General features: G+C 42.3%; 2 protein-coding genes across 4 annotated transcripts; both read left to right on the plus strand.

The window, feature by feature from the left end:
• The first annotated feature begins 34,860 nt into the window (after nucleotides 1-34,860).
• Nucleotides 34,861-94,853, plus strand: FAM20C (FAM20C golgi associated secretory pathway kinase). 2 transcript variants are annotated; one of them, XM_065684408.1, is made up of 11 exons: nucleotides 34,861-35,496; nucleotides 35,850-36,560; nucleotides 38,406-38,578; nucleotides 47,493-47,571; nucleotides 80,455-80,547; nucleotides 82,286-82,401; nucleotides 90,168-90,348; nucleotides 90,957-91,066; nucleotides 92,642-92,723; nucleotides 92,817-92,876; nucleotides 93,681-94,853. In XM_065684408.1, the coding sequence occupies exons 2-11, from the start codon at nucleotides 36,046-36,048 to the stop codon at nucleotides 93,931-93,933; spliced, it is 1,662 nt and encodes a 553-aa protein (XP_065540480.1). In that variant the 5' UTR covers nucleotides 34,861-35,496; nucleotides 35,850-36,045; the 3' UTR covers nucleotides 93,934-94,853. The 2 variants fall into 2 exon arrangements, with proteins under 2 accessions (XP_065540480.1, XP_065540479.1); XM_065684407.1 differs by having other exon boundaries at nucleotides 34,861-36,560.
• A 28,477-nt stretch (nucleotides 94,854-123,330) lies between these two features.
• Nucleotides 123,331-126,895, plus strand: FOXL3 (forkhead box L3). Of its 2 annotated transcripts, none has more exons than XM_065686504.1 (3): nucleotides 123,331-123,501; nucleotides 124,255-124,423; nucleotides 124,770-126,895. In XM_065686504.1, the coding sequence occupies exons 1-3, from the start codon at nucleotides 123,395-123,397 to the stop codon at nucleotides 125,250-125,252; spliced, it is 759 nt and encodes a 252-aa protein (XP_065542576.1). In that variant the 5' UTR covers nucleotides 123,331-123,394; the 3' UTR covers nucleotides 125,253-126,895. The 2 variants fall into 2 exon arrangements, with proteins under 2 accessions (XP_065542576.1, XP_065542577.1); XM_065686505.1 differs by having other exon boundaries at nucleotides 124,357-124,423.
• The last annotated feature ends 17,284 nt before the right edge of the window (nucleotides 126,896-144,179 follow it).

Genomic DNA, 144,179 nt, shown 5'->3' on the forward strand with positions numbered 1-144,179 from the left:
ATGATTTTACAAATTTGATTCTTGTGGAATTCAGTCCTCGACAGAAGGATACTCAATGAATATCCCTGCAAACAGTTCTGTCTTGTTGTCAGGGGTGTGATCAACTGAATGTCTGTAGCTGAACAAGCAGATTTTGCTCTTCTTTGTTTGCAGATGTGCATGTACTGCCCAAGCACGGGGTTGCTGTAGTACCACTGCCTCTGCCCTGCTTTATTTTCCTTCTTCCTTTCCTTTCTCAACACAGGTTTTCTGCAACAGACTGGGGTGTAGGGCTTGAGATGGTCAAGCTGTAGTTCACAGCAGGATCCTAGAAGTGCTAGGGTTCTCATTGTGAACACGGATACCAAGAAGTATTTGCTGTAACATGAAGCAGATAGCTTATATTGACTTTTGGGGATGACCAGGAATCTCAGATGCTCTTTAGGAAGAAGGGCCCATCTACAATTGTTATATCAGTTCTGCAGTGGGGTTTCACAGTACTCCTGAACTACCTTGGGTGTTTGGGTCAATATTTTTTACTGTGCCTCAAGTATGCACTGCTGTCCATGTGGGATTTTGCTGTAGGCTGCCACATATTTTGCTATTGTCTTTTCCTTCCCCCAAAGCCATTGAAAATTCCTCGGGCTTATGTTTTATGAAAAAGTTTTTGTGGGATTGTGTTTTATCAGTGTGGCTGGGTGGGGAAGCTCAGTTTTATGGATTTTTTGCAGAAAATTGAAGAATAGCTTCTCTCAATCTCAGTCATGGTCTGCAATTTGTCAGGGAGAAGGCTGCTCTGTATAAGCCAGAATATACATTTCTCTAGTTTGGGTCCTGAACTGAAATAAGGTTTCCTCTGAGCAGGCTGCAGTACCAAGTGCTCAAGTCTGAACACTAGACCAAAACGAAACCAATGTTGAAGTTCTGGTCACACAATAATCTGTGGCTGACAGCTTGTTTTCACTGTACTCACTGGATCAGGATAAAAATCCTCCCATGTTACTCAGGAGTCAAAGATGGAAAGCAGATTTCTGCCTTCAGAGTATCAGGATTCAAGGAAAAAGCAAATGGAAAAAGACAACACGTAAGTAAAAAAACCTGTACATAAAGAGCTTAGAAAAAAAGTTTGTGTGCAGCACTGTTTCCTTCTTCTTGGGTAAAGATCATACAATTATTCTTTCCTTTGCTGTCCAATCTATCTAGCAGAGCCTATGGCTCCACCTCAGCATGTGGTACATCAGGCAGCAGGTTGTACCAATCCATCTGAGTGATTCTTCCGGGAACAGTCCTCTCCAGCCAACACACAGCAAAAAAAAACAGCTGTTTGACCCCTTGGGAACTGGGAAAAAACAGGACTGAGGACCAGAAGTATTTGTCTCTTGGACAAGAGGAAGAGATCTGCATGAAATGTTCTCACTCTAGACGAGAAGCCACCCATATTTTTTCAGCTGCATTCAGTGCAATTTTATATTTGCATTTAAATCAGTACCCTTGGAACAGGGTGGAGTCCAGGTTTGAAAGCCAAGAGTCATTTGAAAACATCTTTCTGACTGAGCCACTTTTCTTATTCGATATGGCCAGAAAGATGGGGAAATGCTTTAATGGGACCTTGGAGAGATGCTCGCTGTGAGGTATCCTTTGAGCCTCCATCCACACAATAGCTACACATAGCTCACAACACCCATTGCCTGGTATGGGTACCCTTAAACTAGCAGAAGAATGTCTGTCCCAGAGTTTCTCATTCCTCCCAGCCTAGGACTGGCTTGCATTAGGAAGGATATGCTGGTACAACTAGACCCCACACACCCCTAAGGGAAATACAGCTCACACCCATAAAAATTCATTTGTCAGGATAGCTTCAGCTAGTACTCTGAGCAACCAAGCTATTACAGCAAAAGGAGGTTGTTGCTGTGTAAGTCCATCTCCATTAAGACTTTTCTCAAGCTATGAACAAAACACATGTAGAAACATCATACTTCTGTGAAGCATTAAAGTGAGAATCAGCATTTGAGAAAAGATTAATTTTTTTAGAAGGAAATACTTATAATCCTGATCATTTTCCACTTCACTGAAAGAAATAATGGGTAGATACTGTTATGAAACAGTTTTGAAGGGAATTTACAAAGTGGTGGTGGAAATCGGCTATTTAGAATTAGAGAGAAAAGCTCCTGTTTAAGTACAGTACAATTTTACTCAAGCAACTGAGATGGGTGATAAATAACTCATCATACTGTTATTGTATTATTTATAGTGCTTACTACAAACACAGGACAGATTTGAAATAGGAAGTCAAGCCAGGTTTTTAATTGCTAATGATAAAATGCTTTAAACTCTGCATTAGCTGCAACCAGTGCAGTGCCTTTGACTCCTTTAATCGACCTTAATTGATTAAATGAATGCACTTCATCTTTGGATTTTACTGCCAGCATATTCTGACACTTTCTATTACAATCTGTTTTGGAAGATACCTGATGACCATACCTGAATACCCTTCTATTTCCTTCTCACTTTCATCCTCTGATTAATTACCTGGTATCAGCAGACACAGAGCATGTGTGTCCCATTTCTCACGAAGAGATGGCCCCATTGGCTGCCAGCCAGCTGCTGACAACCCAGCTTTCTTACAGCAAGAGATTCCAGCAGGCACATCTAAATCATGGCACATCCAACCTGACTAAGAGCGAAACCCTATTCTGCTCAAGCCCCCTCCTCAGTCAAATGTTGCACTGCATAAAAGACCCTTTTGGTTCCTTTCCATTAAAGGATCTTTGGGCATTTTTTAATGACGTCTCAATATCTGTTTCGATATTCAGCTCAAACCTAGTTAACATTAAGATTTGACATTTACTCTGGGTTTCAGGGTGCAATTCTTGTTCACCAGAGAACCTGCAGAGTGCCTATACGAAGGGGAGGGTAGTGGAGAAAACACCAAGTTTGGATAATGTAAAAACTGCAACTGCATTATTCAAGATAGAGACAAAAGAATTTATTCACCTAGAAAGGAAATATTCCCTGAGACAGCAGCCAGTAGAACATCTTAATTATACTTTGCATAATATTTAACATGAAAGTGTAAGTCCTCAAGTACTCACATAATGAGCAGTGTATTACAGAGTTACTAGAGGAATACAGGCCTGTATTGGGGTTATTTGTCCCTAGGGACTTCAGTCAGAGCTCATCATGCAAACTCAGAATACAGTCTGATCCATATATGCTATTAGAGAATTGCATAGAACACTGACTCCAAGGAGAAAAAAAAAAATGTGTTAGCACAATTCCTATAATCTATATTCATGAGAGCAAGTTATAGCTAGTGGGAAAGACAAACACCATCATTCCAAACATCCCCTTCTTCCTTCTTTCTCCAGCTTTATATGCTGAGCATGACATCATAGGGTAAGGAATATCCCCTAGGATCAGTTGAGATCAGCTGTCCTGGCTGTTTTCCCTCCCAGCTTCTTGCACACCCCCAGCATCCTAGCTGGTGAGATGAGCCGAAAAGGCCTTGACTCTGTGTAAACACTGCTCTAGAATGACAAAAACATCTGTGTTATCAACAGTGTTTCAGCACAAATCCAAAATGTAGCCCCATACCAGCTACTGTGAAGAAAATTAACTATCCCAGCCAAACCCAGCACATACAAAGATAAGAGGAAACAGAAAATAAGTTCTGCAAGAGAGAAAAATGGACAATTTCTCTTGCTCTGTCACTGTTTTGAAGAGGTAGTGTTCCAAGGAAAGAGAACCCTCCTGCTTGGTTTTGAGATATCCTAATGACTGGGATGCTGTCATTACAGTGATTAGGTAAGGCTGATGAATTACAAATTTGCAAAAGGTCTTTGTCTTCACTACAAAAAAAGAAATTCAAGAAATACTCATCCACATAAGCCTTGCAGCCTGCTAAGGTCAGCAATTTCTGCAAATGATTGCCATGCACGTTAACATGTCATGAAGGATATCTCAGAGCAAACAACTGAACTTCCCTAGCCTCCAAAAGCTCCAGAGGGGAGTATTACAACCTGCAGATGATGCCTTTGTCACAATCTAGTCCCCAACAGGAAGTACATCTGGAGCCAAAAACTGGGATTTGCTTTTACTACCAGAACTGTAATTCCCCTATAACACGGTATAAATCAACGTCTATTTTCTTTTACAAACTGACGCCTGCTAAGTTTTGTCTCCTAGAAGATTCCTCTTCCAAGTTCCTGCTGCACTTAAAATTTATCTTATGCACAGATCTCTATCTTGTCTACTGTATGAGTCAAGTAGGGGAAGAGGTTTTATCTTTCTTAGCCATCAGGGAAGAGCTTAATGAAAAAAATCCTATTGTTCTTCTGTAACAACTGCTTGCAGCTCCCAGTGAGGCTCCAATATCCGATGGAGATACACTGATACCCATCACACCACTACAAACATTTCTGTAGATCCAAATCACACATGGGAGTTATTCCACAAGAGCCCAGGCAGCACTTTATTTTTTAACGCCATGTTCTGGCCTTTTGAGCACGCAGGTATTGCTATATTGTAATCCCTACTACTAATGAAGAAACTTCCTAGCTAAAGATCATTAAGTGTGATAAAGTTAATTATGTTTACACACAAAAGGTGTTTCAGAGTAAGACAGCAGACTTTATCCTGTCATGGCCGTTTCTCAGTAACTCCTTGTGCAGACAGCTGTAATACCGTAACATCCTCTCCAGAGCAGACCTTTATTCAGGGCACTCATTGAATTCAGAAGTTAATACCTTTGCTGCCACAGTTTCAGGAAAGCTGGAAGACAATTTAATCTTTCTAAAGAAATGCATTAACAAGTTTAACACCTAAAGGAGAGGCACCAAAAGACTATTCCTGCTGAAGTGATAGGAAGTATTTTGACTTTGCTAATTTATTCCTGCAAGGAAAGGCAAATAAGCTACCCCAGCATATGTTAGCTTTTATGTTTCTAAAAGTTTCACATAAGAATTCATGCAGAGGTAGTTTTTTCTTAGTCTTTCTGAATCAGGGACACTAGAGACTCAATTCATCAGGTGTACCAAGGGCCACAGCCCTGACTGACTTTGTTTTCCTTTATCAAAATGCAATTAAAATAAAAATTCCATCTTCCCCTTGCATTAAATTTGTGAAGAGGAGCCATTTTCTTGCAATAAATTCATAAAGATTTCATGACATGAGCAGCAGAGCATAGAAGTGCATAATAAACCAGTCCAAATTCTAGCTGTGTCTAAAGGGTTTATGGAAAGCTCTCTATCCATTTTTTCACACTCCAAAATCTGAATTATAATTAATTTCAGGAATCAGCCAACCTACCCTTACTTTAAAAATGTCAAGCTGAGGAGTGCATTATGTGAGATTACAATTAATCAGAAGTGCAGGCGCACACACACACATCTTCCCACTTAAATTCTTCGGCCCCAAAAAATATTACAGCAGCCTTGACAGGTACTAAATGATCTTTTCAAATAATACTCACTGGTAATAGATGTTGCAGTTCTGCAGCCTCGTGCTAATACAGAGCTTTTCGGCAGCAAACAGGAAACATTTGACAACTCCTGTATTAGCTCTAATGACATGCTGATGGCCATGACAGCTTTCTTTCTCCCTCTCCCATCTGGAAAGAGCTCCAAGGATGGAAGAACCCAGCATGGTAAATTATATAGAAAGAATTATCAACGTTCACAAAGCAGTAATGAAACAGTAAAGATAACTGTTTCTTAGGACAATGTTGTTGCTTACTCATTTTCTTGCAGATTATAAATTGCCATATTCGGCCCCAGTGATGCTTTCTAGTCTTATATTGCTCTGATGAAAGGCAATGGGGCTTTCTCTGCCTCTTAACTTATATGACTGCAACCCAGGCTACCCAAATATCCTCACAAAAACCAGTTTCATATTTAGAGAAGAGCATGATATGAGTTTACTTGTGTGGCAGGAGTGAACATAAGGGTCAGGTCTCTGTGGGCACCCAGCAGGCACTGTCTTCTCTGCACAGTGTCTTTTCCATGCTCTGTCTGCTCTGCATCTCTGCCTGCTCTTCAGTGGCCCACCAGCCCTACATATATGGAAGGAGGGAGATACAGACCACAGACACCTCCCATGGTTTAAGCAAACCAAAATATGAGTGATGAGCTTTCCCTCCCCTCCTCTGCAGCAACAGCAGACCTTCCCTCTCCTCCCACCCAGGCACTTTTCCCAGATCTTCCTGCCTGGTAATCACGCCAAGGACAGGATTTTACCCAGCCTCAGTTCCTGAGGTGATAATGGAAAAATCGGACAGTCTGTACAAAACAATAGTCCTAGAAATATGATTTTGCTTCACTGTCAGCTGCAAGGAGTGAGCAACAAAAATAACTGCTCCCTAATTTAATACGGACTTCAAACACAAGCACTTCCTCTCCCATTTATCTACCCGTGGAGCTATTTTTGTCCAGTTCACTGGGAGAATTGTTACATTCCCTTGCGCCTAAAATATTCTGCTTCTTTAATCACTGCACAGGGCTCCTACCTGGAGTAAATGAACTGAGCTGACAAGAGAAATTTATTACAGCCACCAGCCAGAGATCAAATTCTTCTCCCATCAATTATTTGGGCCACTATTGTTTCTAGCAGCTTCTTCTTTTAATAAAACCGATCACAGCTGGGTGTTTGGCTGCTTCTGTAGGAAGTGCCAAGACTTGTTATTTCATTATACATGTGTTATCCTTCCTTGCATATTCTCTGGAAGGGCTTTACATATAAGTGATGAGCATTGTCTGGTTGACTAAAGTACAAGTCAAAGAGCTGGAAGATAAATTAATCCTCTCTGCTGCCACTGACTTTCTATGCAACAGCTAATAAAAAGCACTTCCCTTTTACCCCTCTATCAGAGGCAGAGCTGGAAGTTTCCTTTTTAGGGGAGAGGAAAAAGAATAAAGGAGGAAGTCTGGGAAAAGTCCATCCATCTAGTCCAGCATTGAAAAGAGGACACAACTTCTGTACAACTGTCCATGGAAGGTTTAATAGCGCACAGGATGGTCTTTTCCATAACAAAGCTCTTCCATACACTGAGAAACAAACGCAGTGACCAAGGGATATGGACCTAGAACACACATCACTTTTCTTGTAAGGCAAAGTCAGGATGCCCTCTTCCAAAAAATAAAATGCCTTTGCAATTCCCTCTCACCTCTAGAGCAGCTCCAAAGGCCTGTGGATGGGAAAGCAACCAGTCATAGCAGGGGCTAGGAGCAAAACAGAAAGAGAACTGGAGGCGATACTCATTGGACAGGGAAAAATGGAACAGCACTGATCTGGGAACGACTGAAGAGGAAATACGAAGCTCCCCTCGTAACTCAGAAGGAGCAGAAAACCACATCAGGAGTCGCAGCTCTGCAATGACATGACCCCTGTGAGATGGGGATCAGGAAGCTGGAAACAAATGCATCCCAGGCGCCTGCATAGGGGGCTCTGGCACAGGACATGATGCAGAGAGGGACTTTGTCATCTCAGGAACTAGCCAGCTTACTTCCAAGACCTGCCAGTTGCTGGAAGGTGAAGCTGAATCACAGGATTTATCACTGGAAGCACAGATGATTTACTGGAGGAGCCATCCTGACAGCTTCACAGAAACAAGTGATCACAGTGGCATGCAGGGAGACAAGCAAGGTTTGCTTGCCACTGTGAGCTTGGCATTGGTGGAAAGGCAGCAGTGAGGAAGCTGCTAGGATCAGGCCTATTTCCATATGCTTGTTTTTGAGCATGGCATGGCCTCAGGAGGGATTAATGTGATCAGGGCTCTTCCAAAGGCTAACAGGAACTCAGCATTCCAGAAAAGATAAACTGGCAGCTTTGGGGACCCTATGCACACAGGTCTGAAGCAACATGCTACAGGAAAAGCACTTCCTTACTCTTGAATGAAGGGCTTTAGCATATTGCTGTGCACACACGCAGGGCACTCCTGTTGGAGGACTAAGAACCATGCTCTCGCCTCCACAGAATGAAAAGAGAAACCAAAGAGAAGGAACTAAGAGCCCATAAAAGCACTGAAATACAGAGCATGTTCCTAAGGGTTATAAGCCTTCACTTTGGCAGAGGTGCCATGAGTAATTCTTGCCAGGGATGGGCACAAAGCAGGCTAAAGCACCACAGACATAGAGAGGCCTGATTGTATCTTAAGGACTTTCCTCATTCGTCCTAAAAGCAGCTATTACAGCAGCTTTCCTCATGGCATTAAGGCAAACATCTTACAGCTACTCTAGTTCAAACTTGCTCCATGTATTTTCCCTGAACTCTAGTTCTACAGCCTTAACCAAAGATCACTTTAAAAGTCTTTAAAAGAACACATTTCCAGAATTCATATTTTTTCAGCTCTTTCTACTGTCTCTACAACATTGAATCAAAGGCAATTGAGAAATAACAGCAAAAAAAAAAAAAAAAAAGCAGGTGCTATTAAACTCTTTACCCTGTGCTTGCAAGCCTCATCACCCAAGCAGCCAGGAGTAAAGACTTCTGCTGTGAGAGACAAAGCAGACAAGGTGCTGAAGGCAATTATTCCAGCACCAGCAGGAAGATCCAGGGCTAACCCATTAGGGCACCTCTGCGCTACATTGCTCTGTCAGGGCATGTAAGCTCTCAGAAACACAGGATTCAAAAGCTGGGAGGTTTAACATCTCTCCCACTTAATGAACTGAAATTTTATTCCCATAAGATGACTTCTGAGTCCCATTCATGTTTCTGAAGATATTTCCTGGGTGGAAGTGAAGCTCCCTTAACAGCTTAGATGCAGCTGTGATAGTAAATGCCATTGACTTTATCTGCCAGCAAATTCATCCATTACCTAGTGATATAGCACAAAATATTCTTAATTTTTGTTTCACTGATTGTAGGGCTTTACACAATGGAGAAAATATCTTGTTTTAGGCTCTTTGTAGAACTGGGTTGCACATTTTCCTTGTGACATGAAGTGGAAAGACAAATTAGTCAGTGCATGTCTTATTCCTGACCAGCCATTTTTATATGTTTTTTTGAAAATACATCATTCTGCAGCCCCAATGTGGGATTTCACTGAAGTCAGTGAAGAGTCTGCTTTGAAGACTTTTGAATCACTTGATCACTTGAATTTTCCTCCTATGTTTCTCAAAACTTACTCTCTTATTTTCAGCTATGGTTCATTGAATGAGTTGTTTCAGAGGTCAAAACCCAAAACACCTCAAAGCTCCAGGTATATTTTCATTCTTCTAGTTCTAACCAACCAGAAAAGTAAGAAAGTAAAGGTAAGACTCAGACCTCATTCACCCAGACCATAGAAGTTGGGTCACCCCTTTAAGAAAGCTCACCTAGCCTGGCTGAGCACCTACATGCACGTAAGCAGTGTGAAGAGCAAATTAAGCTAGAGAGAAAGGTTTGTATGCATCCTCCACTGGCTCTGAAGATATTTGCACTGAGTCTCATTTACCCCAATTTAGAAGACTAGTACCAAAACCACTGCAATGAATGGGGTCTTGCCATTCATGATGATGACTTCCAGATTACCTCTTTGATCATGCACAAGTTATTTCACCTCTCTTTTGTAAGCTTTATCACTTTGGAAATTGAGAATAAAAGTATACTTTTATTTGACTGAATTACCTTTGAAATCTCCCAGTTTACCTTTGAGGTCTCCCAGTGGAAATTGCCAGTCTGTATTATTACAGTTAGATCAGTTTAAGACCAGCACTGGCAAAGCACATCAGGAGACCTCAACCTTGGAGGTCTAATCAGAGCCCCAGGTTCTAGTGGGAACACAGTGCTTAATCTAGAATATGAAGAAATTGTCTTGAATCTACTCTATAAATTGATTTAAGAGATAGATGAAAAATTAAATGGTATAATTACAAAGGTTAACAAACTCAAGGGAGTCATTAGACAAACTGTGAAAAGATCATAATTTTTTTAAAAAGAGCAGAACTAAAGATAATGGAATTCAACCATTTAAACACAGCCTTCCTCATTTTCCTCAGCTGAGAAAACATTGTAAGCCCATGTCAAACAAAAGTGTTAAATGGTAATTTCTACAACATTTATCTTTGACTATTAGGTTTAAAAGAGGCTTTATATGATAAATGCTGGTGACTATTTAACCTGCATCAGTGGAAAAGTATTTAAGATATTTAACATGACCTAAAATTCTTGCTCTAGCCCATCATTTCCTAATCCCTTAAATCTTAGGGAGGATTTAAATTATATAAATGTTAGTAAACAAATAAATATACCATATAGGAAACTAAAACTAAAACAGACTACCTGAGAAGGAAGCATATTTCAAGTAAGGTTTAAGGGAGAATTTTATGAAGTATCTCGAAGAATGAAGAACCTAATTCTCATTTACAGGAACACTTAAGAGCTATGATAAGGAAAGATTTTCTCTAGGAAAGTTTTTAACTAGAATTATGCGACAGAAGTACTTATTTTATGATTTTTATGACAACAAAAATACACAGTGCAAAAAGGCTCCTGATCACTTTCATTTCATTTCTCACCACAAAATTGAAACATGAGAATGAAGGGAAGATTATATTGCCAGGTTTCTCATTATTAATGGTGAAGGAAATAGCTGCCTTAATGCATTTGATTATATCTTAATAATCACAGCCACTCAGTTCCTTTTTAAACATGCCAAATTCTGTAACAGAAAAATATCTTTACACTGACCACAAACGTTTTAGTCCTGACCACTGACAAGTTGTGACAACTGCACCAAGCCTTCTGGGAGAGTGTAAATATAACTGCCTTTGCACCCGTGTGAGTATCGTCTGTCAAGACGAGAGCATTATCAAAGCTGCAAGACAGGCTTGTGCATTGCAGAAGTTTCCTGAGGTGCTTCAGGAATAATAAAGAGAGCAGTGCACGTGTATATATAGGAAAAGGTTGCTCAGTAAAAGTGTGCAATGTAAAAGCTGCTCTCTGAATTCCTGATGTTCCTAGGCTTTCCTCAGGGTATTCCTGGGAAAAAAATACGGGGGTTTTATACTGTAGAGCCGGTTGAGGATAATTCTGCATCTAAAGTACACCCAAATGCTCAGATAGGACTATCAAGTGTGCCAAGCCGTCAAAAAACTCCTGATCTTTAATAGAAAGGTAAATCACTGGAACGTAACTGAAACATCACAACCTAGAAATGGCCTTTCTTGGATATGAGCTAAAGCGGTGCAGAGGACTTTTAGGAGCTGCTTCCCTTCTCTTTTTTGGTTTTATATCTGTCTCAAGCTTTTAGCTATCTCCTGAAGGGCTGACCAGCCAAGGCTTTTAGAAACTGCAGCGTGGCTTGTAAACTGCACCAGACTCAGCCTTTTGTTTGCTGCCCAACAGAACCAAAATTCAACATCAGAACTGAGACTCCTTTGTGAGGAGCGAGTCAGCAGTCACACGGAAAGAACAAGAATGCCAGTCTACCACCCAGCTTCCTGGGGAAACAGAGACCTTTCAGCAGCAGCTGTGTTTGACCACTGCTTTGCCTTCTTTCTCACTGTTAAGTAAAATAAATTAGAAGCTTGAGAATTAAATGTTAAAAAGCAGTACTATCTCAAAAGCAGAGGCTTGCATACTGGCATTTGGCATTCTGACACTCTCTTATGAGATAAAGCAAGGCAGAGATGAAGACTTTCTTCTACATACTAGATTATCTAAGACCTAGGAACATAGTCTCAGCTCCCTTTTTAGTCCTTTACAGGTGGGGAACATGCCTAAAACCCTAGGAACATAGTCTCAGCTCCCTTTTTAGTCCCTTACAGGTGGTTGTCCTGAGCAAGATCCTAGAGAGATAGAAATGAGAGAAGTGTGAAAATTTGCAGTAAGGGACACACACACACACGGAGTAACAGTAGCTCAGCACTGCCCTGAGACTGCTGTAAAAGGATGCTGCAGATGGGAAGGGAATAATCTATTCTTCATGTGCGTGGTAGGTTAGATGAGAAACAGAGAGATAAAATTACAGCTAGGGAAATTCAATTCAGACATCAGGAAATACTTTCTAATAGTAAAGACTGTTATGCCCTGGAACAGATAGCTTGGGGAGCCTGCAGAATACATGGTGCTGGTGGTTTAAAGAGACAGATGAACTAAATGATCTCCTGAGGCCCCTTCTAAGACCACTTTCTTTAATTTAGGGTAAATAATGTCAAATTTCTCCATAGACCCTTGCACCTGAATGACCTCTAACTTTCCAGACTTGGTGGATGCGCTTACTTCTGAATTAAGAGTGCCTTAGGGTTACCTAAGAACAGTATATAAAACAAGTAATAATTACAGTATTTTATGATAGTTTTACCACAATTATACACAGGCTGTAGCTCCACTTAATCCACTTCAGCCTTCAAGAACACCAACCATTTCAGATCATATTCTTCAGCTGCTCCCAAAAAACATTCACAGGTTACAAGGCATCAGACTCTGTATTTAACTGCCTCAGACACTTCAGTGTTGTTAACCAGCATGGCTCAGTTTGTCATTACTGAACAGTTTGATATTATGCATTGTAAAAGCCCTGTGAGAGAAGCACTTTTGGGGGGTGATTTATTTAGCGTAGCCACTTAATTTTATCAAAAATCACAACTTGAAGAGCAGACCGTAAGAGTCAATAAATGAATCCATACAGATCTCCTGCATGCAAAAACCAAAGCAAGACTCTGGTGATCACTACAAATCCAATCTTGCCACCATTGCACACACTGGCATCAACCCAGCAAAGCACTTCAGTGCATGCTTCGTTTTAACCATACAGGTAGTGCCATTTAAGCTAATGGAATCACATAAGTGCTTTGTTGGATGAGGGCCAGTCTCCTCAGCATCTTGCAGTGTCAAGTACATGAAGCAAGGGCTTCATTTAAGTGCATCAGACTTTAATTGACAAAAATGAAAGTAATGCAGCATTCAGACTGAGCCAATCTCTCTAAGGCAGCTATTATAATCACAGCAAGTAGGACATGGTTTGCTTGTGCTGTCCCAGTGCCTGAAGTGTCCTGCTGGATTTGATCCACCATGCCTCATCTCTGATATAAGTCCTTTCTCAGCAAGTCTTGTCTAAGTCTTCCATCCAGTACGCTTTCATCAAAACAATTGACTTGTTCACCCACCTGAGATGATTACACTAACTTCTCATATAACATCTTTCATACCAAGTATGTTCTACCATTTGCTGTTATCTGCTCTTGATGTATGCTCAATGCTTAGGCTGTGGACTCTTTTCCAAAAGAGTTTTCACTTGTGCTTTGAAACTTTTCATGCATCAGGAGAAATGCTATTGATGCTGCAGCAACTGAAGACAGCAGACCACATAGTGGACTAACATCTAGTTATGGAGATGTTGGGCACATAGGCCTAGTATCTCCATACCCTGAAGAACAAAACTCTCTAGATATCTTATTATTCAACTTCCAAGCAAAGGAATAGTGTGCATGTGACCCATTAGCTTAGATCGGTTCACCTCTATATAAGCTCCTACAACAGCAACATGGCAGTTCTGAAACAGTCCATTTCAGTAAAAAAAAAATCCAAACCTAAGGCAACTAATAGAGCACAGATGTAGAATTAACTTCTCACCACAGTGTATTCTTGTGAAGAATTATGAAAAAGGAATAACATGTTTGGGAATTTGTCAGGCTATTAAATTTAGTTAATGCAATTACTGAAAAAGGAGGGTTGAGAGCTTTGTTAGTAGTGTGGCCAGAGCACAGCGACAGCAAAGTGCAAGTGTTCCTGCATCTGCACAACCCTACTCACATAAGCAAGCCCCGTGCTTTAACTGCTTTTACCCAAGCACACATGAAGCAAGCGTAAGGTTAAGCCACAAGAAACATTCAAGATATAGCAACCGAAAGAGTAACTAGGAATGGAGGGTTTCCAGAAACACAATGGATATTTGTAGCATCTTTTGTCACTGCATTTTTCAATGCTCATAGTTAGAAAATACTCATCTTTCATCTACAGCTGCTGAATTAAAGGCACATTTCCCTATCAAGTAGGGAAATACCAAGAAGGAGATGGGGAGGGTCATGTAGCTGGATCTTGCAATAGCAGTATTTCTGTAGTAGCTCTCTGAAATGTAACTATGCCTTCAGAAACACAACCACATTTGCCTGTGCCTTCTGCAGGAAGTGGATTTATGCAGTTACGAGCTTAGGAAGCGGTTTTTCACAACACCTTGAAACAACATGCCACTGCACATTGACCATCCTTGCATCAGCTGAAGGAAGTGAAGTCCCTTAGATCTGCAGCATCTCTACTCTGTGCTCTGGTAGAATCTGTGGTGCAAACATCTCATGACACAGGGACAGAGGCAGGAATAATTCAAATATAGATGCAACATTTAACATAAACACATTTAAGTCTGCATGTGTGCAAACAGTATTTACCTTTCTGCACAGTGTGAAGAAACTGAAGTCCTCTGTATTGAAGAAGTTGTGTGGAATTTTAAAGTTCTTTGCTACTCCAGACTCCTGTTGAAAGTAAGGCATGTGCAGCAACTTGGAATACATGAAATTTCAAAGGCAACTTTAAACAGTTGTTTTTCTATGAAAAGAGACCTCGCTTGTTAGCAACCTCATAAAGAATGTCTTTTGTAATAACCTTTTAGAGTTTCAGCCCTTGTATGCGCTCATAAACCAGGTAAAAATTAGTGATCCTCAATGAGCACAGTTAAATGCATGCGAATTTGGATACAGTGGTAATTTTGAAACTCTTAAGTGTACCTTCACATTTCACTGATAAGACAGTGAGTCATTGGGACCCTTCTCAGATTGCATTATTCATGGGGCCAGACCCTGGACAAATGCATGAACTCTCCAATTGACCTTTGCAACTACCTCATGTGCAAGAATAACTTTCTAAAACACACGTGCAAGACAAACGTACAGTACAAAAATCAATTCAAGGAAAAACTATTTTTAAAATGTCAACAAGGCTCTCTCAGCATTTACTCAGATCTCATATCAAGTCTTACAACTCTAAAGTGGCTGCTTCTACCAGAGCTTTTTCTCCTAAAAACCACATGCTAGCTGCAAAAATAATCTGAACATATTTTTCTCTTTTGTGCCTGTCCCCCAGAAAATGACTTTCAGTTATTAACTGAAAATTTAGCTTTTAATCATATCTGCTCAGAACAGAGTTGAAGCTGTGATGCAATTGCACAGCCTTCCTGCAAAGCATATGGTACTTGAAAAGCAAGTAGAAGGGAAAAACAGCAGACAGGAAAAGGTTCAGACTCCTATAGCCTGGGTTTTGCACTGCGGGGTAATTACACTGAAGAATTCATGACTCACTTTGGTGCACTACTGTGCACTGCTAAATTAGAAGTCTGGCAAGGACACCAGACAAATGATGAAATACATAATATTGGTTTCCCCAGCATAGCTCATCACTATAGTCTCATGGCGTTTCAAAGGTCTTTTTTTAGTGCTCTAAGAAAACAAGCTCTTTTTTAAATGAGAGCAACATATTGAATCAAAAATGTACTGTACAAAATTTGACAGAAATAGGTAAAAATCCTCTTAAAAATCAGCCTCGCAGGTAGTTTGGTTAACTGTTCCCTAAAGTCTTCTGAGTCTACACGGAGTATCTTGCATAGAGGCTGTTTAACACTGTTGTGTATTAAAGCATAAATGTGATGTGGAGATGAAGCTCTCCCACTATATAACATTCATAAAGGAAGAAAACATTTTCTTTACAGCAGCTTACAAATGTGTATAGGCAAAATGATTTACATAAAAGCTCCCTAGTCATTTGACAGCTGCAATGAGGCCAAGCACACTGAAAGACATACATATTGGGATAGCACTTTAACTCTTAAAGACAAATCCTTTTTCTCACAAGGATTGCAGTAAGTCTGGAGTTACGCAGCACATTGAATTAATACAGTTTTTCCAGATGCAACCAATCTTTTATGTAATGCTGAACTAGTTATTCTGATTTGTGATGAGAAAGAATTGATACCAGTCATAAGAGGCACCAGTGTTAAAAGCTTGCTGTGCGCGCCAGAATTAACTTCTCAATTTACCCGGATAAAAACCAAAACAGAACACCCAGCTCTCCAGTAGGCTGGGGATGAGAACTTCTATTAAGCATTTGCACATCTTTTCACAAAAGTTACTGTAACATGCAAGTGGTCATAAAGATTTTCACAGCTCATAGCAGTCAGAGGGCTTGAACATGGAGAGAGTGCTTAAAATGTTAGCAGAAACCCTGTCTATGAAATTTGTCATTAACATCAAGGCCCCCCTGCATAAGCCTGGCAAACTTTCAGAAATAGTGGAGGCAATTAATGTTAAAGGCTCCATATGCTAAACAACCACTGCTCTGCATATTACGTATTTTGTTTAAAGCACAGAGATTGCAAACAGTTATTTTTAACTCTTTTCAGTATACAGTACATCTGTTGTGGTTTTGATTTCCATTAAAAATCAGAGTCATTTACTGATCTGGCTGTCATCCAGATTTCTACACAAAACACATGAACTAAGCCCCAAATAATGTTGTTTTATGTGCATGAGTGCATGTATTGTATTTATTATCTGCTTCAATAATTAGAAACACAGTTAAAAATGATGGGGGGCTTTGAAGGAACAGACTATCGCACTTAAATTCTCATTTCCTCAAAGTCCCTGGGCTTAAAAACATTAAGAACAAGACCATGAAACCTTTCCTTATGCTTACATGCTGCTGCTGCGACATACAATCCCATTGACTCTGCTTACTTGAGAAGGGGATCCTGAGGCTGGCTCTAAAAGGGACACAGATCAGGGTGTACCCAGATACCTTGAACATAGCTTTAAAGAACACACATCAAGAAAAGTCTTCTATAGTAATGAGCTACCAAAATATCTGCCAACATGGACCTCAGCCAGTAAGTCAAGCAAATTAAAAGCTGCAATCACTTCTCTGACAATTCTCCAGCAAAACTTGTCCTGAGTTTTTCTTCCCCAGGTGAAAACCAGAAGATAATCAGCATGCAGCAGAGGTCAGTAGATTCAGACTATCAAAGACCAGCAAAAGGAGGTTCTGCAAGAGCACTGCAGAGCGCCTTGCCAGCAGCCTTTTACAAGCTTGCTCCAAAACCTGTTGAAGTCAGCTTGACTGTTTCTATAGATGCCACCAGCTTCAGGTCACATCCTAGCTTGTTGCAGGGCTCCAGCACCATCCTCTCTGCTGATTATAGAGGTGGCAATGCAGCATTAGAGTAAAGGACTCTTTCAAATAAGAGCTGAATTAGGGCTAGAGAGGTCAACACACCACAACACTGCTCTTACAGCAACTCTGAGCTCAGTAGAGAAAATATAAAGATACTTCAATTTGAAAATTAATTCCAAGGTCATTGCCTTAGCAACCTTTCAGCATTTGCTTCCTATGCCTGCATGCACAGAGACCAATTTCTAAACACAACCCTTATGAAATCAGCAGGCCTAAAACATGAACAGACAGATGTCCAGAAAAAAGGTGAAATCCAAATTGTGTATTTGATTTCTAATGTGATTGCGTAACTGTGCTGTAGAAGATGAGCCTATACCCTGTGGCTTATGCAAGCAACCCAGATGGAGCTTTGCTCGTGAGGCAATTCCTGTTATTATTAGCAGAGGCACATCTGGCTGGCCAGGCCAATCACAGCCACATGCAGGTCCCAGCCCATTACCATTACAAGACAGTCCTCAGCAGGATGAGTTGCAAAGCTTGTCTACCTTCTATGGAAGACCACAATGCAGAGATGCTATTGGGTTCCTTCACCCCAAGCAGGACAAGCATTCACCATGTGCCCACTCATCCACTGGACAAATGAGAAAGTACAGCTGTTCCAGATGTGCAGTTTCAAATTTCCCCCCCTTTAAAGGACAATGTGATCTTCTCTCCTTATGATTTATCTCCCTGGCCTTTATAAGCCTGCTGCATATGGTACTAATTTCACACCCTTTTTCAGATGATGCAACGAAATTAAATGACACGGCCATAGTCACACAGGGATGGCAGCACTAACACCAACTCTGGGAAGAGCTCCTTGTTCTTTTGCTCTAAATATGGGTGTACCATTTCTTTCATATTGTATTACCACTCTACAGCTGTCAAGCTGACAATACCATCTTATGTTACAAAACCTGCAGTTCAATTTAACTTCCCTTCAGAAGTTAAACTTCCATGGGAAATTATTGTTGGAGAAATATGGCTTGCATATGTTTGTGCCAGAAAGCCATTTCTGCTGCTTTTCTCCACAACTGTGATTCCTGCATTTTTTTTAATCATGACTCAGAAAGACTAAATAAAAGTTCAGCTTGAGTTTCAAGAATGCAATGTGCATATTCAGCACACAGGACAAGCCTTCCCACCACTGGCATTTGCCTGCCCAATGAGAAGAGTAGCACTTCTGGAGGATAGGGCTGGCAGTGATTGGAGTCTCTGCCTGCCCTTTGGGCACTGGGGTCTGGAGAGCAAAGAGAACGAGAAAATTCTCTACAGACCTTCCGCTAAAAGGCCTCAGAAGCAATTGCCACTGCTGTCTCTCTCCTCTTTGAGCCTCAGGGCTTTTTTCCCCCCCCCTCGCACTCCTTGTATGCCTGTCTGTTTCTCAGCCCTTCTGGCTGTCAGGTACTAGTAAGCAAAGAACTAAAATACTTTAGATGGCACTTACTGTGGGGTACAAACAAGAATGCATCTGCAGCCTTTGCCCATTTCTTGCTGGCACTGCAATGGAGAAGGAGGTGAATTGCTGCACGAGAACACAGCCTCTATAAATTTAATGTCAGGAAAAGGCTACAGGGGCATACGAACTGCCAACATTTTCCTCTGGGGTAAGGCTATGTGCTGGGTTTGCAAGGCAAGGTTTTGGTAGCAGGGAGCTACAGTGGTGGCTTCTGCGAGAAGCTGCTAGAAGCTTCCCCCGTGTCCAACAAAGCCAATGCCAGCTGGCTCCAACACAGACCTACTGCTGGCCAAGGCCAGCAGCCCCTCTGGGATAATGTATTTAAGAAGTGGGGGCAGGGAACTGCAGAATCACAGTCAGAGAAAAAACTCAAAACAGGTGAGAATCTGCCCTGCATACATCAAGGAGAGTGAAGGAGGATGGAGGAGCTGCTGGAGCAGAGATGCCCCCACAGCCCGGGATGCAGACAATGGTGAGGCCGGCTGTGCCCCACAGCTGATGAAGCACCACAGTGGAGCAGATATCCATCTGCAGCCCAGGGAGGACCCTATGCCAGGCCAGGGGGATGCCCAAAGGAAGCTGTGACCCCATGGAAAGCCCATGCTGGAGCAGGCTCCTAGGAGGACCTGTGGCCCCATGGAGAGAGAAGCCCATGCTGGAGCAGGTTTGCTGCAGAACTTGAACTACAGCCCATGGGAAGGACTCACATTGGAGAAGTTCATGGAGGACTGCCTCCTGTGGGATGGACCCCATGTTAGAACTGGGAACTGTGTGAGAAGTCCTCCCACGAAGAGGAAGGAGCAGCAGAGACAACATTTGATGAACTGACTGCAAACCCCATTCGTCATCTCCCATGCCACTGGGAAGGGAGGAGGTAGAAAAAAAAAATGGGAGTGAAGTTGAGCCTGGGAGGAGGAAAGGGATGGGGGAGAGGTGTTTCTAAGATTTGGGTTTATTTCTCATTATCCTAGTCTGATTTGGCAATAAGTTAAACTAATTTCCCCAAGTCAAGTCTGTTTCGCCCATGATGGTAACTGGTGAGTCATCTCCGCATATTTACCTCAACCCATGAGCCTTTCATTCTATTTTCTCTCCCCTATCCAGCTGAGGAAAGAAGTGATAAAGCAGCTTTGGTGGGCACCCAGCATCCAGCCACAGTCAACTCATCACAGGTTATTCTTACTTCTGTGCCTTCCAGCATCCTTACCTCTCCTGACCTCTTTTACAGCAATGCCAATGTCACCCTTCCGAGAATAAACCAAAACACCAAACAAAGTATGGAGGGGGAGATTCAACTAGTTTCTATGCAGTCCTTTACAAGGAAAACAGTTTGGGTCTGGATGGAGTCATGAGATCCATTGGCCATTTCAGTCCCATTTTGCCACAGGTTTATAACACTGAAACAAGTGGAAAATACAGTGATTAAGCTCTGCGACTTTTGTGCTGCCTCTGTAACAGGTTCACCCTGGAGTGTGCTTGGGCATCTGTTACACACTGTACATCCACAGCAAGCCTTGTCCCTTATGCCAGTGCTGCTGTCACTGTGCTCTGAGCATCAGGGCAGGGGGAGCACATTTGGAGCAGCTGCACAGCAGAACCTTTTGGCCCCAATTTATATGCTGATCTCCATGAGTTTTCAAGTAACAGCTACATGGTAAGAGTCTAGGAAATAGCATCTTCCTTAGTGCATAAAGTAGCCCTATAGACTTTATTGGTCGTGGTACTTCCTATGTTCTTCTGCACCTCCCTGCATCTGGCAGATGGGACAAGTCACACATTGTCAGACCTTCATCAAAGACTCCCTAGGAAAAGCAACCTCCTTCCTATCCCCACACAACCTTCACCCTGCCATTAAGCATGCTCCTAAGTCCTCCCCAAACTTACATACTAGTCCTGTGCCCTTTGCCATCCCTAAGCTCCCTGACCACATCTGCCACTATTAGTGGTACAAAGCAAAGCACCCTAACAGCCCTTGACTACCCACAGTGCTATTTGTAACATGCAAATGTTATAAATGACCTGCTCAGGCAGGTGGCTGAACTGAGGGAGGAGGTAGAAAGGTTGAGAGCCATTAGAGAGTGTGAAAGTGAAATAGATTGGTGGAACCACACCCTAAGGCAAGGGCAGAGGGAAGTGGTTCAACAAGATATGGATCCCCTTCCCTCCTACCATCAGACAGAAGGAGAGAGCTTAATGGACAAGGATGGATGGAGGGAGGTTCCTCCTCGGAGAGGTAAGCGAAAACCCTCACAATCCCTTCCTCCCTCCCAGTTGCCCTTGAATAACAGGTACGAGGTCTTGGAAATTCAGGGCCAGGTGAATGGAGATGGTGAGGCAAATCTATCTAGTGAGTCACCCAGGGCTAGTCACTCACCCACATGCCTCAGAACTTCCCCAACCAAGAAGAAAAGAAGAGTAATTGTGGTGGGTGACTCCCTTCTGAGGGGAACAGAAGGGCCCATTTGTCGACCGGATCCACCCCACAGGGAGGTCTGCTGCCTGCCTGGGGCTCGGATTAGAGATGTTAAAAAGAAGCTCTCTGAACTGGTGCAGCCGTCTGACTACTACCCACTGCTGGTTTTTCAGGTTGGCAGTGACGAAATTATTACGAGGAACGTAAGCGCAATGAAGAGAGACTACAGGGCCCTGGGACGGCTGGTTAAAGGGTCTGGAGCGCAAGTGGTGTTTGCCTCCATACCTGTTGCAAGCGAGGGTGAAGGGATATATAAGAAGACTCTGCAGGTTAATGTATGGCTACGTGACTGGTGCCAAAGGCAGGGGTTTGGGTTTTTCAGTCACGGGCTGCTGTATGGGACACCTGGTTTGCTGGTGACAGGCGGGATACACCAGTCCCAGAGAAAAAAAAGGGTTTTGGGGCAGGAGTTAGCAGGGCTTATTGACAGGGCTTTAAACTAGTTAGGAAGGGGGGAGGGGATTTAACTGGGCCTGTTGGGGACAAGCCCAAGAGGAACATGCTAGGGATTGAAGGATGGCGGGCTAAGGAGGACTATCAATCTCTTGTTTCACTTGTGGGAAAGGATAGCTTTTTAGACCCTGTCCCGCAGGGGAAAAAGGGTACTAGGACTGGCTCCCTGAAATGCCTGTACACCAATGCACGCAGCATGGGGAATAAACAGGAGGAGTTAGAAGTCTGTGTGCGGGCTAAAGGTTATGATCTAGTGGCGATTACAGAGACATGGTGGGACAGTTCACATGACTGGAATGTGGTCATGGATGGCTATGTCCTTTTTAGGAAAGATAGGTCAGCAAAGCGAGGTGGTGGAGTTGCTCTTTACGTGAGAGAGCAACTAGAATGTATTGAGTTCTGTCCGGGGTCGGATGAGGAGCAAGTGGAATGTCTGTGGGTACGAATCAAGGGGCAGACTGGCACGGGTGATACAGTTGTGGGGGTCTATTACAGACCTCCTGATCAGCACGAAGGAGTTGATGAGGCTTTCTACAGGCAACTGGAAGTAGCCTCGCGACTACATGCCTTAGTCATCGTGGGGGACTTTAATTACCCCGATATTTGCTGGAAGACTCACACAGCCAGTCATTCACAGTCTAGGAGGTTCCTCGAGTGCATTGATGATAATTTCTTAATGCAAATGGTGGACGTACCAACTAGGGGAGCAGCGCTGCTAGATTTAGTACTCGCCAACAAGGAGGGTTTGGTCGAAGTGGTGACGGTCAATGGCAGCCTTGGCTGCAGTGACCATGAGATGGTGGAGTTTAGGATCCTGTGTGGGAGGAATAGAATACCTAGCAAAGCCACAGTTCTGGATTTCCGAAGGGCCAACTTTGGCCTCTTCAGTCAACTGCTAAGGGAAGTCTCATGGGAAAGTGTACTAGGCGGTAAAGGGGCTCAAGATAGTTGGTTAGCATTCAAGGACCGCTTCTTCCAAGCTCAGGATCGGAGCGTCCCAATAAGTAGGAAGTCAAGTAAGGGATCTAGGAGACCGGCGTGGTTAAACAAGGAGCTGCTGGGCAAACTCAAGTGGAAAAGGAGAATCTATGGATTATGGAAGGAGGGGCTGGCCGCTTGGGAGGAATATAGGACAGTTGTTAGAGGATGTAGGGAGGCAATTAGGACAGCTAAGGCCTCCTTGGAACTCAATCTTGCTAGTCGGGTTAAAGACAATAGAAAGGGCTTCTTCAAATACATAGCAAATAAAACTAACACAAGAGGCAATATAGGCCCACTGCTGAACGAAGTGGGTACCCTGGAGACAGAGGATATAAAGAAGGCAGAGGTGCTGAATGCCTTCTTTGCCTCTGTCTTTACTCCTGCAGACTCTCCCCGAGGGCCCCGGATTTCTATAGCCCCAGAAGGAGTCAGGACAAAGGAGGAGTTTGCTTTGGTAGATGAGGATTGGGTTAGGGATCAGCTATGCAATCTGGACATCTGTAAATCGATGGGTCCGGATGGAATGCACCCACGGGTGCTGAGGGAGCTGGCGGAGGTCATTGCTAGGCCACTTTCCATCATCTTTGGTAAGTCGTGGGAAACGGGCGAGGTGCCTGAGGATTGGCAGATGGCAAAGGTCACACCAATCTATAAGAAGGGCAAGAAGGAGGACCCGGGTAATTATAGACCGGTCAGCCTTACCTCCATCCCTGGAAAGGTGATGGAACAACTTATTCTTGACTCCATCACTAGGCATATCAAGGATGAGGGGGTCATTAAGAACAGCCAACATGGTTTTATGAGGGGGAAGTCATGTATGACCAACCTTATAGCCTTCTATGAGGAAGTGACTAGGTGGAGGGATGATGGTAGAGCGGTAGATGTAGTTTTTCTTGATTTCAGTAAGGCATTTGATACTGTCTCCCACAGCATCCTCATAGATAAGCTGAGGAAGTGTGGGCTTGACGATCAAGTAGTGAGGTGGCTCGAGAACTGGTTGAAAGGAAGAAGGCAGAGAGTTGTGGTCAATGGCGCAGAATCTAGCTGGAGGTCTGTGACTAGTGGAGTTCCTCAGGGGTCGGTGCTGGGACCGGTGCTGTTTAATATTTTCATCAATGACCTGGATGAGGGAACTGAGTGCACCCTCAGCAAGTTTGCTGATGACACAAAACTGGGAGGAGTGGCTGACACACCAGAGGACTGTGCTGCCATTCAGCGAGACCTGGACAGGCTGGAGAGTTGGGCGGGGAGAAACTTGATGAAATTTAACAAGGGCAAGTGTAGAGTCTTGCATCTGGGGAAGAACAACCCCATGTACCAGTACAGGTTGGGGGTTGACCTGCTGGAAAGTAGTGAAGGGGAAAGGGACCTGGGGGTCCTGGTGGATAGGAGGATGACCATGAGCCAGCAATGTGCTCTTGTGGCCAAGAAGGCAAATGGCATCTTAGGGTGCATTAGAAAGGGAGTGGTTAGTAGGTCAAGAGAGGTTCTCCTCCCCCTCTACTCAGCCTTGGTGAGGCCGCATCTGGAATATTGCGTCCAGTTCTGGGCCCCTCTGTTCAAGAAGGACAGGGAATTGCTTGAAGGAGTCCAGCGCAGAGCCACAAAGATGATTAAGGGAGTGGAACATCTCCCTTATGAGGAGAGGCTGAGGGAGCTGGGTCTCTTTAGCTTGCAAAAGAGGAGACTGAGGGGTGACCTCATTAATGTTTACAAATATGTGAAGGGTAGGTATCAGGATGATGGAGCTAGGCTTTTTTCAGTGATATCCAGTGATAGGACAAGGGGCAATGGGTGTAAACTGGAACATAGGAAGTTCCATGTTAACATCAGGAAGAACTTCTTTACTGTAAGAGTGACAGAGCACTGGAACAGGTTGCCCAGGGGGGTTGTGGAGTCTCCTACACTGGAGATATTCAAGGCCCGCCTGGACAAGTTCCTGTGTGATGTACTGTAGGTTACCCTGCTCTTGCAGGGGGGTTGGACTAGATGATCTTTTTAGGTCCCTTCCAACCCTTGGGATTCTGTGATTCTGTACTTCCTATGTTCTTCTGCACCTCCCTGCATCTGGCAGATGGGACAAGTCACACATTGTCAGACCTTCATCAAAGACTCCCTAGGAAAAGCAACCTCCTTCCTATCCCCACACAACCTTCACCCTGCCATTAAGCATGCTCCTAAGTCCTCCCCAAACTTACATACTAGTCCTGTGCCCTTTGCCATCCCTAAGCTCCCTGACCACATCTGCCACTATTAGTGGTACAAAGCAAAGCACCCTAACAGCCCTTGACTACCCACAGTGCTATTTGTATTATCCCTAGGTACTAGAAGTAGAAGTCATGACCTACCTGTAATTATTAATAGAAGGTACCTATAATTATCTTCTCTGGGTTAAGGAACGATAAGATATATGAAAGAATAGGAAAAATAAAGCACATGGGACTGCAATCACCTACAAATATAGCTCAAACCACCCTCATAACCCAAACTGCCCCCATAGCCCTTGATATTCCCTTGTTTCATTATTCCTTCATGTACTTCATTTTCAGTCCTTCTGGACAAGACATTCTGTTCTCTTACTCCCTAATTTTGTTCTTTAATTTATTTGTCCCTATTTCCTTTTGTTCTTCTTTTGATGTTTATCCTTTTAATGTTTCTTTCCAAAGGCCTTTCTTTTTTTTCCAAACCCTCCCAGTTTCAGCGTGCTGCCTTTGAAGCATTTTTTTGGATTTGCTGCTACTTTGCTCTTCATGCAATTTTTATTTTTCTTGCTGGCTTATTTGTTATCTGTGGCACAGAAGCAATCAGATACCAGGAACGTTACTGCATCACTCCACATCCTAAAGCGAAAGTTAAACTTAATATTTGCATTTAGTTGTTACTTCTCGCACTTGACTAACCTATCACATTTCCATTTGTAGACTGGAATTCCAAAGTGGACCTTATTATTAATAAGCAATAAAATCTGTGGCTTTCAATTCCATGAAGGTCTCCACTATTATGAATGTGCATCTTGCAAAACTTACTCAAGCAAAGTGTTGACCATTTGCAAGTTGACTAGGACCTCTACTCACACCGACTGTGTTATGCAACAAGGTCTCCACCATGAGCTGAGCTGGATCTCTACTCCTGGTGAGTGCATTATGTGCAAAGGCTCCAATAGCCTTTCAACTCCATCTGTTCAGTCTTCGAATATCAAACTGATGAGATGCAAGATCCATGATCAGAGCTTCTGTTGACTTCAGTGAGCAAACAAAGAGGCCAGCCAGGTTTTGCTGCCACCTCAAGCTGAGGGAAACTGACTCAACTGCAACAGCCTCTTCCCCATCACATCAAGGCAAGGAGCTATAGGGATCCATGGCACTATTCCTCTGGGGACCTCAAGCACAAGTCCTTTTTCAGAGTTTTCTGGCTACAACAGTGCTGAAAGGAGTAACACCTAAGAGGCACAGAGAAGTCCTGTTCCTGTGCACTGACTAACGTGACAGAAGGGCATGATCTATATCTGAAGATAGCCGGAGAGAAGAGAGGGAGATGTATACTTTCACGCAGCAAAACGAGAGCATAGCAGAGCTTTGCAGTCACTGTTACTACAAAACCCTTATGCTCTTGAAACTATTAGCTCCATTAGAAATAGCAGATATGCCATTTGAAGGATTCATATTTATATGCATCACCATATCAGCATTTGTATGTATGGCAGTCATGTTTAAAGGGTCCCAGCTGAGATCTGGACCACATGAGCCCTGCTCTAGCTAGTTTTGAGCCTGAAATATTTTGAGAGACAACAGCTACTATACCAGCTTGTACCTATTCTGCATGTTTTTCCATGAGAAAGGGCAGAAATCAGAGCAGACAGCCATGTACAGAATGTTAATCTAAAAGATAATAGGAAAAACCTTGCAAGGAGAGAATTCAATTCACTTTAGAACAAGAAAATGTTCATTTTCCACAGTGGCACCAAAAATGGTCAAAGCTTGGTTCCTGCAGGCACAAGTCTGTATACAAAGGTCATGATATTTTGTCAGCAAAGAAAACAAAGGTGCTGAGATGGACTAGTCAATAATTGACTAAGCCTTGTTACTCTCTGCAATCTCTATCTTGTCACCATGTTCCCATCTCAAAGTTTCAGCTACAACTAGTGAATCATTTCACTGAAAGAGACTTCTTACCTTGAAGAAAAGAAATCGCCACCATTGACAACAACAACAAAGACTTCCTATCTGGTTTTGTCAAAGGTCACTCAGCAGTTAGGTCCATTTACACTGTGACTTCTATCAGGTGTGAAGAACACAGAACAAAGCACCCACTAATATTCACTCCTTTGGCTTCAAAAATTTCCATGGAAACCTTTTTCTTTTTAAGTTACCTCAATCTTCAAAGAGCCAGAGAAGGAAAAAGGCTGCATTTGAAACCACTTTCACTTTGCATGTCTGACATTCCTGTTTGCAGCCCACCTGAGAGTTATAACCTTGACACATTTCTTGGCAAATGCCCAAAGTTTTATCTTCCAGCAGAGAAGGTAAGTGAGCAACTGCTTTCTCTACTGGATTACAGGCACTGTACATATATATTATCCCTATCCTTCTTCTAACCTGTATTCCACCTGAGGACACTGTTCTCCTCCTGTAGGCACTGTCCAAACAGGAAAAAAAGGATGGGTCCTGCCTCAAAGCATTCCAACTCTGAAGAAATACAGCAGATAAATCAAGTCTTATTACTCCAGCCTATATATGGAACACTGTTGGTGTCTCCCAACTAAATGACAACCCTAAAGGCAATTACATCTGACTTAGAACGGAGTATATAGCTATTATGCTTCTAGCTCAGGCACCTAAGCTGTCTCAAGTATTTGAACACATCCCTTGGAGAAGCCCAAGACCTGGCAGAAAGTAAGAGCCAGAAAACAAACCTGCTCCTAGCACCCTGACACATTCCCATGCTCATAGATCATCCCTCTCTCGTAACAGCACAGCTGCTTTACCATGAGGTCTACACACATCCTCCCACCTTCAACAGCAAATGCAAAATAACCATATTTCATTACTAGAGTTTACTATTGCAGCATATCAATAGGACAACCCAAGGAAGTGAGACAGCGTGAAAAAGCCCTTAGGGAAGCAGAAAACTTAGGACTAAAAAAAGTGCAAATCACTGACAACAAAATTCTTCCAGGAAACCCCATCCTGCCAATGGAAAGTGAGGGAGAGAAACACCAGAGATGCTCATCACCTCCCTTGGCAAGCCAGACTCCCCACTTCATTAAGGGAACGGAAAGCCAGCTCTGGGCCCACCTAACTCAGGCTAGAGCAGTTTAATTAACATCAAGGGTGTAGAGCAGGAATTGTCATCATTAGAGCTGCTGCCTTAGCAGGGTACCAGCAGCATCAGGATGCCCTGGCAGAATTGGAGAATTGAGCAAGGAGAAGCCTGAGCCACAGGGTAAGTGGCAATTCATTAGAAAGGAATATAGCACCTAGCTAATAAATTAAGCAAAGTTTGTTAGGGACTAGGGATATAGAAAGTACATTTTTTAATTTTAATATTTACAAAACTATGCTTTCACTACGAAACCTACTAACAATTCATAAGGTGGGAAAGAAAAAGGGCTGCTGTAAACTCAAGTACCCCTTGCAAGCACCTGCCTTTTGCATGTGTTTCTCTAAGGTTACAGTAGGTTGTGTGGCAAGGTTTGATCAGATAAATATCATCAATTGTTGGGAAAAGAGGGACCATTCCTTAATTTTTTAATTTTCACATGATAACTATTACACAGGAATATTCCATGGTCAAAGTTTTCAGGGTTTTTAATATAAAATCACCAAAAGCAGATTTGTGATTGTGTTCAAACAGTGTTTGGGGAAAAAACTGTAAAGACAGGATGCAAGCAAACCATGGGATAGCAGGAAAACAGAAGGGACTGGGGGAAAGAGGAGGTGCAAGGGGGTTCTCACAAGCCCCTGTATCACTGGAGAGACACACTGTGCTTTGCACTTCCAGTCATGTCACACTGTTCTTCCCAATACATGACTGGTTATAAACTTAGCAGTGTCCTTACATGTATAAGCGGTTTCATGACTCAAGGACTCACCAGAAGTCTCAGTGTTTCAGGCCTTCCTATATAGAATATTCTTAAGAGTTTCAGTTTCTTGTAGGGTTAAAGTCAGGAGTGTGAATTATTTTCCAAATAAATGAGACTTCAAATATCATAGTTTTCTCTCTTATAGTGGCTTTTATTAATAGATCTCAAAATGCTCCATGGTATCCTTCCTATCACATGAGGAAACAGAACTGAAGCAACTTCTCAGCATCACATATAGCCAAGGAGCATCCAAGCTGGGTAATAATCCTGATGTCTCCTGGGGGCAGAGGAACTCACAGCCTGTTAGGTTACACTGCCTAGTTGTAAGACTCTCCCATGAGGGTATTTTATTAGTATTTTAATTTCTATTTCAGGCTGTGGCATGCTTAAAATTTCTTTGTGGTTTGCTCTCTTACTTCAAGTTTTAAAGTTACCTGATTGAAAATTTAGCCAACAAAAAAGGGGGGGGGGGGGGGGGGGGGGAGAAGTCAAAACATCCATACAAGTCAAAATTAGGCAGCAACCAAAAAAAAAAAAAGAATCCCCAGAACAGCTTCCTAAATATACTATTAAAATGCTCATGTGTGCATGCATTTATATACTCACACGCACTCAGATGGGTCTGTGTGTGGCTGCACACTGCAGCATGCAGAAGCTCCCTCTGTTCATGTGTAACTACATCTTGTTTTAACATCAGGACACATTTTCACTAGGCATAAATCATGCAGCTCCATCAATTTCAATGAATTTGCAAAATAATTGTGTAATTTAGCAAGCCATGTTTTATACACTGAGAAGATTCATGCACTATTACTTGAACTCAGAAAGTCCACAAGGAATACAGTTATTTGAAAACAGTAAACAGGAAACAGTTGTTATAGGAAGATAAAGTTATGGTAACTCAAGTAGTGCATGCTCTTGTGTCATGCACATCAAGATAATTCATTTTGACTTAATTTAAATAATAATGTAGATAAGAACACAAAAGCTGATTTTTTTTACAACATCCTAACACTTCAGAATGGGATTTATCAGCTTCTCCATAATGTATCTATATGCAAGATTACTACTCCACTTAATGACTAGAGCAAATGTGATCCCTCCAAAGGCCAATCACATTGCTTTAGCAACAACAGTAACAGGTTTTGTTCTTGCATTGCCAGGCAGCTTTTTGTTCCAGCCAATGGAATAATTAAGCATTGTAGACCAGATCCTCAGCTGATATAATTAGATGGCATTTCATTGAAATCAAGGCCAGCTGACACCAGCTGAGGAGCTAACCCTTGATCTACAGCAGCAACAGCTGAGGTCTTACAAAACAGGCAGGGAAAAGCCTTCTGTTTCATTGCCTTAATATAATAATGAGTTCTCTGCTTCCAACAGATTTATCAAGCAATCAGTGGGGTTTTGAATCATTTAGAATATTGGATCCCAAATTAAAGAATTCAAAGCAAAAGGCTGAATCTGGAAGCTTTGGCTTTCTGAAATGAGTTGGGAGTGGTGATGCATTTCCAGGATGAGCTGCCCTGCTCTGATGGTCTGACAGCACCAGCCAGCTCTGCTGGTAACAGGGGAAGCCAATCACATGTCTTTCCTTTCATCACTATTTAGCTCAAGCCTGCAGCTTAATGCCCCTCCAGTCAACCTTAGCAAACCATCACAGGAAGGAATGCTGGCCATACTGCCTGGTTGATCTGGGGGAAGAGATTTGGTTAAGACTTATTAAAAAACATCATATAGCTAACAAAATCCTGGGCTGGAAGGCAACCAAGGCAACATTAGTTTGCTTTTTTTTTTTTCCCCTCCTCATAACATATTAGCACACCACTTCAAAGAGGTCTCACTGATCCTTCATGCAGCAACAAGAAGTTTACTATGAAATAATCAAGCTTATGGAATTTCCTTCTGTTCAGTACCAAGCATATTCCTTAACAATAAAGGTGATTTCACAGTGTGAGAGCTTAATATGCAGTACCCCCTAGATTACCAGTGTGATTTATGTTTACAAGGCAAAGCACCAATAAATTGGGTCAGCACAAGAATCTTCAGAGGGAGAAAAGAGAGGGAGAGCAGGAAGAGTGCCCTAGGCAACATCACCACAGGGGCCAAGCAAAGCACATGATGCCCTTGGGACTTCCAGAATTATGGATAGATGCTTTCAGAAAGGAAAATCCATTTTTCCATTAGAACTAACAATAGACATATTACCTTGATTGAAAATGTGCAATCAGGCCTGACTTACAGTTAGCCCTGCTGCATTCAGGCTTCTCATCAGAAGGCTGTAAACCGTTGTAACAGAAAATAGCTGGTATGTTTACTCACCCAAAACCATGCTTCATTTATTTACCTGTATAAATTATCACATACACTCACCATTGTTGCTGATCAGTGAGGCAAACAGACAAAAATGGGGAAAATAAACATCTACACAGATTTCATCAGCAGATAAGCTATTAATTCTTGCACAAAACCAACGAAGAAATGGCAGGATATACTACAGTAACCACTCCTGAATTCTTGATTGCATCATTAAATAAAAGCAAAGGTACAACATGCAAAAAGAAGTGCTTAGTGTTAATTTGTAATATCAAATTAAAAAGTCTGTTAGATCCAAAGCAATCTTGGCTTGTGATTGTTGCAATGCAGTGTGAAATTTCCACTAACATTCAAATACTTCCAAGAAAATAGAGGAAAGATATTTTAATTCAATGGCCAAAAAAAAGAAAATGAAGAGTTGATGTAAAGGACTTGATTTCATTGAAGTTATTGAAATGAGATGTATGTAATAACTTATTAATGTCGAAATATTCCATTAAAAGCTTATTATGTCCTTGTTTACATAATGCTAGCAATTATAGGGGTAATGCTGGTCCAACACACAGCACAGCAGAAATGAAAAGCTGTTTGCCATGTACTGGAATTCAATATGAAAGCACAGTTTAGATAAGGAGAAATATTTACATTTTTCTTACTGAGCCAAAGACCTCAGAAAGTAAAATAATAAACAACTAACATCTGAAACTACCCAAATCAGGCTTTATTACAAAGACCCCATGGCTCTACACACACAAGCTCTGTGGTTAAAAGCTTGTTTGAAGAAAAGGTTGAACAACAGTCAGCAGTTACCAAGAGTTTTTGTTTCCCCATCAACTCCAAGTCTTGAAGGCAAATGTCTGAACCAGGAGGAGGTAACTTGCCTGCAAACACTGCACTTGCACTGAAAGGGGATGGGTCAGAGCATCAAGGTACATAAGCAGTGAAGTAGAGCTGAAATTCAACCAGCTGGATACAAATCCCCATTTCTTCCCTTGCAGCAGAAAAATGGCACTATTCTTTATTAGGAGCAGTTCACACACAACCCAGATAACAGCACAAGCACAAAAGCTCTCCTACACCAAACTCACATATGCCCACAGTCAGCAACAAGGTTGTCCTGGGAAGCTTTACCAGCCTTGGTAGCCCTTGGACTTGGTCCCTGAGCCTTCCTGCCCTGCCTGTTCCTCATCTAGTACTTGCTGCCCAATTTCCAGGCTATCCTGACCTTCAACCCAGCTCCTGACTTGTCTCAGTAGCTTCCTGACCACAAGCTATCTCGGCCCTCCCAACCCAGTAGATATTCAGGTTCTCATCTCCAGCCTGACCCTAACACCAGACTCCCTGACAGCCCCACAGAGCTACCAACAGGAATGCAAACATGAGATTGTCACTTACTCTGTGTTCCCAAACAGATTATTAGAGAGGCAGGGGCATCCCCTTCACTCACACCCAAGACACATAGCTCCAAATCAAGATCAGGGTTGCATTCTTGAATTTATTAATGGGAAAGATCAATGGGAAAGTATGGAGACTAGTATCTTCCTCATGTTAAGATGTGCTAGAGATGTTTTCCCCATTCCAGTATGCACTCCTAGATGTCTCTTGGCTTCATGACCTTGCCTTACCAATCAGCAGATCTTAGAGGTACAGTGGGCTATAATACACTAGCGGTGCTGATCATTAGCAAACTGCCTCCAGAATGGAGGACAAAAAGCTTGGGAATCACATGTTGCCCCATAGTCCCAAGCAAAGCCACAAACTTGCTCTCTGATAGTGCTGGCCAACTAGCCAATATATCTTATTTAGCAGATGACCATACCAATGGGTAAAGGCATTGAGAAGCAAAGAATTGTCTGATGTTATTTTACTTTAAAGCTTGCTTTATCACACTGAATGAAGAGGAAAAAAAAAACACCTGATTAAGGTAACAGCACCTGCTAATGTCAGCTGGGAAAGACTGAAGCCTGAAAGACAGCAGGCAATTTAAGGAAAAATATGCCTGCAGACAATCAACAAGAACACAAACCTTCACACTTACAGCAGTCCCAGTTAACCAGTTTGTGAGATAATTCCCAAAAACCCTCACCCCTCCTGAAGCTCTGGCTTTAACCGCTCCCTCCATCACTCCACTCCCCAAGGCACAGACACTTGCTTCCACCTGCCTCCTTTTGTCTCCTTGGGCTTGATTGGTAATCCAGCTCAGCTGAGCTCCCTAAAAGACAGCACCAGAAGCTCAGCAGAAGATAGGCTGCAGCCACAGTCAGGCAAACAACAACAAAGAAAGGAAACAAACAACAAAACAAACCACAAAACCAGGTATTTTTCTACATGCCATTCATGCTGTACCTTCATCAGATACCATACCCCCTTCCAGCAGTGGTGGGTTCCCTAGTTGAACCAAAACTGAAAAACTCTGCCTGATGCACCTAAAATGCTAGCTTGCTAAACTAGATTAAAATAAGGTGAACTTTAGCGCACTACATAGAGAGGTAGTTGACTTATGAACAGAGCTTGATTTCCCAGGCAGAACCATACAGACTTGCTTTTGAGCAGCGGTGGGAGGCAATGACACACAAGGAACCAGTGTTATTGTCCTCATGGTCAATTGACCAGATGCCCTTTGACTGATCTTGGTGAAAAAGTGGAAAAGCTGATGAAAGATGGGAAACCTTGCCTTTGGCTTCATAGCAAAATGGTTTGCTATGATTAATATACCAGTCCTTGAAGGATCCAGAGTGAAAGAATGGCTTCTAAGAGAACCAAAGTGCTGCACCTACACGGAGCTGTACCTCTGAACCCCAGTATTACGAGGTCCCCGTAGGAGAGCAAATCTTGTTCCTCCATAAAGGTACAGAGCAGTCCATGGGATCATGGCCCTGTCAGCTCTTTTTGTTCATAAATTTTCTTTTTCTGTGGGAAAAGCGGTGACTTCCGTTGTGCAAAACATGGTGACACTGTAACAGTGCATGGATGTGCTTCAGGGGAGGGCAGAGCACAAGGCTCTACATAAGCAGCCAATGAGGGAACAGTGCTTGATGGAGTCTGGCAGTGGAGGGATACTTTTTTTGAGGAAAGAAATACTTTAATGTTGTTTAACCCAGGGTAAAATGGGCCAGCATGATCAGCGTTGAGATGACTCTGTGGATAGGTGGTGGTGGGTACACAGAAGCACTTTGCAACTCTCATTCCTACTGCAGCCATTCTGACGTCTGTTTGAGTCCTACTAAGGACCATAAAATCTGCGGGACCCCCTGCTCAAGGTCAGAATCAGCAGCACAGAGCATCCCTGCCTCATCCCCTGAAGACCAGTGGAGTGGTTTGTCCCTTCCTCTCGACTTAGACAACCACCAACAGCACCCCTTGGGCTCCAGAGGCTGCCCTGGTCCCAGGACCACCAGCTCTACTAGCCATTAGGCCACCCAGCCACGGAGCCAACTGCACGGCTAACAGCAGCGGGAAAGAGGGCAGATTACCCTGCAGCATGCCCACGGATTATGACAGCCCATAGGATCTCAGATTAAAAATAAAGGCTGCTCCTCCAGAGGAAGCAAAGCACATGGCTTTCCTTGATGACCTTGCTCCGGCGAGGGGCTGTGAGCGAGGGGGAGCTGGACAATGACAGAGCAGAATCACAGCTCCCAGCCTGGGCACAGACCACGCTGACACTTCGCAATGCCATCCGTGCAGATTCCTCTCTCCGCTACCACTTTCTTTTTTTCCTTCCTTTTTTTATTTTTTGCAAACCTTTGTGGAACAGACGCCCTCTCCTTGCCCCAGTTGGAGCTGCAGTAGATTGAAAAGGGGGGTGGGAAGGAGGGAGGGGAGAAAAAAAACGGCTTTTGGTTGAGGTTTTCCTGTTACTATCACTGTAGCGTTTATTTAGCCAATCTCCTAACTATGACGTGAGGAAGGCAGGAATCATGGCTCGCTCATAATATTTAACACACCCACTGAAAGCTGGAGCTGCAGAGCTACTAGTCCAACCAGTCTCCAGAATTCAGTGTAGCTGAAAGAGGTTTTCACTCTGCACCTGCCAAAGATCTCTCCCCCCTCTTCCCTTCTCTCCCCCCTTCTCTGTTCCTTTCTCTCTCTCTCTCTCTCTCTAAAAGGCAGATCTGTAAGACCCAGCAGAGATCAAAGACGGGACCTCTTTCCTTAAAAGAACCTCTACTGATTTATATTAGTTTCTTTCTAGACCTTCCTCTCCCCCCCCCCCCCCACCTTTTTTTTTCTGTGCCATATTTAACCTTTATGTTGCAGTTGTGCCACCAGTTTTGCGGCCAAAAAAAAACCAACCCAAGCCAAAGCAAAAGCCCAGCTTGGATACAGCAGCCACCCAGACTTGATCTCAGTTGAACATACTAATCTCTCCCAAGCACTGGACGCGATGGATGAAGAAACTGGAACCGCTCAAAGAAAATGATTTTCCAGCCAATGTTCTTAAACAATCTCAGAGAAGAGAGGGAGCGAGCGGGAGAGCGCTTCTGCTGCATCACTGGGCACATTCAAAGGAAGGGAGTCAGCGTTTCCAGCACAGCCAAATATTATGGATGATTTTTTTTCTTCTGTCGCCTTTCCGTACAGGTTTTCTTAATATTATTCTCCTCCCCTCCTCCTCCCCCCCCCCCCCCCGTCTTTTTTTTTTTTTTTCCTTATTTTTTTACATTTTATTTAATTAGAGCTAGTGTCTGATGCCGGTTTCTCTTCAAGAATCAGTTTTCCCTATTTGTTGTGATCCCTGTAATAAAAAGAGAGAGAAATCGTGAGCAGATGGCTTTATACATTGCCATGCCGCTGGCATTGTTTTCCTCTTGATTTTAAAAGCCCGGTCCGGTGCTCCTTTATTTTTTTATTTCTCCTTTTATTATTTTTTCTTTTCTTTCTTCCCCCTCCTAAGTTCTTGATGATACTGAGACATGAGGACCTATTGTTTTTAGCCTGTTTATTTCTCGGCGCCTATGGAGGTAACTTTATTGACTTGATCGCTCGCTTCCCGATCCGAAGGGAGACAGCCGAAGCCCCGGGGGGGGAGCTGGAAGACCCACGCCTGCCCGGGCTTTCTCCGCCAAAGCGCTCCCGACCGACCCCGCCGCCTCCCCTCCCTTCCCCGGTAATTTATTAGCCGCCCCGGCCATGAAAATGCTCCTGGTCCGCAAGTTCCGGGTGCTGATCCTCATGGTGTTCCTCGTCGCCTGCACCATGCACATCATGATCGACCTGCTGCCGCGGCTGGAGCGGCGGGGGACCGAGGGCCGCCCCGGCTGCTCCTGCCCGCCGCCCGCCGCCGCGCCGCCCCGCGCCGCCCCGCGCTGGCCCAGCAAGCACACGCTGCGGATCCTGCAGGACTTCAGCGCCGAGCCGGGCTCCAACCTCTCCTCGCAGTCGCGGGAAGCGGCGGAGCGGGCGGCCGGCGGCGGCGGCGGCGCGGGAGGCGGGGGGGGCACGGCGGCGGCGCGGACGCGGAGACTGATCGGCCCCGGGGCGCCGCGCCCGCCGCCCCCCGCCGCCGCCGCCGCCGCCCCGCTGGCCGCCCTCTTCCAGCACCCGCTGTACCGCGCCGCCCTGCCCCCGCTCGCCGACGGCGACCTCCTCTTCAATGTCAACAGCGACATCAGGTTCAACCCGCGGGCGGCCGAGCACGCCGAGTGGTGAGTGCGGCGGGGCACGGGGACGCGGTTTGGCTCGGATCGGGGCGGCAGGGATCGGTTTGCCGGGGTAGGGGTACCCCCGGGGTTGGCGGGGGGTGTGTGTGTGAAGAGGAAGGCAGCGGGGTGCTGGGCGGACGGTGTGGAAACGTGGCGCGGCGCTTCCCCGGGTCGCTGCCTTGCCGCTTATAACGTAGGGTTTCACCGGGCGGTCAGGAGAATGGATGTAATAGCTGGTTTGGAGTAAGCAGAGGGTTGAACTGAACGATTCGGTGTCACCGGCTAAAAAGAGAGATTGTACACGGGCGTGACCAGTTGTGCTTCTTGGAAAAAGAAATAAAACAAAGCCCAAAAGCCATGAAATACAGAATCATCACAGGAACCGGCTGGAGTGCCAAGGCCGAAGGGTCTATATGCCCCAATATCCCATCTCCAGCTGTAGCCAGAGGCAGATGTTAGTAAAAAGTAGAAAGAGTGAGCCTCCCTCTCCAGCACCTTCCTGGCCTCCCAGCAGTGGGACCAGGCAGTAACACATGAACTTCCTTCAAAATCAAGGTCTGGTATCACAAAGGCATTCATCCTGGCAGGTATATCTGCCTTCGGGGTCTGATCTGTGCTCCATTTTTCATCCTCAATTAATTCCCAGTCCTAGCACCTCTTCTGCTTTCCAGCCTTCAAAGTAGTTGGTTGCCTCTGTGAATCCTATGCCCTGTTGGCTAGTAAGAAATGCTGAGAAATTTCAATGACTGAAAAATCAAAAGGGTTGTCTAATACAACAGCACCCTCTTCCAAACACACTGACACTGTAATGTTTAAACAGCTGCATTGTACCATGCAAAAGCTCTGTCAAGCTGCAGAGCAGCCAGTGTGAGAGGAGAAGTATTTCTGATTTCTGCCCCATGAGCACGTGAATTGTCCAGGCCCCTTCCATCTAATGAAAAAAACCCTGGCTGTGAAGTGGAATAGCCTGAAAAGTTCTGGTTTGTCTGAGAGGGAAAATAAAAAGTCATAATGATATGAAGATATGGAGATGACTAAAAGCATCAAGGACTCCTGGACTGAAGATACGTGATACTTTATGCAGTAGGTAGAGAGTGAAACTATCACTGATATCCACAATGCAGCTGCCTCTTGTACATATTTTCCTTGGTGGCTGCAGCCAAAGTTCACAGAACTAACATGAAGTTTAGGAGTTAAAAGCCATTTTAAGAGTCATTTTCTGTAACAGTATCCTACTGCTAGGGAAGGGGCAAAACCATCCAGAGTTATTCTTTAGTAACCAGTTTGGAATGATCCAGTTTCTTCTCATTCTCTCTACTTAGAAAAAGAGGAGAGAGTCGGAGCATTTGGTGCAACAGCTCAGGTTACTGCTGCGCTCTCTGTTTCCAGACCCAGGTCCCTGTTAAATAAAGGCTCAGGGTGATGCTGTCCTTTGAGTCAAACTTGTAAAAGATACGTACAACGTAATAAAACCTGAAGATGATACAAAACTTGCAGCTCTGTGTTTCTGCTATATAAGGGCCTCTGCTAACGCTCAGTGATGCCACTCTGAGTTTAGCTTGTGACTTTCATGGGCTTTAAATCAAGCATGATGAGTGGAAGTGAAAACCCATCTCCCATTTAGCCCCAGGTGGGAACAGGCTCCTGGTGTGCTGCCCGCACAGGGACAACCTGGGGGCTTCTCCCCCCACTGTAGTGCTTTGCCTTTCCAGGTTGTCACATTTTGAAGCCCTGTTTCTTGATGCCTGTTACAAACTGTAACATTATTTCTTTCTCCTCATTTTGGGGTTTTTGTTGTGGTGTTCTTTATTATTATTATTTTATTATTTTATTTTTTTTTGGTGGTAGGCAAAATGAAGATAATGAAGAATTTTTGCCAACTGGAGAAACCTCCATAGACTCCTACCCAAACTGGTTAAAATTCCACATTGGCATTAATCGGTACGAGTTGTATTCCAGACATAATCCTGCAATTGAGGCTTTACTGCAAGACCTGGTCTCCCAAAAGATAACCAGTGTTGGTATGTTCATATACATATATATATATATAATTTTTTTGCCATTATTTGGTCATTGTTCAGGATCTCATTGCTGTTTGAATATTAATATTTTGCATGGCTTCTCTCCGGCGTGCCTACAACATTGCTTCCCGACTTCTGTGCTCATTTTCCCTGTTAAACATAAAGAGATATTGCCATCTCTATATTACCTGAGTAATTGCAAAGTCTGCCAGCGAGGCAAACCCCATTCATTTCGGAGATATTTTACACACAATCACGCTGAAAGTGCCCAATTTGGTTATTTAAAATAAATAGGGTTATAAAAAAAAGATGGCATAAAGCAGGTAGCATCTTGCAGGAGCTAGATTGGTATTATTAGCTGATTATTATTTAAAAGGCAGTGTCTGGCAGCACTCCTCTTCCCAAGGAAGGAGCAAGGCAGCTGACCTGCAGCCCTGCAGCGATGGCTGCAGGAGCATCTGGCACCGCGGGGCTCTGCGGCTCAGCAGAGCTGCAGCTTCCCCAGGCATCGTGCGGGGAGCTCCAGCCTCCTGCTGAGCGGAGTTCAGCTCTGTTTATTCTGCTTGTAAATCCACAACAGCGAAGTGCCCATGTCAACCTTTGGCTCTGGTTAAGCAAGGTGACACAGTTCGGGGCTTTTCTCCAGGGCTGGTTAATAATGTGTCTTTCCTTGCATTTAGCTAGTGCAGGGAAAAAATAACCTCAACCCCAAATGAAAGCTCTGGGACACTAAACAAATGCACAGCCAGTGGTTTCCAGAGGTGGAGAGCTGTAGCACATGCAGTGGTTTCCGTTGGCCATGCAGAAAATGAAGTTACTTGTGCTGACCACGAAGTCTGTTTCAGAGGGATGAAATAGCATGAGCTCTGGAAAAGTGCTGGTGGTGTGTTGGCACCACGGGATGAGGTCAGCAGGTCTTTAACCCTGCAAGGCAAAATTTCCCCTGGCTTCAGCAGGAAATGGCCTGGGCAAGAATAGCACGAGCAGCCCTAAGGTTTACATTTTCTTTTGTGTGAATCACAGCAGCTGCTGAGCAGGAATAAAGGAGATCCTGGGTCATCAAGAGTGGGCTTATTTTAGCTGATCCGGATGGAGTAGGTGTGAAACACAGGGTGCCACAGGAGAGCTTTGCCTCCACGAATTGAGCTGCCCGGTGGCTGTACTCAGCACACATCTCTGCTCTGAGCTCTGCTAGGGCAGGGTATGGAATAGAGCAGTTTGTGGTACCCAGGTGCTATCTCACATGTTGGATTCAAGGGTCCAATGGACACCTAGTTTATGAAAGATGACAAACACAGGCTCATTTATTAACCTGTGATGGGTTTTCTGTCCCCAAAACTCTGGATTGGAGTGATTCATTAAGGAGCTCAGGTTTGACAAGCCATGTATTTCCCCTCCTGTAGCTCAGATTTGACATTGTAGGTAGCAGCAGACTGCCCATGCTCCTCTGGCCTGTGCTGGAGGGTAACAAGGGCACTGGTGATTTTCTCCTTGACATGAGCCCTTTCTTGACCTCTTCCCTCAATACCAACTGATTTCTGGAATATTAGTGACACGTGAGAATGGGGATTGAGCCAGCGCTTGGTAATACAGGAGTTAACATTGATCTTCAAGCACATCCATGGAGGAGGAAAAGATGCAGGCTATGCCTTTCCCCATCCCCTGAAGGCAGCAGCAGTGTCCCAGGCAGTGACCAGCCTGTCCCCAGCTCTGGGCAGAGGTGATGCTCAACCAACTATTGAGGTTTACACAAAATGTGTTGGCCATAGCAGTGTTTTGTACTGCATGGGTGCTAAAAGTATAGATCTCTATTTACCTCTTCAACACTTCAGAGTTCAGCCGTGTTGTCTATGCAGGAGGAGAGCAGTGTTTGCAGCACAGTTGGCAGCGTTTGAGCCACGAAGTCTGTCACTTCTGCAGAGCAGTGGGATGCTAAGGTTATGTAGGGACATAGAAGCTGGTGGCGGAAAAAGGGAGGCAGGAATGAAAAATAATAGTTCAGTACTCACTCTTCACTTGATCTTCACTTATGCTTCCGGGCATGTTGCTTAACCTCTGTATGCTTCAGTTAACCTAGCAGCAAAATGGTTATCAAAAAAATAGGAGTGAAGTCGTGACCCTGGTGACGTAAGTGGAAGTTTTGCCATTTGCTTCCCTGGGGCCATGATTTCACCTAATGTGTTGTATAGATGTGTCATGAGGTTTCCATTAATTATGATTTTGATAGAGCTTTCAAATCAGCGGGGAGAAAGGGCTATGGGACCACAGAGGAAGATTTATAGTTGGCTTTTAGTGATTTCCTGTGGGATTGTCTCTCTGTTAATGTTTGAAGAAGGCTCTTCAGAACGCAATAGGGCCTCTTATGCTCTTAAGAAAAGCACAGAGATATGGGTTCTATCAATGATTCAGTATAATTTCCATAAACTAAAACATGAGGCAAATTTGTTATTGGTATTGGTCACTGTGGGAACTGACAGGGAATTATTTCTACACATCAATCCCAGTCTAAAATCAAGTATATGGAAATGAAAGAGGACTTTTGCCAATGTAGAATGCCAGTATCTGGATTTTGCTGGTAGGTAGCATCTACTTCTTGCCCCTGGGGGGATTTAGGAGCTTAGTCAGGTTTCAAACCAAGAAAGAGCATTTTGTGAATACACTATACTTCTTTGTTTGTTTGTTTTTATTACACAGTGCAGCATCTTTTGTGTGGCAAATTCTTTGGGTGTTTAAAAGTACACGTTTTAAAATAATTCTTGCCAGTTTTCAGCTTTACTGCAGAGCAGCAGCAGGGATTCAAAGTGTGTGAGATGATTAATGGAGAGCAATATGTTTGACCAAAGGACATTTATAGAGTTGTTACATTATTTTGCATATTCCTGCATATCTTTTAATTTGTCTTTCTTTTTCCTTATAGTCAATTTTTATTGTTTTGCTGTTTTTATTTTTTTAAAGCAGCTAGGAAGATGCCAGGTTAGAAGTATAAAGTAAATGGAAACCTTCATAAATGCCCAATCTTCAGGCTTCTTTTTTCAAGCAGGGCAATTAAATATAGAGGCTTACATGTATTAGACGAGGTAGGATATTGCTTTATCCAGTTTCTTTCCAGCATCCAGATTTGCCTTGGCTCTAATAAAATTAGGTGATTTGCTGTGTGAGTTCTTGATACCTATAGTAATTAGATCCAATCTGCAGCTAAACAGCTTAGCCACATTGTCATTTCTTTGCTCAGCTTACAATATTTATGGAGGAGAGTGGTGACCAGATTGATCCCCCGCCATCTATTAGAACTGCTCACATAACTCTGTAACATGCAGTGTTATTTTAAAATGAAAACGGTGACAGAAGCAATTCCCAAGAGCAGGGAGCGCCAAGGTGACATTTTCTTGATGTTAAAGTTTAAATGGAACAAATCCATGGATGGGAAGGAGCACCACATTCAGCTCCCACAGTGACACCTACAGCTGGCCTTGAAAAGGACAGGGTTACCCAGAGCTTTCGAGCTGAGGATGTATTCTGTGCCCTGCATCAATATATGTATTTCGTATTCATTTTATTCAGCATAAAAGGGATAGCTCTTAATTTGATTTAATTCACTGAAAATTTCCTCTTGCCAGAAATAGGAGCCTAGAGAGAATTGGTTTTTCATTGAGCACTGAAACACAGTTTTCAGAAGAAGCACATGGACAGGCAATTACATACTTCCTTTGCCTTTCATAACTGTTTATTGCATACATAAATAACCATAGTTAGCTATTTTCTTGCATATTTACAAGGCGTCTGTGCATAATTGTGGTAGCACTGTCAGCAGTTTAACAACAAATATGGCATGGTGCATTGTAGAGACAGTGTGGTCTTGATCTTGATTGTACTGATGTCCAGAGGAGCTGTGTTGTGGGATTGCCTATGAGCAGAATAGGTTTTTGTAATTCCTGTGTTTAGTTGGGTTTTATTTTTTGATTCTTTAAATTCACTGGTTGGTAGGGTTTGGAAACATTACCTGACCGAGTTAATTTCTGAACCTGCAATGCCTTCAGTTTGTACAAGCAGTGATTAGAAAGCAAGCATGTGAGATTACTCACACAGTGAATAAATGCTGCAATTAACTGAGGTGGACTCTGCTTCAAGTCAGGGAGAAAAAAAAAAAAAAAGACAAGATGCTTAATATTGAATGTAAATTCTGGTGCTAAAAGAAATTATTAAAATCTCAGCCAAAGGAAGAGAAAAAATGCTGTTGAGAACATGTGAAAAACATAATTAAATGTAGCGCCATTGATTTACTGTATAAGAAAACAATGAATCTGCCAAGAGTCAACAGAATGATTTAATGTATAATTCCAGACAAAAGGAGGGACTTAACATGTACAACAAAGCCTCTGAATGATTTCACAGATCTCTTCCCCTCTACAAGTCTTTTACTGTCTCGACTAAACCAAGAAAGGCCTCTAAAAACAAGTTAGCAGAAATGGCTCAACAAGAACAAATTAAGAGATGATGAGGGGTTGAATTTGTTCTGAAATATGTTCTTTACAGTGTGTACAGGGCCATGTCTCTAGCCTGGGGCAGAGTATTACTTTTTAAAGCCAACCAGCACATTTATATTAAATTTAAGCTTGGCCTATAAATAGGAATCCAAAATGGATCTGTATGTCCTCTGTTTCAGATGTTAACTGCATCCCAGGCTTCGACTGGATCTCACTTCTCAGGCATTAGCATTGCATAATTAAATACATTTTAAGAAGTGTGTGGATCCTGACCAGGGTCAGAGGTCCTGTTGGAACTCTTGCTCTCCATCAGAAGACCATAAGGGCTGGACAGGCCAGTAGGATGAGGGCTATCACGAAGCAAAGCAGGAGCTTGAAAGCCAGATCAGTTTAAATTCCAAACCCTTTTGGGTCAAATCCCTTTGGGCAACATTGTGCCTCTGCTAGGAGTTAGTATCAGATACTAGCTAGAAACACTAGCATACAGTTATAAGAAGATGATTTGGAAATGATACATTGTGCATGTTTTATACTGGATGGTGTCCATGGATCAGGAAGGGAATCTGGGTTTGGTATGGGTGGGGAGACAGGGTGGGGAAGCAACAGACATGGCATGTGGCTGTGAGAACTGGTTCCCAGATGTAAATGGAGTGGGGATTTTTGGAGGCTTGATTCAAAGTCCGTCAGAGAAAACAGAAGTAATATCACCAGTTTCACTAGTCTTGTACAAGACTGTAATCCCACAGATACTCAAGCTAAAAAGATATTTTGGAATATTTTGCAAAGCCTCCTAAAATTAGGAAGATTTCCGATCATATCTGGAAGCTCTTGCACTGGGTTAACAGGAAGGGTTAATGCTGCTTTCTATTTCCTTCTACCTTGGTGGGGGAAAGAGAGACTTGAGATAACCTGAAGATAAAAAGCAATGATGGTATTGGGATTTGTTTTTAACACTGTGGCAGTATGTCCAGGAGCTGTATGAGACTTGATTTGAGGTACCTGCTGTGAGCTGCTAGGTTTATAAAGTCTTTTACAGAGCTGTTCATGACCTGTGATGTTATATTCAGAAGCCTTAAAATAAAGTGAATTCAGAGTGTGACTAGTGGTTCCCTTGGAGTCAGTACAGCTTCACACTGCAAGGCCTTCTTAAAAATACCTCAGCCTGCCGATGGTAGATGTGGCATTTCTTGGAAAATTGTATATGCTGCTTCTGGGTTTTATTAATTCTTCAGAAGTGTTCCTATGGGCAGTAGGTGAAGGCACAAGAGCATCTTTAGGTGAGCAAACAGTGTTTGGGAATAAGCTCCTGGAGGACAACGGGGCTTCCGCTGTTTGGCCATAATGGTTTAACTGAGGTCTGAGAAGGAAAGGGAGTTCCTGAAGGAATAATACAGCTTAGAAAATGAGAGGGAAGCCAACATGCAGATGTAACACTAAGTTAGGACAAGGGAAATAATCTGACCTAGAGGTCTGAGCAAATCATCTTCAATGAGATCTGCTCTTTTCTGACATTGCCACCCCTAAGATTTAGGCAACTCCCAAAGTCAGTTTAGTTTAGAGGTGTGTGAAGGGTTGTGTTGAGCTCAAAAGGACTGCCTTAGATGAGGAGATTGCAGGGATTACAATGTTAGGTTGTAGCTAGTCTGGACTTGGAGGGTAGCTTTGAATCATCTCCAGCCTGGCCAGCAGTTCTGCGACACTGAGTGAGCAGCCAGAGTGGGAATATCTGCGTGCGAATCCAGATGATGTGGGGAGAAGCCAACATGGACCTCTGGCAAGGGTTGTTGCTCACGATGCCTGCCATAAGGCATGATGGGACACTATTCCTACCAATGTCACCCTCTGTTTCGGGGAGGTCCAAAGTTTACTCCTAGCAGCAGCAGAGGGACAACATGCCAGCAAAACTTCTGTTTGGTCAAGGCTACTATTGCAGTCAATTAAGGCAATAATACAGTAAGATGGATCTAAAAAAACCATGCTTTTTAGATGCTTTTGTCTTACTTCAGCATAATTCCTTCTGTCAGGAAACCAGGCCTTTGTGAAGAATTAGTCTGAATTGTTAATCTTCATACATTTCCCTGCTTGGTGATGACACACTGGTGGTTGAGTTCGTCTGCTACTAAAATCATCTGTTGAGTGGCTTCAATTTCCTGAGAAACAAGTCTTCGTAGTGTATCTGAAACTTTGTGCTTACAAAAGGGCATGCCGGAGCATCCTTTCTTCTTGGCATTGCTGTGATTTCCCAAAAGCTTGGCTTCCCAGCCATACCCCAAAATAGGCACTATCTTTGCCTTTTCTCTCATGGGCTTACAGGATCTTTGGTGTATTTTGAACATACATGTCTCTCAGAGGAGATGGAGACAATCTCCAAGCCCTGAGCTCCTCAAAATTGAGTGAAAAAGCATAAATTGCATCAATTTTAGAGAAAAAACAGTCTTCAGTTGGTGTGAGCAGTCTACAAGCAGCTGTGTTGAGGTTGATGGGATGGAGAGAGTTATGTCTCACAGACAGGAAGCAATTCTGCCCTTTGGTTCTGAGGCTGATATTACTGACCTATTTGGAGATAGCCCATGCAAACAGCAGTGCATGGTTGTGCTTTAAAAGAGTTGGGCAAGTTGTACCTTCAGCAGAGGCTGGGCCAGGAAGGTAGCGGGGGAGCTCCTAAGCAGGACCATGTGTCCCTGCAGGCATGAGGCAAGGGCAGCTCCAGCTCTTTGGTTGCTGTCCAGACAAACCAGGAGTGTTTCCAGGCTGCATAGCTGGGCTGTGATGGTCCACATGTAGATTTGTGGGGGGAGGATTGCTGCTTCTCAAAGCCTGGGCTGAGGGCCTGTGCTCTTTCTTCCTTCAGGTGCGTATCAACTGACCTACTCTACACAAGAGAGGGAGTTTAATATGTGGAAGCCATGTTCTGCTTTACCGGTTCAGTGCAAACTCTTTAATGCCCTTTAGTTTCTAATTATTTATTTGTTCCTTTGGGATAAAGTGGAAATGCAAGAGAAGGCTGGGATCAGCAAAACAGCAAGGCAGGAGGGATTTTATTCTAGGAAAAGTATAATTACACTCACCAGATTTACATAGCATTTTCTTGCAAAAATATAGATTACAAGCACTGAAAGGGAGCTGATGACCTATCAGTAATAAGGCACAGAGATGAGTAATTAAAAGGATGTGCAGCTAATAGCATTGGTTAGAGACAAAAATGTACAAGCTATATAGATGCAACAAGGGCAGCTTTAAGATAAAACTTGCAGAGCAAGGTAGCTTGACATTTATGTTATTCTCCAGTTGACATGGGTTTTGTCAGAACTGTAAAGAAAGGGCTTAATTATCTGATCATTCTTAGGAAGCATTTTTAAAGGACTAACTCATCCACACAGACACAACTGCCATGGCCTGCCTATCTGAACACAGAAGGGAATAAAGGAGACAGGGTATAGGTCATTTCATTTATTCAGAGCGGTTTTGATTGAGTAGAAAAGCAGCTAGTTTGCCAAAGTATATATTTATCTTTTTTAAGTAGCCTTATAATTAAGTAAAATACATTTTTATGAGTTCCTACATAAAAAAAAACCCTTGCTCTGACTTTAGAAACACCATGATCTGTCTGTTAACATGATACTGTCCAAATAGTTCAAACTGACTTGAATAAATGTCAGTCTTAAATTCCCATTAGCCCTCAGCTGGGAAGTGAGCGTATTTAATGTTTGAGCAAAGATGGCCCTTGGTGTGCAGTGCGGACCTCGGTCCTTGCTACCTCCACATGTCCTGTCCTACTCTCCCAGCAGAGCCAGCAACCCACTCTGAACAGCTCTGCTTTCTTGTATGAACTACCTTGGGATTCCTTGAAGCTACTGGATGGGCTTGGATACATATCCATTGTGCATAGAGGACATGAATTTACACATCTCTACTACTCAGCAGCAGTTATTAAAATCGCAGCAGAGATCAGAGATTGCTGTAGTATCTGCTCATACTGTTAATTAAGGAGATGTCTGCTGAGCGTTGGACTGTGCATCCCAGCTGCAGTTGTCTTCAATAGCACCCTATCTCCTTTCCCAATGTGTGTCCCTTGTTAAAAGGAATTCCAAACGTGACTGAACATGGAGAAAACAAGACTCCGATGGCTGTTCCTATACATGATGTTCAATTAAGGTGCTTACAGAGCCCATAGTGGCCAATTGATGAAAACAAAGACATGTCAGGAAGTACAATCCATTTTCAGTCCTGGTTGGCAGCTCAAAGCCCTCCCCTGTACTCTGCCCCTGCTGAATAATCTGTTGCCCAGTTAGGATTACTCTGCTTGGTGCTCAGATAGTGCAGTGCTGAATCTAATACAGAGCAAAAGAGACATGATTTTGTTTCAAGGAAGCTGAATGTAAGTAGATCCACATGTAGGATTTTAAAGGGGTTTTGTTTTTTTCCCACAGCAATGAAATCAGGAGGCACCCAGCTGAAGCTGATCATGACGTTCCAGAACTATGGACAAGCATTGTTCAAACCAATGAAGTAAGTAAAAAAAGTCTGCGTTGTAAAGTGAAATGGTGTTGGAATAGTCTGTTGCTATTTTCTAAGCTGTTAAAAGTTTGCTGTAGTATCTCTCGAGGTTAATGTGTTGAGTTCCCTAGGCTTGCTGCGAAGTGCAGAGCTTCAGGGTCTATTGAAACCTTGCCCTGCTAGACTGGTCTTTGGAAGAGATACCAAGAAAGCTTCAGATACATTACAGTCTTCTCAGGAATGTTACTCACTCTGATCTCTGTCAAATCTCCCATCATAAATACAGGATGTTTTCAGCATTTCTATTTTATATAAACTTACTCTGCAGATCTGAGCTTTATCTAGTGTCAGCTCCTCTGGAATATGGCCAGATGAAAGAGATGGTTCAGAGCAGCTTTGAGAGAGCTAAATAGTATTTGTCTGATAAATTATAGTTTAATCCGTTGATTTATTGTTGTTTGTATTAAAGGATTGTATTAGTCATTTGGCTGTGGCTCTGCTGACTCTGTGAAAACAAGTTTATCTGAGAGTGGTACTGCAAGGTAATGAATCTAGAAAGAAAGGGAAGGACTAGGATGATACATCCTTGATTTGTGCCTGCCCAGATCCCATTGAGATGAGAGAAGTTATTGAGATACAAAGCAGATGTAAATGAGTTCTGAATCCTGACCTGTGTGTTTGTGTTGTAATAAGGAAAATGACTCTGCTTATTGTAGAGGGTTTAGCAAAGACACTTGCGGCTGCAAAATATTTGATGAAGCTACTCAGTATCTGTGTCGAGGGTACCACTGGAATAATAAATTAATTTCCTTCCTTTGTTCCCACTGTAGGGAAGTTCAGTTAATTTCCTCTAAGATGGTCCATGAAAGACTAAAGTAACTGAGAACAAGTGGTTTGGAATATGTGTTGGCATTGTGTTATAGCTATAGAGGGGATACAGCTGCTGGCTGGAGACTGAGAAATTCCGTTTCACTATAGATTTTGCTATAGACTGACCTCAGACAAATACAGATTTGACTTGATCTTATTTGACTGCCAGAACAGCCGAAGAATTGGTCTCACTTTCCTTCAACCCAAGTTTGAGCGGTACCCCTCCCTATATGCATTCATCCTGTGAATAGCAAGGAAATCCCATGAACTTCCAGGCAACACAAGACATTTTTGCAAAGGCCAAATGCCTTTGTGCTATTTCCCAAATTGCACACAAATTTCTCCATGTTTCTAGTGGATCGCTGATTGCCTGGGAGAGGTCAGAGGAAGCACAGATAATACTGATGAGTCAGGAAGGAGGTATCAGAGCACCTACTTCAACATCTTCCCTTCCTCTCTCTGCCCTCTCCTCGAATGCTGAGATCATCAGATCACCAGTGAATGGGTCCATCCCCTATATCTGCAAGTTTGATGTGTATAGGCACAATTCTTAATTGTGTCTTATCCCACATGCAGAATCAAGAACCAGGTGGGTTAAAGCCGCCTTTAAGTATTCAGCAGAATTGTGGTTGTGCTGTTGGCTTTTTACATAGTGTGTGATTTGTTTCTTCTCCCTTTGCTCAGATGCAGATAACCTCAGTCTTTATTATTGGTATGACACTGTAATTCTGGGAATACAATGAGGTCAAATAAAAAGTTTGCTGTTTCTACTGTGCTATACACAGCCTCAGCAAGATGATGGATGATGATAGAGGTACAGCCACGTTCCTGAGTAGAAGCAGTTACTACCATCCACTAGAACAATAACAGAAATTGATGCTGTCTTAATCATTCCCTTTGGTTAATTTGAAGGGCAACAACACCCTGTTTTCTCACTGCTCTTTCCATTAGATATACCACTGGAAAAAGCAGCATTAGAGCACTCAGCAGCTGTGTTCCCAGTCACCACACCTTACAATAGCAATGGAGCCAGATGCTTGGCTAGCATAAATCTTTCTAGGTCCTTTGGCATATGCTCCCATTGGCCTCTTTCACCAGCTTATGGACTGTTGTTGATGAAGTTCTTTGAGACATTTGCAGCATCATTTCTTTGTACAGAAATAAGCAGCCTACAAATAAAATAAAAAAAATAAAATCAGGTTTTAAAGCTATGAGACTTCTTATTATAAAACCTTCCTCAGGCCCTAGATACCTTCCAGGCTGTTTCTGGTGCTCCCTCTTTACTGCAGGGTATCCTTCTGATCCAGGCTTCATAAACCTGGGTGTGCCTTCCCAGGACAGGGGGCTATTGGGAGCTCCCAGAGCAGGGACAGCCATCTCTGGCAGTATAAAGAGAATTTTTTTCTACATAGCTTAGCTTGAGGACCATAAAATACAATGCCGGCAGCTGCTTCTAAGGTCAGCTCGCTGAAGGAAGTTCTTGGTGGATAGTCAGGATGTTTCCATTTGATGTATCCTATGTATTCCGTATGTGTTACTGTGTTATCAGCTCTGTGGCTTCTCAAAGCAGCAGAAGTAATGCTTTTTTTTCTCCTGAGATGATAAGCTGATAAGATGATCATACAAGCACCCTTCTTCATGAACCCCAGGTAATGCAACCATTAATAGTACTGAGTGTCCATCTGCAAATAAAAAAGTGGGGCCTCAGTTTATCTCATAGTGCTGGAGTTCCATCTATGTTAAACTGAGCCACTGTTGTTTTTAGAAAATATTGTTGCCATCAGTAGGATTTCAGGCCTGATCCCAAGGAAAATTGGTAATCGGGAGATTCCCTCCCATCTGGGATGTGAAATTCTGAAAGCTGAATGGTGTGAGGTACATGTAGAATAATGCATAGACATGAGGCCAGTCTCTGCTTGGTTGTGATTCATTTGCACTACCTGGAAAGCTGGTTTTGCTATACTCAGCATCTTCCAAACTGAATTAATACCAATTTGAACAGGATTGTGGCAGTTAGGGGAGACAATGAAAACCCTTCCCTGATACAGCTGGGCATCTCCTAGTGGAAGGGCAGGTTTCCATACCTTTGGCAGTGACTTCTGCAGGGTAGTCACAGCAAAATGTACTCCCTGGCAAATAGCTTGAAACCCTGCAGAACTCATCTTACTTGTTCTGCCCTTTCCCAGCCTCCCAGTTCCACACTGAATTTATCCAGGAAGTAAGCCAGCTCCACAAAAGCCCAGGCAGGATTTGGAAATGGGGAAACCAGAATCTGCCTTTGGCACATTTTGTGCTCAGTGTTTGACATTAACTGACAGCTCTTCATCTGGTCATTGATTCAGGCTAGTAGAGCAAACGAGAGGAGGGATACTTAACAGTCAGGGAAATGTGATAGTGGTAAATAAAGCCTGATCAGCTGCAATTATTTTATTTATTCATGGCTCTGCACCTTCATTTCTGAAATAATTGCCCAGAAAGTATTGCAGAGGAAGCCAAATCTATTTATAAAGCCTATGGCCCAGCGTAGATTCCTTTGCTAATTCCAAATGCATCATAGAAAAAGCGTGTATTTGCTAAAACTCCAGGGAAGATTTAATGTACTTGCAATGTATCTCACAGTTAATGTGTAGTTTTATTTAGCTCATAACAGTTCAATCATACTAAATTATTACCATATGGGACAGGAAAAAAATAGCAACCTCCCCTTCTCCCGTGATTAGTGTGTCTAACTGTACTAATATTGCACAGCATAATAAAATTTATTTACATGATCACTGATATCTGCAGCTGCAGCTTTGTATGTGATTTATCAGGTAGGGATGGTGTAGAGCCATAAATTCCAAAGGGTTTTGGCTTATTTGTCTAAAAGGAACATGTGCTTTATAGTTTTATTTGGTTTCCCTTTGTTTCTGCTAGCTGGTAGAGTTAAACAGCTGGCTAAGCAACAAAACCAACACACTGTTTTTTAACTCCCAAGGCTTTATTCTTGAAGGGTCAAACTCTGCTCCAGCAGAGTGAGTGTTAGAATTCCTATTGTATATGCCGGTGCCAGGATTTTGAGATAGGGTTTTTACAGTTCCTTATGGAAAAGCCAAATAGGATCAAATAGAAAATGATACCTTGCTATTGGGGTTGTGAGAAAAGTGTCCTGTGGTCTGTGTTTAAGAATGACATCTCTCATTCCCAGTTTTATAGACTGCCTTGTAGAAATGTGTAGAAAGGGTATTGAGGTTTATTTGTTCGATTCAAAGAAATAATACTGTATCCAGTGAACTCACTTTGGACTGAAACAGGTAAAAGCCAGTTCTGTTCCAGCTTTAGATTTTGCTTGGTATTTTTAACATCGCTTTTCTTCTGCTTTTACAAGTCACACTGCAGGATTGCTAAAAGCCACATGGCTGTTTCTTTCAGTAGCAGAAGTTTGTGGTCTTAATTAGCAGCAGAGTGGTATCAGGACAGAAGAGACTTTTGGGGTCATGAAATCTAGCCTCCTTGAATCACAGCCGATCATCCCATGGAACCCAGTGCCAGCCACAAAATAAGCTGGTAGTCATGGTCTAGTGGAAAGCTAGTGCTCTACAGAAGTAAACCAAGCACATTCACCTTTCAGCTTCTGTAATATTCCTATAGCATATCTGTTGGCTGAAGGCAAAGGTACTGTTAGCTGGGCTGAAATCTAGCGGTCAAGGTCAAGGGGAAGATAATATTTTTGTTTGCATTGGCAAAGCACAGCTCTTTATTGGCTTTTAAATGTCACGGTGACAAAGGATTAGCAGCGTTCTTTGAGTTTCTCTTTGATTTCCTTTTAGGATTGCTCAACAAATAATGCATTTTTTGATTGTGACATTAAATAGGCCAAACAATCCCTGTAATACAAGCAACTGTTAATCGCTTCCATTTCCTACAGTTATACTCCCTTTCCGAAGCTGCAATGTGACTGTTGTACCTGTGAAATGCAGCCTCCAGGCCTGATTATCATATCAATTAGGTTGATGTAATTCTTCCGAATTGGTACCAAAGCTTCCAAATCAGAGGAGTTGAAATGAACTTCAGAATCAGGGCCACTGGAAGATTGCTTTCATTATTACATTGCATATCATGCTGTTTTGAGGAAATACATTTTTTCAAACCTGTTGCATTTCAGCTGGCAGGCATCCAGTATAAACACACTGTTATAAGTCAACATAGCAATTAAATCAAATTGCAATGTTTTCTCTGAGCAGCTAGAGAAGTGATATGCATCCAGTAGCTGCTATGCTAGAAGCCTTACAGGATTAACACTTCAGCACGCTGGAATGTGACAGGCAAGACCTTACCAAGTAGTGGCTGGTCAAAGTACAAACCCAGCCGCTATGTTTTGTCACTTGGCTTAAGCCATGTTACTGTATCAGTCACTGGAGAACGCTGGTTATGCACAAGGTGTGTTACTGGAGACCTAATCTTGAGCCCTCATAGCAGCATTCCATTATCTGAAGGGGACCTACAAGAGTGCTGGAGAGAGACTCTTCATTAGGGGCTGTAGTGACAGGACAGGGGATAGCGGGTTCAGACTTAAACAGGGGAAGTTCAGATTAGTTATAAGGAAAAAGTTCTTGTTCCAGTGCCTCAGCACCCTCACAGTAAAGAACTTTTTGCCCAAAGAAGTGATAAATGCTCCATTCCTGGCAGTGTTCAAGGCCAGGTTGGACAGAGTCTTGGGTGACATGGTCTAGTGCAAGGCATCCTTGCCCATGGCAGGGGGGTGGAACTAGATGATCTTAAGGTCCTTTCCAACCCCAACTATTCTATGATTCTATGAATAAACTGGTAGGAAAGGTTAAAGCTGCTAATCCCAGCATTCAGTTTATGTAGGTGTATTTTAAAATTGCAAGGAGTGCTGTCTCTACATCATGAAGAAGAGACTGAGTATTTTTGCTGTTGGAAGTAACAATCAGTAATCAGATATTCTGTGGACCTCATCCCTGAGAACTTGGGCTTTTTAAGGGCATTCAAATTGTTACCTACCAAATCTCTGCTGAAATGTTTACCTAAGTGAGACTGACAGGCAGATTTGGTTGTACTTACATCAGGAATAAGTCTGGAGTAAACTGGATGAATTATATCACTTGATATTTAAAGTACATGAGACCTGAATGTGCTCCTAAATAAGGACAGTAGAGGCTGCCATGTAGCATTTTAGCTCTTTAATTTTTGGTATATTATGCATGAACTGTGTTTCTCTTGCAACTAATCCTGTTCATCACATCAGACCCCTTCAGTATTTCAATGCCAATTGTGTTTTAAGAGTCAGCAGTGCCTCTGGTCCAAATCTCTTTTATGCAGATTGGAAAATTTGCAGTGACTTCAAGGAGAGCTGGATCAGGATTGAGGCTGACTGATGGCTCTAGACAGCAAAGAAATCCAATCTGTCTGTCACTGTGCACTGCGTTTTCCTTTGCCACAGCTCAGCAACTGCTGCCTAAAATACTGATCAAACCCATCCAGCCCAGGAGCAATTTGTTCTCAAATTCTGAGAGCATGCTTATGAAATGACCTGAGAGTCAAAGTCTGCAAAGTCCAGGTAGCTCAAAGGTTGTCCATTCAGATTAGGATTTGTAGGGATCTGTGGCAGCAGTGTTTCATCATGCTAGCAGCCAGGACGGGCAAAACAAACCTCATTCCCTCTCTTTTAGTACCAGCTCAGTTGTGCAATCTCAGGCCTGGGTTATCCCTGGAGCTGCAAAGGAGCTGCTTGGAGCCAGGATGAAACAAAATGAGTCCTAGAGGTGGGAGGGAGCAGACCTTCTTTCAGCAAACCTGGGCTGTTTTGCTGGATATCACCATGTCCATGGGTTTCAGCCCCATCCCGCTTCCTGCCACTGGGAAGCTGCTATCCACCACTGCTGGTGAATTCTCCCCAAAGTCCTTCTTCCCTGACTACCCCATGGCATCTTCAGCTCCTGACAGAAGACTTCACACTGCAGCTTACAGAAATGTCAGCCCCCTGGTGTCTGTGAATGGGCCTTTTGCAAAAATAATTCAAGCCTTGCGTTTGTTTTCAACTGATTTGGGGTTTCTCCAGCAGATGATAACGCAATGCTCAATATCTGCTTTTGTTCTTGTCTTACATAGACACAAGTGGCCACAGATACTCTCTGTACGGGCCCCTTATCACCGTTTTAAGGGAGAGCTGAGTGGACAGTTGTATTTTACAGTAGTGAAGTGTCAATGCTTGATTAGCTGTCTTTTATCTAAGTGCTTAGAGGCTCTTGCTAATTAGTCTTTAGGAACAAAGACATGCTGGTGCTTATTCTTTTTTCTTTAAACTAGTTATTGCAGCAGCTAACAGGTTTTTTTACATGTTACCACAATGTGTTAGGAAAGAAGCATCTTCAGTGTCTGATTTTAATCAAGCTATTTCTTCATTTTAATTGTCTGCGTACCAAGAAATGCAGTCTTGTGGCTTTATCTTTACTCAGAGACCCACTTTCAGTTCCTTGGTTTCTTATTTAAACATTTTACCCTGCATTGGTAGTGCAGAAAAGCAGCAAACGTTATCAAGGGAAGAGCTGGCCTGAAATGCATAACCTGTAATTTACTGCTAAGTAACAGGGCTTGGTACACGGGGGACTCGGTGTAGCAGTGAGGTTAGATGTCCTTAGTAAATCTAACCAAAAAAATATGCCCAAAATGTTTTCAGTGGGATATGCAGACAACACTACCCTGAAATATTTCATGGCAATTTGCCTCCATTTCTCTACAATTTATAATCCTTAAACTAGGCTCAAGAGACTGAAATTCAGGGAGGGAAAATGATTTGTGCAAGACTCGTGGCGTAAACCAGAGGCTGAAGCTGTTTTCTCTCTGGAGCAGCACGTATGGCTTTATCCTGGAGACGAGTTGTGCTGTGCTCATATTCCCCCTTGGAAGCAGTTATTTTTAGATGTTTTATGGAGCTAAATTGCTCCCTCTCTGCTCCTGGTCTTATCTGACACAGGGATAGCTCTGGGGATCCCCACCGCTTTGGAGGAGGCAGATGGGGATTTGGCCACTTGCGCTGAGATTTGTTTGAAGTTTGTGCTCTTGTTACAAGAGCTCTCAACATTTCTGCAGGTTTCTTGAGTTAGGGCAGCTGGCATCAGACAGGGCAGGAGATAAGCAGCAGTGAAATGGATCTGATGAAATAGCTAGGACCCACGTCCAGCTCTGCTGGAGGTCACTGGTTCAGGCGACACAGTCCCATGGTCAGTGATGACGTGAAAGCAGGGTGGCCTTTGGGAGAAACTCACAACCGAGTAAGAGCATCTTGCAGGTTGAGACAGGAAGGTTTTGACAAAGCCGAGAGGCTTAAGAGTGCACACAGCGCACATCCAAATTATGCTCTTGGCACAGTGCTATTGGTGACTCACTCCTGTAAACAAACAAAAATGCGTGTTTGAAATAGGCATAATACCTGTTAATAATATGGCTGTAGGGCACACTGGATATCTCTGGCTTTTTATGTCTTCATTTACAGTGTCTCTGGCTCAATAGTGTTAATACCTTTCTTGTTAACATTTTTCCACCCTCCTGCATGTGGGTAAATACAAGTGAGAAAGCCTGGAAGACTCATTTGCATGTGAAGAAGTAGCAGAAACCCAGAGTAAATAGCATCTGCAAATGTGTGGGAGCTGGAGAGTAGGGGGGGACAGCAAAACTGTTGTAAATAGAAGCAGTTTAAAGTGCTGGATTATGCGCTGTGGATAATAAAACACCCCAAGCCAGCACGTAAGCCAGATACTGGTCTCAGCAGCAGAATCCGACTGATCCTGTTAGCACTTCAAGCTCCTTTTGTAAACCTTGCTAACTGGGGGTCCAAATTCTTCATGTAGGGGTGGTCAACGAGCCAGAGAGTAAGTAGCACCATGGCTGTGCATGGAGACCTGTAACAGCAGAAATATTGCATACAGACTTCAGATACACACAGTCTGCGTATGGGTTTTAAACTACTTTGATTAGCTGGCATGAAGCAGCAAAATAAATGAAGATATTAAATTAATCTGTAGATTTAGGGGGAAATCTAGCAATGACTGGTGTATTTCCTTTGGTTTTCAGTAAGATTGGCTTGTATTTTAATTCTGCCTCTTGAAATGGAAGATTTTGACCCAGCGTATTTGCGTTTCCTTCTCTTTTGTGCCTGTTTGAATCTCCACAATATGATAATCCATCCAAAATTTTCAAGCCAACCTCTTTTGCATCTGATTCTTTAGGGGTTTATTAAGCAGAAAATCTGATTCCTGGGGCATACCCCCCAGAGGTTTTTCAGCCTTTCATGTTGCAAGCCCAGGTTTTGTGTCAGGGCCCTGAGTAAGCCTCAGCCAGGAGAGGAGAGCAATGCTGTGATTCGATCACCAGCTCTGCCTCCTGGGGCTGAAGATGGCAGAGACAATTTAAAGCATAATCCTGCTTTTCTCCATAAGGTTGAAATGTGGGGCTGGGGATGGCTGCCAGCAGAAGGACAGGGTGCAGTAAGGAGGGTTTGTGCCAGCCCTGTGCAAAGCAGGGACAGCATCTGTCCCCTTCAGCATGGGCCCAGTGCCACCACAAGCCTCCAGGTCTCCCCCCATTCACAGCAGCAGCCAACTTGACATCTCAGGGCTCTGACACCAGCGAAACAGGGTACACAAAGAGGGGGACAGCCTGGGGTCGCCATTGCCTGCTTGATTTTCCTATTCCCAGAGCCAGCTCCAAGTTGAAATCATCTTTTTCTGCAGCCTCCTGACCCTGGGTACAAGAGCTGGGTAACTGGGAATTTAGCCCAAAACATGCCCTTGTTTGCTTTGCCTGACCTACTTGTCACTGCCCACGGGGAGCCGCGGGGTTTCTGATCCTCTCATGCCTTTGCTTTGGAGTCAGGCTTTTGTGCTGCTGATTGTATCACAGTACCTTGAAGTTATCCTGGTGAGCACTGGATATTTTGGTACAGAAGCTGCTTTTTATGAGCTTCTGTAGCACTCAGGGCACTAATGCTTCACCTGAAGCATCAGTGAAGCCTCCTCTTTGGTGCTGCGGTACCACGGGGCAGTGCCAGTTGGAGCAAGTCCATGGCTCCAGGAGGCATGAGGTATAGCCAGGTCCTGCTCTGTTAGCAGTCGGCAAGGCCATGTAGAAGAGATGGGTTTTGCAGCATATCCAGGCCACCTATTCAAGTCCAGGCTCTTCTGAAACCCGTGAAATTGTCTGACAACTTGTGAGCAGGCACTGTGCCATGCAAGCAGATGGGCATGAATGTCCTGGCTGCCAAGAGCCTGGGATGTTCATCTGACAGAGGAGCGAGAGCAGAGCTCCTCAGTGCTCGTGTCCAAATGCCTGTCCCTCCTGAAGTTATCATGGAAAGATTGGGCATGGCAATGGGGTGCCTGGTTTGGGCATGGGGTGTTTCACAGCAGAGACAGTACCCCCACATTTTCCCTCTGGTTGCTGCTACTCCATCGCTGAGGACAAGCTAGTTTCTGAGCTGCTTTCAGCCCAAGCTCCTCATTCCATTGGGGACAGCCAGCTCCCAGCACTTTCCTGTGTCCTCCAGAGACTCACCTTGAAGGCAACGGCACAGCAATTCTTTTTTTACTACCTCTGCTAGGTGGTTTTCTATGAGAGCCTGGCTCTTGCCAAAAGTAGAGCCTGAGATAAAAGGATTAAAAAAGGCTTCACAGAAATTGCCACAAGAGCTTTCTTTAAAACATAACTCCAGAGAAGGCCTTAATGCTTCTTGGCCTGAGGGGCAGCTTTTCTCACACAGGCATACGTTTCATGATGATTGACACATCATTAATTAACTGTTATTAATTAACCCCATAATCTGAAGGGATGGGGGAAGAATTCCTTGCAGGCCTGGATCGCGTCATTTCTTTGAATGCGAGTCCTCTGTTCTGCTGCACCTCCAAACCCACCTGTCTTTGGGACTGAAGAAGCTCATAAAGAAGATGGAATTAATGAACAACCTTTTATAGCCCCCCCTTCAATCGCCTTCATTTCCTGACAGCCGCAGTTCGAACATGATTTGTAGTAGCGAGACTATTTTATCTGTTACTCTGAGTTTAGAGGAAGGGAAATGTGGAAACAAAATCAGTTGTTGCCTTTCAGCCTCCCCTTGTTCCCTGCTGTGTGGGATATGGTGCTGTGAAGGATATGTGATCCATCTGTAACATAACGCTGGCTCCGTGTGTGGATGGTCACACACCTCCTTGTAGGCTTGTCATGCTATGAAAGCTCAAAGTTAAAGCAGAAAACCACTCTTGCCGTCTCTGTTTTAGCCATGCTAAAGTGCTGAGCTGCACTCCCAACAGCAGCAGAAGGGACAAATTCTTCCGTTGCTGACTTCAGTTGGGCTTTGCCAGTGTCCTTGAAGACTTTATTTTGCTCGAATCATTTTGAGCCAGCCTATATCTTCTGCCAGTTCTGCCTGGTGGCCTCTAATAATCTCATATGTCAGGCAGCAGAGTGATTATAGCTTTATTTAACTTACTTTGTCTGCATTTGCCTTTCAAGGAGCAACAATGCAGCAATTCTGTAAGCTAAATGTGGCCTTAGAAAAGAAATTTCCTGTTTATCCACAAATACCAGATTCCTGGGAGGATGCCAATCTTGATAAGACATCAGTGGTGCTGATAAGCCAATAGTCATAATCATTGATAAGTGTTTTGCTGATGTTTTGGCAAGGTTTTGTGTCCAATACTGTTGACCCTATGCTTTTCCTATTATGTACTGTATCCTTTGGCAAGAGAATGACCTTCTCAGGGATCATAATGGTACCTATATTGCAGGTGGTGCTTAAACCCCATTATGTTTGGCATGGCTTGTTCTTTTTATTCAGAGTTGTGTATCAGGGTTCATCTCTCCCGTGCAATCTCAGCCACAGCAATACTAATCCTGCCATTTCGCATCGCTGCAATTGGGAACAGCCTCGCATTGCTGACATCTGAATTACATTTTTAACAACAATTTCCTTTGTTATATAAAATGAAGCCAAAACAAACACTGGCATTAGGAGGCTCACTTTCTGGTTTAAATAACATGGACCTTTAAATGGATGAGGGTTATGAATCATTGTTGTGTAGGTTTTGGGTTGTTTACTTGCTTGTTTGTGAAGGAGTTTGTTGCCTTTTTGTTGTTTTATTTTTTTCCCCTCGCAGTATAAGTCTGTCACTCTTGACGCAATAGACAGTCTGGAAAAGCTCCCTGGTCCCTCTTATCTAACGGTACTGTTATTAGATTATTGGATTCTCTCTTCTCTCCCTTCCCCTAAAAATTCCCTCAGTAAAAGAGTGAAATTGCAGTATATTGAATTGCCTGATATTGCACCGATTCTTTATTGCAACATCTAGATTTTAATAGCTACAGGCTTTGAAACTATTTTGGTGTTACCAGATGCATTTAATATCTGTGAACTTACAGCAGGTATTTTCTGACAGTCAGCAATGACTCCAAAGCCCCAAAGAATTACACTGAACAACCCTGAATTTCGAAGCCTGACATCACTTCAAGCAAGGAATACAAATCCATCAACAGGAGCAGGATTTTAATTGTTTTGTGAATGATTCTATAGAAATCTAAAATTGCTTTGTGGAATGAAAAAAAAATCCCCACTTTTATCTGTGAAGAGGTTTTAATTCTGGTGAATAAAATAAGTGGCTGCTGTAATAATAGAAGATTTTTTCCCTCTGACTGTGTAGCTGTTCCTTCAGCCCCTGCCTGCTGCGATTTTATCCTTAAGCAGTGAGACATTGGAGTTCATCGGATATTATACATGGCAACTGCCAAACCAGGAGAGGCTCTTCGGTGGCTAGAAGATTTGTGTTTCTATTATGTTAGCTGTTAAACAATGAGACCACCTGCATTATTTTGCAATGTGACCTTCTCTAGCTGATCATATGCTATGTTTTCTCTGTGATCTGATCTGATTTTAAGGGTAAACGAAAGGCCAACAGTGCTTTAAAACCTAGTAATACCTTGACTGTTGCTTTACAGTTTTCTTTTCTTTTCCTTCCCCCCCCCCCCCCCCCTTTTTTTATGAAAGAAACTGAAACCTCTGCAGACGTTTCTACATCTGGCTTAGCTTCTGCTTAAACACATCCTCAGGGAGTGCTGGAAAATATTACTTCTGTTTAGAAGAGAAGTAAATGAGTCATATTTTCCAAAATAGTTTTCAAGGAAAAGGATATCAGATCTTGTTTGTATTTTCCTGTTTAATGGCTCTGGTGAATACTTTAAAATGATCTGCATCACAGGAGAAATACCACCAGAGTGTGACTATTTCTATTGCCTTGGCAAATGGCAAATGCCTTTACAGCTGGCATGGATCAAGAAAGTGTATATCCTTATATCCCAGGAACAGTGCAGGTTGTAACGATCCCTTCCCTGTCTCACCTATCTGTCCTGTGTGCAGTCAAATAATGTGGCTGCACCTTGGACTGATATGGGGCCAGAGTCATATCAGTGAAGGGTGGAGAAGGGCAGCATGTCTCCTACCCTGGGCAGGTTTGCAGGCATAGAAGAAGCCCTTTTCCTGCTCCTTTACCCCTTTGGTGAACTCCAAGGGGGGTCGTGTCAATCTTCAGGGGTTTGGGGCTAGCATGTCTCTGCAGGTGCAGTGAAAGGGCTCTCCTGAGCTTCTTGTCTTACCTCAGCATTTCTGTTTGTGAATCAGCTGGAGGAATCCCCTTTCCCTCACCTAAAATATTCGGGATGCCTGAGGGAGGAATCACAGAAGGGGAGATATTCAGGGCCCCCAAACTGGAGACCATAGTGGAGGTGGGGGCTCATATCCCACCTCTCCACTTGGCTTCTTGCTAGAGAAACCCTTTCTGAAACCCTGAACAAGCCTCATCCCAGGCCAGGGCATGAAAAAGGCATCGTATCCCCCATCTCCACTCCAACCAGCATCACCGATACACTTAAACCTTTGCAAAGACTCTCAAGGACGTGAGCAAGCAGCTCTCAAGTGGAGCCATAATAGCATCTAATACTGCTCAGTAATAACATTTTCTTATCCAGGCATTAAAATTATTATTGAGCTGGCTTTAGAGAAAAAATAAAAGATGAACTAGTATTTTGTATTTTAATTAGAATTAAACCTCTAAAAACATGATTGGTTGCAGAATCTGAAATTCTGCACTGGTATTTTTCCTGTCATTTGAAGCATGTTGATATTGACATGGGTTAAAGTACATAAAACCTTCCTATTGAGGGCTTTAAAAGATCTTTAATTGTTTTCAGAAATAAACCTAGCCATTATTGTATCTTTGAAAGGCAATTATTTTGTCCTTTCTTGCATAACTACACATTTAAAAATACATTTTAAAATAATAATTTTTAATTTTTATTTTTTCTCCAAATTGACCATAACAAACCAGATCTATCTCTTCAGGATTAATTTTCCACCTAGCTGAAGAAATTAGCTACTGCATTCTCCCTCCCACCTTGAAGCCGTGCTACAATGGTTACCTGGATACCCTGCCTGTAAAGGATGTATGTGCTGAAGCAATTTAAATAGCCTGATTTGTCATCTAACTGCAGACATCATTAGCAAAGCATTATTTGGCTGGAACATTGTAGGCTGAACATGGATAACTCCTCGCTGTTGAGGAGAGATTCAATTTAACCACCTTGTGACCACATATTGCCTCCTGAGTGTGGAGTTGCAGCAAGTCTAGTGTGAAGAATATGAGCAGTGTCTGGGTGGGAAATTGTTTTCCTGTAGTGTACAGCTATTGGAAATGTATTCTAAAGCAGGATGAAAAGAGGGTCTTTCAAATATGTTGTTTGAGAATCTACTGATTTGTTTATTTGGGGGTAAGGAGGTAATTTCATATGATGGAGAAGAGGGAAGGGAAGCCTGGCTTTTGCTTTTTTCCCTATAGCTTTTCTCCTTGTCACATTCCCACTTTCAGTTTATTCCTCTGGTTATCATCTGTCGTTTCAAAATGGCACATCTGTCGGGATGGAAGGACCCTTACAAGCAGGATTTTAAAAACAAGACTGTGAAATTACAACGGTGACTTGAAATTAATTTTACCACATATGATAGCATGTAAAGTAGAAAATAGTGGCCTCCTCTGATAAATCAGAAGGCAAAAATAGTAATTTCCCTGGAATCTGACTGTTGGGCATGGTCAAGGAGGCAGTCTGTGCATAACAATAAAGGAACATGTAAAAACGAATCTAAGCTTTAAAAAGAGCATTTTATTAGTTATCAGATCACTTTTTAGGTCTGGAATGAACCAAACATACTATTTTAAGGCTTTAACTTAGATCAGGTTATTTATTAATGATTCCAATATGATTTGGAAAACTCAGCTGGAGTCTGGAGATTTGTCTGATAAGTTCTATAGACCCGCATCCTCCCATCTAAACTAATTCTGCAGCTACAGCTGAAATGTAGGAGCGCCACAATTGCATTGCTGCCAGTTACATATTCCTGAACATCCTTCTCGGCAAATCAACTCGCAAATCATGTTCAGGAATCAGTCTTAAACGAAGCACGGCTGCAAAATATTCTGCTGATCTGTGGTGCAAGTCTTTTTCCTTTAGTCATAATTGATGTTACAAAATATTTTATGGCTTCTGTCATTAGTATTCCCAGTTGGCTCAATCTACAATTTATTTCATGCTGTAAAAATGCTAAGAATTTTCTACTGATGAGCAGCAACAGCAGGGCACGTTTCTAGATTTATAGGCATGGGATATTTTTGGGTGGGTGAGGAGTCTTTTGTCTTTGAATTAGAATGTGTCTAGACACTCTTTTTTGTTACAAATCCAGCAAAATGAAGATACTTTTGAAGTAGTAATTAAATTCCTTCAGTGACATTCAGTCTACTGTGCACAAGGCTTCAGTATAATTTCCAGGAAATCTACAGTATTTTCCTTGCCATTTGTAGGACTCAGCATATAAATAATGCAGTCCATGCTGTGCTGCTTTTCAGTTCATCCCAGGAAATTATGCCATTAAAAATGCCACACTTCTTTCAGGCACACACAGACACAGCAGGTAAAGAGAATATTCATGAGATGAACAGTGACAGAAGCAGCGTCACCTAAAACCTAACCCTGCAAAGCACACCTCAGACCATGGAATTGTTTGTGGTAATTATAGTGTAGAATGAGACTGTTGATTAACTTAACATCGTGGCAGTCAAACTATGATCCATCAAAGTGGGCTCTGCATTTGTGACCCAGGGTTAGGACTTGGTGCAAAATAAGGTGAAGAGAAATGATGAGCACTGGAGCCTCTCCTGCCACCCCAAACATGCACAGTCAATAACTGTAGTGAAAATGAAACTTCATTTGAGCAGTTTTGGAAATGAAAGGTCCCCATAAATTCCTGACAGACTTGCCTTTGTATGTGAGCACATGTTGCTATTTGAAATCCTCAATTCAGATATAAAAAAACATCTGCAAAAATAGTGGTCACTCCTACAGTGTTCAGATAGCAAAGATCATCCAGTGTACCAGAACAAAGTCGTGCCCCTTTGCTCAGGAAGGTAAGAATGTTCTGCATGTTTAAGATGGAGAATTTACCATCTACCATTTCATATGCATTACTTATGCATAAGCAGAGCTTTAGTACATGTTGCAAATGGAAATGAAGTACATGATGTGCCTGGAAGGAGTTTATCTAACTATTTATGGGCTGATCACATTTTGAGCTAGAACTGACTTGGTTATTTTTAGTTAAATAACGTTGCAGTTGTAGTTGCTTTTATAAAGAACCAAGAAAATTCTCCTGCAGTTCACAGACCTTTCTTGCTGGGTCTCATTTCGAACCTTAATGGCCCCATGCTCAGCTGCTCCCTGGAGGAGAAGCTTAAAATCTAACAGCATGGGGCATCCTGTCTATTTGCAGATCAAGGAGCTGCAGCACAGAGACACATTTTAAACAACCACGAAGCAGCTTTATGTGTCTTTGTGCCTTTCTTTCTTCCCTCCAAGATGCACACAGAGCACTCAAATGGGTTTTGGCAACTTGGAGCCACCCGCTCTGATTTGGAAGTGGACCATGTCTGCTCTCTGGCAGCCCATGTTAGGTTCTCCCAGCCTTCAGAGGTGGTACCCATGTGGAATGCATGTTTGCCTGGTGGTTTTGGAAGAGATAAGTTTTCAGAGTTGGAGTTAGGTGTAACTGGTACAAAGGGACTTTGTACAGGAATGGATTCGGCTGAGCATGAGGCTCATGTGTGAAAAGTTTTTGCTGGATCTCTCAGAACAGTTCAAAAAGCCAAAAATTCTCAGTCTCTGAAAAAAAGCTTCAGTCTGCTCTCTCATCTTTATTTTCATGATAAAAATCAACAATTTCAGGCAGTTGCTCTTTGATATGCCTTTAGAAAGGCATTCCAGTAACTTTAAAGTTGAAGATGTAAAACATAGCTACAGCACATCATTAGTATGAGTGACTATTCCTTTTTTCTAATAAAAAAGGAATAGAAAACCATTAAACCTCCAGAAATAATAAGGCAGAAGCATCTAATTTAATATGGTCATCTATTTAAAAATGCGCATTGTGCATAAATAATCAGATGTATCAGCAGGGGATCCATAGTTGTCTAACAAGTAAGTTGTTTTGCAATTGCCATCTGACCTGTAGATAAGTGGAAACAATGTCTTCATTAAACTTGCAGAACTGCATATTAATCATTAGCAAAACCAGCACTGCAAGATGCAAGGGAAGTCTTGCTATGTCCCCAGGACCTGTGTGCTTGTACCTAATGGCAGGATTTAACTATTAAGGTCATATCAAAAATAGATCTGCTGTTTGTCTGCAGTGCTTACTGGCCTCCTACAAAGGCAATCGGATTTAGGAGGTAGTTTAAAGACTTACTGTATGTTGGGGGAGGAAAAGTTGTATCTAGAAGTATGTCCTAAAAGGCTTGACTTCACAGGTGGTGTCCAATGAAGAGTCTTTACTGGGGATGAACTGGGCTTTTAGCGGAGATGAATGTTGTAGTGAATGTACTTTCTTAGGGACTGACTTACTCCATCGCTCCAGCAAGCTCCGAAGCAACCTGTACTAGTGCAGAGCTTTTGGAAAGCACATTCTGCAACCCTGCCTCAGATCGCTTTAGCCTCCTCCAGTCTGTATAGGTTTCTCCAGTGACTTCCAATAGCACTGAGCTGGGAGACTAGTATTTTTGAGGTGTGGTTTGTTCTCTTCTTATTTTCTCCTCTGGGTGTAAAAGATTAAGAACAACTGAGTGGTTAATTTTCACAGGACTTTACAGAAGGTGTAGTTTTGTTTTCAGTGTTTGCACTGCTCTGTCTTCTGCTCCCTGTTGGCAGAGGTGGCCCAGAGCAGGGTGGTGGGAGCAGGAGGTGGCAATGCCTGAGATTTCAGGGGCAGTCCACTTTCAGTCACTTTCAGACTGCACAGTAGTTATGTAGGTGGTATCCCTAGTTTAAAGAATATGGCTGATGTGATAGTGTGGCACCAGTGTATGCAGAGCTGGAAAATCAGAGGATGAAGCTAATATTTTTAAAGATCTACACATGTGTAGAAAAGGGAATGGCAAATTTAATCCTGCTTTACACTTTCAGGTCATTCTGCAGGTATTCCTGTAGGAGAGCAATGAACCCACTTTGTTTTGTTTCCTTTGTCTTCCTCTTCTACCTGTTTCAACCAATAAACCAATTCAGTCAGAACATAGACTGTCTGTAAGTAATCCCATAATACTTTCTTGACATTCATATTGCTGTTGAGCATTTATGTCAAAACAGCCGTTGCCCGTGAGCTGCATGGAAAACAGTACACAGGGAAAAAAAATAAAGCAGGTTTCATTCTTACCAATATTTGCGATAAAATTAAGATCTTCACTCAACTTCACTGGAATTTACTCAGGCATTTAGTAATAGCAGCCGAATGGAGACTGCTAAGGAGAGAGCTCAAGAGACCTGATAAAACACAAGAAGGTGGCTTGCGTATTCTTTTTATCCAAGATCTCAGCCCTGAAAGTGCCAGACACGCAGTGTGCTTTGGGCAGAGTTGAAATTCCAATATTAATTTAAGACTCTTCCACTCCTGCACTTGCTTAATCCTGCAATATCCGCCTTGATATTAGCGGGAGCTGTGGAAGGTGTCTTGGGTGCGCTTAAATTAAACACTAAAAACAGAGGTTGTATCTTCTGTCCTGCACATACAGGCATGGACAAGAACAGGGTGTTTGCTGTCACAGACAGCATGTTTAGTTATTCACTTTAATCTGCGTCTGCTCCACCCTGCACTGCAGTCAACAGGAGACTTTTCCCATGGCCTTTAAATTTGAGTACAGGCAGGATGGGTCCCAGTTTATGAACTGGCTTTGTCCTTTACCCAGTTCACCTTGAAATCAGCGGGAGACCTTGCACTGAGTAGAAGGAAAGTTGGATTAGACTCAGGGAAAAACAGTAAGTGCTGAAGGAATGAGATGGTGAAGTCCAATGATTAAATCATGCAACTGCTTTGCTCCTTCATATACTTATCCTCACAGTTCGTATTGAAAGGTAGGATATATGTATATATATAATACAGTCGTCCTTGGTGTTAAGAAAAACATAGTCCTCTCATTGAAACCAGTCTCCTACAAAACTCCCGTGGGCTATGCACACACATATTTATTGCATTGTACAGTAGATAAGCTTCATATTTTATAGACATTTAAATGCAGCTAAAATCTCAAGGAGAGGTAACCAGACATGCACGGTTAAATAAAAGCAGCTGCATGTGATAAATCAGCTCCATCTAAAAAAAATTTGGCAACAATGTCATTTCACTAAAGGTTTTACTGCACATCTTTTGTAGATTTTTCTTCCCTTCTCTTGTTCTCTATTCCTGTCTCTTTTTCCTTGTGCTGTTTCTTCTAAGCTCTGCTTTTACTGTCAACCCTTACATACTATACTATAATCTCCCCTTATCTTACCAAGCAACTTCAACATAGGTAGGCTTTTAAGTTTAAACTTATTTCTAACTATTGTTAATGGGAGCACACCAGATTCCCACTGAACAATAAGTCAGCTGGGTCTGGCCAACGAAAAGTGTTTCCCTCTGCCTGTACACACACACACACATGCGTGTACCCTTCTTTATCTTCACTCCAGCTTTGAGTGGATGCATTTTTGTGAGCCACCAAGCGTGAACATTTCTCTGCACCTTAAGCGCGGGAGTTCACTGAACGCATTGCACTTGATGGGAGATGTTTATATAAAACAGCAATTGCCCTGAGCAGCCGAGCCATCGAGAGTGTTTCTTCCCTTGTAGTGCCATGGAGCAGTTCTCCTAGCATCCTTCTGGTGTTAATTTTTTCATATGGGATATTTTTCAGAGATTTCAATAGGCCCTTATTTTTACTTAAGAGGAGCAGTTTAGGCCAATATTGAGACCTTTTCAAGTCCTGTGTCTACTGATTTTTTAAGTGATGTTCCTCAAAACCTCCTCCTGTATTATTTTTTTCCTGAAATGCTGTGTCTATAGCTAGGACTAAAGGAGGAGAGAGATAATGCTCTAGGGAGAGTGGGGAACTGCACTTGCAGCTCCCAGCAGTGGAGCCCATGTGGAGGCCGGGAGGTTAAAATCCTCCTCCATGGAGATGCAGAAGTGGGAAGAGATGCTAATATGGCTTGATTTTCCCCTGGAGTAACACAGTGACTCCCTGTGGGCTGTGGAGCGTTAACCCACCCTTTATCCAGACATTTGCAAGCTAAAAGGACCCTGATGTGTAATTTCCAATGTAATTTGTGACTCATGTGGTGTCCTTAAAATAAAGCACTGGATTAGCACTGGGGGTTTCCAGCCTGGAAGAGGAGAAGTTTAGAGAGAAAGTAAAGGTTTTTATAGTTTTGTAAAGCAGCATGATTAATCTGTGAAATGGCTACAAAAAAAAGGCTCCCAGCCCATTCTCATGTATTCTTGAATGAGCAACCAAGGTTGAGAAAGATACAGTTAGTTAATTCAAATGTAGCCAGGGAGTAGAACGTTTGGGTTGATACTAGGGTGGTCCATGGATTCTTTCTTCTTGAAAAGTTATGGCATCCTTTGAGGCTGAGAAACACTATTCTCAAGTGCTGGAGAGGTTTAAGAGCACCCTGGAATATCTGCACTTGTAAATCACCTTGGCAGCCCTTGATCAGAAAGTAACTACCTGAGAAATGCTCAAAATGGCAAAGTGATGATGTCAGCACGTTCCAAATGATGCAGATGGACATAACCCAGATGGGATACATTGGTCAGGGGAAATTGACTTCAGAGGTGTGTTGCCAGCCACTGGTGTTGGCAGCAGGATGGGGCCAGTGCCCATGCCAGTCCCAGCCGGGAAATGGTGAGCAACAAATGTTGTTCTGTATTCCCTGTTCAGGCAAAATTCTGGTTGGGAAGGAAACATATGAAAAAATGGAGGTTTACCTGTGAACTGCAGAACCAGCTTCAGGCAAAGAATAAGTTAGACACCCTCCATGGAGGTTGTGTTTGCTGACAGTAGTAATGGCACGCGAGTAAAAATAAAATAAATAAAAGAAGAGGGAGGTTACACAGTTTGCTTTATTAGAGCAATGAAATACCACACTGTATCAAAGCAATTCCTGTTCCTTTTGTAACCACAAAGTAGTCTGAAACAGGCAATTACACCTCCTTTCCAGCTCAGAGAGGCACATCACCCTTTGCCACACATTAAGGAATGTTAATAGCAGCGGTAAGGCGAGTTCAGGGGTGGGTGTGCTTTATTGGGAAATCACACCTCCGAGGAATTAGAAACACTCAGCCCTGGGGAGTGATTATCATACAGTAGCCAAATGCCTGCTATCCTCACTGGAATAATTATGGAAGATTCTGAGGATTTGGGATTAAAGCAAGCTTGAAAATCAAAACTTCCCCTCTGGCCAGCAGAAGGGCTGGGCACCAGCACATCCTTGTGTGTGTGGCACCCATAGTGGAGGACTGATGTCTAGTGGCTTGGGCTGAACTGCCCGCTGGCACTCAGAAGACCTGGGGTTTGCAGGAGGAAATTGCGCAAGAAGCTTTGTTGTTCTGATCCCCTGTTTCTTATTGTGTACTGGATGTGAGAACAGTATCCAGACTTTGAGATCCACAGCTGATAAAAGCAGCTCACTGTACAAATGAGAATTTCATGCTTTTTTGTATGTATTGGTCTACACACACACACCATGTAGGCTCTGTCCTATTAATGATTTTGACAGTAATTATTTATCTGCAAAATCTTGGGCACTTGGTTAACTCCAGTGCAATTCATTATCCGGTAGCTCTCGAATGGTAAATTATAAACAAAAATTCCAAAGTGTTTGACTTCTGCACAGGTAGGCAGGAAGGGAGGAGGGAGCATGCTGTAAGTTGACGTGGTTACTCCTTTGGGATCCTTGGGAAAGTGGAGCTCCTCTATACAAATGCAGACATACAGGTCACCCATGACAGAAAACAGCGGAATTTTAAAGGATTTTTCATTTTCGTAGCTGGAACCTCAACATCTTTTTATTTATTCTTCCAAGCTAAGATAAAATGACAGCCGCATTGTATGGCTGATAGAGAGGTGTGATTATATTAGGTTTTATCCTTATTATATCATCTTAAGAACTGCAAACATTTCACCTGAGAGAGAGGAGAAAACTACAAACTGGAAGAGGGAGCTGTCCCAAATGGGCTGAATGCAGAGTGCAAACACTGTGGTGCTTGTAACTGCGTCAGTATTCAGTCCAAGCAACTTCTTTCACTTGGGCTGGAGAGGAAAATGTGTTGCTCATATATACTGCCTGTGGCCCTTCTGCCCATTCCTGTACCTGGTACAGCTCACATGGTGTTTCCGGAACACAAGAGGCCATAAGATTTGCCTGAGCTTTACTGGATCTATTTTTATTTCTCTGTGTGTTGGGCAGAAGACATGTTGAAAGCCAGGATTTGAGTCTTATTTCTGGTTAATCTGACAATAGAAGTATTAAAAGTATTTTTTTTTTTTGTTCAGAGGTGGTGCAGTGCTTTTTGTGGTGCAAATATTCAGGTACAAAGAGTCTTGAGCACACCTAGGACCTGCAGACCTCAGAGTCAACCTGAAACATGACAGCTGGGATCTAGTGAAACCCATAACCAAACCAACAGTTACTGTTGGCAGAGTGACACTTTTCTTCCCTGAAGTAGTTGCTGTCGTGGACGAAGAAGAAGAAATAAAAAACAAGTGTTGAGTCTGGAAGTGGATGGGGTGAGCAGCTAGAGCTGCTGCAGGGATCTGGTACTTATCACTGGCTTGTTCTTGCAAAGTGCTGAGCACAAAAGAGCTCCAAGGAAGTATTAAGTCTATGCTTGACTGTCAAGGACACACATAGTTCACTGGCTATATGTGTGCCTAAAGTTAAGCATGTGCTTAATGAGGCTAGAGCGCTTCGCTTAGGGCAGAGCTGAATCCTTAATAGCTCTTTTGCTGAAAAACGGGGCTAATATTTTCCTGCTTCTTGGGAGATTCTAAGGACAAGCTTACTTGCATTCATGGTTCTCATAATGATGGCAAGGAAACTTACGAATAAAAAGGAAGAAGTTATGTATCAGATTCACAGTAATTACTTTTTCCAACCTATTTTGAACTGGAACGTATTGTGAACTCTGGAATTTCAGTGGCACATATATCATGTTCAGTGGAAAGAAAAAATCCAGCAAGCTGAAAGAAATTTGAGCTCTGCTATGCTTCTAATATGTTTAATGTTATTGTTCCGTTAAATCCCTGCCCTTAATGACCCCAGACATATTAAATAACATTCTCAGGGCTGAAGAAACGCTTCAGACTTCTAATTTTACACATATTTTTCCTCTTGCGCTCTCCAAGCTCTACAAGTATTATATACTGAAAAACCTCTGTAGAAAATACTAATGCAGTCTTTTTCCTGAGGAAAGGCTAAAGGTACCTGGGAACTCTGTTTGCGCTGCCTGTTGTTCAAAAATAGGCTTTTCAGATGTATCATTTTTCATGTTTGCAATTTATGGCTAGCAGACAATGTACAACAGAGCCTCAAAGGGATACATCAAGGGGAAAGATGACGGGTATCATGGGCTTGGCATGGCGAAAATGCTCTTGCCACTTGTTTAAGAGCGTGAAGGGAATGCTAGCTGTACAGAGGCAGAAAATACTGATAGTGCTACAGTTTCTTAATTAATATAACTTACAGAAAGGTACAAAATATCATCGTAGTACCTCATTAATGAGGCCTCCTGGTTATTTAATTGCTGTGAGGCTTTTTTCTCTTTGCTGTGGAAACAGCATTAAGTATGTTAACATTGGCGCTGGGAACTCTTTTGCTGTGATGTCAAATACCTCTTAAATTTTTCAATTCCTGTATGCCAAGTCAGGTTTCTACCTTAAAGATGAGCCAAACCTTATTTCTGGGTTAAGAATTCTTTTGTCTGCAAACTGAATTAGTGACAGGAGCTTCCCAGAGCTTGCTTTTCTCTTCATACCATGACTCATTTGTTTTTCTGTACAAGCCTGCTTTTCTGGATGATAGAAAAACATTTCTAGCCAACAGGTACTGCCGCTTAGCCAACCATGGCATCAATGTGTATCAATTCTTTGTGCCACATCCCCTCTTCCCACCAGCATCCCCAAAAAGAGAGACGATGAATTTGTAGCAAGACCCACACCTTTGTGCACCTGCAATTTCTGCATGCGTGTGCTGCCTCTTGCGCAATCAGCATACACAACTATGGATTATATACCTCCCACCAAGCTCCCTGTGCAGAGCAGAGGCTTCTTTAAATCAAGGTATGAAGACCTGAGCTTCTAATTTTGGAAATACACACTTCAATCCCCACTACTCGCCAAAAAGCAGCCGTGCATGTCATTACTTACAACAGAAGCAGCCCTGTACATGGCTTACAAAAGCAGCTGTGAAAAGCATCTTTATTGCACTTACCCCAACATTTTGGTAATAACCAAGATCAGCCCCTATCCCGTAGTGTTGGAAAAACCCATCTTAACTGAAGTATTTTAAACTTGCATGCTTTCTAACACTGTGCCTGCCTCTTAAATTTGAGATGTCTGTGGGATGAGGGAGAAATACAGGCAAATGTTATAAAGAATGATCCTACTTGTCTGCTCGCATCATGTCCAGTACCACAGCAGCAGTATGAGATATTGTTGTAAGTGTTGGATTAAACATTAGGTGCACCTAATAATCAGTCTAGAGTTTGATAGCACTGGAGCTTATCTCTCTGGTTTTGTTTGGCTTACCTGCTTTGTAAGAGCGTTTCATTTTGCTTTCTTTTCAACCAGCTTGAAATATAATAATAATAATAATAATAATCCCATAAACAACTGTGAATCTGAGATCTGACTAGGCTGAGAGTGCAGTCCCTAGCACAGGGACCCCCTCTCTTTAGCTATGTCCCCTGGGAGCAGGAAGGGGACCGCTGGCTGTCACGCTGAAAAGCATGGGTGAGGAAGACATCCTGACAAATGTGCTTACACTGGTATTTTTTTCCCATTTGTTTTTCCTATGGTGACAGGCAGCTACTTACTGGGCAGAGCTGGAAGTAATATTCTGAATTGCTGAAGGAAATTTTCCCAGTTGATCAAATTCTTTATGTGGTTTGTGCTGATCAAAGATTCTCTTCATGTCTTATGTATCTGAAAGCACAAAAGAGTGAATGGAAAAAAGAGCTATTCTGTGCTGGTAGACAATGAAATGATGATTGGTGAGATTATGCCTTGGCTTTACTGCCAGCACAATGTCAGTGAAGGCAACGGTATAGAGAGGGTACATTTTGCAATATTAATACCAAATTCAGATCACTCGAAGGGACAGAAAAGCCCCAGAGAGGAGGAAAACGTCTGTTTTTATTATTATTTTAGTGCAGAATAAAATAAATATTTCATATTCTTGGGGCATATTAGTTACCCTGATTATTCATCCCTTCATATTGTATCTGCTTGTGTAGTCAGGAGTGGTAACTCATGTTTTGCTCAGGTGAAAATCTGTTTTTCTATATATGTATATATATACGCACATATACATACACATGCACATGCATATACATCTGTGTGAGATGTCAGGAACCTTTCCCTGGTGCTCCTCCAAACAAGGGACTGGTTTTGCACAACCTTTTTGCAGATGCCCTAATCTACCTACAGAAATCAGAGGTTGCTTCATTGTCTTCTCAAAACAGTGCTGGTTTTAAGGGGAAAGCCTAAAGTAGGCTTTCAAAGCTTTGGATTGGTTGGGTTTTTAATTAATTAAAAATAAATGAATTGTCCATAGTAAAGAAAGGGCCTATGAGCTGAAGAATCTGCATTCTAAAGGTATTAAGGCTTAATTCCCAGGTCTTGGCTTGGAGATGCTTGTTTCAGGAATGGGAGTCAGTTGTTCTGGCATGTCTATTGCTTATGTTCCTTCCTCAGAAAGGCACTCACATCAACGGCGGCAGGTCTTACGGTCGTGGTTTTCCCTTGATCATGGAGTGAGGAGAAAAACTGAGACTGGAAATTAGCAGAGGAGTAAGGCCAGCACGTGGGGATAAGGAGGAGAAGGCTGTAGCTATGGGATTGTGAAGGACATTTTGAAGATCGTGTTATAACAACATCTGTCAAGAATGGTTTAGGTCTAGCTGATCTTGCCCTGGGACCAGGGATAGGTTTAGGTGACCTCCTGACTGTTTTTTTGACTCCTAAATGGAAAGAAAACCACCTTAATAAGCTGCTTCCCTGTGGATTTTCTCTCCCTCTTCCCCTCACTGTCCTCCTGTGCCAGGTAACAAGATAGTTATATATAAAAACGCTTTTTTCGAAGCTTATTGTCATTCTCTTCATCAGAAGTTTATGATTCATATTAAGCTAACTGGTCCTTGAGCATGTGCTGTTGTCAAGCTCTCTTCATCTGATCAGGAGAAGAGCACTCCGGGGCTGGCATGCAACAGCATGATCTTGGTATTTATCCTTTTGGCGGTTTGCTAATTATTCCTATTGCTATCACATCCCCGTGCGAATTTCTGTCTTTGTGCCACTGTAAATATTTTCTCTTTTTTTTCTAGCTGCAGAACTGCTACTTTAATGGGAGAAGCCGGAATATCCTGCAGAGGCACATATTGTCATTTCAGTGATAGCGATTAAATGGGCCAAACATCCTTTCTGTACCACTTAAATTGCATGTCTTTGCATTCATGGATTGGCCGCTCATTTGCTGGCCTGCATTCTGCTCTTGTAAACAGCTCGTATCGTTCCTGGGAGTGCTCTTTGTAGCAGAATGCTTTGATAAAGCCAAAACCATCAGCTGCCAAGACTCCTTATGGAGTCAGAAATAGGCACCAGATACCCTTGCTACTGTAGTTGTAGCTGCATTAGCAATATCATTTATCTTCCTAAGGACTTACTAAGCCACTAAAACATATTATAAATTTAAGTGGCATTTTTTCCCACCTGTTCAAACTGGTGGCAAACTCACAGAAAGCCTTCCTGGATGATACAACTCTGCATGCAAAATCTAAGCACCCTCCTAAGGTCTGCAGCTGCCTTGGAGACATGGTTTTATTTTCCACAGGCTGCCTCTTTCACTTAGAATAATAAGCTTTAGATTATCTCAGGGCACTCTAGATCCCGCTGCCGCACAATCCAACTTGATGTAAGTGTTGGGGTGGGGGGAGCAGAAAATCTTGCAAGCAGACACTGGACTTTCAGTCTAAGCTTTCGACTAGTACGAAGAAAAAGCTCACAGGCGAGGCTGGGGAGATTTCATGCCTGTCTGTGTTGGAAGAAAGGCTCTCCAGACTTGATGGAACATCTGTGCTTCAGTTGTTTGCCAGAGCAAGGGGCTGCCTACAAAGCTCTACCATGGTGGTTCCAAATGCGAGAAGTCCCCAAGTCCCCATAGAGTAATTGAAACAGCAGCTCACTGTTGAGTGGCAGTCTTTTAGTCTTGTATTAACTATACCTTAGCATTTAGGTAACACTGTATATTAACTGTTGAGCCTGCAATTCAGCTCCAGGACAGGTATTTAAACATCTTAAATACTCCATGGAAAGGGAGGAAAACTGCTTTCCAAAGAAGAATAGCAACCTGTAGCTGTGGGTAGACTCAGGTGGTCTCCAGTTGCCTGTTCTGATAGCCACATTATACTCTTACCAATGTTGGTCCTGTCCCTGCCAGTGCAATTGCCATCCCTTATTGGCCTGTTGTGTCTCTTAGTGGTTTTTCTGCTCCCAAATTTCCCTGGCCAGAGGGGTCAGGGTCACCGCCTGCAAAATTGCCTAACCCAAGCAAACCTGCTTCCTGCTGCAGAAAAAGCTTGTTGTTGTGATCCATAATCATCCGTAATCCCTGTGGCTGATTCCCCTGATTACGTGTCGGAACAGGAGCACAACCTATTTAAAAGGAGCTGTTTTCAAATCAGCAGCACGTCTGTTCATTAGTTAAGGTACCCGCATTTGACACAAAAGGTATCTCTGAAATATCTCTGGACTGCGGCACAGGAAGACAGCATGTGTCTGTCAGGATAACACTTAACTCAGATTGGGCTGTTTGCCCTATTTTCTAGCTTTTTGGCTGCTGTACAGATAAGAGGACCCCTCTGGAGCAGAGGAAGTCTGGCAGTGAGGCAGGATTCTTTCAAGTAATACATAGCCCTGGTGGGTATTAATCCTGGTAATTTAGGCAGGTGTATGCAAGTGATCCTGGAAACTAAATATAGATTTTTGTTAAAGGTTTAGTTTCTATAACAGTGTTTTCTGAAACACCAGAGAGCTTGCAGAGCCTGCAGTCTCATCCTGGTGATAAGGTTTATAAACGGCAGAAAAGAAAACCCAAACCAAACTAAACCCCAATAAATTATTAATGTTGCCTTTGGCAGAATCAAGTAATTGGCAAAAAAAAAAAAAAAGAGAAGAAAAATGTTTACAGAAACATTTAAGAAAAGCTTGAGCCTTTGCAATTATTTCTGCACACAAATCACCGCGTTGGTTTATCCAAATACTACCGAACACCAAAACATGTCCCAACCATAGCTAGAATGGAGCTGGCTCACCAGATTTATTCATGACTGTTCATTTATCAGAGTAGCTTTATTTCTTCTACTTGTAAGCATGAGTCGCTTTTGTAGCCTCAACATGAGATCACAGTTGCACCTCGTCTTGTGTCAATGCAAGCGTGTCTATGTCCTGCTTAAAGTCATTCCTTACTTCCTGTGTTTTCTCTGAGTTATGCCATGGTGGGGAAATTTTTAAGGGGTTTGATTTCCCCATAGCTCTTATTTCTCCTCTACTAGTGTTACCGTGCTGATTTGTCTTTTCCTCATGCTGTAATTGGTCTGGTGCCACTGTGTAATTTTTAACTGTGTGCAGTATCAACAGACCTCCATCTGTCTCTCCTCCAGAGCTTCCCAGCCTGCCATTATAAATATCTGCCAAATCCTTCTCCAGAGAAAGGATCACCAGATTCCAACTGTTTGCAAAATAAGAGCCGCTGCCAGCCTCTCCCACTGTCTGCAACCTGCGCAGAACCCGTGTCCTGCATGTTGTGAGATGTTACTGCTGGCACTGGGGAGCTCTGACCCTTGCTTTCATTTATTGGCCCTCAGGAGCATACACTTCTACAGAGGGTTCAGCATATTGGTCTGTTTGCTCAAATACCTCATTACTCATGGCTTTTTATTATTAACCTTCAATAGCCATCAGGTAGTAAAACCAAAATAACTTGAGGGTTGGTGGGGGGGGTGTTTCCCCTGTAAAATGCGATGCTGATTGAAAACATGCTGGGGGGTGGATCACATCCATTGTTGTTTTATAAGATACTTTACTTGATCTGGAAGGGACTCAGAGTGCATGCCCTGTTCCCAGCCTGTCACTTAGAGACTAAGGGCTGGTTACTGTGTTCAGAGTAACTTGCTGACTGTACATCCGTGTTGCTGAGAGCAGAATTTGGTCTTCCACCTGTCTATACATATGCATCAGAATAAATCATTGGAAGAATTAGCACCAAACCAGGCAATGCATTGATGAGATTGCACACACGAAGAAATAGCAACTTTTTAACAGGGATGAATAACATTATGTATAAACATATTTGGATAAAGTGAAAAATATAGATGATGATGTAGGTGCTCTTTTAACACTGTTAAAGGCATTCTGATAACAGTCCATTAATTCCATTGAGTCAAAGCTGTGTTAGGCTCATGTGGCTTTTTAAATTCAGTGTGCACCTTAGGCTGTAATCATGACATGTCTTAGTGTTTGCTGGCAGTATAGCGGCTTACTGTGGCTAAGGAGTTGCCAACAAATCTCTTTAGGTGCTGTTGTGGACATCAAATAACAATAAATGTATGTGTAGATAAAACTTAGCAGCTAAAGTCACATGCAAGCAACAAGATTCCTGTTCCGTGTATGTGGAATAAGTCAGCAGAAAGGGTTTTTCAAGATTATTTCAGGAGAAGGTTTCATGTTTGGATCTGCTACATCTTAGTTAGAACTTTGCAAAAGAACATAAAAAATGTAAAGCAGTTTGGGAGTTTGATAAATCCTCCTTCCTAACTACATGCAGAATAGCCCAATATTTCCAAGACACAGAAAAGTGGGTACCATATTGGTTTGCCGTGGGTATCGGCCATGGAGACTAGACAAGTAGAGGCAAGCACCTGAAGCACCAGAGAATCTCGGGAATCTGTTTCATGGTGTATAGTCAGGTTCAAAAAATACTGCTATTTCCATTGTCTGGGTAGCACTGTGGATCTGGTGTTCCTTTCCCAAGGTTTTAGGACAATCAAGTTCATGATTTTCTAGGAGGGTGTGCTATGACTTAATAATGCATTATGACAGGAGAGAAATAAGTACAAAACAAGTCTAAGCCTGCAGGACAGCTGTACTTGCTCACAAATGAATAAAATCTTCGGCCATTGCCGGGGGTGGCAGGGACCAAATAGAAAAGTGAAATTAGAGAGACCGGACTATCCCGGAGGTGATGTACTGACTGCCCAGCATGTCAAGTTTGCAGCTCAAAGGAGCTGGGCTGGGGGTATAGCTGTGCTTGCAAGACTGAGATCTAGCCCTTATTTAAGTCTGATTTTCTGGAGCAAGATTTTCTTGTAGAGGAACAGCATGATTTGTTTAAAGTCTTTGGGAGATAAAAAGCAGATGGCATTGATTACCTAATCATTAATATTTTCTGTAACTTACTAGCTGTGCTGATATGTGTAAAGTTTGCAAAAGCTTCGGATGAATCTTTCTCTCTTTCATTTGTTCAAGTAATTGAATATTTTAAAATCTGAAGGGGAGGGAAAGTTACAGACAAATGTGGAATTTTCTGCCCAACAGAGATATGTTAATACCTTCCTTTGAATTTATATTTAGGGCTTGTTTCTTCATTTTTGAAGGGTATATTCATAACAAGGCTGCAGCTCTCCTATCTCTTTTCTTGGTTGCAAGGTGTGTTGTGTAATGTGCCATAGGTTTTTGGCTCTGCCCTGTTTCTCTTTATGGGTGAGCTTCTTCCATTTTTGCATTTATTAGGAAGACAAAACAAACTGTTTTATTTTATGCCAGGCTCACTTTTAGCTTGTCTCCTTGTGAACCCTTTGCAGCCGCAGCAGAATCCTAGTGGGGCTTCTGCCAAGTATTGGCCACTTCTGTGAACACTTCTATGACAGTGATCAGTGCTACTTTGGCTATAGCATCACTGGGGTGTTGGAGGTCCCTCTGACCTTGAATTACATTGGATGCAAGTCAAGGACCTTGATGTTGTTTCTATGATAGCACTTGTTCATCATTTAGGGTGAGATAGAATACCTTGCCAAGATACTAATATAAAGAAGAACATCTGAGAAAGGATGTCAGCCTTTCAAACCCTGATGGTTGCATAGCAAAGTCTTCATAAAGCCAAAACACACAAGACTTATCCAGTTACTTCAGCAACGTGGATATACAGGGGGGCTCCTGGGCAGATACCAGTCCTGGTAGTCATGGTGGTGGGTGAGCAGAGCTTTGGGTTCCCAACAACCCCCATAATTAGGACTTACTGCAAATTCTTTGAAGGCTTGGGCTCTGAACCAGCAAGTTCTGAACAAGCCCAAAGCCTTCCAGGCAACAAAGTTCCAGTGCAGAAGCTCTTTTAATTGCTGTGTTTTAAGTGTATAGCATGGGTGATGCACAAGCTGTCAGCTGGCCACCTGTGACAGTGGGGAATGAGAAAGAGCTTCATTTTCCTCTTCCGCAGAACTGTCCTCCCTTGCAGATGCTCCGCAGAACAGCTTTGTGGTGCTTGTCTCCCATTTAAGATTTCAAAATAGGGCAGGATGCAGGTTGAGGTGAGGCACAGACATTGTACTGGTCAACTTCATGACTTGTGCTCCATTAAAACAAAAAAGCCATCAGAACTGGAAATTGCCTAAAGTGAGACAGGTTTGCTTGTCTGTTATGCAGAGCTTTCTATTTTCCATGGCATTCAGTATTGTATCCTTAGCCTTTCTATTTCCATCAGAATGACATATTTTATTGGTTCTCAAACTGAAGAAACAACAAATTCTTCATCCTCTCTGGAGCATGGTCTTGTTAATGTTCTTTGAAACATGACATGTGTCGTGGCCGTCAAACTGCAATGATCCCATTTCTTCTGAAATAAGAAAAACATGTCACTTTTGGCTCTCCTAATACAAAGGGAGAGCCATATTTTAGATCAGAGCTGCATGGCTGCCAAAAATGAAAGCAAAATGTTATTACTTTTGGAAATTTCATAATTACAGTTACTGGTAATTTAATGAAATGACATTGTCTTCACCGCTATCACTAATGAAATGTTTGAGAGTGATAAAGCAGATCTTGTTAAAGAGAACAAAGAGTCTTGAGTGGAATAGCTTTGTGACAGCGGCCTGCGTGTACAAGTCTTGAATTCCTATTTTTTGTTACAGTAGTTTTAAAAAGAAGATAAAATGAAGGCTACATGGCAAATATGCACACATGATGTATTTAAAGGCCTTCCACTAAGCAAACAATACTGAACTCCTGAATAACATGCTAATGACTACTACTCCTTAGAAATGCTAACCCTTCATTAAAACACTTTCCTTGTTTTCCTTTGCAGACAAACCAGAGAACAAGAAACCCCACCAGACTTTTTTTATTTCTCAGACTATGAAAGACATAATGCAGAAATAGCAGCATTTCATTTGGACAGGCAAGTAAAGCGGATTTGCATTAAAAGAAAAGTGGAAATATTGTGATAAGTTTCTGAACTTGGCCAGCCCTATAACTGAATTACTTTTAAAAGAGGGGAAACTGAAACAAATGTGGGCAAATGCTATGAATAAATGAAATGGCAGTTGATGAAAGGGTAGATTGATTATTAGGAAGTGTGACTTGCTTTGGGAATGAGAAACCTGGCAATAAGTACTTCTCAAAAAGAAATTATATTGAAGGGAAGACAAGAAATGTATTTCCCCTGTGATCTTGAAGTGCGTATGGAGAGGACCCATCTCCCACAGAATATGTCACGTAAGTGTAATGGGAGTCTGGCTCACCCCAATTAGCTCCAGGGCATGCAAATCCAAGCAAGACAGGGGGAATGGTGTAAGTATTCAGAGAGGAATAATTGAGATAGGGAGGGAGGTCTGGTTTCACAGCAAAAAGCTAGGGCTGTCCCATATCAGGAGCAGGCCACAAGACAGTGGGAAGGAGAGGACAATGGTAGTCATCCCGTACTCCTATTAGCTGAAAATGTCCCCTTGGGCAGAGGTAGTGCAGGGTATAGTGAATACCCCAAGACTGGCAAGAGACTTCAGTCCCCTCAGCCTGCCTGGATTAGGAGTGGGAATTAATGATGAAGTATGAACACTATGGGTAGAAACCATGCCATTTCACAGGCTGTTAGAACTGAAGCATCTTTCACACTCTGAAGCGCCAAGAGATATCCTTTCAAAAGCTTGAAGCTTCAGGGCCACAGATTATTTGGGGGGTAGTATTGCTGCCTTCTGGGTTGATGGTTAGGATGAGGAAAACTATCAGCAGCTGACTCAGGGTAGGTTTGCCATTACGAGCCATGCTGGTCTGATTCTTCAAGGATCTTCCATACTTTATTGCTGTTGACCTTGGTGTTGATCCCTTCTGCTTTACATGTTATATTGCCATTTTAAGCAGATGGTGCTGTAGGAAAAAAACATTAATGGAGTTCCTACAAGAAGGAATGTCAAATATCCACACACTAAGCAGAAAAAGCAGTTGCTACCCAATGTAGAAAATCTTACCAGCAGACAGTGGATATAGAAATACCACCTGTGGCAAGGCTTTGTATGGGGATTTTACTCTTTTACTGTATCTAATAGCAATGCTTTGTAGGGAGTTTTTAATCTCCTAAGGCAGGGAAGTTTGGAGTAGAAAAAGGCTCCTCACTCAGCCTTTGCCAGCAGGAAAATCTTTGGTCTCAGGAAGATTGTTTAGGTTGGTATAAGGGTATTAAAACAGAGAGGAGCAGAAACAAATACATCAATTACTAAGACTGTCAGAAAAGAAAAAAGTAGATGCAGTTTATGGAAGAAAGAGGCTGAATTCTTCAAGTCGCTTGTGGTGAGCAAAGTGCATATTATAACAATCTTGAAGTAGCACAAAGTCAAAAAAAGAAGTTTCTACTATCTGGAATTTTATGTACCTTCACCTTTTTCATGGAACAGTGTGTCCTCATACTCTTCTGTATTTTGCATCTTCTCCATACTATGTAGGCAAGTCAGAGCTAATCATATTCAGGACATAATTTGTAATATATTATACAAAGGATTATCTGGTTTAAAGCTGATGGGTTTTTTACTCCTTGAAGACCACAGCTAAATGTCCCTTCAGAGTGTAATGAGCCTTCCTAAAAACCATCACTATCATTACAGTTTAATCCTTTACATAAACTACCTCTTTTCTTTCTCTTCCAGGATCCTGGATTTCCGTCGTGTGCCACCAGTTGCAGGTAGACTGGTTAACATGACGCGAGAAATACGAGATGTTACTCGTGACAAGAAGCTGTGGAGAACATTTTTCATCTCACCAGGTAGTCTTCAAAATAACACTATATTCTTTCTATCCTGCTGAACACGCACTTAAGGGAGCGATGTGTAGATTGCTTAATTGCTCAGATATTTCTAATAGAACTGTCTTCTAGACCTTTGAATAAAAATAAATGTGGAGACACAGCCTACAAAGAAGACTTTATTGTTTTGAATTGAATGCCTTTTCCCCTTGACAAATTATCCATGGAGACAGGCTTTTATGTTCACAAAAGCAATGTATTCAACAAATGTTTTATGTAGAGCAATTTCTAAAGCAATTTCTTCTGTTACTCTCAGTTTACCCCAAACCTTATTACTTAACCCATTAGTTATTTGAAGTTTTTTTTCCTACTGCAATGTGATCTATCACTTCTGTTGGTCAGATGCATTTATTTCTTGTTCTGACTGGAGGACCAAAACCCAATTTTCTCAAAGTCATGTACTTCAGGTTTCTTTACAACAGGAGTGTGAAAAAAACCCAAGCAAATAGATGTGTAAGATATCCTGCTTCCAGCTCGAATTCTCCACTGGGTAGAGGCCAGGGTAGGAATAACCTGAATTGTTCCCAGTCCTTGTTCTTGTTTTGCGGGCTGACCCCAGGAAGCAGCACCACTATCTATTATTCTTCATTCTTTCACATCTTGTGGCCCTAGCCAAGGATGTAGCTCCACATGGTGGGGATTTTACAAACACAGGGTAAAACCCTGCCCAGCTCACCGGAATACACAACTAGAATAGATAAAGATGGGCAAAGGGTGGGAGAAAGTGACATTGTCTCTGTTTAGCAGAGGTGGAGAAATTAAGGGTCTGAGTTAAGGCAGAAAAACGCATGCTTAAGTATCTTCTTAGAGAAAGCATACATAGGGAAACATACAATTTAAAGCATGCAGCTATGTTCCAGTGAGTTCAACTCATATTATTTCAGCTGTGTGCAAATGTGCTTTGCTGAACTCAGGCTGTGACTTGTGTAACTGGCAATCTGGAGCAGAAATCTCTGGAGATCTCTCCCTCGTACTGTGTGTGATTGGCCAGAAGCTATTTATCCCTAAGTCAAGGTCCAAAGACTTAATTACAGTTTCTCCTGATGTAACTGTAGTTTGTTGCTGTTAGCCAGAAACCAGAGCTTTCACTTTTAAAATGTTTATCACACTTGTGTGATCACCAATAAAGTCATTATTATGGCTGTTACTTTTAGCTTCATATTGATGTTCAGCTGTGCAGGACACAGTTGAGCAGGCAGTTATTTATTCCAGTAACTTCACTTGTAAAATACGTTACATAATTACAAAAGGCTTCATCTTACCCTGTGTTATGAGTGCTCCAATTTTACATGTACAGTTGTGGTGACAGTACGTGATGAAGGCGTTTGCTTGGGGTTTTGTAGGCAAACAATCACACACAAAACAAGGCAAAAAAAAATCTTGTAACTTTATGCACACAAGGTACTTTGGCTCATTTGAAATATAAGCCATTTTACTCCTGTTTTAGCTAGTAAGACATGGATTACTAGGTTTGCTGGCTTTTTAGTCTTCCCAGCTTATATATCAAGACTTAGGGGTGAAGTTGAATGATATCTGAGAAGTAAAAAACTGTACTCAAGTACTGAGCAGCTTACAGCAGCCAGAGCAACGCAGAGTTAAGGCTGTTGGTTTGGATGAAGATCTTTATCTTGTAATTATGAAATTCCAGACATCCAGGGGATGATCCAAGCATAATCCTTTATTCAGATTTATTTAGAAGCCTCAGATAAATTTAATTAAAATATTTAATTAGCTAATCAGGCTTTTTTGGAGAACAAAACACTTAAGTAATTAATTTTTCTTTCAATTTTACATTTCCTGAATCAATATACTTTGCTTAAATCATGTTGGTTACTTGTCAGAGTTCTTCTTTACAAGTCCCTAATATAATTAGTCAGATTCTCATTAATATATGCCCAACCTCTGTCTTGTATTTCGTACTGACCTTAAAAGGCAGGCATTAATTGATGCTTAATGAAGAAGCAATAACGTTCCTAAATTAAGCATTTAGAAACAAATTCATAACCTAGCAGGCAGCTCAAGCAGCAGATTGAGGGTAGAAAAAGGAAGAGGAGGGTGCTAGGATGAGCCCCATGGCCTGGGAAGGTGAAGATGGAGAGGGAGCAGGGGGAAGACTGGAAGAGGCTGACTTGTTCCCTCTGGTAGATGAGGGACAGCAAATTCAGTTAATTTTGGGGGAGAACTGGTTACAAAGCTATAGATGCTTGCAGGTCTGTGCACCCACATTAAGCTATTGAGGCCACTCTGGGAGTCCCTTTCAGGTGGCTGGGTCTCTGTACCTCCATCCCCAGAGGTGCTCAGTGACAATGATCACGGGGATACATGGGGCCTGCTGCCAATGTATCTATCTCCATGCAGCCAAGGAGCACCAAATATGATGGATTTTGCAGAAAGCTCCTCCCATTGGACTGGGAGACCACTGCTTGCAGTGGAAACCCTCAGAAGGTGAATATTGATGATGGTCATCAGTACACTGTGTTACTCCCTGGACCAGCATGGCAACATACTGGAAGAAGCCTCACTGCATTTCAACACCTGGGCCACCTCTCTTGTCCCATCCAGAATGGAAATCAGGGCCAGGAAGCTGCAGGCAGTTGTAGCTTCAAAGCATGTTGTAGAGCAGCATCCTTTCTTCCACTGGAAAGTGGAAATGGCTGTGAATGGGCAGGTCAGTTGATGCATTAGACTGCAATCAGAGAGAAAGCAGATTGCAGAAAAGTGCACTTCCAGGCAGTTTGGACTAAACATGAGAAATGGAATTAGGTCAGTAATTATTGAAATTAATTTTACGTCCTTTGCAGCAGGGCAGACTGCAGTAGCCCTGCTACTCTTACAAATGAATGGTAATTTGCTAGGAAAAAAGAGACATATTAATCATGTCAGCCTTAGTTTTGGAAGTAATTGAGGCAGCAGCTTAAAGAAATCAATGTTACACAGCTAGTAGGCACTATGTTTTTGTTCATAGTAACCAATTCCAAGGGATTATGGATTTTTTTCCCTCTCAGCAAACAATAGCAATTCTGAATTACCTATTATTTTGGGCAGGTAAGAGAAAGATCTTTTCATGCATTGCTTTAGTAAATATTCAGGGTTCTTTCCAGTTCTCCAATTGCACAAGCTTGCTGAATGTCCTGTTAACAGTCATGCAAATCTCAATAAAAGAATTGCTCTGCCAAGTGATTTGCTTTAAGGTATCTCCATTTGTTCCTTTTCTTCCTGAGAAGAGTTATTGTTCAGCTATCAGGATGACACACAGAAAATGTGCAGATGAGTACACAGACACTCTGGTTTTTAATTGTTGCAATTAGCTGGAGTTTCAATCACCAGACCATGATTTTTGCGTGGATTTTGTTACGAATTGCATCCATTCATTTTCAGATGATGAAAATCAGACATTTAAAACGCTGCTTCGTATTCTCTGGCCTCTCTAGTGCTTTGGGGAAACAGTTTCATTTTTTAATGAAGCAGGAGTTTGCATGCTGCAAATTTGCACATTTCAGCATGTATGAACATCCCTCCTTTCTGGTTTGCCAGCATTGCTGCTGTTGCTGTTTCTACTTGCTCTGCAGGAGCACAAATTTCTAGCAGTTGCTTCTTTTGCAGGTGTTCTTAGGAAGAGGGTATGTACAGAAACACCTCTGCTTGATGAGAGAAGACCATAGGGGCTGGGCAATTTTAATGGGAGGAGAAAGACCACACTCTAGTAGAACTCATTTCCCCTTTCCCTCTTACTTTTGCCTTCCAAAGGCCAAACCCTGCTCTCAGCGTGGATTTGCTGGTGCAGCACTGAGCTTGTGTCTGTAGCTGTAATTTCACCCTCAGCCTGCTGTGCAGAATGTGGGTCACCTACTTAGGGCTTCAAAGAGACTTGCTACTGCACCTTGAAGTCTTAAATGAGAACTATGCTTTTCTATATTTGGTACCTTTTTTTTGTCTGTTTTTTTGAGAAACCTTAAAAATGAATATTTCCCCAGAGAATTCAGGCTACTTCGTCTCACTGCCTGTATAGAAGAACTAGGATAGACATATCAAGCTGCCTATTCTGTATCAATCAAAGCAATTAATTTCTTTAATAGAAACTTGAGATGCAGCATCCTTTCACCTCCACTACCCCAAGAAATCGGATGGGAACAGTGGAGAGTAAGTACCACAGGTCTGGGACCACAGGGAGAGTAACAGCTGGCAGAAAAAGCTTTGCCATTGAAAGTAACTGCTCACTTAGAAATACATTTGTGGTTTTACAGCAAGTTTGCTGTCTTAATGACAAGACACATTTTACCGTAGCTTGGAGGACTGGACTCCCGTTGCAGGCAATGGGGGCTCTGTGGGAAAATCAATAGCTAGAGGAGCCCAGCAGGAGTAGGAATGAACGGCCCGGCATGGTACAGGCAGCACACATGCTGGCCGTGTCACTGCAGCAGCGAATGCCATCACTGCAAGAGCCCCAGAGCCTTCCTGAAGATTCATCTGGATACAAATGTGTGATTACTGTCAAATGATTAGTCCCAGTTGCTTTTGTTGACAATATGAAGCAGGGCTTCATTCTTCCTAATGTTAAAGTCAGAAGCAAACTATTAAACACGGTATTTATCTTCCCACTGTGCAAAATGCTGTGTTTAATATAATTCCTTTTTTGAAAGGTCAGATTTACATAGTGAGCAGCAGAGGCTGCGATAGCATGCGAGGGGCATTGCTGGTTATGGTCGCAGATAACCCAGCATTGGCTTCCAGCTGCCAGGTGGAAGCCAGGTCATAGAAACCTGGGAAGAGAAATTGTCTCAGGTGATCAAGATAAATCTGCATGGGTTCCCTCCCTCCACAGATGAGCGGGTGATGCTGACACAGCTGAACTGAAGCACAAGCAGCTTCAATTCAGTGAAAGCATAAACCCTCACTGAAGCGCAAGGGAGAGCCCTTCCCACCACCTGAAAAACAAGGGAGCTCTATATTTCCTAACTCTTCTGTGCTAACCTGCAGCAAGCAGCATTTGTATGTGTTTTCTTATAAATCATCCCTTATGGCAGCCTGGCACCCCTTGAAATACTTTGTCTGCAATCACTTCTTCTAAGAGTATAAGTCACAGATGGTTTTCCCCAGTTTTTACTGGCTGAGAATATCCCAGCCGTCTTGAAGGTCCGGTATGATCCTCCCGTTTGCAGGCCATCTGTAGCTGGCAGTGCTGCCTGCAATGCTTGGACAACTCTTTGCTTTCATCATGAATTATGGAAGAGGTTCAGAGGAGTCTTGAAGCCCTCCTGGTTTTTGCCTGGATGATCAAAGGTGGAGTTGAGGCACCTGTGTTAGCCTTGCAAAAGCTATGCCAAGTCTATGCTGTGATAGCACTTTTGAAAAGGAAACCCATGAGAGGTTATAAAGCGCAGGGCAGAGCGCCAAGAGCTTGCGTTAGGTTGGGTTTGTCTAGATGTTGACTTTACACCTGATTTTAAAATGAGCAAGTCTGAAGGAGAGCCACTGAGATGGTCCTGGAGCTCGTGCATCTGATGAACTGAAGGCTTCAGGTGGTTTTTAACCTGGAAAAGCTGTCCTGAAGCTGTAGCTTGGACCAGAGGCCTCCAGAATCTCTTCCAGCCCGTTTCCCTAACTGTGATTGTTTTTTTTCTGCATGCAATTTGTAAAAAGGTCTCAAAACTTCAGAGATCTGTATTACTGAATTACTTCAAATGAAAAATGAGTGGGGTTTCTGTTTAGACATTATTAGGTGTATTATGTGATGAGCAGCAACAAGACTCGTGTTGGGGTTCATAGGAAATGGCCAAGTGACTTATTGGCCAAGGACATGGTCACTTCTTAGCTCATGAGAAGTCTCAAACGACTGTTCTTTTAATTAAAATGTTAAGGGACTAAGTATGCCTTGTATGTAATGAAAAGCTTTTGAAATAATTTTTAAGGATATTCTGCATGCTAAAACACTTTAAATTACAAAATTAGAAGTACAGTCATGCTGAGTGCTCCCTTCCTTCCTTTTGTAATTTGTGTTCTTCATTTTCTTTCCTGAAATGCTTTTCTTTTAGTAATTGTCAACAAGGTTTTTGACCACAGGGTAAGTATTTCTGGACTGAGTCAGGATATATTTAACTGGTATGAGCCAACCCTGTGAATGTAAATATACAGTTTAGGTTGGAGTTGTTCCTGAGCACAGATAGATGGGTGGTCCTTGTGAGTCAGTCACAGCAAAGGGATTTGAAAAGGCTGTCTCCACAGTAAAGTAATCACAGTTTAATGGACAAATCTGATAGCCATCAATAGAGGCTTGGAAATGAAAAGCTGAGACAAACTGTCTAGAAGTAACACATCAGTCTTATAGTCCAATTATAGTAATTCTATGCTCAGCAGTCAGTCCCAGATAATGCAGCTAATTAATATAATCAAAAACATCACAAGACCTTATAGTTTTTCCATGTTCTCCTGCTCCTCCTTCCCCGATTGCAGCCCTTTGCTGTGCTTCTCCTTCCCTTCTGTGATCTCCAGAGCACTGGGGCCAGTCTTGCTCCCTGTCCTTTTGACTCATTGTCTCCTTTGCATTGCCCACCAGCAGTGTACCATCTCCACCAGGCACTTTGCTGGCCACAGGTCAGGTCTGGGGTGGGGGGGGACATCACAGTGATGTACAGGGTGATGTGGTGCAGGGCATTGCTGCGATGAAACCCCACCAGTTTACCTCTCCAAGCCATGGGTCTCCTGTGGCAGGCAGAAAATTCACCAGCCCTTCCTGCCTCATTTATGCTGAGCCTGCCCAAAGGGAGATCAGCTCAGAAGCAGTATTTGAATTTAGAGGCCTTGTGGGGAATTAGAAAGCAATGTGACTTCTCAGCTTCATGCATAACCATAAGGAAAAGGCACAGTCTTCCTCTGATGACATTTTATGTGCATAAAGCAATGCCAAAGGAGTTGTAGCACACTGACAAGAAGATCAGCGGTGTGCTCCTATTCTTGTTCATATTCCAGCGTTGGGATTGGGGGATGAGCTGATCTCTCCCACCACCAGTGAATTCACATGGGAAGGGTGTTCTTGTAAAGAAGTGGCTGTTCCTGTTGGTACAGAAATATGTGGTGGCAACTTTGGGGAGATTTTAAAGTAACACATGCTCCAAAACCTGCTGCAAGTTCTTTTTGTGTGGTTGTTGGAGTAACGTGATGTGTGGAGGAAGAAATTTGTGTTTGGGATGCGTGCTGACAGAATTACATCTGTGCTATTTCCACCTTCCACACATACCCCCACATGAGCCTTCATGGTAAATAATTCTCCTTAGTAAAACTGCCAGCTCTTCTCATACCAGCAAGTAAATGAATGAAACATTGTTGTCTGTCCTAAATGAGCCAAGGTTTCGAAAGGTGACTTAATTTTGGGCACGTGCCACTTGGTCAGCTGTGGGATTTGGGGTTCCAGCCTGGCAGGAAAAATATTCCCAAAGGATGTATCAGTCTGGGAAAATGAAAGGAAAAGGGAAAGGATGAAAAAAAACCAAACCCCTACATTTGTTTTTTTGGAATGTAAATAGACTGGAAATAGTCAGAGAGAGCTCAGCATAGGGTATGATCCCAGCCACTGAAATGAATGTCTTTCTAGTGGTTTCAGTGGAAGAAAACTATGTGTGGTAGCAGGGTTTTGGGTCTGAAATTTATTTCTGGCCATACAAACATCAGCGCTTTTATGAATTCTTGCACACTAATTTAAGCATAGGCTTTAAAACTCTTTTATTTTCCAGCCAACAACATCTGCTTCTATGGGGAATGCTCCTACTACTGCTCAACAGAGCATGCCCTGTGTGGAAAACCGGATCAGATCGAAGGGTCCCTGGCTGCTTTCCTGCCTGATTTGTCTTTAGCTAAGAGGAAAACCTGGAGAAACCCTTGGAGACGTTCCTACCACAAGCGCAAGAAAGCAGAGTGAGTAGTGGTGAGCAAAGGGTTTGCCAGCTGCAAAGGGCAATGGGGAAATACAACAGTGCAGCAGTTCCTGCCTTAGCCTGGTCTAAAGCATTGAGGCTTAGGAGAGCATCTGCATTTCTTCACCTGGTCCAGCTTCTGGGAAGGAGCAGAGTACTTACACTTGCAAGGAGCTCCAGCTTATGGTCCTGAACCTGAAAGGACCTTCAATGACATAATTCCCTTGTGAGACAGATATCTCCAGTGGCTTTGACAGGATGCAACGGGACCTGCCTAAGTCCTATAAGAGGGAGAAAGATTCACTGCTATCAGCAGCCCTAAACAAAAGTCTCAGATGTTTTCATCATATGACTGATGGTGCAGCTGGTTTCCTAAATCTTGAAGCTATTAGCCAGATAGTTTTGAGTCTTGTGATTTTCTTCCTTTTTCATCAGTCAGTCTTTGTCAGTTGCCTGCATTACTGGAAGCAGCCTTCAAAATTTGCTGCTGCTACTTGACCCTGTCCTCAATCGAATATGATACAACTAGATGTTTGCAAAATAACATTTTTTTGAATACTCAGTAAGCTTTGTATGTCACAAAAAATATCAAAACATTGGCTTTTCCAGATGGGAAGTTGATCCAGATTACTGTGAAGAGGTTAAACAAACACCCCCATATGACAGTGGGACCAGAATTCTGGATATAATGGATATGACAGTTTTTGATTTCCTAATGGGTATGTTTCATCTCTTTCAAAAATTAAATGCAACATTTGATTAGAATAAGAACTATTTCTTTCTACAGCGCTCTGCATAGCTCAGCATTTTACTAAAGCATGGTTGAAGCTGAATTTACTGTATATGCTCTTCTAGGTGATTATGAGAAAATGCAGATTTACATGGTTATGTATTCCCATCAGTGCAGATTAAAGGAACAGAGATGTTCAGAAATGCAGAGTTATGATGAGGGCAGGTCAGGCTAGTCTCCTTCACAGCAATTAAGGGCTTCATAGTTTGCTTTAGTGAGTGCTTTACCATTGTAGTGTAGAGCTCCTGAATGTATATGCAAAGTCTATTCATTATTGGCATATTGTTTTCAGCCTGCAGTAGTATTCACTGCTGTTTGCTCTATAAACTGTCAAAGGGGAAAAAAATACAAGAGATGTTGCTTTGTCACAAAAGCAACTCTGGTATGTATCAGGAAGGTTTTTTTCTGTTTATTAACCTGATTGGAATAAAATACATTATTAACAAGCAGGTAATAGTGACCTATTCAAAACCTACTTAGTGGTTAACATCAAGACATTCTAATACACAACCTGTTCTGATGCAATTATAACCTGTAAGAAGCCAACATACATACTTGATACTTGGACACATGTCAGCATGGACATATCCTTGGCCATTGCCAATACTGAGATTTCTGCAATAGGCAGCAGCAGGAGAGGTCAAATCACAGCTCAGGAGCCATATGTGGCATCTCTAAGTGGCTCAAGACCCTCACCATTCATAGCTTGGTGCCAGTTCTCTTCACATTGACCTTAAAAAGCAGATCACATGTCTGCCTGTCATGGGTGCCCAAAGAGAGCTGTTCAGGTCTACCGCTGCAGTAGCATCCTGATCCATGTTAAGAGCCGTAACATTGTTTTGGCTTTGCAGGCAGACAGAACTTTGGACAAAGTTCTTATTAGAGGAAAACCAAGATGTTAGTTGTGGTTCAAGAAGTTTAATACAATATTGGCAAGCAATAATATTAATACAGTATTATGGATTAACATCCCTGCTTGAAGGATGTGTTTTCCTCTCCCTAAGCTAAGCCTCACATCAAGTATGTGTACCGTGCCTGCTTTCCACACCATACTGACCCACGGCTGGAGCAGCAGGGCTCATTTTCACCAGTGAAGCTCTGCTGGCTTAGGACATAGCTACCTTATGGATGACCAGGCTCCCTAAACAGTTGAGATGCCATCGTACTTGAGAGGGATTTCCTTGGCATACCCTAGGAGGGGTTGCTGGAAGGTGGGAAGGTCGGCTTTGTCTTCTGATAAGTCCTCTAGAACTTAAGTATAAAAGCTTCAGAGAGCTTGAAAAGCTTCCAGAGGCATAACAGCCCATTTTCCACTATCAAACACTTTGGGATTTCCACAGTAGGAGCAAATGAGCTCAGTAGATCTGTTGCTTTCTCCGCCCCACCGAGCTTTAAGGGGTTCTGGGCTTCTTCCTGAACCATGGCTTTTGTATTGCCCTGACCTGCAGGCTCAGCAGCAAGCCAGATTGAGAAAGGTCTTTTTTTTTCTCCCTTTATTCCATAGGTAACATGGATCGACATCACTACGAAACCTTTGAGAAGTTTGGAAATGACACATTTATTATCCACTTAGATAATGGAAGAGGGTAAACACCTTTAATAATCTTTTTGGGGGGAGGGGGGAAGAAATTAGTCTTTAAAACAGCCTTTGTCATGTTCTTGCTCTTATCTTTGAATAGGTTTGGAAAATATTCCCATGATGAACTTTCCATATTGGTGCCTTTAAACCAGTGCTGCAGGTACGCCTCACCTCTGGAGTTGTTTCCTATTTTATACAGTTGTTTCCACTAACAGGACCCAAACGTTCAAGTTAATCTTTCATTGCATACCATGGAGAGGCAGAGATGTTATGATCCTGCCCAGGGACCCTGACCCAAGCTGACCCTTAGCATTATCACTAGTAGGTTAAGTGTTTTTTTGAGATCAGGACCTTGCAGGAGCATGGCTGTGAGCTGCTGTGAGAGAGGCTTTAAGACAAAATACATGTCCCATGGAACCCAAATGGCAAAGCTTAGTCCAGCTTGTTCAGGTGCTTCACAGCAGCTTTCCTCAGTGCCCATGGCCAGGATTTTCAGGTAACATTAGAGTTTCAGCTTAGCACAGCTGGGACACAGGGTTTGCTCTGTGTCTATGGGGGCTCTAGGTGTCTCTGCAAGGTGAGCTAGCAGGATCCCCCACTGCTGTCTCCCGTGCCCCAGCTCAGTGCCATGTGTGTTATTGCCAAGATGGACATGTTCATATGCATGCTGCTCTGGATGCAGTTGGTGCTGTACCCAGCCAAAGAACAAGAAGGCTGTCTGTACTTGGCTGTAGAGCCGTACTTCAAAACCTCTCCACCTCAAAGGGCTACTAGAGGTCGCTGACCAGAAGACAGTGCCAGCTGCTCATTAGGACTGTGTCAGTGCCTGGTTCTCATCATTTCAGATCACATAATAAGGTTTTTACACTATTACTGCTATGCTAACTATAAGCCTTTTAGCCCTGTCAAGATCAATAGTGAGGAAAACACTAATTTGCATTTTTTTTCTCTTTTTTTCTCTTAGAATAAGGAAGTCTACCTATCTGCGATTACAGTTGTTAGCCAAGGAGGAATACAAACTCAGTCTCTTGATGAAGGAATCTTTACTAAAAGATAAAATAGCTCCCATTCTCCACCAGCCTCACTTGGAGGCAATGGACAGGCGGCTGCGAATTGTCCTCAAGGCTGTTAGTGACTGTATAGAAAAGGATGGTTATGACAATGTGGTTGAAAATGACTTTAACACTGATGTTAACACTGTTACGACTGAGAGGTAGTGAAATCGCAAGACTACTTTTTTACCAGCCAAGTAAAGAAGATTCAAAGAGGAAAACAAAAATAAATAAGAGTCTTGCAAAAGACTGTGTATGCCATTTTGTGAATTCAGTGAATTCAGAAATGAGATATAATTGTTCCCAAAGTAGGTAAAGCGTAGACTCTGCAAAGGATTAGTTCATTAAGAAAAATAAGTCTAATGTGATGCTTTTCATTAGTTCCTAAAGAGAGATTATGGAAAGATTCAGAAAATACTCAGATCATTGACAGGCAACAGTCTGATAGCAAAACACCTCCTGTCCTTTTTTGTATAGAAAGGAGGCCTTTACTTAATATTTTGTATTTATATATGGTATATCTATGAAACCCCAGACCTACCTACCAAATTTAACTGAGAGGGACGGCATAGTTTTGTGACTCACACTTTATTTGTGGTGACAGTCCACTTAGTATTTTGTGTTAACCCTTTAAGTGCTCTAATCCACTGTATCTTATTTGAATTGAATGCTTTTTATTTTCTCCAGCTACTCAGCATTTAAAGGGTTAAGGCACTATGAACTTTTAAAGGCAAAAAAATAATAATTATAATAATAATAATAATTATAATTATAATAAATACAGTGGTTACCAGAAGGGAATTTAACTAATTGTGCATTGACAGGAATACTTGAATGTTGGTTTTACAAAGTGATGTAAAATGACAAGTTGTACTATTTGTCCATAAGGAGGTGGCAGCTTTTATCTTTCTAGACTATCATAGCTAAGCTGCTACTTTTCAACTTTGCTTTTGATAGTTTTGTGTAAATATATACATATATGAGTAAAAAGCTGCTTTCAGCAGCTCTAGGCTTACTTTTGCAGCATTTTTGTGGAATTGTTTGCAACGTGGTAAAAGTGCAATAAAGATATGGCAAAATGTGTAGCCATTGTGTCTAAATGGATTAATTTTTCACTGGAAATCTTGTTCAGAGCAAGGCTATGCACACCAGCCACATATTCCAGAAGCAGTTGTTTAAATTGTCATCCCCTTTTGTAGCAATAGCAAATGGAGCTAAAGTGATATTGGTGATCAATGTACATTACAACTCCGATAAGGACTAATGTGTTGAAAATGGCTAAGCTTCCTTACGAAAGCGTTGTTTTGACTATCATTTCAGCATCCCTTCCTCTTGCAGTTATAGCTGTAGAAACAAGCTGTAGAGCAACACCTTGAAAAGATTATGGCTTGACATGCTGCCCAGAGGATTTAGGTACATCACTGCCTCTGACTTGGGTAGAAAATCCCTTGTGCTACCTAGAAAATCTCAGCCTAAATTATCTAGAAACATGGCATTCTTAACCAGATAGTTTTGAATTATGTTCAGCAGAGTTTATGTAATACGTGTGGAGACTTTCAGCCCAAAAGCAAGCTATAAATTGAACAAGTGGCTGCATTTGACTTGTGAAAACATGGTGTGGTACAGAAGGAATCCCTCATCGATCTTTTGGGTGAGGAGAGAATTTATTATGACAATATTCGTTACAACTATAATTCAAAACTGTAATTTGTTTCACCTTATGTCTTCTCAGGGATTTATAAACATATACTTTAAAAGCTTGTAGCCAGATAGACTAAAACGTAGGCATTTCAGCATATTAAAATTATGAATGAGAGAACAAGCTGCTCTATCATCTCATTTACTTCTTGGGTTGATATCACTAAAATAATACATCTTTTAGTATTTTACTGCCCATTTCAAATTCCTATGACTCACATACGTAGCATACAAAGACAACAGAATGTCTCAGGTTATACAACTGTCCATGAATTTGGAAAATTTCTGTTATCTCATGGCTTTTTTTTACTTTCCAAGGCCCACCTGTTGTAGTAATGATGTTCTCTGTAATGCAGCACTTGCACTGCAGCTCTCTCTTTCCATTAGCCAAAAAACCCCAAACCACAGGATTGTAAAAAGGTGACATGGGTGACATTATCCTTGCTTTATCCTCAATGCCTGGCAGTGGTTTTCCTGCAGGTGCAGCTTTCTCTTGCTTTGAAGTTGTGCCAGGACAGCAGACAAGGGCTATAGAGTCACCTTCCCAGTGCAGCTCTGCTTTCTCCTTCTGGGGTCAGGTCAGATGCAGGCTCTGGGTCTGCAAACGAGGTTTTCTTGTGGAAAGCAGCACTTGGCAGCCTTTTAGCTCAGAGAGGAGCAGATACAGACAATGGCAGCAGGTACAATTTGAGGGTGCCTTTGACAGGAGCAGCTTGTTCTTGGGGGTCTTTGTAGGGAGGGCACAGCAGGTTTGCCATGCAGAGGTCATGCACTTCAGCATGCACGTGTGGCAGCAGGTTACTGCAGTGCAAGACGACGGCTCTGAAAGGGCTGTCACTGTGCATTAGGGCAGTAATCCATGAGGTAAGGAGGATTAGCATGATGTGGTGTAACATCTCTTTAGGAGTCCTACATATTTACCAGACAAAAAGATTTGCTCTAAGAATATAAATAAATGTCAGAATCCAATTGGTTTGTCTCCAGATCTTGACAAATGGGTGTACCAACAGCACCTAGACAATAATGTACCAAGAAATCTGCAGTAGTCTATCAGGGCATAATATGTTCAGCACAATAAATATAGTATGCGCAATAAATAACAGATAAAAATAGATAATATACTTCTAAAAGCACCTAATTCCAACCATATCTGACAGCCTAGTGTAGCTTACTGTATTCTCCTGAGTAATTCAGATGAAAGCCTCATTTTGTTTTGCTGTTTTTCTGTTCTTTAAGCATCAAAGAAAATTCATACAAATTAAAGGAAAAAAGCTCTCATTGCTTTAATCAGATAGCCTTGTTGTGATCAGCGGTACTGGGCAGAGCCTGTAATGTATATACAAACAAGAAGCCTGAAGGAGATTGCAATGTAAGCAGCAGCAAGAATCATTGCGCAGGAGGAAGGAACCTGGGATTTCAGCCTGACTGTTGCCTTTGGGTGCTGAACTGAAAATGAACTTACGTGGCTGTCAAAGGGAGGAGTATCCAAAGGCCTTTCTTGTTCCTGCTAGTGGGTCTGTACATGGTACCTGTAGGTCTGAGGGGGAATGTCCTGCTCCCTTCCATTGCAATGGCATTGTCCCCTTAACACACCCAAACTCCACCTGAAGACTGTCCTTATTATGTTCAAGGCTTTTGTGGCCCTGGCCATAGGGTGATGAGTTTTGAGCTGGTCATACAATAAAGCCTTGATAATTTGCATCCAGATGGAGCAAACTTTGTCCTACTAGTGAATGTATGACCACAAAATTAGTTTCTGAGGTATTATTCCAGATAACAGTTCTTTCTGTGGACTTTCTTGCAGTGGTTATTTACTAAAATACTACAGAAATGAACATGCAGAAGATTCTTTTTAAACTGTAAATTGAGAGTTTAAGGGAAATGGTGAGTTGCCTGGGACAAGTTTCCACATGGAATTTCAAGTTATTACCAGTTAGAAGCTGCTGGATTTCTGGAGAATATTTTTTTTATGTTTAAAGTGATTGATAGGTAGCCTCCAGCCATAACTCAGGCTCTGACCAGATCAAACTGAATTATCTGCTTGCTTCTACATTTGCATCAGTAACATACCAATCCAATGCTTCTGGGGGCTATCTATCTGGAGAAAAAATGAAAAGCAATTCAATTTGGTGGGTCAAGAGACCTAAGAATTCATGTCAGACCAGCTCCGGTCATGGGTAAAAGTGAAGCATAAGCAAAGAGGAAGCTATTGATTTGGCAGTAGCAGTACCTCTTCCTCTAATGCAAAGTCAGAGCAGAAGTTTGTGTCTAGAGGTTGTCTTCAAGATACTGCTCCATCTTTTTAGAGTTATCGAACACTTTCCAACATTTTACATTTATGCGATTTTGATGTAGTTAACTTGAAGAAGTAAAGAGATTTGGGGCAGGATTTGGGGAATTTCCACATTTGTATCCAGTCCAGTATACAAAGACTGATGTGGTGGGGGACCAGCTCCTCTCTTTCAAATGACCCTGTCCCATCAGAATGTTATGCCTCGAATCTTGCTCATATATAGGCCCAAATCCAGCCGTTTGCAGATGGAATTGGCAGCTGGAACTGAAGCAGAATATCCCCAAATTGTAGGTTTTAGATCAGAGCACTCACAATGTCTATAAATGTGGGAATCTGGGTCACATTGTACTTCGGCCTAATGAATGGCATTAAGATCCCTACATAAATTCTTCTGCCACTTCTTCTTGAAAGGTGCTCAGTGACTGACAGAAAGATGTACAAAACCACCTACATGCTTTAGTTGACCCCTGACATAACTTCAGAATACAGTCTCATCCCTCCAAGTGCTGGTTCTGTACAAACGCCAGCCAAGTGTCACTCCAGAGGTGGCTGCTGGAGTCTGCTGAAATATAGTGACCTCTGTACATGCCTGTCCCTCGCTGGAGCACCTGAATGCCTGCAGAAGGTGCCATAAATCAAGCAAGGACTACAGTCTGCATGCATCTTCTGAATCCTCGTGCACAGCTAAATGACAAATGAAAGTTAAAGCTGTCAGCATATAGTAATCAATTCAGCTGAGGAAGCCCAAGACAAACGCAAAACAACAAAGGCAAGTTGATGGTCAAATCCTTTCTTGCAGAAGCTGATACTTAAGCCAGGAGCAGCACTTATTGCTCTGATCTCAGGCTGAGCTTTGGAAATAGGGGACAAATCCTCTTCTGATTTGTAAACTAAGCAAATCAGGCTATCCAAAATTGCAAGCAGATTTCCTTCTAGCGTATCCTGTTTAGTCCTTCACCATAACAATTTGTGTAGCCTCTTAGAGTAGCACCAGGAGTCTTTGCCACAGGCAGCACATTATAAATAGTGATGATAAAAGGCTTTTCTGGTTAGTCCATTGAGTGAAGTTTGCATTGTTTTCCAGATCAAATCAGAACCCTTTCTGCTCCTTTTTAAGCAACTCCTTCCTAATCAGTGAAGTCAGCAAGAGTTCTACAGAAGCAGAATTTAGACTCATTATCTTGTTTCACTGCCCCATTTACAGATGAATAGTCTCTCTGACTTTCTCATGGCTTTATTAGCTATAAGCTTAAATAATTTCTTATTATTGTTTATCTTTCCTCTATATTTCTGGCTGTTTGCTTCACTGATTTGCACTGGATTTCCATTTTTAATGGATGCGGGTTTTGCCTGAGTAAAGTCCAACAGTCATTATTTATAAATTGAGGCATCTATAGCCAAGTCTTTGCATTGTAATTGGAGCTTTGTTTAAATTCTGGAAGTGGCCTTTAGACTCAACTGTTTGTAGCAAGATTCCTTACATTGATCATGCCTACAGAGCCCTCGCTTTCTGACACATCTAGTAGACTTTTATAGGGGTTTGTGTGATAATTCCTGTGAAAGTTGGGGCTGTTCAGCCTGGAGAAGAGAAGGCTGCGTGGAGACCTCATAGCAGCCTTCCAGTACCTGAAGGGGGCCTATAGGAATGCTGGGGAGGGATGCTTTGTCAGGGATTGTAGTGACAGGACAAGGGGTAACGGGTTAAAACTTAAACAGGGGAAGTTTAGATTGGATATAAGGAGGAAATTCTTTCCTGTTAGGGTGGTGAGGCACTGGAATGGGTTGCCCAGGGAGGTTGTGAGTGCTCCATCCCTGGCAGTGTTCAAAGCCAGGTTGGATGAAGCCTTGGGTGGGATGGTTTAGTGTGAGGTGTCCCTGCCCATGGCAGGGGGGCTGGAACTAGATGATCTTGAGGTCCTTTCCAACCCTAACTATTCTATGATTCTATGATTCTAAATCACTTATTCCTCCAAAGCCCATTTGTGAGAGCCTGACAAAGTGCTTTACCCTCATTGTCTGTCTGAGGGCTATATTTGTGCTATTTGTCCCTGCGCAGATGAAGACCCTGCCTCTGTATGTGTAGAAAAGCCTTGCTGAATTTTGCTCCTTAAACTCAGCATAGCAAACCCCTTCTTTTCTTCATCAGAAGGGACTGCAAGTGTTGAAGGCACAAGCAACCCACTTGTTTGGTGTAAGAAATAAAACAGTTGTTAGTGAATCAGTACCTACACATCCTTCTGGCACCACTTGTTATCCTGATAGTTGCACTGAAAGTGGTATTTTGGTCCTCCAGCACTGCTCTAACCACAGAGTTTGGAGGGGGTGGTTCTGCCATGGTAGCTGTTCTGCCTTTGTGTGTTGGCAACAGATAAAGCAAAAATAGCAACTAGAAGTTTAGGTGAGTCTCCCTGGTTGCTTGCTGTCTTAAAGGCTCTTGACAGCTGTTAAGAGCAGGGTGAGCAAGAGGAGTCTGTTGGCTATCTTCGGATTTGATGCAGGAAGTAGAAGGAAGTTCTCTCTGAAGAAGCCAAGGCAAGGTTAGAAAACCTGTGTTGTGACTCAGGTTTGAATGACAGATCAAGTGAATAAATAGGGTTTGTAGTGCTCAGGATGTATGGACTCCACAGTGGACTTTTTCACCTCTTAAATAGGCAATGGCAGAGCCATCCCACAAAGCCTAAGATGATGAGTGTTCTCCTGTTAGAGGACCTAACCTACTGAGATTTATGGAAACCTTCCCAGTGGTTTCAAGTTCTTTGGATCCTGGCCAGAGCAGCTGCAGAGGAACAGTGGTACAGAGCTGCTCTCCTAAGCTTCTGAGAAACACCCTGGAAATAAGGATGTTGAAAATTAAAAGAGCGTAATGATTGTACCAGTGCTTTATTTGACAGCAGGGTTCCAGTTTAAAGAGTAACCCCTTAGCTGTTTACATGGGCTCAGTTTTGCAACAGGTGAAAATAAATATTAGGTACCAAGGAGGGAGACTAACAAATCAAAAGAAAAAATATATGGATTATACGGTCCTGTGTAGTCTGCAAAGAGGATACAAAGCAGCTGGCAGACTGCTGCATATTTATGAGAGCATCTCACACATCCTCACTCTTATTAGAGCATCTTACCTCAAGCCTGTCATGCTTGATTAGCACTTTAACAGGTTCAGGGACTTACTTAACCAGGTCTCCACACTTTGCACCCCAGACTGGATTATTCAGATGTTGAGTGCTGGTGACTTGCAGGTGTGTTGCCTGTCTAATAGCATCCACAGCAGCCTGAGAGCCCATTCCTTATGCATTCCCATGTTGCTAGAAACTGGTTAACTGACTGGTTAGGCATCACTTCATCCAGGCAACAAGCTTCTTGTTTCTTCATCAGCCTTCAAACCCCTCTGTAGCAATTCGCCTAAACCTGCACAACAGAGAGTTGTGGATTGTCCGTGCTACTTGGCCATCTGAGGTCCATTCGGATGTTCAGTTTTCAGCCTTCAGTGCAAAGCTGCAGAGGTACCAGGAATAGTGGTCTCTCACTGCAACAAAGACTGGTGTAGTTGTCCAGATTGAGTCAGAACCCAAATAAGTTTTAAAAGTTATATAAAATAAGTAAACATGATTAAATAGGACCACTATTTAAATAAAGCGAAGAGGTCAACATGCACTAGTATCAGTTTTAAAGAGCAGCTCCTACTTCCACAGCTTCTGTGTTGCACATGCACAATCTGCATGCCCAGTCTGCATGCCCTGTTCCCCTATTGCCATGCATAAGTGAGTGTCTAGCTTTTGCTGTAAATATAGTCATTAGAGGACTGCAACAATCACACTGGTTGTGAACTGCATACACTTACAAACATCATCTGAAGGAAAGTATCAGCTATAGCAATCTGTTAGCAAGTGGGGAGTCTGGTGGTACCAAGCATTTCAAAACCCATGAGCTGGTGATATTTTCCTGGAAAACTGTCCTCATTTCAGTGTTCAGAGGTGTTGGTGCACATCGTGCAGTTGTGGGGCAGGTTTTGGCAGACTGTGGAAGTGATAAGCGTCATGCTACAGATATACACCCTATAGGTGCTCTCTTGACAGCTTTCTAGCATCTGAATTACTTTGGAAAAGAATATATTTTTAGAATTATCTTCTGAGTCATTGAAGGGGAAAATAAAAGCTCATAATTTAGTTCACTTGAGTAAGAAAAGTTGCTTTCCTTTCAGGAAAGGATCATGTCCAAGTTCCAGATTCTTGAGTGGAGGATGATGTATGTTGCCTATGTTTATCACTGCCGCTTTGGACTTTGCTCAGTGTATGAAACCATGATGTGCCAAAATGCATTTGGAAGTGCAGCGAGCAGCCCCTTGTCTTCCTGTGGCATGGATGTGGGGGAGGCTACATAATCTCCCTCCCCTGCATTTCTCAAGGCAACTGTCCAAAGGCATTTTTTTCTTTCTCTCTTTCAGTGAATGTACTATGGGGAGCTGCGTTTTCTTCTTTCTCTGCAATATGTTCTAATTTATAGGATGAGATTTGTGATAATTGAGTTCAGAGCTGAATGCTGAGCTTTCTCCATATTCCCTGTGGTTTTCCTGGGAACAAGATGGTTGCCCAGTATGCTTCAGGCAAAAAATAATGAATGAATAAATAAATACATGAATAACAGCATGCCTCATTTTGCCTATCTCAGAGAGAGAGGAAGCTAATTCTTTAAGTATCAGGAATGTGTTCATTATGCAAAATGGCAGAGCAGATGCACATATTCATAATAAGTATATTAAAAATCCCATTTTAGCTCCTAGAGGACAAGTGCAAGTGCAAAATAAGGTGCAATTATATTTATCTTCCCACCTATGGTGTGCTCTCATTTGAATGTGTGTTTGTTTGAGCTGGTTGCATCTAGAAGTGTGGAGTTTGCTGTGATTGAAAAAACAAAATTATTATGACTACCAGCCTATGATACTTCTTATCAAAGGCTGTATCCAAGGTCCCTGAATTTACTAAAAAGGCCCTTTTGAGTCCAGCTGGCTTTGCATTCAGGCAAGGGCTGGTCTCTTGCACAGGCAGTGCTAAGTTTGTGCTAATAGCAACACAAAAGAGCAGAAGACACAATACAAGGGGGGCTGTTCATCATAACTATCATTTAATCGAGTGAAAATGATGAACTGATAATTGGATGTCCTTGCAACTACTGCACAGAGCCAGCGCCCTGGGTAGGGTCCCTTTCATACAAAGAAATAAATCAGACAAGTAGCCTGCTGTGGGCAGAGATTAATCTTTGGCATGAGCATGAGCAATAGTGGAAATAAGTGTTGCTCATGAGTCTGTGCCTGACTGCAGTAGCATGCTTGGTACTTGCAAATGAAAGAAGATGCTCTTTCCTACCCTTAAAGCAGCATTAAAGACTGTTGAAGTTCTACATGCTCAGTTCATTAAAAGGCTGTAATGATGAAAACCTGACTAAGCCTAAGGCATCTACTTCAATAGTTATTTTATATGCTTTCACTTCGGCAACATGAAATAAAGGTGGAGATACAATACTAACCCAAACAAGGACAGGGACAATGGGAAGAGACCTGGAGAACTGTCCTACCCAGGCAAGGAAGATGGACAAAGTCTTCCACTGGAAATTCAGCATCAGGAGTATCCTAAGATATAGTCAACATTCTTTCTAATTAACAGTAAAAGTGGGATTTGTGTTCTCCAGAAATCCCAATCCCTGCACCATCTGGGAAAGTGTTACCATTTTTTGAGAAATTAAACAAAGTAGCTATGAAAAATAGCACTGCAAAGACCTAAAGTCAAATGAATAGTAAAGGAGAATTTTCCTTTCACACTATTAACAAGAACAAGAAGAAAATGCTGGAAATGTTCACAAACAAACCCATTTCTTAAAAAATGGCTTTACAACGTATTAACTGGAAATTGTTATTCTCTGTTCTTGCTTTTTCCTGCCCAGCCAGCTTGGCTGTAAGGCTGCAGTAACGATACTCTAAGAGTACTTGTGCAGTTTCTAGTACTGCCCTGTGTGATGGGCATTTGTCACAGGTGGTTTTACTCAGCCACTGAAGCATGCACTAGTGAAGTAGGTATTTTGTCTGGGGATTTTTTTACCTCTTTTAATGATCAATTACTCTGATTCCACTGGAGAAGGCATAGCCTAAGAAGAAGCATTTCCATGTCGGGATCAAAGCAGTGAGCAACAGGGTTTCCGCAGCCCCTTTCTTCTGCAGGAGCACAGTGCATAACCTTGGAGAAAGCTCTGTCTCCTACACAGATGAATTCGTCCTTTACAGACAACTATTTTGCCAGAGGAATGGAGCCACTGCCTGCCTATTCCAGGGTACTATGTAATATATGTCAGCTGAAAATCTGCTTTTCAAGCTTTGGCAAGCCAGGATTAATTGCAAACAGTTTGGCACTGCAGGTTCCCACTTGGCTGCGTTTCTTCAGTCACATATTACGTGTAATCTGAAGCCAGCTCGTTTTCCGTATTTCTGTTGCAGAAGCAACAACGATTCTTTAACTTTTTTCCTCTCTCTCTCAAGCAAAAAAGTTAATAACTACATTTGCTGTTCCATTATCCCTAAAATAAGTGCAAGTCCATAATTTGAGAGTTGAGATGCCTTCAATTTCATAAAAAGTGCAGAGTTACAGGAAAAAAGCAGACAAAACAAAATTTAGCATTGTGAATAGTGCGAAATTCAGCATCTGTGCCTCTAATTTTATTTCTTAAATGAATGTTGAAACAAGGGTGATAGGCACTAATAAGACATTACAGCAAGAATGCCAGTTAATTGTGTGAAGAGAAAAATCTCTGTTAAATCACTCTGGGGTTATCATAAACATATCCAGAAATAACAAAAGGCAATGCTAGTTGCAGTTGTTAGCAGAACAACCTGTGTGTAATAGGAAGAAAAAAATGCTGTGCTTCTCGGACTATTTTTATTTCTATAAAGACAACCTTTCCTCCTCTTCCACACACACCAGAGGAAAGGTTATCTGCTTTCCAAGGTTTAATGAGCAACACTTTTGAACACTGATCTGGACTTAGAGGCAGTTTAATGAACATGGTGCCAGTGGAAAGTCACCGTTGTCCAAACTAAAATAAAATACAGCTCAAATAACAGAAAATCTAATGTGTAAGCCTGTGACTGTGGAATACAAAAGCTGAGTCTTGTCTCAGGACTATGAGGTTGACACAGAATGGCACCTTTAAGGTATTTAATTGGGTCTAGTTCTGCCCCATAAGATGGGTAACGATTTGGGTCAAGCCCTGTGTACAGTTCCTGTTAGGTCTGCTGGGCCACATTCTGATCTCCCTTGCTTTGCACACTGGCATAAAATCAGTCAGGATTTGTCAGAAAGGAGAGGTCAGGGTGACAGACATCTGAAACAGTCTGCTGTCCTTTACAAATGCTGAAAGGAGGAGAGGAGAGTGGAGCTGAATTCAGTTTCCTAAAAGAAAAAGAAACAAGATGATACGTTTTTGTTTTTTGCAATCTATTCTTGATTTCCTTACTTAGATGGAAGCAAAGGCAGCAAGACAAATAGAGTGTGTGACATTTAGCTGAACAAAAAGCAAGGTGAACTAAGCTGCTAATTATACCTCCTATATAATGACAAAAGACATTTTCCAAAATAACTAAATATTGTACATTTATCCATAATTAGGAGACGATATTGCCAGAGAGGAACATGAAGGTAAGAAGACAAAGACAGGGAAGGAGTTTTTTTTTATAGCTAGGGTTTTTTTAAGCTCATTAAAATTGTCACCAGAAATATGCTGGAAAAGACAAGTTTGTGGGCAGAAGCACCACAGAATGAGAAAGAAATGCCACAGGAAGGAAGAAGAGTAATTCTAGGAGTAAACAGCTACTTTTAGAAAATACCATCTGTCCCGAATATGAGTTTGCCATAAATTGTGACTCAGAAGTCTTTTTCTATTGAATTCCCAGCTTGGGCTTTCTTAAAAGTCAAAAACCTTAACCTGACTCAGATAAGGTCATGTCCCATGATTAATATATACATTCATCTGGAGCCAGAAGTTACTGGCGAGGAGAATCTCCAGTTCCAGAATTCATCTCAATTTCTCCTGTGTTCTCATGACATCTGCACTTTTTCACTCAATTTCTCCATGTATGGAAACTCACAAAATCCATCTGCCTTGGGATGTTTGTGGGTTAACCTGTTCTCACCTGCTGATGCACGTGGAAGATAAAACAGTAGGTAAACGCCAGGAGTCATCATCACAGTAGATGCTAAAACTTTGATATTGTTTAAAATCACAGTTTCCAGGACACGAACAACAGGCGTAGAGGGGGTCACCTCTGTCTTTTGCGTGGGAAAAAGCATGGCATGTCTAAAATGTACAGAGAAATGAACAATTTAAGGTAGTAGAAGGAAAAATATACTAATAAACAGCTTTGCAAGCCATTTGTGCTCAGTCTTATTCACAAACATTGGAGGTGGGCAGTTGTCTTCTGAAATACATTATTCTCCATCAAAGACTGTTTTCTTCAGGGCTTTCTGTGATATCAGCAGGAAATCAGAGAATAAGAGGGAAAACAATTAATAGATATAATATCAATCAGGCTGGAATATGAGCCAAAGAATTTGATCCTTTGAGGGAATGAGGCAGGCTTTCATCACTAAGTCTTAGTCAACTCCTAAAGGATGAAGAACTGAGCAGCGAAGGAAAAAAAGATCCAGTTGAGGATTACATGGGAACAAGCTTAGGCAAAGACTGTCCTCAAATGGCCTTCTTAGGGAAAGAGGCTTTTTTCCTTACATTTTCCCCAGAAAGACTTCCTTTTGATTAATAAAACTGTGCTGGGAACAAAACCATGCAGGAGATCCAACACAGAGTTGTCGTGAGTCCAACCAGCGATGATTCCCCAACCCCTTCCAGATGCGACATGGGAGACTGTCACTGTCCCATCCACCTTTGTACAAAGGAGCCCAAACTTCTAATGCCTCTCTTCATCCACCTGAGCCAGCAGCAAAGAGGAAGGATTAGAGTGCCTAAGAGGGGTATGTCATGTCAAATGTTTCTTGGAGTTAATTCTGACAGCACAGGTTTTAATAGCACCCTTTGCAGATGATCATGATGGGGGGGGGGAATACATCCGTCAGCAGAAAACTAGACTGAGGATGAAAATGCTGATTTTTGCAAGAAAATGAAGCAGCAGGCATTGCTTCATTATGTTCGAGGTAGCAGTGACCTTGTCTGGGGGTTGCCGAGTGTGGTGTAGCACCTCTGGGGCATGGGGCCTGACTGATTCCTGTTACTCTGGTTTCACTGTGCTGCAACTCCAGTGCATTCTATGATTTTTCCACCTGATTTATCCAGCCATGAATGAGACTACAATTGCTTTCTCTATTTCTCTATGTAGTCTCAGCTAGTCCTGCTCTCAAGCTCTGGTAGTGAGCAGCACTTTCACCCACAAGTGGCTCTCTGACTTTCAGAGGCTTACAAGTGCAAAGAAAGTCTTCCTTATGTTGAAGTACTGGATCTTGCAACATGGTCTTGCATGAAGGGAACAAGCTGAGCATGCTGAGATTTGTGGCACCAGATGGAAACCCTTTTTCTACTGGTGCTGCTTTGGTGAGCTGGTGGCCACTGATTTACACAGTCAGATGTCCATGGGAATCCTCCAGTTACTTCCTATCCTTCCTGCAGAACTACAATGTGAACACACAGGCTCCACACTATTGCATAGATGTGGATGGAGGCATGTAGGACACACGCACTTTATTATTCTATAAATACTGCTTATCCCCTCCTCTAATCCCCTGCACAGTAGAAGTGCAAAACCACAACCTGCCACAACCTGCTCTCAAACACCAGTGTGCAGAACAAATTATACGTTTCAGTATAGGTAAAAAGAGGCAGGGGAACTTCGGGGAGTCAGGCTGCTCTCAATTAGCAGTTATCTCCAGCAGCTTGTCCGATTAATAGCTGCACCTCACACTGTGCCTATATAATAGGTGGAGGGAAGGTGTTTTAAAAGTGCATTGCTCCTAATTACTGTGGAGACAGAAACGGTAGGTATCTCTTGTTAGAGTAAACATCTTCTCCATCCTTTCCCCAGCTCAGATCTATGCAAGTGCCAGTGCAATGCCTGCGCAAGATACAAGGTGGGAGTGTAGCAGGTACCAGTTGGATGGTGCCAGCAGGAGCCTAAGCATGATGGACTTGGGTAAAGTTATGTGCTTCCATCAGCACTAAGCATCCTCACTTCAGGGGACTTCACACCCTGCACCACAGTCTTCATGGACCAGAGTCCAGCTCTTTTGGAGCTGATTCCCAAGGTACAAAAACACTGACCTGTCACACCAAAGACAAGCCTTCCCAAAGCCAGAGAGCTGCTACATGTTGGTGCTTAAGCATTAGCAGTTGCAACACACACGTCAGACCCAACTCATGGCTGAACTGTAGTCCCATTCCCTTTTCTTCCACAGACGATGACTTTGGACAAATTAACTCATTGTGTCTTTGAAAAAAGGCTAAATTAAGTTTGCACATACCTGTGTCTCAGGGTAGCTTAGCTGACGTGTGAACAGCCGTATTACACAACTGGACCTAAACTGCTGTGACTTGATGTCTGCCCCAGCTTCTCAAGAGCTTGTCCACCCAGCTTCTGATTACAGTAACCTGCAATGTGCTGTAACCCTTTCCCAGTGAGTTACAGGAAAACCTGCTGAGAAAATGCTCTTATACTCAGCGGACAATTCGTTCCGTGCCAAATCTAGTTGAACGTTTACAGAGCTGTCACTCATACCTACTTATCAACAGGTCTTCAGGGTTGTTTTAGGAGATTGTTGTATTAGGAAATGCTAGTGCAACTTCCAGGCCAGACCAATCTGCTAAACTGGTTTCAGCAATGCAGGGCTCTGGCAAGTCAGGGAGAGATGAGAATGACATCCTCTTCACCAAGGAGCTTCTTTGCTTTGGACATAAAGGTGCAGATAACACTAGTCACCAGTCAAGAATTCAGAGATCTTTTCAGAAAAGTCACTTTACCAGCACCAAGCCCATGGCTCTACCATGAACAGGAATGCAACAACATTGCCCAATCACAGCTGAATTACACAAAAATTACAATCAATTCACAGCTATCTGGGCGACCCTATTCTAAACCTTGCTTCCCTCTCTTCCTTTTCAGTAAGTTCACTTAATTGCACATTCACTGCAAAGTAAAGAAAGGTTTTAAAGTACATTTACCTTGTAAAAATATCAAATCTTCTTTAGAAATGAGTACTTGTGAATTATGAATGAAGGCATGCAGTGCTGAAAGTACCTGCTTATACATTTTTAAATGTAGCCTTTCACTTCTAATAACACTTTTAAAAACCCACTGGGCTGGAGCTTACAGACTATTGCAAAAAACAGCCATATTCTATGCCACCACGTTCCCTGATCTGAAGAAGTCCCATCTGCTCCAGTCATGCTGTCTCCTTTGTAACCTGGAGAAGAGGCCAGTAGCTCTGAGCAAAGGTCACCTTAAAGGGCAGGAGAGGAAAAATTCATTGTGAATGGAAAGTGTAAATGGAGAAGAAAATGTAAAGATTAAAGAATAAAAAAATAAAAACCCCACAAAAATTCAGACAGATTTCATACTTTGATGCTTTGCTGGGCAGGATGGTTGCTGGTGTGGACATGCCCAACCCCACTAAAGGGTATTCATGGGCAAGCTGTTTGTCCAGTTCCCCAGACCTGGGGACAGACTCAGATCTGATGTCCAGCAGTGGCACGTTGACCTGCCAGGTATTGCAGGGGAAGAGTTACCTTGAAAGACACAGTGAATTGCCGAAATGTACAGGAACAAGCCTTTCAGTACATCTTCTGAGCTCAGGTTTAATGCTGTGCCAACACAGCTATATTGTACCCTGGTGGCAGCTGGGTCAGAGCCAGTGATGGATGTCCTCAAATCCTCACAGGTGCTGCACGTCCTTAAAAAACTCTCAAAGCTCTCCTTTGCAAACTTAATTTTATTCTGCAGAGTATGAGATCTACCAAGCTTTAGTTGCAAGAAGCAACTAAATTCAAGTTACATGAACAAGGGGAAGGAAAATCCCCAGCTTATCCTCTCCTCTCACACACTGTCTCTATCAATCTTTCTTCAGAGACAATTTTCATTACTTCAGACTTAAAAGCCAGGAGGGGACCTTAGACCTCATCTAAACCTGATCTCTTCCTTATGTCAGCATTTCAGCAGGTATCCCTGGACTGAGCCCTGTAATTATCTGACCAAAGCAGTTACCTGAAAGGCAGCTACAGTTGATTTGAAGCCACAAGGAAATGGCAAAGTGACCTGCTTCCTTTGTCAGCTTCTCCTGACACCCTCCGTTTAACATGGGTGCCTTTTCTCAGCCTGAGTGTGTCACTTTTTTTTGCTGTGTCCTTTTTCATCATGTTACATATATCCTGCAGTCTCATTCCCTTGAGCCTTTCCCTTCAGCTAAGCTCTTTCAGTTTGGCAGTGCCAGTCCCTCCTGAACTTCCATCAGCACACTCAGACCCTTCAGCATGCGAACAGTCTGTCGCTGGCATCATATGTGCTTGATCAGAAGCAAAATTACCTCCTCCTACCCACCTACTCCCCAGCCCAGCATATCAGAGCACATCTAGGCAATCATCAGCTTTGTAAACTTAGGTCTTATCTGGAAAATAAGTTCTCTATTTGTTTAGCATTAACTATAGTCCATGCATTTCATCTTCCTAGGATTCACTATCTGCCTCTTGGATGACTGACACAGCAGTAGCATCCTTCTAGTCCTGGACTTTACTGCATTCAAGCTACCCAAAAATAAACTCCCATGGGTCAGAGGCTTCCCTGGCCAATTCTTCTGAAATGCTTAGTGGCAGGAATAATTAAGCCTGATTTTTTCACTAGCAGATGATGCCTAATGCTCTCCTAGCTGGATGGACCAAGAGGCTCCAGCCAAACTCACGTGAGAAGAGACCTGCCTTCCAAATACAGAGGGTGTCTGCTAGATACCTCTCCCTTTCTCATGGCTGTATCAGCTTCAGTATCTCTACCTAATATTAGGTAGGTGATGTTGCTAGGATATGTTTTTGCTTAAGAACAAATCTTGTTTTTTCCTTAACCCTTTCTGCTCTGGATTTTTGGATATATACATATCTCCCCCTCCTATTAATTCTCTGAACCAAACAGTCTGTAGTTGGTGTTGGCTGCTGCCCATTTCTACACACACTCTTTCTTGTGCCATGTATGCTGCTTTTTTCACTCTAGCTTGTGCACTTATTTTATCAGTGAACTGAAAGTAGGCTTTCACCTCAAGTTGTTGTCTACTGTCTCAAGTGGATTTTTTGCATTTTAGGAACTGGCATTGGTCTTATTCTCATTTTCTTTCCTTTTTTTTTTTTTTCTCCTGATCAGTTCCGTTTGGCAGTGATCAGCTTTGTAAAATATCTCCTTTGCATAACACTACTGGTTTGTTCACTAAATATTTGCGGTCTGCAACCTGTGGTTCTGAGCTGTAAATACCCAAAACTGTTAAACCAGGTCTCTTACTCAGTTCTGTGATATCTCCCTGTCTGACCTCTGGGACTCTGTGTATTTCTCGACAGAGACTCCTGGGTTAAATACGTACATTGAATAGACTGGTTTAGGTAAAAACTTCATGTGCAAAATATCTCAAGGTACAATACAGTACAGTGCAAATCCTTATATACCATATGGATCTGGCTGTCCTCCCCACACTAAAAGGAATTACCAGCAGTGCAGTGTTCCAGTTCCCGGTCATTGGCAACACGCCCTCTTGTAAACGCAACTAAAAAATCTCTGCCCAGAAAAAGAGACCCCGATGAAAACAACTTGGTCTTTCCTCAAATTTTTTATCAGACTGCACCATCTAGAGGGCGGCAGCAGCATCACCCAGCGCCAGCTCTGAACCGCTCCTGGGGGGATACCAGCGCTGCAAGGATGTTCCTCTATCCCGCTGCATAGAAAATATTCCTATATCCCTATTGCCTCCCTGCTGTAGTCAGCGCAGCTTTGCAGGAATTTATGCTACTGAAAAGGTTTTCCTGGCTGTGTGCGAACTGCTGTCAAGGCGCACAAAGGAAAGGGACTCTGTGTACCACAGCGGGGTAAAATACTTCCAAGGACATAAACCAGACTGTAGTAACTCTCCCCTGACCTCCTCAGCATCAGGCTCTTCCTTTAACCCTTTGCTATTATGGTCAACCTCCAATCAGTAAGAAACCTTAATACAATATGATGTACACAGACCACTTTCATTTCTTCTGCTTACATTTATTTTTTTTTTTAATACATATCCTCACCATCTCTTTGTGAGAGTTCACTGTCATCAAGCATGTCCTGCAGTAGAGCCAGCATCCGCATGTGTGCCCTCATTAAATTCACATGAAGCTTGACGGTGATGCCTTATTTGGCAAAGGAAATATTTCCTGATTTCCCCTGTAACAATCAAACTGTTGATCAGTTTATTATTAGATTATTAGCAAGTATAGTTAAATGCTGGGTCCCACACTTGGGTCACAACAACCCCATGCAACACTACAGGCTGGGGGAAGAGTGGCTGAAAGCTGCTTGGCAGAAAAGGACCTGTGGCTGTTGGTCAACAGCAGCTGAGTATGAGCCAGCTTGTGCCCAGGTGGCCAAGAAAGCCAACAGCATCCTGGCTTGTATCAGGAATAGTGTGGTCCAGCAGGACCTGGGCAGTGATTGTCCCCCTGTGCTCAGTTCTGGGCCCCTCACTACAAGAGAGACATTGAGGTGCTGGAGTGGGTCCAGAGAAGGGCAACAGAGTTGGTGAAGAGGCTGGAGCACAAATGTGATGAGGAACAGCTGAGGGACCTGGGGATATTTAGTCTGGAGAAAAGAAGGCCCAGGGGGGATTTTATCACTCTCTACAACTACCTGAAAGGAGAATGGAGTGTGGTGGAGGTCGGTCTCTTCTCACAAGTAACAAGTGATAGGACAGGAGGAAACGGCCTCAAGCTGTGCCAAGGGAGGTTTAGATTGCATATTAGGAAAAATTTATTCCCCAAAATGGAACAGGCTGTCCAGGGAAGTGGTGGAGTCACCATCCCTGAAGGGATTTAAAAGACATCTAAATGTGGTACCTAGTGACAGAATTTAGTGGTGGACTTGGCAGTGCTGGGTTAAGTTGGACTTCTTGATCTTAAAGGTCTTTATCCAACCTAAATGATTCTATGGTCCTACTGTACTAATCCATGTGAAAGTTTTTGACAGGTTATATAGTGATCCATTAAATCTTAGCTAGAACTGAGGTCACCTGTGAAGTTAGTTACTTCTTCTGAATATCAAGGATTTTCAGTCCCTGAATCGTGTTAAATGACCCCTGAATGGATAATCATAGAATGGAGAAATTAGAGGTTTCCCAATCTATCCCTCATCTAATAACAAAATACATTGACAAACTGAGAGATGGAGGTGCTTGTAAGACTCAGATTGCTCAAACAGGTTTACGCTGTCCTAGGGAAAACTGGGGACAACCCTTCAAATTTGTGAAATGAACGGTTGCTCTTTGCTTCCAAATAAAGATTAAGTTCTAAATTGCCCAAATCAGATATGGATACACTGGGGCTGGAGCCAGATGACAAGCTTCAGATCCAGACTCCAGCAACCAAAAATAACCTTGGGAAACAATCTTCTAAACTCCAAGTTTTAATTAAGAACAGGTCCATCCCCACCCGTATTCCAGGGGAATGAATCTAAATACATCTCTGGCTTTCTGCTCGATGCTGTTCAACCCCATACCAAACAGACATAAATAGATGCAATGCCTTTTTTTGGGAGAAGTTTTCCCCACAAAAGCTAGCAAACAATATATAGGCCCTTAACCACAAAAAGACTGACATGAATTTTGCATGCTCCAAATTTAGAGTAAGTGGGATCCAAGACTTCTACTGAGTTCTATTTCCAAATGCAAGTAAGAGTTCATGATTCAGACCTCCCTTCCATGATCTTCTCATCCTGGTGTCTGGTTTTTACTTATTCGATAAAATGAACAAAAGGAAGTGTTCTCTCCCAAGCTTAGTTATTGCAGAATAGCTCAAAAGTACACTGTATGACCCACAAAACTCCCATGCTCCAGTTTTCTCAACTGCCACGCACAGTGATGCACTGCCAGCAGATTTCTCTGTGGTACGTGCCAGAATGGGATTGTCTGCTTATTTTAAGTGATAATTTGGCTGCTTTGCATCCTGCTTCCTAGAAATCTGAATTCTATCCCAATGTCTTTTGTCAATACCAATACATCTCTCCACATCTGAGCCATTTTCAAGATTGTTTCAGTCCATAAACTGCTTCTGCAGAATAATTTGCCGTTAGCAGCCCATGCAAGAGGCTGATTCAGGCTGAGAAAGTTGGGGCTGTTCAGGCTGGAGAAGACTGTACGGAGACCTCATAGCAGCCTTCCAGTATCTGAAGGGGGCCTATAAGGATGCTGGGGAGGGACTATTCGTTAGGGACTGTAGTGATAGGACAAGGGGTAACGGGTTAAAACTTAACATGGGAAGTTTAGATTGGATATAAGGAAGAAGTTCTTTACTGTAAGGGTGGTGAGGCACAGGAATGGGCTGCCCAGGGAAATTGTGAATGTTCCATCCCTGGCGGTGTTCAAGGCCAGGTTGGATGAAGATGGTGGGATGGTTTGGTGTGAGGTGTGATGGTTGGGTGGGATGGTTTAGTGTGAGGTGTCCCTGCCCATGGCAAGGGGGTTGGAACTAGATGATCTTGAGGTCCTTTCCAACCCTAACTATTCTATGATTCTATGCTGAATAAATAGCACCAAGCACCAGCAAGCCCAACTAAGTCAGCAAAGAACCATGCTTATTCTGCTGTTGGACACTGCATTGGAAAAGGCAGCTCACATAGACAGCTTATTCCTACAACAGATCACTGCTTCTCATTTTATCATGGGCACAGTGTTGTTTGGTTAGGAAAAAACTAGACATGAAGCAAAATATTAAGGAGTGTCTTGTATCATTGCATCCTTTCAGATCAATTCTCTGTGTTGTGTAGTAGGAATAAGTGTTTTGGAGGGTCTTCATATGCCTCATTAGTCTCAAAGCATTTAAAAATCCTTTCTGTGATCATGCCTATCTTTTATTCCAAATTGACTGCTATTGAACAAGGAAAAGACTACCAGGCAGCTACAAAGACAGTTTAAATCAACCCTTGCGTCTCACCTCCACCCACTGATCACCCCTTTGTGGACCTGTCTACAAATCTTAACACTGAAGTTCCAACTTAAAGAGTATCGTTAACAACAGGATCTGCAATTACATATAGACACATTCTTTGTTTCCTGGGTCATGCCACTACCTTTGTCACCACCCACATAACTCCTCCTTCTCTGCTCCCGGTCACCCCAAGCAGCTGCTGTGGTGTTGATTGATACAAGTCCTTTGCTTGTGGTTCTACAAGTACAATGTTAGGCCCCATAGCTGCCCTTGGAGCTGTGGCTGCAGCGTGTTGTGTGTGGGCAGCAAACAGGGCACAAATCTAGCTCTGTTGTTGTGAAGCTTCATACTGCAAGATGCCTCATATAACACCATTTTCACCACACGGATGGGTTGCAGCTAGAAGGAGAAATGTTGTGTTGTGTTCATTTTGGGAAACACCAGCGTTAGAGCAGATCAGCACATAATTAGTTGGATTTAGAACTATCTTTTGCATGGTATAAGTGCTAACTTCGCTCCCTTGTAATTTCTGAGATCCTATTTGTTAGCTTTTGAACACAGAGCCAAACAGAGAGTCCCTAAATCCTTGAAGCTTCAGAAACTGCTGTTTGCCTAGAAATTCCCATCACCCGTTAAATACATAAGTCAACTTCTATTATTTCCCCAAGAGTTTTAGCGAGAGCTCAAGAATTAGGACCAATATTTCTAAACTCTGAAATCCAGAGAATAATTTGCAGGAACTGAGGAACAACTTGGAAAATAAGGAAGATACTAAGGAAAAATAAGCTACTTTCACAAATACTCGTTAACTGAGAGCAATGCTTGTAAGTAGCCACCCCTTTGCTCACATACCTGGTCTAACATATGGTTGCAAAAGTAGGTTAGTCAAAAAATACATAGGATTTGACTTTCAGATAAGGAAATCTTCAACTCTTAATCAAGATTAGAGATTTCCTGAGAACTTACCTATGTATACCTGAAAGCACCACAAACCCCAGATATGGGAAGATCCATTAAAACACTCAGCTTCTTAAAGGTTTAATTTTGTTAAACTCAGCTGTCTAAAGGTAGGCAGCAACATGCTGAGCATAAGGAAAGTGAGAAACTTTTAGTGTTCCGAGTTGGCTTCAGACACTTTTAAATCCCAAAGATATTTCAAACAGATCAAACTGAAATGATGATGAAGAAAAGTAATCCAAGGTCAAAACTTAATGAGAAGAAGCAGAAACAAAGCTGGTTTGTATTTATATGTATTCTTTTATGACACTTGCACAGTTCAAACACAAAATAAAACTTCACAAATAGACACACGGCAAACCTCCCACCCTTCCTAAAGACAGTAGAACTGAGGACTAGCATTACACTACAAATATTTTCACCTGAAACTACTAATGGTGAGAATGCACTTCAGGTGGCAGAGATCAAAGCTTATTTCTCTTTAGATTCTGCTGTGTGCATTGGAAAGCCTCTCATAAGATGAAAAGGATGGAAAAGCAAGAAGAGAGCTTACACCTCTTTAAGGAGCTATCAGCAGAAACCTCAAAATACCATGTTAGATGACAGTTCTCCGCCGAGAGTTGCTTTCATGTGATAGATAGCCAAATACTTGAAGGATGATAAATGATGAACTGTGAATGATTATTCTAATTCAGAGGAAGAGAAAAAGGTTTATATCTGGCATTGAGGAAAATGTAATCGGATGTCCCTGACACATTAACCATCAAAAGTTTATCCTGGAATGAAGTCAAGTAGTTTAACTTGTATTATCAAAACATGATTTTTTTTTAGAATGAATAAAAGCCTTGACAATTGAATTTACTTACAGGGAGAAAAAAAGTCAAAATCTTAAGAGTTAGGAGGAGTGGGGTAGGCAGAAAAGAAATCATACTGGTAATGGGGGAAAATTATTACCCCTTGGTAACTAAGAAACGGGAAACATCTTACAAAGTGTGATCCTATTGTAAAATGGCTATTATGAAAAACTGGAATATACTAGGAGCTTTATGCAGCAACAAGGTGCACTGTATTGAGAAATTAGAAGTAATTATGCCTGAAGGAAAACAGGTAGATGGAGAATCTGGAGAAAGGTACTCCTGCAGTTCAGAGATGAATGAAGATGGAGCCCTGGTTGCCATCCCCTTCTTTAGTAACAGCACTCAGGGGCCAGTTTCCAGTTACTTTTGTCCTGCCAGTTTGATCTGTGTTGTTTTGGAATTGTTAATGCAGCTCCCAGAAAACTTCTGCGTGGGTGAGAGTTATGAGTAAGCGAACTGGAATGAATTACTACTTTCATATGAAAATAAAATCAGCAAAACATAACAGTACTGCCTTTCCTTATCCCTTCTGCTCCCCAAGGTCCAGGATTTGTAGTGCTAAATGTACCAACAGGGTACAGAAAGAGGCAGTAAATCACCTGCTCAGCCTGCCTGTGCCCTACAGCTGTGGGTCCTGGCTCAATACACACTACCAAACCTCACAGGCTTGTCCAAGGATGAAATCAAGAGTGAGAGGATTCTTGATTCAAATGGCCCCTTTATTCAGACTTGATTCAGAGGGTCCCTGGAGGGTCATGGCTTTTCACAGTGAGACACAGACAACACAGACAAGCTGTGCGTGTGCTCCAGCAGCTCAGAGCCCACCTCCTCACCCATCAAGAAGCAGGTGACCCACATCACCATAGGGTGGCTACCTTTGCATTTACAGGACCATGTGTGTTCAGTCTGCTTGGGCAAAGCTTGCTTGCACCTTGTATTTGCTTAACTTGTATTTGTCCATTTTGTAATATCAGCTAATAGAACATCCCTGATTCACTGACTCTGAGCTATGCGCAAGGCAGATGGGAGAGACAGGTTTGAACTAATTCAAATTTGCAGTGTCGTGGATCTATCAAGTGCTTGTGTGACCCCAAAAATCCCTTAAACCGAAGAACGTGTGCTAGAGAGCAGACAAAGCATCACAGACACTGGCCAGGCCCTCCAGCCCCTGAGTAGTTACCAAATTCCTAAATATTGCAATTTGTGACTGGGTAATATGAAGCTGTTCTATCATTTAGCTTTATGGCAGTAGGAGAGCCACATTGCCTGTGTGATATTTGATAGGCACCCCTGAACCCTGTTGGTGCCACAATAGACCTCAGCTCACTTGGGAATTAGCTTCTTTGCTTCACCATTGCTCCTCCATGCCTGGCTGACTGTTGTCCTTTCTCCTCTGGATAATTATGATGGCTGAAAAGAAATGTGCCAGTTTCCACAATTTAACAGCACATGGACATTTGTGTGAAAGTGAGAGCCAGGATGTTTGTGTTCATTCTCTTAATTCTCTCGACAAAATGCTTTTATAAATAATCAGGCCTTAATTGTGTGATTCCAGTTAATGCAGAGGGAGTTAATTAACATCTGGAACAAGTTTCCTGGCCTGAGTTATTAGCTGTGTCTGGTGCACAATTCAAACTACGTATGAAGTGAGGCCTATAGCAAAATGATTTTGTACATAGCTGAAATGAGAAATTGCCAAAGATGGATGAGGTATGGCAGCTGCACCAAGATAATATCCGTTTTTGGTAAACAAGTGTAGACTGAGTCAAAGTATGATTGCTGTGCTGGTCCAAGAGGTGCACTATGCAGCAAAGAGTAGGCGTCACCTCTCAATTTATCCATTCTTCAAACCCTCTAGCTCTCCCTATTTGTCTCCAAAAGCCTTAAGGATTAGTGATTCTGGAGACTTTCAGAGCTGAGGGAAGAACAAACCCACCAATATAAAGGCCAGGGCTCCTGTTCTGCCTTGCACATCCCTATTGAGCTTTATCTCATCTATCTGCGAAGTCAAAGAGAAGGATTCGATTTCATATCACACATTGGAGTGCTAATTTTTGTAATATTATTTACAGTCAGCATGAACAGCTCCACCAGAAAATTCAGTGCTCCTAGGAGCTGGTCTCATAGACCTGCAGGCTTTCTCCACAGCTCCTGCTTCTCACCCGCTTGGTGGCTGTCCCTTCACTTTTTTGAGAGTTTCTTGCTAGAAAAGGATTTGCTACTCCCTGGGAAAGGCAGATAATGTTATAACAAGGAACAGTCCATTGTCCCGGAGAGTGATGGAGCTGGGTACCACATCTGCACAGCAAACAGACAAGAAAGTACCATCTAAACTCCTGGCCCAAAGGGAACCCAAACAAACAAACAAAACCCCCACCAAATGGAAGCTTTTTGACCAATAGTTACAACCCAGGAGTAGGCAGGAGAAATGGCTTTTTACCCTTTTTACTCTTCCTATTTTTCACTAGGAAAACAAACTGAACATCTTCAGAAGTGGATTTTCACATATGACTTGCGAATCTCCATATCTAGGGCACAGATAATGAGTCTGAGCTAGTTGATACAGTTGCTCTCTTATTTATCATCATCTTTAATGCAGTGAATTTTATGGAAGGTTTCTTATCCATGTTCCTGTTTCAGTAGAAACAGGGGCTGTGTTTTACGTAAGAGTTTTACACTGCTGCAGCTCAAAGGCATGCAGATGAGGAATGTCTCTCCAAATAACCCCCTAGCTAGGAATATAAACAATTCTCACTGAGCTCCAGCAGAAAACCATAAATTGTGGTGCAAATTGTGTTTCCATGCAGTTCTACGTAAGAACACAAAAGAGAAGAAGAAGAGAAAACAAATCAAGTAATGGACGTGAGTGAAGCAGAGAGCAATTTAGGATGAAATGCAGGTGGACAATGTGAAAAGATTCATCGCTTTCCTAGAAATGAGGGTCACTGACTTTAATGTCAGAAGATTCCTGATATGGGGCACCTGGTACTGTTGCAGCCAATTACCCAGCCAAGTCTGGGGAACATTTCTTCTCCTCATCCCATATCAAAGCAACTGGAAGAGTAAGTACCACCACCTTCATTTCCACATCCTCTTCTTTGCTTGCCAGAGCTATAGACCTTGTACTAAAAAGAAAAAAAGTTTACTGGTGGCATAGATTACCATTGGGTGTTCCAAAACCTGCTGATGGCCACCACTTGTTTCCACTGATTTAAACAAAAAAAAAAAAAAAAAAAAGGGTAGATTTACATTGAATACGAGGAAGAAATTCTTTACTGTGAGGGTGGTGAAACACTGGAACAGGTTGCCCAGATGTTGTGGATTCCTGGAAATGTTCAAGGTTAGGTTCAATGAGCTTCAACGACCACCTAGAGGACCCTTGGGGAACCCCAGCTTTGGGACTGCACATGTGCTCACTAAACTATGCCCATCATTAACACAGCAACACCTCTCTAACCTTCATATGCAAATTACGGATAACACTCTCAAAAGAACATGAACATAAAAGTGCAGGGCTCAGGTCTGAGGGAGAGCTCCCACTGCCAATAAAACCCTGAGTGAAGAGGACCAACAAGACATCACCGGATCCATGGGTTGTGATACTTCTCTATTTCTTTCTCTGCCTTTCTTTCTCTCTGCCTTCTCCTCTCCTCTCTTTTTCACTGAACATTGACTAGATCTAAGTAAAAATGTGTGGCACGGGACTTGCTGATCCAGTTGAAGCAATCATTGTTGAATTATTATATCTAGCCACACGCCTTTTATTTTGCCTTAATAAATCACAAAACTGGTTGGTGGGTGTCATTTCACCTTAATTCAGTACAAGCTTATCATGAACTTGGTTGTTGGTCCCAAGGGGAGGGAGATAATCCAAAACAACCCCTTTCAGGTTGTGACAGTAAGTTATAGTAAAACTGCTGCATGGATGCCAGGAAAAAGCTATTGTTTGCCACCCTAACATGACACTTGCTAGCTCCACCATGGTACGTATGAGAGCATGTTAGCATTGCTTTATGCATATTGTTTTCAAGGATTATAATTGCATCATATATGTGGGGATAAAATATCTGTATGCAGGCTTTAAAAATTACCTTGAGAAATACGGATCTAGTTTTGCATATATGGATTTCAGAAGTAAGTTTATGAGAGATAATAGAATTTGATTCCTATTGTGTAGGACTCAAAAGTGTTCTGCATTCTTCTTATCATCTGCATGAATTTGCAGCAGGTGAATTTAGTGATATTTACAAAGCCAGAAACTAAACCCTCCAGCCCACTGCTAGCTATCAGGAAATAATAATACTTATCCACAGAGCATATTACACAAATGGCCATGGCAGGCATTTCCTGTCTATCTTGCCAAACTGTCCCTCCACCTACCCATGGTCCCACTCACTCCTGGGGTGCTGCTCAAGGGCACTAGCCCTGGTTGTTAAGACCCACCTCCATTTGCTGTATTTAGTCTCACAACCTAGCCACTGAAACAGAAGTTAATTTAAGTGTTATTTTCCACTGAAACAGGTGAGGAGTACAGTGGCCATGAGCTCTTGAACAGCGTAGAGCTAATTACCAGCTGTAATGCACTTTTATATATGCGTTGGACACAGGCGAGCTGATTACACTCACCATAGCAAGAAAATACAAAATTGAGGTAATATAACATTACTAAATGTATATCATTTGCTGTAATACCTGTTACACAAAACTTTACTGATTTTATACTGTCTGTAAATATGTGAGGATTTTGGTCGAAGTGTATTGTCTGACTCTTTTAGCAAGACAGTTTTCATAAATAAAATAGGAAGAACTGACAGAAAGATGCTAACAAGCTGTGTAAAATCAGAGTCAACTAACCCAGTTCTGCATTTTATAAATTACTATCAATCAGAAGCAAGACTGTTTGAATCACTGAAATTTCAGTAAAATAAAACACCTCCAAAGTGAAGAACCAGTGCTGAAAATCATGTGAACATTTGCTTCTGTCTCAAGGATCACAGTTTTTAGTGAGGGAGAATCTTCCCAACCCTGTGGTCCAGCTTCTTCTTTACTTTAAGCCTCCTATGCCTGTTGGACAGAGTATGAAGATCAGACATATATTATTCTCCACCACTGAGTCTGCTCTAACTTACTCAATACTAAAGCCCTGGTAATGCCTTAGGCAGCAGTAACTGACCCTTTATATTAAGACCTCCTCTGTAGCAGGCGCCTCATGCATATGCCTATTGATGTATTTTAAAGTGAAGATAATTTTTTTATTTTGGGTATCCTCTCTTGATTCAGATTCCCAAGAAAACACCTCTTGGATCTGTTTTTCCATGCCATATATTTCCCCCTACTCGCTACTCCCTGCTACAATGTTTTGCTCTATACATACAAAGCTTTTGTACGTCAATCCTCGTCAAAACTTTAGGAGCCACTTAAGCATCACTTTGAAGGGCTCTTTACCATTCAGATGAATTTTCCTCTAATTGTTTCCTTTAACTCCAAAAGGGGTCTGGGGACATACATTGTATGAAAGATACTGTAGAAAACGAAATTTTCATTGCTAGTGGTTCTGCTTTTATATTTCCACCCAAGTAACTGCACACCAATTTGCTTTCTCTTTTCCAATACCCGTTTCCTCCTGGGGCTAGTTCCTGTGACAGAGCTGTCTTCAAATAATTTAATTATCCTGTGGCACACACCTCTTTAGTCCCCCCTGAAATGGTGTGTGATGCCTTTGGTTTACATCACTTGTTGAAAAGCACTCCAAAGCATTGAAAAACTATGAAATTGTTACAGTATTGGATGCCAACACACAGGACTATTAGTCTAATTCATCCTTCAGATCAAAGCCCACACAAGCAGCTCTCCTGCCTACAGCTATTTTCCTTTTACTTTCCTGCTTGACAGTAGTCCCTCATATCCCTCTGTTCTACTTTCTTTGAACATACACATTTTCCTTTAGTCATGGAAATATAATTTATGTCTATTATACTGTATTATAGATTGCAGATCAGGACAAGCGCGCATTACTGCCTGGAACGTCTGTTTATTGTACGTCGGGTTTCTAAAAATAAATAAATAAGAAAGCCACCCGGCTTCACTGGGGAGAGAAAAATAGGAAGGGGGAGGACTTGGGGGCTGGGGGGATCTGCACTCTGTTCTTGAAGTTTAATTTCCAAGTAAAGACCTTGAAGCATGATTTATTAACATCATGCTGTTTGCTTTTGTCACGTTGTGGATGGGGGGGGGGGGGGTAGTGCCGGCCCCTCTCTAGCCTGGACCACCCAGCGAGCTGAGCAGAGCTACTGGCAGCACACATTCTGGTTCAAAGGTTCACCCCCAATTCACCAGCTCCATCAGTCACCAGCCTTCTGGCTCAGCCACCCCATTGGAGGCAACAGCAATAATAATAACCCCCCCCCCCAAAAAAAAATAAGTAATATCCTAACAGACGGGCTGTCTAGGGCGTGAGAATTGCAAAAACAATCCCCACCCCATCACAGAGAGTGTGTGTGCACAGAGGAGAGGGAGTGTGAGGAGGGGGGAGAGAGGGAATGAGACAGACAGAGGGGAGGGAAGAAGGGAGGAGGGAGTCCAAGCTCTGAGAAACATCACTCCATCTCTCTCACTCCACAGGAGCTGAGCAAGGAGCAGGACAATGTTTGACAACACGCAGTACCCCTATAACTGCTTTAATTATGATGGGGATGATTATCCTACCTGTAGTTCTGATGAAGAGAAAAAATTCACCCGACCAGCATACAGGTAAGATGAAGTTTTTCCAAATCCCCTCATTTCTGGGGAGGTTTCTGAGCTCTGGGATGGTGGGATTATAGATTTTGGGGGACTGTGGGACCTCTCCCCAGCTGTGTGCAGTGGGTCTGATTTCCCCCCTTCTCTGTGTTTGAAGTGTCCATGATTTGTTTCCTTCCGTGTGGGGTCACAGCAACTCTGGCATGCTGTTGAGTCACCACATCGCAGATGGTGTCCTCCAAACTCCAGGAGCCCCAGGAGAAGGGGAATTAAATATGCAATATGCCAGTGGGTGAATTGGATGCAGATAATCCCCATTATGGTGGGAAGAGGTGCAGTGTAGATGTTCACAGGGAATCTAAGGTCCTTTACACCAGCAGGCAAGGTCTCTAGTGACACTGTCTCTGAGCCTGGACTGTCTCACTGCAGCTTTCCAGCTCAGAGAAACTTTTCTGATTGAGTTTGAGAGGTGGATGATTTTTCTGTAATCCTCCTGTGTCTAAGTCCTCTGCACTGAGTGCCAGGGCAAACAGCCTGGCTGGGACTCAATTGCCTGGAAGTAATGCTTGTGTATCGCCCTGGAGGCTCAGGGCTAAGAGGCAGTGACCACGCTCAGGACCTGTCCCTGGGATGTCTCCTGTCAGGGTGCAAATCCACTGGGAGAACTTTTGGAAGCAGGATATAGGCACACATGTGCCCATGTGGTCCTAAAAACTGAGTACGTAAGTAAGGTGACGGTGTAACAGCAAGTTTTCCTTTTTTCAGCTACATTGCCTTAATTGCAATGGCCATCCAGCAAAGTCCTTCAAATAAAGTCACCCTCTCTGGCATTTATGACTTTATAATGAAGAAATTTCCTTACTACAGATCAAATCAAAGAGCCTGGCAGAACTCCATCCGACATAACTTATCACTTAACAGTTGTTTTGTAAAGGTAAGATCAGTAACTGTATATTTACATACACACAGTGCATGGCTAAAATAATACATGCAGGGATAATCTTTTCACTAGGAAAGAAGGAAAACAAACAGCTGAGCTGCAAATCACTTAAAATGTCTCTGAGTTGTCAATTGTAAAGAGTATATCTTTGTCTAGTGCGTGCTAATAGATAACAAATTGAAGAGGATGGAGTTTACATCCTATTCGTATAATGAAAGAGAATAGTCTTAAAAGTCTTGTCATATGTGTTTACACCATTCTTGAATGTAAATGAATGCAGATGTGAAGCAGCAGCATCTGTAACACATACAAATACTGAACTGCCTTTAAATAAATACAGGTTCCCAGAACAGAAGGGAATGAGAAGGGGAAAGGAAACTATTGGAGCTTTGCAACAGGATGTGAATCCATGCTGGATCTCTTTGAAAATGGGAATTACAGGCGAAGACGGAGGAGGAGGAACGTGAAAAGGGAACATAAGGAGCAGAGACCAAGCAGTGGGAAAAGTCCTTCATCCTCCGATATGTCTTCTATGGACTCTGCTTTAAGCAACATTTCCTCTTCTGAAAGTAAGCACGGAAGAATTGAATCAGGCCCAAGACTGCTGGAGCCTCGTGGGTTTGCTCCAAACAGCATGACCAACAGGCAAAGCCTAAGCAATTCCTCCTTGGCAAAATCGGATTCTGAAATTAAATTCAGCATTGATTACATTCTTTCAGCCCCCGACCCTTTGCCTGTCCTGAGATCTCAATATAGTATGCAAGAAAATAAATATCACCTACTGGAGGCTCAACAAATTAATCTCCAGTTCTGGACAATGTGATATTATTTATTCATGGCAAAAAGGTCTGAGTTGCAATGTATTTAGCAGCCTCATGTCACTGAAAACCAGCTGCCTGCCTCCTCGTTGTCTTCACAAGCAGTACTCAGAAAGGGTTACTGATTCACCAGCCGATGCTCGCTCTGTACCCAAAGAACTTTGCTAAGATTAGAGCATAAATAACAGTTACCAATATCAGTTTTCATTATGCTGAAATTCACGAAATTCTAGCTTTGGTTTCTGAACTGTCGTGGGCACCATTTAACACCACAAAGAATTTCCTTTCTCAAGCAGAATCTGACAGAAAAGAGACTTGCTTATCACCCATTGCTTTATTAAAGACAAAGTGAATTCGATTCCACTTTCACTAGTGGAAATTAGGATTAATTCCACTGAAGTATATAGGTCAGATCTTAAGCTGATCTAAAATAGTGTAATTCTGTCGACTTACACTGGCTGAGAATGTAAGGGGGGGTGACTTCGCTTTCTTAAAAGGAATCACAGAATATCACTCTGTCTTCCCTTAGTTTTTATTTTAACATCTTGTTTCAAACTGTTTTGCAGCTTTCACTCATCATTAATGAGAAAACATAGTTTTTTATTAATATGTGTTTAAAGTGTATTTTTGTTGATATTCAGGGCAGAGTAGTTTAAAGTGTTGAAGCGAAATTGTATTCAAAATAATTTCAAGAAAGCTAACTGCAAGGCTGTTGAAGTTTGGTACGCTTTGATGGGTAATGTGACAGAGGCATAGGGCCTCTTAATGCCTTGGATTTAAAAAAATAAACAAACTTCTTCCTTTATACTGTCAGAAAGATTCCTGAGATGCTGCAGGAAAGTCCTTGAACATATTTCATTTAACAAGTGTGAAGGGAGACCTGGCTTTGCAAGAAGCTGTATGCAGCATTGACCAAAGCTAGAATTCCACCTACCTGCTTTGAGACAAGTTGTATATTTCTATTAAACAGATTTATATTGATCCTTCTTGCAAGCAATTACCGAAGTGGTACTTGATACAATTTCAGCAAAGCTAGTGAGATTTATAATTTGCAGATAGCAATATTAGGTCATGAGCTCCATTTCTAAAGAAAGCCGTTTCATTAACATTTACATGAGGAGGGATATTTTGGAACAGAACCTGACGGACAATGATGAACTGTAATGGGCATTGAAGAACTTGCGTTTATACAACTTGTCCATGATGAATTGCTTCCCAGTACCTAATAGCAGTATTAGTAAAGACCACAAAATCTTGGTTTTGACTTGGCTACTACAGTCTTCACCTACTGCACATATATTTAAAAACAAAAAGCAACAACAGGGATTCTGGTGGCTTTAAGCAATTATATACAGAGAGATAAAATTCTCTTTGCAACATGAACTAAAGGTAAATGAAGGTGTACGAGATAAGATTAAACAAAATTGTGCTAGAGGTATGCTCAGGCATGACTTGAACTTTTATGCAGGTTTGACATTTCACTAAGTTATTTTACATTGTGTCTAATATATACTGTACATTTATACTATATATTCTTATATATTGTTATTGAGAAAGGGAGCAATATCACTGCATTTATATGTTGTAAAAATGCATGATGTATGTTGTCATGATGCTGAAAGTCCTGCCATATACTTAAAATTTACCGTCAGGGGTATTTCACACTGATTGGTAATAAAGGCTCACTTTTTTGGAAAATGATTAAACTTGCACTCTTCAGGCATTTTCACAGCATGCAAAAGTCTTTGCTTCTTCTTCAGAAAAGTCAGAATGAAAAGTCATGTCAGGTACATCACTGCATGTCTTCCAAACTCTGAAGGAATGATTTCTTGTCACCAAATTCAGCCTTCAGATGGAAGCTTTCAATTCTCTGTGAATCAGTGGTTATTCTGGGCAATTACCTGAAAGCAAAATTTCACTCATTAGACCTGATTGTTCTGCTGTTTACATTGACATTTAAAAAAGAAGAAAAACTCTGGGGTCACTGGAGAGATGGATTCTGATTTGAACAGGGACAAGAATTTGCTCCTTTAGTATTTATGCTCTGTAGTAAAGAGGTATGGGAAGAGCATGTCCTCAGTTAGTACTTCAATGTATGCATGCACTCACATGTGGATTGGTACCTCTAGGATCCTACATTTATATATTCATGCTTTACATGCAGATTTTTTCTTGATTGCTTTAAACATGGCAATGCTGCTGTTAGGCTGATAGCTATATACATCTGCAGTATATTTGAAATATATATATTTTTTGCTGTGAAATGTGCAAGTATGATTCTTACTATGTCTTCTTTGTTAATGCTGTTAGCAAAAGGGAGCTCAATGACAGCAAAAGTTACTAATAAGCAGCACCTTACCTAGGTGAACACAGTAGGCTGCCGAGGCCAATGGACATATAGTTATGGCTACTAAGCAAGATAGGATTCATGTATTAGGAATGGCAGAAATACACCCAGGTGGATTTATAGCAGAGATCCAAAACCATTTTCAGTATGATGAATTAATATTCACAAATAGCCATGTCCTTTGCTCACAGTAAAGTGCCTGCTAGGGAGAGACTGTCATACTTGAGTTTCCCTAACATATAATCAAAGAAATTTGTGTACAAATAGGTGTTAACATTTGTTTTGCAAAGGATATCAATCATATTTCAAAAAATGAAGGGACATATTTCAGTTTACCCAGTATATTATATTCTGACGACTCCAGAAAGGTTTCCAGCACTTAAAGTGAATGGCATTTAATATAGAACAACATAACAGGGGTGAGGGCTAGACGTGACCTTATTCAAATGTCGTAGCCATTACAAAGCCATTCCCAATGTAATTATAATTAAATACTTTATGCCTTTCTTGCAAATCCTCTGATCGATCATTGATATTAACATTAATATTGTATTACCCCCGAGCAAATGTCTCCCACACAAGTGTTATGGATCACCAGGTTTCCATTAACAAAAGTTGTGAGCTATTGCCGTATGCTGGTCATGGATAAATTTACGTAAATTACCTTTTCTCAGGGAAGGGGGGGAAAAAAGTCCACATTCTTTTCTTTTTATCCCTGCACTCTGAGTCTAGAGCTGTTTCTTCAGCTCTATCACAGCCTGTCAGCCACTTACATAAAACTGAAATGAAAGGAAAAGAAAAAAATCTCACAGGAACATCCTTCTTTGCCCTGTGTTGAAGAAAACTGAATATTCTCCACATGTAAGTGGTTTGATACACAGGTTAAAAGCTGAGCTGAAGCCAGGGCTGAGCAGTGGGGGAAAGGGGTCTGCATCCCACCAAGACCATCACAGGGCTGGTTAGGCTGCACAGAGCAGCGGTATCGGTGTTTGGCTTAATTCCCTATCTCAGGAGGTCTTCCTGACTGCGAAGAGAAGCCCAGAATGAGCCCTGGATTTCCTGACCCCAAAAGAGGAGTTTCAGCTGGGGATCTGGCACTGTCTGTCCCAAGCCAGGGATAAGGCAGGAGGTGGAGGCGGGAGAGCAGCTTCTCACTGCTGGGCTCGTGGGCAAGGCTTTTGTCCTCTCCTTTTAGGATCATAAATACCTTTATAAAGGAAAGATGAAAGGTTTCTTTCTGGAGAGAAGCTAGGCTCAGCCTCAGTGAGGGACCCTGGGGTGTTTTGTTTATTTACCCTTTTAAAAGAAGGCGTCCCATGATAAAACAAAGATTTTGATGGAGCTACGCCAGGTTTTTCTGCAGTTGTTTGACTTCTAATGATTTAATTTCTTACACTTCTGTCACTGGAGTCACAAAAGTGTTTTTTGTACAGCAAGACAATCCTCTACCTCAGAATGGAATTCAAAGTACTTGGTCAAGGTTGAAGCACCTTATTCCACCTCCCCCATTAAAGTAAGGCCAGATAACACCTAATACAGACCAGTGATTGACCTCACCTATAAGAACTTCTCCCTCAGGAGAACCTCCTCCTCATTATGGGAGCATTAATGCAAATTAGGATAGCTGAAAACAAACCTTTTCTCTGGCAGTAAAGCCAAGTTCAAGTTCCCCTATTTTTCTGCCAGTCAGATAGATCTGATTAGTTGAGAGACATTAACTCCCTGTATAAACAGAAGCTGTACTCAAGGAGCATTTGAAAGTCAAACCACACTGGACAGCTGGTTTTCTCTGCACCTTTGCTTTGCTGTGCTCAGTCTTGTTGCTTGGGCTGCCACAACCTTCCTTAGCCACACAGCAGTCTGGTCCTCAGAGCAATCTGCATGTTCCGTCAAAGCTGAATCAAGACTTTTGCACCATTTTCTGATCACAGAGGGTTCTCCTTATGGGTAGCGATTGTTTGCCTTTTAAGGTCCAAATCTTGTGTGCCCTTTTAGCCCTCTACTGAGATGGGACACACTGAGAGGGGAAAGGGTTTGCATGGACAAGTGTTAGGGAAAAAGCTCTACTTCACATCTTTCAGTAATACAATCCCAGAGTTAGGACTCCGCAAATGATGCAGGGCAAGAGCCCTTTAGCTGCGTATCTAGTGTCTGTACTGTAAATCAAGGGCAGCATCTCCTCAGTGCCCCACCACACTCAAGCTCAGTCAAAAAAGGGAGCCTAGCCCATATGCCCCTAAGCAAAGAGGGCTTTAATCTTCACCTCTGGCAGTGTAACACAAATCCCTGTCTGTGATCAGCACCTCAGATCCCAAACCCAAGACAAGAAAATCCTGTGCTGCCCATTCCAGCAGGGCTTTCACCTCTCTGTCTCCTCTGGAGTGTGTTCTCCTCCCTGCTCTGTGGGTGTAAATCCTCGCAAATCCATTAACTTTGGTACAATTACTTTTGGAACTGAAATAGCAAGTGTGAAACTGAACTTTGCGTATTATATACGACACCTCACACAGTCTGCCACACTGTGCCCGCAACTGGTGAGTTGTCCTAGTTAGCATTCTCAGAGCAACAAACGGTCCTGATTCTTTATTTTCCTTCACATCCAGATTCTAATTGCTTTCTCGGTAGCATGGGTACCATATGCACTGCAACGCATGAAAGACCTAGTACATACCCTCTGCCTCTGTGTTAGTAGGAATGTCTTTCTTATTGCTCTTAGGGTCATTAAATTAAAGAACAGGGTAGGTCCACATCCTGCAGAACTTGAACTGGGTTTTTTTTACCCAGAGAGCTAACATAAAATAACAAAGTAAGTTGTGCTCCCTCCCACCCTAGTTACAGCGGTTGGAGGCAAATCCAACTGTGAGAATTTTGCCTGAGAAAGAACTGCCGGATTTCTCCCACTGTGAAATCCAGCTGTTAATTCAAACAGAAGGGATGGACCTGACCAGATAGGCCAACTGGCTTGTTTCCATCCTGAAGTCCATTGTGTTCCACAAGTTCCTAAATTTATGGTCATGGAGGTCTTCCAAGCCCTGTAACAAAGTATGGCATGCAATGTTTTTGTTATGGAATGTGTGCTGCAAAGGAAAAACAAGGTTTGAATTTATCTTTCAAATGAAGATCCTGGAATCTCTCAGGATAAACAGGCTAAATTAGGAATCAAAATACACCATGTTTCTCACCATAATTATAAAACTGAAAATAGCACTTGCGGAGTACTGTTGGAGAAGAAAACTAGAAGTTGCAGTAAGCCCAACCAACTTTCTTTTGGTCGTGAGTGTTTTCTTCTGTGTGTTCATTGTCACTTCATAGCAGGGGTCAGCAGTGTTCAGCAACAGGAACTACCTTTCATCTTTTGGGGGTTGTTGTTCTGCTGGAGTCTTTCAGAACAAAAAAGTCCACTTTAGAATTGAGCTGCTGGTCTCCATCATTAGGAGATACATCACGCACTTACTACCTTGTCTTGCCCTGAGCAGGTTGGAAATAAGATACCGAAATGACTTGTCAGCCTGTATGGTGCAGCTCAGTGCAGCTTTCTTGTTACAGCTAACTGTTCTGCATGAAAGCTGCTCCTTCTTAGGTCTTTGTTGAAGACATGATGAAGGCTTAATAGGCTTCAAAGTTAGTTCAATTGTCATAGTGGTATTGGCATTTCTAATATAAAGAATTAGGCTTCCTGAAATTTGCACAGCTATAAGAATACCACTCTTTCCCTCAGTCATTAAAACCTTTTGTTAGTACTAGCACTTGGCCTTACAGCCCCATATATGTGGATCTGTCTCCCTGAAGCTGCATTTTCCATTGCTGCTAATGGTGAAACACTGTTATGTTGTCCTTTGTCTGGTAAAAAAATTAGGACAGAATCAACTTCCCTCTTGAGCCCAAAGGATCTGCTGACCATTAGCCATCTGTCCCAGGCAAGATCTGCCCTGGCTGAAAATCCTTTTTGAGGTTTCATGCCATAGATATTTATTCCTACAACGAAATTGTTCCCTGTCTTCCCCTCTTTGCCTTAAGGCATTACACAATGCTAGTATTGACTGCAACCAGCATCCTGTGCTGCCATCCTCTCCTTCCATCATGGCCTCTCTGAGACCGGGAAAAAGAAGCAGTACTTTCCATAAAAGTCAATGTGGAATATAAAAGGTGCAATGAGCTGTTTTGTGATTAATCTGTCTCAAGTTTTTCCAAGGCTGAGGGCTATATGAGTAATTATCAAGCCCTGACAGGCATTTCAGTACTAATCAACCCATAACATTGTTCTGCATTGGAGCATCTGGGACTGGCTCCATGGATTGAATCCTGAACCTCATGAAATGAATGTGAGCTTTGCCATCAGGTTCAAGGGACCAGAACTTCATCTCCTGCTGCCAGGACCAGAGATTAATCAGATTAAAGGCCATGTGGACTGCCGAGAAAATGAAATACCTTCTAGCATTTAACATGGTGTTTTCTTGAGACAAAATAGCAGCTTGTTTTCCACAGGTTTCTTTTGCTCTGTCTTTCAGCTAGACAAAATACTTCCTGAATCCAATGGGAAATGTGTCCAAATAGGGAAGAAGTTCCCCAAAGCCCAAGGGCTGAACACAGCAGAACCAGATGTTGGCATTTGGGTGAGATTCCTTGTATAAAGATGTTTGTATGTTCTTTGAGAGCACCTCTGTTCTGGGGCTGGTGTATACACTCAAATAAACAAGTTACACTAAGCTAATACCCAGGCTTGAGATCTCAGATTTTCTTTCAGCAGGAAACTCTCCCAAAATCCACTACAGTTTGGCAAACAGATGACGTTGTATTATTTTCTATTTTGTTTTGCTGTCGTTGAAATTACACGAAAATAAATATTTTCAAGATGATACATCGAGTATCCCTAATAAATACCAAGGTCATTTAATATAAACTATGGACACATGGTTTGCTTTGTTGTTCTAAGTAACCATTTCCTTTTAACCAAATGAAAAGCTGGTTGTGCTGTGATGCTGCAGATTATAAATTAGCAGTTCTCATATGGTTTTGTGCAATTGTTTCTTGAAGAGCTCTAGGCTACTTCAGACAAAAAATTCAAATAAAATGTGAATTCATTGAACTGTAACTTGTGGTATTAGATTTATAATAAACAAAGGTAGGTCACATAATCATGTCATGGAAAACAGCGTTTTAAAATTCAAGCAGCAACATTTTAATCTGGTTTAGGTTCTGATCCTGGAGTAGAGAGGAAGCTTGGCTCTTTCAGCTTCTCAGTGCATGAAACCAAGACAAGCTTACACCAGGTAGAAAGCACACGGCTAGGCATGCACTTTCAAACAAGGCTGATAAGGCAGGAGATGAGAAGACTGATTTCTTGTCAACCAAGAAAGAAATGACCCAGAGACAGTGGCAGCTTTCTGCCATGCCAGACTAGGATGCGTGGGTTAGGTGAAGAGAGGAGGGGGTCCTGATTCAGTCCTTCACCCAGTGCTTCCCCACTGCTGGTCCTCACCCATGCTTGGAAGAGCAGCTGGGGAAGAGTTGAAATCAGGGCTGGCCACAGCAGAAAGGCGAGCAGCTCCCCAGGGAAGCAGATTGCTCAGGGAAACTGACTGATTTCCAACCTCATATACATGAAGGACTAAAGTGAAAGTATCTTTATCCTCTGCCAATGCACACTTATCTTGACATGGCAGAGGTGGAGCTGTTTTCTAGAAAAGATCCCCCTTGCCTTCATGGGGATGGGAAATGTGTTTTCCACACAGCGGTTTCCTGTGTAGTTCTATAAAGACACTTGGGACAATCTGCCACTCAGAGACCATCCTTTAGCCCAATTTCACCTGACTTCTCTCCCAGGAGTAAATAGAGGGGACAAGCCATTTCAATTGCTCCTAGGAAATCCCTGCTCCCAGCAGCCTCCTCTCTCCTATGTCCCTTCCCCTCAAGTGACGGCAGAAGGGCCACTGTGGAAGACGAGCAAGGACAAGACCACGTCATCTCTGGAGATCACTGCCTAATTCATGCCTGGGTCTTAGTTCCTTGGGGAAAAATAGTAGCACATTTTGCATGGTTGAAAAGAGTGTAGGATCTTCTCCTCATGAGACATTTGCTTCATACATGCTGTGCAGTCCAAGCATCATCCCCAGTGGTGATGGGGACAAGCAGCAGAGCAAGGTGTGGGTACCACTAGCGTGTCCACCAACACTCACTGGCAGAGGAGGTTTGTAATAAAGTTCTTTCACCTGAAACTTTCCTTGTTTAACAGATGTTTCTTTGAAAGGAGACTCAGTTCTTCTCTTTGTGGATGTTTGTAAGACAAAATGAATAACCATGGCAGGTCTGTGCTACAACATCACAGGGTAGTCGCTTGCTACCTAACACTAGCCATTCATTTCAAAGGAGAAATTAATATACATTAATGTATAGGAATTTTTTTCTTTTCTTCTAAGCCTAGCTGAATCTGAATCATTTATACTATGTCAACAGCATAAGCTGAATTTGGAGAGCAAAGATCAGGCTTGAGCTGCAAACCCAACTGCAATTTATTCCTGTAAGGAACATTCCTATTAGCAAGTGGGTTTTCTGTGTACTGGGCACATGTGTGTAGAGCACATATGAAACTGATATCTTTGTCTTAATTCTTGGTTGCAGTTACTGGAGCTGAAGTTTAAAATTTTCCCAATTGCTGAATTCACAAGCTAAATGACTGTATAGCTACTGAAATTGATTATCAGGCTTCCTGTTTCCTCGCTTGTGATCCAGCAATATTGACATACGGTACAAGGAAATTGCAATCTGAACTACTAGTAGCAATAGCTGGAGGCAATTACAAAAGGAATATTGCTGGTGGTAGCACATGGACTCCTATATTAGATTTAACTATACTCTGATTATAATGCACTCGTTCAAAATAGGAGGCAATTCTGTATTTCTTTTTAAACTGTCGCCAAGAAAACATTTTTGTTTGCTTCTGTGTTTCAGCCTTTTCTCTGGAATAACCTAAGAAGAAAACCTTCTGGCTCCAGAGATTCAGGTCTATTTTGTCTCCAACGTGGGCAATGCCTTGGGGAAAGGCATTTTTTGTCTCTGTGTCTCCACATCCCCACTTGCAAGGCAGTACAGAGTTCCCCTTTGTAAAACATTTTGTTAGAAACATACTCTATCAGCAAGCTTATATCATTGACCTTCTACATTCTCTTAATTTGCTGTCACCTTTCCTGCTTGTGGATTCTTCTCTAGTGGATTTCATCCATACTGCCACTGAGCAGTTGCGACAGAGCTTCGTAGAGAACTGAGTCGTACATGACTGTACAAAAACTACTGGCTCCTCCACTTTCACACGACTCCAGGAACAGGAATTTTAAGAAACACAGAAAAACCCACCAGAAAATAAAAGATTACTGGAATCAGCTTACAAGGCTTGGAAACATTCATACTTTTTGAAACTGATCTTCTTGTTCCTCATTTTCAAAATGATGTAAAGCATACCCATGTCTCCAGCTAAATGAAAGAAACTTTCCAAGTTGCATCACATAATAACTCACGCTGCTGCCTGTATTACCAAACATTGTGCCATTCTAGCAAGGAGAAGCATTTTACAGCCAGTTCTTTCCAAAAATGCCCTCAAAACAAACCTTCTACTGACAGTAAAAATGAGGAGAGAACCCTTGCAGTTTCAAGAGGAGTCTCTAGCATTGGCAGTGATGGTATTGCAATGAATTATTGAACCACTGTCTTCAAAGGGTCTCTATAATTCCAGGATATTTGTTCGAATCCAAGGAATCCACGCAGCAGCTTGAAATTATTTTGCCATAGTGCTTGCTCCCCGGATGTGAAATCTCAAGGAGAATACAGCTTGGTGCTTCTTGGGATGTTCCCAACCCTATTCTGAGGGAGCTAGTATACAGTGTCCCAATCATAAAGGCTAGATAAGAAGAGAGCTTTTATTTTGCCTTCAGAGAAATTTCCCAGGCCAAAACAAGCTCGGTACTTAGCATTTGCTACTAACCTACTTGTGGTGCCATCCTGAAGTAATGATCCATGGCCACCCGTTACACAGAGGCTGAGAAAAAGTGGATTGTCATGGATTGCGACTTCTCGACAGGCCAACCTTTTCAGATGAAAAGTTCAGCAGAAGTGGGAAAGTTCTTTGGGTTTGTTTTGTTTTGTTGTGTTTTGTTTTACTTGCCTGTGTGACTTGTGAGAAAAGAGCTTTTACTAATGAGCTCTGCCCTCCTCTGTCTTTCAGAAGTCCTGGGGCTTTGCATGTATGACGAAGCCTTAGCAAAAACTAGCTGTGAGTATGAGTAAAACAGATAAAACTGCACTGTAATTACAGGGATCCTTCACCTGGAATCACTGCTGAAGGTGTAAGGTAGCATCTGTTGAAGCCACTGTAAGCTATATAAGGATGCTATATAAGGACTTTCTGTCTCCTTGCAATTCAAAGAAAAGCTTAGCTATAATGAATCCTGACTTTTAAGGCTTGGAAACCTTCTATGAACCTTGAGAAAAATGAATATTTAAGAGTGAGGAAGCAGATGTGCCAAAAGACAATGAGAGTAACTTTTCTTAGTGAACTTTTCTCCACATGCGACAGAGTGGAAATTTCACTGCTATCATGGCATGTGTAGGACAAAATTAAGAGAAATCCAGAACAGTTGCACAAATGTAACCAAATCTTTAAAGTTTTTTAAAGCTCTTAAGTCTCAGTCTATCCTTGATCATGATGAAGTAGGAGACGAGTGTACCTGGCAATGGGACAAGCCTGTCACATCTTCTACATGGCTTATATGGAGCCCAACAGTGTTATACCCAACAAGGTGCTAATCTCTTTTTGCTTGCAGTACAAAAGTTAATGGGAATTTCATGTTGATTAAATGTGTGCAAAATGATGCTTGAAATGAAAAGTGTAAATGACTTTTCAACACTAAATTCAGTTTAAGTTGCATAATGTTTTTCTTGTTAAAATAATTAGTCCTCAATCGGGGTAATTTGGAGGTTATTTAAAGACAGTGTTATTCTTTATTCAAGAAAGCTCTTTTGTATTTGAATTATTTCCACGAAATGATGCAGATAATTGTTCAACGCTTTGTCATTCTAATATATAATCCCTCAGCATCTGAACAGTACTAATGGGAGCAGAACTTGGCAAAACTACTTGTATTTTTTCCCCCAATCTTTTCCATGCCAAAGAGAGAATGTCTCAGACAATGAGGTATACAAACTTTCTATTTTCACCTGCAAATTAATCCTGAAATAAAATGTATTCCTCTGGGCTGCCACCTCAGGACTGCTTTCATGTCGCTTTGGTTTTAATACATTACATTTTAGCCAGGTTTAACCACAGTCAATAGGTGCACCTTGGTTTCCCAAGATAAATAACTTCACTAAGCAGAATCAGAACCCAAGACTCATTTGTCCTTCATAAAGGTTTGTTTTGTTTGTTTAAATATTAGTACCCACCAGCTGTGCAAAATAGACCTTTTTCATTAGTTGTTTGATCATGGTGGGAAAAGCTATTAATTTAGTCAGGTCCCTGCAATGAGCTCTGGGGTTGCTACCAAACCACAAACTGATGAAAACAATAAATGCTAGACTGTATTAAATGTAAAGGTTAATCCATAAATCAAAGGGAAATGTCAAATGCCTTTTAACATTGATTGAGATGTAATTTGGTGTTGGTAGTGATATGTTTGTTACATAAATTCACAAATGCACTCAATTCCTGTTAGGATTCCAGGTCTTTGTAACTTAAAACAAATTAAGTAGTTTGTTTTGTTTATATAACCACATAAAGATTGATTACCTCATTCTGTTTAAGTGATAATATATAACCAATATTAAAATAAGTGAATATAAGTATCCAGATCTTCTTCCAGGGTCCTTTTGATTTGGTATGAAAATGAATACGCTGTTGTTTTTCCTGAAAATATGCCATTACCTTAAATACGTTTAAGGCAGTTGTTCTTTTAATTTTTGGTTTTGATTCATGTTTTTCAAATTACAGCGTAAGAATTAGCCTTTGTATAAATGTGCTCAGAAGTATAGAACATATTTCCTACATTATGGATACATCATATTTAAATATATAATATAAAGCAACAAATATGAGGAGGAAATGCCACAAATTAAATCAGAATGGAATACAGCAACTGATGCCAAAACAGCAAGGAAAAGATCATTACGGTCACTCATGGAAACGTTTCATTCCACTACTCCGCATGAAAGAAATGTGGGGCCAGGGAATTCTTCACTCTTTGCAAATGAGAATCAGGTCACCAGGAAATTAAACCAACCTTTCTAGCTTTATCTACCCAAGGGAAGTGCAAAAGAAAGTCTTCAAGAGTGGAAGCATCACTCCCAGGTCACTATCAGTCAAGAATTGAAGCTACCAAGCTTTTTCGCTAGCTGTCACTTGGGTGGGCAGGGTGCTGAAGGCTGCCAAAGCTGGGAGTACTCTGCGATTCCAAACACTGCAGTCTCTGGCTCAATCTTTGCCTCATATTTCTTTCTTAGAGAGAATCACGAATGATATGGTTTAACAGGGTAATTGTTGCAAGAAGTCTGTAGGAGTAGTATTTTAAAGGCAGTCAGGTAGAAGATCACAATCATTTTCTTCCACTTAATTTAGCAAAGCAAACAATGGTGATGTTTTCCCCCACATTCCTGAAGGGCATTGATCCAAACAGGTATCCAGAATGCTTCTAGGGGTATTAAGATGTGTAATGACACGGGACTCAGTCAACTTAAAAATGCCCCAAAAGTTCTTCATTCTGCAGTAACAGGCTTATTTGAAGCCCAGCAATGGCAGCCCAGTATTTCAGCAATGGAGATGGGCTGGGGAGCACCTTCCATGTGGGTATACCAGTTAACTATAGCTTGAAGCTCTGAGCCACTGCCTGATCAACACTAAAAAGCAATTTTATTGTCTGTTTCTCTCTGTCTGTGCACACAGATTGCAGTGAGATAAAACATATTCCTTATTTAGTTTTCATATTTGCTTGCAAATGCCTCATGAACGTAATTAGACATTTCAGTGATGTTTTCCTTCCCTTCAACAGATCTTGGCCTATGTATGAAATTTGAGGAGGGAAATTCCAGGACACATGCGAATCCTTCTCTGCAACCCCGCTGTCCTTTGCAGCCCAGCACATAGGCCATGATGGGCACAGGTTATACACCTAGAGAAGAGGGTATCAGATAAAGGCAATATCCTCAAGCTCACTTGGCTTCATCTTCTGCTTCTGCTGTCCTGCAGCAGCTCAAAAGAGCTTGTAGAGGCTGAAGGGGCTGGGTAAAAGGCAGAGAGCATGGAGTCTGAAGGTGATGTGCTCCAACATGGTGCTGTGGCTCTGTAAGCAGGGTGGGAGATCTGTACGGTGCTGGCACTCACTAAGCCCTGGGGACAGTCTGCTGTGGCTATCTAAATTAGGTCCTCGGAAGAGGGCAGAGAGGAAAAGATGCAGAAGGAGATTAAGACCACCCTGACCTCCAACCAGCTCCCACGGCTCTGTGTTTTGTCCTCAGAAGGAAGTGGAAAAATGTCTTTGTAATCTGAGGCAATGCAGTCAAATATGAACCACAGATCCACACGCAAAAAAGGCATTCTGATAAACATTACGACATATTTTGCTGGGAAGAGCAAAATCTCTATGCTAACAGAATCCTGATTTTCTGTGCATGCTCTTTCTGGGGCTTTCTTTTATTATTGGCTTTTTCTCATCGTATAAGATTACAATTCACACATTTTTCAGCTACATTTGACCTCTTTCTGTACAGTGCTCCAATAAAATGCTCAATAATCCTCACCTTCCAGGACAGAACTGTAATGAGTTTATAATGAGCTACTCCACAACCACCAGTTCCCATGCCTTTTAAACTAGCTTCAACAACTCTGACATCTTCAGCATAGATTAGTGGAGCCCTGCTGATAAACATGGCTATTGTCTCTGGAAATAAATGAAAATCATATTAATATTCACACTGTCATATGAGTGTATGCTAATTAGAAGGACTGCAAAATAAACTACCGAGAGAAACACAAAAAGACGTGTGACTAGGGTAGATCTCAAGGACATGAATAATAAAGTGTTGGCTGGAGAAGGACTTCTGAAACCACCAACTACTGAGAATTCCTCCTACAATCCAACTGTCACACAAATGAAATACAGAGGCCAGCCCTCTAAACAGTTATCACAACCATGTTCTTATCCTGTGGGCCAGCACAATTGGTAAGCACAAACAGGGCAAGAAAGTCTGCAGAGGTTGAGGTCCCCTTGTAGGTGGAAGAGGGAAACCTCACTAGGAACTGAGCTGCATCTCTGCCCATGGTGATGCGTTTTATCAGCTGCAGGTGAGTGTTATCAGGCTTTCATAGCAGCCAGATGATAAGAAATTCCTTCTTGCTCCATCTTCATGTCTGGATCATCTCAGATGAAACATTTTGATCATTGCAATGCTTTGCTGTTATTTTCCAATTTAAATGTCACTTGACTTTTTATCTTCGTTACTTTCTTTTGTTTCAATTTTTTTTTAATTGTTTTCTTGATTTCTCTGGCACTGTTTCAAACCCTTGAATTTGCAGGTCAGGACTAGGAAATGCGAATTCTCCCACAAGGAACTGTACTCTATATATTGCTTACATCTGGTCAACTCTAAAGAGAAAGGAACTACATATCAATCAGTCCTCCATGAGCTAGTCCTCCTAGCAATCTCACACTAAACACCAGGAGTGATACTGCCTACTTAACTGAGTCTGCTCTGGTGTGACCCCATGTAATTATGTGCAGAGCTCTCCATCTGAAGTTTCATATGGCATGGCAATACCAGCATCAGCAGCATGTGAATATAAGAGCAGTGCTGGATTTTGTTCTGCTGCTGTTGTCTTGGGATGCTTGAACAGAAATATGCAGAACTTTTTCCCTTTCGAACAAACCATGCATTCCTCTGTCTAGCTGAATTATTTTCTATATTAAATAAATCAATAAGCAAAGAAAAAAACAAACCAAAAAAACCCACAAAGGAAAGAGAACAGAACAGAACACACAGACACAGAAGCTTAGAGAGGGAGAACCGCTAATTCCCCATTTCTTTTTTATGCCCTAATCACAGAAGAGTTGAAATGGGTGTAAATTATTCATTAGGAATTAAAAAAAAACTTGGATCTTTTTTTTCTCCTTTCTATTTGCTATTTTTTTTCTCTGAGCTATTGTTTCCCCTCCACTCCTGGTGACATCTACAGCACCAAAGGCCAAAGCCAGACCATGTGTGAGAAGGCACCACCATGCTGAGGTCCAGCCCCTTTCTCCATGTCCCTTGCCCAGTTTTGTATGTCAGAGCTACTGCATGAAAACTAACACACAATAAATACACGGAACAAATTAAAGGGAGGGGGTAGGGCAGGTATGCAGATTTTTAGCCTTATAAAAGTTTCCATGTTAAACTATGTCCCATACGCTAAAAGGGTCACATCCTGGCAGAGGAGATTGCTTTTACTGTGAGCAGAGCTTACCAGAGCCTTCTCACACCTCAGGCTCTTTCTTTTCCTACATGCCAGCTTAAAGCACTGAAGACCTTTCTTTCCTTGCCAGCCAAGAATTCCTCATAGAAACCTCTCAGAAACTCCTTGGGTGAAACACAGTTTTCCAGCTAAGAGAAGCTATCTGAACTGCCATATTTAAGATGTAACTTAGATGAGTTTTCAAAGCTTTTGAGTTCATCTGTATCTTAATGGGTCCAAGGTCATGCCCCTTAACCCCTGGCTACCCTCATAGAGAATTTCCAAAATCTGCAGTTTAGTCGGGAAAATATTCTGACTCAATCTGGTTTTGGTCCTCTCCTTGGCAGGAGACACATCCAGTCTCATCTGCTGTAATGTGTTCATCACTTGCCAGCACTGCAGCCTGGTTAAGGCGGCAGCACTGAAGTCCTCGAGCAGAGCTGACAAGTACAAATAAGGGACAGTTGTCACATTTGGTTAAGGGAGGGCAGCAGAGAGGAAGGTTGCCTGCAGCAAAAACAGCCAGGCTGAGACAAACTCTCCCATTGTTTGGGGTCATCTGGTCTACAAACTGTTTCACATGAGAAAATTAGATTATGCCAAACCAACTTCTTTGGAGTACTTCTTTTTTTTTAATCCAGCATTAAAAGGATGGAAGTAATCGTAAATCTGGAAGCAATCACACACACATCACTTGGAAATGATCTGCCTCAGTGCAAGAGAAACAGAATACATCAGCACCGATTGGCCTGGGGTATCTCTCCCCCCACCAAGCCCATGTCCCAGACAAGTTAAATGTTTCATTAATTAGGCGCTAACTATGGTTAAAATTAGGAGAGCTGCAAGGATCTCTCCTCCTCCTTCAGACTAACCCTCTGATTAAAAGCAGGGCCCCCAGTTTGGGCTCTCAGGGTCAGTCCACATAGCTGGTTTGCATTTGCTGAGTCTGGGTTTTGAGTCAGCCTGGTGGGGTCTGTGGGGCAGAAAGGGATTTGCGTTTGGTGCCAGAGCAGGGGGCAAATGGTGGGAGCAAGCTGGAGGAAGAGAACATCACTAACACATCGATCTTAGCATTCTGTGTGTGATGGATGTGCAGACACCCAATTGCTCTCATGAGCCTGTGGTAAACCACAACCATATATGAACAGAAACTGGGCAAATCCCACCATGGTGTTCAAAGGAAATTACCTCCAGAGAAGGTCACTTAGGACATCCACCATGTCCTTTACTCTCACATGGAGAAGCTGCAGAAGCCACAGCCCCCACAATAAGCCCCCATAGAGCGAGGGATGCCTCGCAGACACCCATCTCCTCCATGATCCTCCCGGATCTGGGACACCATCTCTAGCTCTTACATGGCTCTGCAAGGCAAAACGCAAATACAACACTCCAGCCAGGAAAAATCTGGGTTTGAGGGTGCTATCTTTTCTGCTTGGAGAGGCTGAAAGCTCCTTTCTTCTCCCAGGCTCTTGGTTTTGATGTTGACTATATGCAAAGCCATACATTTTGCAGCACCGTTCACCCAAAAGGGATCAGCCTGGGGATTTCAGGGCCATTGTCTTTTTGAGAAGCAGAGAGAAGATCTCCTCCATTTATCCATCCAAAGCTCTGTCAGACTGTGATATTAATCAGAAAACAATGGTTTTGGCAAGCCATTCCTCCAAGAAACAAACCCAAACCTGGCTGTTGAAGGCAAGCAGTGAGGAAAGCACACCAGAAAAGAAAACAATGGGGACATTCTGTAGTAACCACAAAACCCCAAGCTTTCTGCCATATTCTGTTTTCCATAAATATTGGCCTCACTTTAATGTAGAGCAGCCAAGAGATGCTTGTATGAATTCAGCCTCCCCAACCAAGAGCTTTAATCAACTATAAATAAAGTTACCATGGCAGACAATAACAAATATAAATTCACAATGCACAGGTACATTCTAGCACCTTTCAACAAGCTAGAAAACCAGGAAAAGCTGTTAAAAGGCAAATGCTTCCAGACAAGCAACCAGTATGTCATTAGATGTAGTAACAGCCAGTGAACAGCCAAAGGGGGAAGGATGAAGCGCTGCCTGCCTTACAGCATCCAACACTTCAAGAATCAAACCCAAATACTGGTTAAAATACCTTCAGGTTTGCTCAGATCTTTCTCCCCAGGCCAACACCTTCTCTGCATTTTAAGTTTTCTCTATTTGCCATCAAGCTTTTGAGAATGAGGGTTGATTTAGCACATACTAAGCAAGTTTTGTTCCCCATCAATCCAGAGGGTTGAAGATGATGTACTCATAATGAAAAGCTGAAATTGTCAGACGATGGACTCAGCTCCAGGAGCTGAGGCATTTTTATACATCAAAACCAAAGAGATCGGCATTGACATACAAAGAGCTGGAAGGTCTGAGGATGCCACAACCAAGCAGGATACAGGAGACATGTCGTGAAGCCCGTATGCACTGGTCTTTGGTTAGCATATGTGCTTTCTCAAGAAGTACGAGGGAAGGAATATCTACAAGCAAAAAGCACCTAATTTTATCTTTGAACACCATGTATCAGGAAGTCACTTCCCAAAGCCGTAAATCAACATCATCTAAGGGAAAGCACCCAATCACCAGACCTCCAGGATTACTCCATCTGGGCAGCAACGCCTCACCAGCTTTGAACCCATTTACCTCATGAGAGCTGATTCCTTCCTAGTCTGAAGTGGGGATGGCTGGAGGCAAGAGAGATACCAAATAAACAATGTTTGTAATATTACCCTACAGCAAAAAGAACCACGATACATTATTTTAACTCTCCTACTGTGCCAGGGAACTTCATCAAAGTGTGTGACCTTGGTAATCGTACACTTTGGAACCTTGCCAGAAACAAACAGTGGGTTTGAAGTCAAGTAATCATTTCAATGCCTTTTTTTTTTTTTTTCTTCTACTGGCATTGAACTCTTAACTTTAGTTTAACATACTTTTTGTCTCTAATATTAATATGTACAGATATTTACAGAAAAAACAGGGTGAATTACACTGGAGGGGAAGATGCTGGAGTCACACTGCTGAAGTTCAGCTTGTAAAGAGGAAAAAGAAAGTCTTACTGTTATTTCAGCTGGAATAGCTGCTAAATTCACTACTAGCAGCT

This window comes from Lathamus discolor, chromosome 6, assembly GCF_037157495.1.
Source record: "Lathamus discolor isolate bLatDis1 chromosome 6, bLatDis1.hap1, whole genome shotgun sequence".
NCBI classification, from domain to species: Eukaryota; Metazoa; Chordata; class Aves; order Psittaciformes; family Psittacidae; genus Lathamus; species Lathamus discolor.

Coding starts and splice junctions, on each gene's coding strand:
- FOXL3 (XM_065686504.1), top strand. CDS start 123,395: ATGTTTGACAACACGCAGTACCCCTATAACTGCTTTAATTATGATGGG. Junction 123,502..124,254: donor TTCACCCGACCAGCATACAG/GTAAGATGAAGT, acceptor TCCTTTTTTCAG/CTACATTGCCTTAATTGCAA. Junction 124,424..124,769: donor TTAACAGTTGTTTTGTAAAG/GTAAGATCAGTA, acceptor AAATAAATACAG/GTTCCCAGAACAGAAGGGAA.
- FAM20C (XM_065684407.1), top strand. CDS start 36,046: ATGAAAATGCTCCTGGTCCGCAAGTTCCGGGTGCTGATCCTCATGGTG. Junction 36,561..38,405: donor GCGGCCGAGCACGCCGAGTG/GTGAGTGCGGCG, acceptor TTTTGGTGGTAG/GCAAAATGAAGATAATGAAG. Junction 92,877..93,680: donor CCTTTAAACCAGTGCTGCAG/GTACGCCTCACC, acceptor TTTTTCTCTTAG/AATAAGGAAGTCTACCTATC.